The 124,267-nt window shown below is 40.4% G+C and overlaps 2 protein-coding genes across 2 annotated transcripts; one reads left to right on the forward strand and one right to left on the reverse strand.

The window, feature by feature from the left end:
- Positions 1-12,283: 12,283 nt before the first annotated feature.
- On the forward strand, positions 12,284-20,465 carry B3GAT2 (beta-1,3-glucuronyltransferase 2; the record flags this gene model as incomplete). Its single annotated transcript, XM_079550907.1, has 3 exons — positions 12,284-12,428; positions 20,156-20,304; positions 20,379-20,465. 3 exons carry the CDS (start codon positions 12,284-12,286, stop codon positions 20,463-20,465), a joined length of 381 nt encoding a protein of 126 aa, XP_079407033.1.
- A 1,321-nt stretch (positions 20,466-21,786) lies between these two features.
- SMAP1 (small ArfGAP 1) lies at positions 21,787-115,002 on the reverse strand (the record flags this gene model as incomplete). Its single annotated transcript, XM_079550094.1, has 11 exons — positions 21,787-21,921; positions 24,229-24,557; positions 25,133-25,301; positions 34,610-34,740; positions 42,628-42,712; positions 66,216-66,296; positions 69,806-69,880; positions 85,638-85,713; positions 89,540-89,625; positions 90,305-90,438; positions 114,885-115,002. The coding sequence occupies 11 exons, from the start codon at positions 115,000-115,002 to the stop codon at positions 21,787-21,789; spliced, it is 1,419 nt and encodes a 472-aa protein (XP_079406220.1).
- Between the last annotated feature and the right edge of the window lie 9,265 nt (positions 115,003-124,267).

A 124,267-nucleotide genomic window follows, 5' to 3' on the forward strand; every position in this document is an offset into this window, starting at 1 on the left:
GCTGAGGCAGCGGCACCAGCACCTGCCGGCCCCTCAGCCCGGCGTGCTCTTCTTCGCCGACGACGACAACACCTACAGCCTGGAGCTCTTCCACGAGGTGCGTGCGGACGGGCCGCGGGCTCCCCTAAGCGCCGGCCGTCGGCGCTTCCCTCCGGCGCCCGAGTTCGGTCCGGGCGGGCGCCCCGCCGCATCCCCGGTCCCCGCCCCGCCGGGATGCGGCGCCTTGCCGGGGTTCCCCGCAGCCCTGCGCACTTGTGACGGTTTTCCCGTTTCCCTGCCGAGCGAGGCGGGTTTGGGGATTATGTAACGAGTGAGAGCCGCCACGGACCGCCCTGACCGCCCCGGTCGTTCCAGGTTGAGCCCCGCGGTCCTTCAGGTGACGCCCCGGCCGCTTTTTCGTGGCTCCTCGTGGAGCCGCCCGGGATGCGCGAAGCCCTCGCTTCCTAGAAGCGGCGGATCGGATCGCTCCCGCAGCGAGCGAGCAGCCTTCCAGCAGTCCCTCGGTGCGGGGACGCGCTGTTGTCTTTACTTCAGCCCCGTGCTGAGGCGCTCCAGTAAGTGAGGCTCTCTGCTCTCTTTGTGGCCCCCCTCGGCAGGGAGGAGGGCTGTACGATGAGTGGGCCACCAGCAGCGGAAGATGACTGTTGGGGGTGTAACCTCGGCAGGGAGGCAGCAGGGTCGACGGGCAGATGGGAGCATGAGGCTGTTGGTGACCCGCGTCCCTCGCTGAGGGGAACTGCTGTGCTTGGGAGTCACAAGGGTTCTTTGGATGCCTTAGGACAACGCATGAAATTCCCTAGAGCTGGTTGTTTTAGAACAATTGCTTTTGTTTGCTCGTGTTTAGGTGGTAGTGCATCTGTTCCTGTTTTCGTCATGCGGTTATGTGGTCCTTCTGAGCAGGGTGCCCCACTTTCTTTCTCAGTTTGGCATTCAGCACTGTTGCTGCCAGTTTGAGGACCTTGTCCTGGAGACACAGTTCTTGTTGTGAGTGATGTCCTGAAAGTCTCATGGCTGTGCCGAGGGTGTTGTAATGTCCCAGACCTCCATGGGTGGAAGCGTCCGTTTCTGCTCGAAGATACAAACTGCCCTGATGCTTCCTAAGGGGCTCTGTAAATTGATACAGAAAATGCATTAAGAATGGTTTGAGTTGGAATGAACCCATAAGGGTCACACAGTGCAGCTCCCCTGCAGTGAGCAGTAACATCCACAGTTAGATCAAGTTGTTCAGAGCAGTGTTCAGCCTGACCGTGAATGTCTCCAGGGGTGGGGCATCCACCACTTATCTGGGCAATCTGTTCCTGTGCTTCACTGCACTTACCAGAAAAAAACCTTTTCCTTATATTCAGTTTATGTATCCCCTCTTTTAGTTTGAAACCATTTCCCCACTCCTGTTGCAACAGACTGCTTAGAAGTCTGTCCCCTTCTTTCTTATAGCCTTGCTTCAGGTACTGAAAGGCTGCTCTCAGGTCTCCCCACAGCCTTCTCTTCTCCAGGATGAACAGCCCCAGCTCTCTCAGCCTGTCCTTGCAGAAGAGGTGTTCCATCCCTTGGATCAGTTTTGTGGCCCTCCTCTGGATGTGTCCTGACAGGTGCTCATGTGCTGAGGACTCCACATCAGGGTGCAGCACTCCAGGTGAGGTCTTACCAGCGCAGAGCAGAGGGGCAGGATCCCTTCCCTCAGCCTGTTGACCATGCTTCTTTTGGTGTAGCTGGGGGTTGCAGTTGCCTTTTTGGGCTGTGAGGGCACATTTGCATGAAAGCAAAGGAAAGGAATGAACGTGTGCGGGGCTAACCTTAAGAATTACAGGCGTAGCAGAGGATTTATGCTTCCTCTCACTCACAGGAGCACAGGTGATCTTGCACCCACAGCCACTCACCCCTGAGGCTGCCCTTTCACCAGGTTTAGCTGGTGGGGAAGAGCTGTTTATTTTGTGCCTTGTGTTTGCAGGCTGGCCCATGTGCATGAGTGAGTTCTCCCTTGAGATGTAGCAGCTGTAAAGCTCCGGTGTGGGAGCAGAGAGGGAGCTTTTGCTTCAGATTCCACCAACTGTTCCCATGGCTGTTTTTTGTCGTCACTGGTGTGTATAAGGCAGTCTCTGGGATGCTACCAATAGTCCCACTGGGAGCACCTCGTCCACCTGGCAGAGCTAAGTGGAAGTCCCCTGGCAGGGTTTGCTGGAGGGGTGTGCCTTCACAGCAAGTGGGAAGTGCATGTGCAGGGAGATAGCAGTCTTGTTGTTAGCAAAGGCACTGCTTGAAATTTTATTTCTTGTTCAAAAAAACCTCTGTGGTTACAGATTCTGACTTGACAGCTTTGTAGTAAATCCTGCTCTCTCCTTCAGGAATTGATTGATTTATGAGGGTAAACTGAGCTTCTTTTCCGAGCACGAAGAGAGCACTTCAGAATGTGTTGCATGCAGAAGGAATCCAGTAGTAATTCTGCCTGAAAGTGGCTCTGAAGGTGCCTGAGAGGGAGGTTTTCTCTGCCTGTTATATGGTACTGTACCAGGAGCCATCCTCCAGCTCTGCAACTTCCTAATCCCATATCTGGTCATCTCTCACCCACTTGGGGAGCAGCATGAATGTGAACAAGGAGAGAGAAGCTCTCGGTTCTCGTCGGAGCGCTGCCCTCTGCTGGCTGGGCAGCCCTCTGCAGGTCGTGCCACAGGCTAAGGGACATGAGGGTAGGTGAGAGGTGTGCATTTTGCTGCTAATTCCTGCAGTCAGAGGATGTTACTGCAGGGCAGAAGATGTGCCAGGGAGCTGTATGCCAGTGTAAGATTGTGTTCATGGCGGCTCCTCTGCTGTGGGTTTCCTTGTGCTGCAGTGAAAGGCAGAGCCTTTTAGCAGAGCTTGCTGTGAGCAGTGGTGTATGAGCAATAGGGGCACAATAAAAAAAGGCGTGTGTTTTGACATAGGATGCCATGGCACGTTGCTGAGAGCTTTCAATGAGGAAATTCTGATCTTTGTCCACAGTACTCCTATCTGGTACTTACAGGAATAAGTGTGTTATATTTGATAGGGAGTGAACTATGCAACGTCTTATGTGGAAATGAGGGGAATAGAAAACAGGAAAAAAAAAAAAAACTCTGCAGAGGTGTTATGCTGGGAAACACTGTCTGTGGTATAAAACTGGAGCTTTCTGTTGCTTTTATAAATGTTTGTGGGGTTGTTTTGTTTTGTTTTTTTGTAGGACATATAATGGATCATGTGTATAGCTTAGTTTTTTGCTGGCAAGATTATGTCCTGGAAGTCAAACTAGACAGGGAATGAGCAAGTTTAGCAGTAGTTCTTAGAGTATGGTGGAGAGGCTGGGTTGTCCTTCTGCTGTTCCAGTGCATTGGTCATCTGCTCAGCTGAGTGTTTTGTTGGGGAGGTCCCATCTTCCTTGCAAGAGCTTTGGGGAAGGACCAGTTGTTCCAGGGTTGCAACATTCCTTGGAAAGCTCAAGAAATAGTTGCAGGAATGGAAGTGAGGCCTTTGAATTATTCCCAGCTCTTTCCATTTGAGAGTATAACGATGCTCAGGTGAAAAATCATGCTTTTAGTTCAGTGCTGCTGGTTCTGGCATATTGTTTTGTCATTTATTCTTTCGGGATGCAGACCTCAGAAGTGATTTATTTTTTTCCGTGCTCACACATGATGCATTTGCCTGGAGGTGTCCGTCTGCATCAAAACCAGCAGTCCACTTTCTGAAAACATCTTTTATCAGCTGAACCTCAGCTGCATTCATAACAAAGCCACCGCGAGGCCTGAAATCCCCAATTCAGTGCGTGATACGCTTTACAGATGTTTCTATATGAATCATCATAACTTCTATTTTATACTGTAGGTCATTCTTCTTGCAGTGACTCTGTTATAGTTTGTTGCCTTTGTGCTTCATCCTATTCCTGAATGCAAGTTATTGTAATATTGTGACTGATTCTTAGCAACTGCTGATTTTATATTTTCAGACATTCTGGAGGAAAATTTAGGTAAGACTCACATTCCACTTTCCTAGAGAGGTGTTAGAAACAAGACTCCAGCCCAAGCGCTGGGAACTGCAGGTAAACATGGTTGAAATTTCCCTGCCCTGAACTCTTCCCCCAAATTCTTAGCAAATGTCTTCAGTGTGCCAAAAGGTGAGCTTGTCGTATTAAGAAATGCATTGACTTCTGCAGATTCCTCTTTGGGTTCTGTCTGCCAGTTTTGCTTGCATTTTGCTCAGACACTTAAAGTGAGATATATTTGAAATTAAAGTGCTTATGTTTAAAGCCATGACCTCCCTCGCTGCCACCCCTAGCCCTCTGGTCACTGCTGCCTGAGATTTCATAGCAGGGTTTGCTAGCTGCCCAAAGAATGCCAGAACAGCAGATACTGGAACAGGCTGCCCAGAGAGGTTGTGGATGCCCCGTCCCTGGAGGTGTTCAAGGCCAGGTTGGATGGGGCCCCGGGTAGCCTGGTCCAGTATTAAATGTGGAGATCAGCAGCCCTGCCTGCTGCGAGGGGTTGGAGCTTCATGATCCTTGAGGTCCCTTCCAATCCAAGCCATTCTATGATACTGCTGTCATGCCTGAATGTGAGCTGAGGGTTCCTTTAGAGGAACTCACGCTCTACTATGTGTTCTGAATACAGCCCTGTAGAATGGAGTTCAAAGTAAATCACAGCATTAATTCTCATTTCTAAGGAAAAACAAATCCTTTTATTTAGTAGCTCAGCATTTAGCCTAGTTGCTCACTGAGCTGGAGAGCAGAATTCAAATTGCTGTATCTGTTGCCTGCACAAGGATGCCCTGACTATCATGCTGGAAGGGAAGGAGGGGAGGAGAAAGAGCACCACCCTTTTAGCTTGAATTTGAGGATGTTTTTACAGATAATTCAAGGTTCACGGAGCCACAGAAAATATGAGAATCTGATCAGTGTTCTCTGACTCAGTCAGCTGGGTTCTTCTTTGCAGTAGTAGTTTAAACAAACATTGAATTAACCACAAAATCTCTGGTATTTACAAAGCATGATAATGCTACCTGAGCCTAAGTTGTCCATGCAGGATCATCCTCTAATCAACCAGATGGGAACAAATCATGAGGAAGAGATGAAAAATAATGAAGATTTCTTCTTTGCTAATAGATATTGATAATTCTCATAGTGGCACTATAGGGCAGAGTTGTTTGGGTAGTTCTGAATGAAGGGCAGGGACGCAAGAAAATGTTTTCATTCTCCCAGGATGTTTGCATGAAGGTAGCAGATATTCTAACTCTTGCTAACAGTTTGCAGCTGGAAAAAATTCTTGTTAGTGAAAGCAGAACCTATATATATGCAGACACCGTGTGTCACACAGACATCTGATGGCCAGTACAGGTGTCTGCCAGCCAGCATTGGCTTCCTTTCTTTCTTGCTGGCTCTCTGTGATGCTGTGGTTTTCTGCTTTACATTACTGGGGCAGGGCTGCTTCAGTTCATAGAATCATTGAATGGCCTGGATTGAAAAGGACCTCAGTGATCATGTAGTTTCAACTCTCCTGCTGTGTGCAGGGTCACCAACCACCAGACCAGGCTGCCCAGAGCCACATCCAGCCTGGCCTTGAATGCCTCCAGGGATGGGGCATCCACAGCCTCCTTGGGCAACCTGCTCCAGTGCGTCACCACCCTCTGTGTGAAAAACTGCCTCCTAATATCTAACCTAAACCTCCTCTGTCCCCTAGATAATGCAGGTGCTAGCTCTTTTCAAAGTGAATTTTATACACATTTCAGGAGATGGTTTGTTCTTTGTTAATGGCTTAAATTGGTTTGGTTTTGTATATATGTGGGAGATGACAGTTTTTGTTTGCTACTTTATTCATAGACTTAAACTAGCGCCAAAAATTCCAGGGACTTTTGATCTGTTACAACAATTAAAGAAACCTAATGGAGGCTTCTCCTCCTGATTCAAATAGTTTCTGGTTGAAACATAAGTGAGAACTGACGCTGTTTGATTTGTCAAAAAAATCTCAGTAAAATATTTTGAAAGCAAGGATTAAAATTTCTGCATCTCTGACTCTGTTCACGACTTTCTCTATTAGCAGAAGGTTCTACATAGTTTTTTGATTCCTTTTCTTTCCCCCGAGGGTTCTGTTAGCTTTTTTCCCTCTTGCAAGGAGACTTCTCACATTCGATAGGGCTTTTATAGGAGTGAACAGTAGGGAACGGAACTTTTGCTTTAGTTTTTCCATGATCTTCTTTGTAAAACAGTTTGAAAGCAACACAGAAAAGACAGAAGAGGTGAGTATTTCCTACCTATTTCAAATTTAACGAGGGAAAGGTTTGTGCTCCTTTGATAGCTTCATATAGCAGATTAAGGGTAGGACATTTACGTAAAAGTTGACTTCCAGGTAGTTTTTAATGGATATGGTTATGCAAAAGATTTAAAAGTAGTAAAAGTGAATCTAATTTTCTTTGAGAACACGGAGATTTTCTGTTGGAAAATCAGATTTTTGCCATCGTCTTAAAAATAACACTCAGTAGCACAGACAGAATTAAATATTAGCTGGCTGTCATTAGTTATTTGCCTCATAATAAAAAAAGATCTAAATAAGAGTTAGCAGTGCATTAAATACCTTTCTGGGATATAAATTATTTAAGAATACATGGCAGATTTTAAATGCACACTGACATTCCCCTTGCACATAGACATGTAATACCTATGCTAAAAAGGTTGCGTTGGAAGATGCTGGTAGAGAAACAATGACATGGCTTAAAAAATGAGAGGAAACAGTGCCAAAAAGGTTATTTGAAGCGGATTTATTCAAGTGAGGGGCTATGGATTACAAGGTACCAAACGCTCTCTATTTCTGTACTTTGACAGCAATCTTCTCCTTTTTACCTGCAAAACTAATACTGTTGCTATGAAATTAATTATGAATCGTCGGTGGCTCTTTAGAGGTGTGTTGCACGATGCAAGAGCACAACTGAGTGGAATGACAGAAAACAGGATAAGAAAAAAGAATTAGTAAGTGGAAGAGCTGAAAGTGTTGTGTTTTGGAAGTCTTCCCAGTGCAGAGATTGGCTCCTAGCTGCAGTTGTTAAGGGGTGGTACAGCTTTCTCCTGTAGTGAAGCAGTGCTGACATTTTACCCAAGGATGCTGATGTCATTTAGGAGCATTAATCAATGTGTAAAATGTTGCTTGAGAGAGGGGAAGTTAATCTGTCTTCCCTATGTGGTGTGAACTGTAAAAACCATTGGAGGCAACGTGAGGAAAGGTAAAAGGAAGAGCTTTCCAGTAGTATGATGAAGCAATGAGTCTCATTACCTGTAAGGGCTGTGGAGCTTCTGTGGTGTTCAAGAACAGATGAGACAAATATCTGCCAGGTTATATTGAATGCCATCTCCCCAGCAGCTGGGCTGGCTAGGGGAAGGACTGCTTTGCAGACCCTTGCTGTGCATTGTCCAGTGGAGGCACAGACCCTTTGTAGTCAAGTTCACTGACATCAAACTTGCTTTTTGAAGGTCCTTTCCGCACAACATCACAGGCACAGATTTTCTGTGACTCAGTATCCCTTTGAAGCAGTGTTAGGAGTAGGAGCTCCATTTCGTGCCTAAGTGAATGGGGAGCAGAGGAGCTATCCTTCTGGCAGTGTAAGTTTTGTTGAAACAGAAATTGGCTGCATGTGACCTGAGAGTAATGCATGATGCCTGTTTTGAGAACAGATAGGGTTGCTGGCTGTGCTCAAGTAATCTGTAGCACTCATTTTCTGGGAGAGCTGTGCTGGAGGACCTCTATGTTACCTCTCTGATAGCGGTAAATTGGAGTTTTGCATATAGGTGTATTTGAAACTCACTGGAATGGAGTTTGATCCATTCATTCCAACAGCCTGAAGATGGACCAGGACGTATCACACAAGGGCTGAAGCAGTAGAGGACAGAACAGTGCATATTGCTTGCAGCAGTCAGATTTGCTTTGCTAGAAACATTGAATCCCAAATAGAAAAGCATCAACATCAGGCTGCAATAACACCAGGATGGTTGTTTCAGCACTGAAGCCTTTTCACTGTAAAGAACTAGGAGTCTACTTCCTTCTCTCTGTCATTTACCTTTTTTCCCCTAAGGCTTCTTTATTTTCTCACTGGCTTGACATCTTACCCATCCATCAGTCCAGCACATCCCATTAAGTAGCTTTCCTTGATTGACTGAGATGCTTTTTTTGGCAATGCTTGTAACACTATCTCTTCTATTACTCAGCTACATTTTCTGCATTTTCACTTGTTATTCTTTAGCAGTTCCTGTGTTACTACTATATCTGCTGCCATGTTCCCATCACCTCATTGGGATTTCTGTTGTCAGTTGTTAATGCTCTGTCGTTTCCTTGCCTACTCCTTCCTAGTTCTCTGCTTCATTTTGGCTTATTCTACCATCTTAGTGTCCATTTCCTCACCTTCCCCCACCCAGAACATCACTCTCCTCTGTGTCCCAACCAAATTAAGGATAGGAAAAAGCATTTCCAGGAGATTCATCCTAACTTAAGGCAGCTGTCTAAGCCAGGTGGGATGAATCACATTGGCACATTTGTATCTCTGCTCGTTAACTATCAAAGTTGAACTAGGATAAACTAGATGCCTGACTTACAGAGAGTTCCCTGTAAGTGCGATGAATCTCATTCTTGTACACTGCCAGGACTTAAAAGCACTCAATGATAAGAGAGCATGTGATGCCACATTAAAATGACAGCTAGAAGAGCAATTTAGGAAGCTGTTTTCATTTATAGGATTTGAATTGTTGCGTAACCCACAGCAGCAAAGCTGTTTAAAATTAGCGTGTTTCTGAATCACCTTTTCGTTTGTTAGTGCCAAATTCCAGCTGCAAGCTGACCTTTTAATCCAAATATGGCTTTCACAGAGTCATACGTAAATACAGCCATAATGCATCAGTATGTTAAATGCATAAATGCTATTCTCAGAAGATTGAAAGAAATATTCCCACTTCCATCTGCCTGGCACATCCCGAGGCTGCCAGGTATTTCAGAATTAGCATAAATAGTGGTCTAGATGTGCTCTGGCTGTTTGTACTGAAAGGGATTGTTGCATTCTTGACACAGGCTTATTTCATTCTCCACAAATGGAACCTGTGAGAATAAGGAAAGTAACACAAGGGCAAAATAAAGAGCTCTGTAAACGTTTACCTATTTTCTTCTGATGTATGGTGGCTTTACTGGCTTAACTTGCAGACACGGAGACAGACCCAAGGCTATAATAATTCTTGGGTCATTTTGTGCCGATTTCATGAGGTCAGTGAGATACTCTGGAGTAACAAGGTTTTGCTACACACTTTGTAAGGTGAGATATTAATGTAAATCTCTCTGGCTCTGTTAGTGTGAATGCTGTAGCCAGTATTCACCCAGTACAGAAGTGTTGTGTGACCTGGCTCAGTTTGCAGCATAGCTACACAAATGTGGGAAAAGACCGAGCTTGGACTTACTGTGCATGAGCAGCCTTAGTGTAGCTGGGGGCATGCTTGTGCTTACCTGGGGGCACTTTGTGCTTGCTGTGGGTGCGGACCGGCAGCTGGCACAGAGCAGCTGGAGCACTGTAAATCAGTACAGCGATAAGTTGGTCATGCAGCCATATGCTCAAGTATGTGTTGGTGCCAATAGATAAGAGGTGAGGGGATATCTGTGTTCATCCTGCAGATAGCACCAGCTTAGTGTAGTAGGATGTGTGGCTTGATCATGCCCTGCAGACCTACTGGAAAGTTGGCTGTATAGACAAGCCCAACAGGATCATGCCTTATGTCCATATCCCATGGCTTCGGATGTTAATGTCCGTACACCATTAGAAAAAAATTGCAGAGTGGATGTATCATTAAAATAGGTGAAATCATGAAGGTGCACTGACCCTGACATAGTGGAATTCAGCATCTTACGTTGAAGAAACAAGGCAGTGAGTAGGATTGCAACCCTGGACATCATGAGAGCCAAATTTGACCTCTTCAGGGATCTGCTTGGAGTTGGGATCTTCCATGGGTTGGAACATTGGAAGTAAGGAAGCCCGAGAGAGTTGGCTGACATTCGAGCACCACTTCCTCCAGGCTCAAGATTGGTGCATCCCTAACAGTAAGAAATCAGGCAAAGGTGGCAGGAGATCCACATGGATGAGCAAGGAGCTCATGGAAAAACTCAAATGGAAGAAGAAAGTCTATGGAATGTAGAAAAGGTTTCTAGCCACTTGAGTGGCAGACTGGTAAGGCCACATTTGGAGTACTGTGTCCAATGCTGGGCTCCTCAGTTCAAGAAAGAATGGGAAGTTCTGGAGTCCAGCAGAGGGTCACAAAGGTGATGATTGGCCTGGAGCATCTCCCTTATGAGGAAAGGCTGAGAGACCTAGGACTGTTTGGCCTGGAGAAGACTGCAAGGGGAAGACTGCTTATAAAAATCTAATGGGTGACAGTCAACTAGATGCAGTCAGACTCTTTTCAGTGGTGCCCAGAAATGGGAAAAAGGGCAGTGGGCACACACTGAAAGTTCCATATGTTCTTGAGGCAAAACATCTTTACTTGTAAAGGTGACAGAGCACTGGAATAAGTTGCCCAGAGATGTTGTGTAGTCTGGCGATATCTTCCCTGGAGATATTCAAAACCCACATGGATGCTTTCCCTATTCTTTATTTATTTAACTTAATTTATTTAAGTTTAAAGTTTTAAGTTTATTTAATTTAACCTATTCTAGGGAACCTGCTTTGGCAGGAGGTTGGACTCGGTGCTCTCCAGAGATTCCTTCCAACCACTACGATTCTGTGAGGTTTGACTGATTTCTGTATCAGAATGGTTGAGTGCTAATTCTGCATTTTCTAAATGGAAGAGTGGAAGAGATGGGAAAAATAATCTGAAGCAGGCAGGAGCAATAAAACAGTCAGTGGTTTGGACACAGAAGATGCACAAAGAGTTGGAAGGAGAGGAGGTGTACAGCTCTCTTCTGTGTGTGCATACACAGCTGATTTCTAAATATGTATTTTATGTGCTCCCTATGTTCACTTGAAAATCTGCTAATGTTTCTAACTTAAAAATGAGTCTCAGACTGAAGTGCTTTCTTTGTGGGTTTTTTTTTTTTTTTTTCTTCTGGTGGATCTCCTGGGAGTTTAGATGATACATATGATAAATCTTTCACCTTGACAGAAAGAGAGGCAAGTGTTTAATATTTAACCAAGGTTGTCTTTCACTTGAACGTCTTTCTATAGGGGAGCGCATTACGAATAAGTAAAATTGTATTTGTTTTTGCAAAGATGAGTGTTTGAGAGGAGAAGGGGATTGCATTTCCCTAAGGAACAGGCCTCAACTACTCTAGAAGATGAAATTGTTTTAAAAATCAATCAAATTAAGCCTGTGTTACAGTGGGATAGCTTGATACTTGCTTAAAAAGAACCATATTTAAGCACAGTAGGTGTACCAGTGAGGTACAGCCGGGCAAATTGTAGTGCTTGTGCTCTCCATTCTGCGCCTGGCTCCTCAGTCCGCACCGCGGAGCAGCTCATCGGTGTTTAAGTTGTGTTACCTTCCCTTTTGCTGCAGAAATCGGGCTGCTAACCAGTGTGCTGAATTCCAAGAGCCCCAGTCTGACACACTTGTTGCTAAAGAGTCATTTTCCACTCTCTGCAATCTCCTGTGGGATAGATGAGGCCACGATAGATGAGCGTTTACAGGATTACTTCTACTTATATTGGAAACAAACTCCCACACTGCCCATGCCATAGAAACTCAGCAGTTCTTTCTGAAACAGCATGTAAATGTTTAAAGGCGTGGTCCAAACTTTTTTTTTTTTTTTTTTTTTTTGCATGAGCCTTTAATAGATGTAACCTCTTTTGTACAGATCTGCTGTAGTGCAGGCAGGGGGAGAGCTGTGAATCACAGTTTCTTAAATGTACGTGTCTTAATGAAGTGTGCGTTTGCTAATCATTCCTATAATAGTCTATCTCACCGTGCTGCTATGCTACATAAGCAATCTATGGAAATATACTTACTGAAAGAGTGCCAAACACCACACACCTTTAAAACAAACATGAAAGCAAGAACCATTTTTTCCATGACTTTACGTTTCTTATAAAAACATGAATAGAGCATTTCTGGTAGGGCAGAGGTGCCTACTGGAAGAGAGCTGGAGCTCTCACAGAAAATGAGTAGGCCTATGCAGCCTCCAAACGCTTACCCTGTTGGGCTCAAATCTGCAAGCAACCATTGCTTTTACATGACTGTTACAGAGGATTAACGCGTAGGCTTCCCACCAACACTTACAGCAAAGCTTTCTAGGAGTAGTGCAGGAAATCACGCTCTGCTCACCTCTTGCAGATGCGCACGACCCGTAAGGTGTCGGTGTGGCCTGTGGGGCTGGTCGGGGGACGGCGGTACGAGCGCCCGGTTGTGGAGAACGGAAAGGTCGTCGGGTGGTACACGGGCTGGAGAGCTGACAGGCCCTTCGCCATCGACATGGCCGGTAAGTGCTAAGCTTCATGCTGTGTGAATGACAGAAAGCTCATCGTGCCTATTCTTACATTTTTTTGTGAGCGGGGTGGAAGCATACATCCCTGGAGGCATTCAAGGCCAGGCTGGATGTGGCTCTGGGCAGCCTGGTCTGCTGGTTGGCGACCCTGCACATAGCGGGAGAGCTGAAACTAGGTGATCATTGCGGTCCTTTTCAACCCAGGCCATTTTGTGGTCCCAGTGTAAGCAGATTTTAAAGCTTCTCAAGCGTATCTGCTGTTCATAGTGCTATAGCATTAAATATCCTAGAAGTCTTAGTTTGCACACCTCATTTAATTAAGTTGCTTCTTGGTGATGGTGCGGCTTACTTTCACTTGCTTGTAATTGCATGTGGCAACTTGGCTTTTATGTTGAATGAATTGTTTTTCTGGAATGAGTTAATTGTAAATCAATTCATCCAGTTAATTTTTGCAGGGAGCCTTGCCTTGCCTTGAGTCATCCATCTACAGCCGGCAGTATAAATGGAGACCCTTCTTAGACCTCATGTTGTAAAACGCTACTTTATCATGACATAATTCATTGTTTTATTGGCTATTTGGAGTGATGGTGATAACTGTAGATGGATATAGTATGAAATGCTGGGCTTAGGGGGAAAAAAATCACTGACAGCTATAGTGTAGCAGAAGGCAGAAAAGCTTCAAAATTGATCTAATCAATCTTCCACTGGGAAGCTGGCACACCATGCAGCTCTGTCTTGCTGTCAGTCCATGCTTAGGCACTCTTTCCTGTATATTCACAACTGCCACATGAATCATCGCTGTGCCAAATTTTGATTTCTAGTGCAGCAGCAGCTGGTTTCCCAGTATGATGCAGCACTTCAGCAGTTTTTAAATAGGATGCTCTGAAAGTAATGCCTCCTATTTATTTCCATGAAAACTGTAACTAGAAAAGAGCTGAAAACTGCAGCTAGAAAGAGCACAATAATGCTGTTAGATAAAGTAAATTCTCTGCTGCGAAACAGTATTTTTCAACATAGTCACTATCATTAGCTATGCATTTTGGCCAGTGATGAACAAGAGCCTGCTTGCTGCACTCACAAACATCTGCATGGCCATCGAGAATGTGGCTTGTCTTTCATGTTGCTGTCACCATTGCTGAAACGCACCGCCCACCTCCTCACTGTGGTCACATCCACTGTTTGGTCTCCATAAATGTTCAGCAGGTGTCAGTGAATGTCAGTGGGTGCCATTTTTCCATATGGAGGAATTCAGTGACACACCTTTACTTCGTAGGCTCTTCTGTGTCAGATTCCATGTTTGCCGCATCACACAGCAACAACGTGGAATGAAATACTGGTGGGAAGTTTCAACCTCTATTGCCATAGCACCAACATATGCCTCCCACACTGTGGGCTAACGTAATAAAATAGGAGGTATTACTTTTGGAGCAGTCTCTGGATATTCATGGAGGAGAGGGATGGGGGAAAATACAGGGACAAGAATGGGATAGAATTAGCCAGCAGTTTTCATTTTTTTGAGACCTTTATGTCTTGGGAGTGGAAAAAGGACAGAGCTTGAGGGTTTTCTTTTTTAATGGATTGAGGTGTTCCATGAAAAGTGGTGAAGTATCAACAGGTGAATTTTTCTACATCATAGAAACCATTCAGGTTACTGGTATTCCTGGCATGAGAGCACTGGGGTGTAGAGGTAGAGGTAGTACTTGGGGGGAGATTGAATTCTGCCTGTCCCTACGATCATGCTTCTGTGAGAATAGTCTGCATGTGGATTATAGATACATATCCTGTGCTGCAGAAAGGCATTATAAGGATGATAGCACGGTTCATAATTTATTAGCAGCAAACAAAAAGCCATTATGCTACATTAAGCAAGGGACAAACCCTCATCGGAGGAGATGTGAGGAAAGCTCATGTCATCTTTGCTTACAGTTTGCAGTTGCTGCTGCAACACTGGCTCATGGGAGAGGCAGCTCTGTGAGCATTACCTGCTCCTGTACCTGCAGAGGTCTTGGAAGGGAGAGACTATGGAGACAGAGGTGCAAGGGCTGAAAGTATCAGAAATCAGTGTAGAATCACAAATAAGAAGGTGCTGCTTTGGAGAGAACTTTATTAGTCCAACAAATATAACAAACATTTGAATTACATTTTGATATCGTTATTTCAGTAAAAAGGGAAAGCACATGAACTTCTTATTCTAGACTTGAAGGCATGGGGCCAAATTTATATTGCCCATGGGTCACATGGGGCAGTTCTGCTGATTTCATGGGAATCAGCTGAGACCCTCGCTAACCAACTTCTGGATTCTTCTTTGAAATGTCACATTTTATCAGTGAAGAAAACATAGGTTATTTCTTTCTAGAACTTTGTGGCTGACACAGTTATTCCCCAGTGCTAAATTGCATTCAGAAAGCAGAGTAGCTGTTTCCTGTGTTCCTTATTGTCAGGCAACCACCAGAGCATACAGATGAGTTCTGGTGTTTTTAAAGTACCGCCTGAGTTTTAACAGTAGGTGGTTTGCAGAGTGTGAGGAGGAAGGGAGGAAAAGAGAAAGAGAATTGGGTGTTGTAAGCAAAACATAACACTGAGTTTGAGCGAGTAGGAAAAGGGGGTAAGAAATGACTGCAAACGTGTTGAGAGCATTTGGATTTTAGAGCAGAGGGAGTGCGGCTGAGGGTATGGGGCCAAGGGGAAGGAGGAGAACATGAACAGTTTGCCTGGAAAACAGGCATCTGAGTGCACACTCAGAAGAGGAGGAAGAGGAGTAAATAATTATTTGGTTGTTGTTCCTCTTGGCTCTGCCCACCAGAAGCAAGGGAGAGCGGGGGGAATAGGATGGAGCTGCATTTTGCTCTCGCCTCCTGTGAGCGTCTGACTCGTCCCCAGAACTCTGTGGTACCACAAGCACCCCTTGTTTTCCGCAACACAGTTAAATGTTTCCTTGCTCAAGTATGAGTACCAGGGCTGTGTGTGTCCGTGTTTTCAGTTCTAGCTGCAGAAAGCAGGGCTCAGCATCTGCAGCATGAGCTGTTGTCTCATCTCTGTGCATCCTCTGCAGCTGATTTAAGGAGCGTCTTCAGTTATATAAAACACAAACCTTAAGTAGGGAGGTTGGTGTGGCAGCAAAGTCAAAACTATTTTTGAACTTCTAAGGTAAATTCTACCTACCTATTTATTTGTTTTTAAGAGAATGGTAAGTGGTATTTCTTTTTGGTTGAAATTCAACTTTACTTATTGCTTTGGAAACATATTACCTAGATCTGCTGAAGAAATGTTTTTGTAGTTCTCAGTAAAAACAGCACTTGGCTGGATTCTGCAATAAATATTATTGGTGCTTTTAGCTAGGCTATGATAATATTTTATTAAACAGAGCTAAGCAAATTCTGTATCCATTACATGAAAGTAGTAGGAGTTGGGCTCTTGTATAACACAAAGAAATTCATTTAAGAAAATGTTCTTTAAGATACAGACAAACATTGCCCAAAGGTTAGAAAGGGAAACAAACTGTCTATTCAGATGTGCAGTCCTAAGGCTTTAAAAGTATTAAAATATGGGTTAAACGTGAACTGAGGAAAGCTAGTTTTAAAAAAAAAAAAAGTTTGTTACACTGCCATGTCAGAAAGTAAGAAATATGGCAATGAATCATCGCTATGGGCAGGTCTCACTTTGATCTAAGCAAAACATACCCCAAGATACCTTTTGTCACTGGTGTTTCTGTCATAGACTGATCAGAATCTGACTGGGATAGCAGTGAAGCATTTTTTTTCCTGGTGACTCTAGCCAAGGCGCTCTTATTATAGTAGGCTGACTAAAAATTTACGTGACAGACCCCAGCTCAATCCCCTTTTTATGGGAGTGCCATAGTAAAGGAAATGGAACCAACAATAGTTGGTAGCCTTGATGTAGAACTACCTGAGAAGGTAAGCGGATGGAAGATGAGTAACTTTAAGCAACAGTTGTTTTTGTTGTTTGTTTGGTTAAAAATACGCTATACATACTGTATATGGCCAGATAAGTTCTTAGGATCATGAATGGTTTGGGTTGGAAGGGACCTCTAGGACCATCAAGCTCCAACCCCCTGCCACAGCTAAGGCTGCCAACCGCTAGATCAAGTACTGGATTGCATTGCTCAGGGCCGCATCCAGCCTGACCTTAAACACCTTGTAAATGGGAGTGTTGTTTCCCATTTTCCAGTCCCCAGGGATTTTGCCTGACAGCTACGACTTTTCAGATAAGATGGAGAGCAGCTTGACAACCAGCTCAGCCAGCTCCCCTGGGTTGCTGGGATGCGTGCCATCCGGCCCCATAGTCTTGCACACTTTCAGTCTTGTGAGTTGGTCTCAGATTTGCTCTGCCCTTACGGTGGGGGGGGGAGTTTGCTCCTAGTTCCCAGCTGAAGTCAGCCTGCTGTGCTTGTCTTAACCTCAAGCTCTGCGAATACTTGAAGTGTCTACAAGAACGTACAGGAACTCCTTTAGACAGATTCTGGACCTAGACAGCCTGATGCAGATACGAGCTCTAATCTGTCATTACACTCTGATATCTGAAGGAATGCAGCCCGTAACAAGAACACTTGTAGGCTTTTGGAGAATTTGAAAAATCTCAATGGAATGTCACACATAGAAACAAAAATTTTCAGGTTATCAGCAGCCACTTGGGCAGTTGAAGTGAGTGCACTGTGTTGTTTATTATAGACCTGATTTTAAATCTTCTGCGATGCTTATCGATTTACTTATGGCTTGTTCCTTGTGCAAGAATTTTTACTTTTTTTACCACCCATGAGAACTAGTTGGATCATGAATCTCATAACATCAGGACTGTTCAAGGAAAAGAGATGTGTGCTTTATATTAGCATTCCAGGAGCTGCTTCAGGTGTACAGATTAATCTGTACCTGTGAATCACTGGGCAAGCACATTTTGGAGTCATTCATAGTTCTCTGAGTCCCTCTGCTACGGCCCAAGCAACCACCTGATCCTTGGATTTTGCAGTAGTATGCCATCTGTGTTACATCTCATCTTTCTCACGATTCTTCTCTGAGAAGAAGCTGTCTATTAATACACTGGAAAACATGGCATATTTTGTCTGAAAAAGCTGCAGAATGGAAGTACAAAGAAATCCTGACTGGCTGTGGCAGATGATAAACTCAAAGCCCCCACCCTGACATCAAAGGATGTAAGAACTTCATCAGAGATTGCTGGGTTTAACATAGAGAGTCTCTTTCATGGTAAATTAATTGTCAGCAGAGTTCTCTGTTCTGACATATGAAAACATGTGGCTGAGCACCTCTACAGCACTGAACTCAAATGGTGCGTTACTTGAAGAGGAACGAAGCAGACTTCAAGTCATGTATGGTTAACAAGTCAAAGGCAGTATCTTAAACTGCATGGAAACCAGCATATCTGTGTCACCATCAGCACTAAGCTCTAGCATTTGTTCACTCTGGAAATGATAAAAAATGAAGTTTCTGGCTTGCCTTCAGCTACTACGCTATCTGGAGCATTCAGGAGGCAAAGCTATTAATCGCGGCAACTAAATCTTGAAAGGCTGTCTAACTGGGTGAAGAAAAATGTTTCCATCATTTAACAGAAGCTGTTAATCCAACACAAAGTGTGAATTAACAGGTTCCAGAGAAAGCAACACAGATATAATCTTTGCTTTGTCTTCCAGATGCCTCCTCCTCCAACAAATTCATTCTTATCTGGGCGGCTCATCAGCCAATTAGATTTCATTTACAGCTTTGCATCAAACAGAAACAGCAAAACAGCATGTTACACTTCGGCTATAAACTTGTCCTGTGGTATTTCATGTGATTAAGCTTAGTATGACTTTGTAGAAATAGTGCGTGTAGCGCTGTCTGCTTATGCTATACTGGAGATGTTACTTCCACCAAGGAATTATGTGAAATTAGCAGTGGCTACTGTCACTGGCCTATTACCATGGGATAATTATCTGCTAGGGGAAGTAACTAGTGCTACTGCGGTTAGCCCTTCACCATCTCACCTCTTTTTGATGCCATAATGTTCTGCCTGTGATAAAGTGAACTAGAAGTTGGCACTAGAAAATGGTTTTCATTCAAGTGCTTTGAAAGTTTATCTACATAAATACGTCAATATGTGAAACTGAAGCAGTTGTAAAGTAGTGCTGAAAAAGCCAGATAGCCAAGGGGAAAGGTCTTCTTGAACTTTTTTTTTTGAAGTTGCTACTTATTGAAAACCCTAACGATACACAAAGAATGCATGACCACTGATTAGGGAAACAAACCTCAGGCCAGTCAGTGTGCAGTACTCCATGTCCTTATGTACAACAGCTTAATAATTAATTTGACTTTATTCCGTGCCTGAAAAAGGGGGGATTTTTGGAACCCACATTGGTGCCCCTCACAGCCATGTGACAAAGACCTAGACAGCATTGAGGGCCTGTAGTCTGCTGAAGATGAACCCCACTGAGGAAGGGAAGTCCAAATCTGCCATCATTCTTCTCCCTGCTGGCCCCTGCTAAGGCCAGCCAATAACAGAACCATCATAGAATAGAATCATACAATCTCCAAGGTTGGAAAAGGCCCACAGGATCACCCAGTCCAACCATCCATCAATCACCAATAGTTCTCACTGAACCGTGTCTCTCAACACAACGTCCAAATGTTCCTCGATCACCTCCAGGATTGGTGACTCCACCACCTCCCTGGGCAGCCCATTCCAGTGCCTAACAGAGAACTGCTGGGTGCAGCACTGCTTCTAACAGGTGGGGCAGCCAACACTCTATTAGAGGAAGTTACGCTCTTTTTTTTAGTTTTCAGTTAGAAAAATCTTAATACTGGCTTCAGAATTAAGTACTCTTGCAGTTTTCCGGAACAGATGTCAAAACTGTTGCAAAGGGACAGCTGGAACCACTGTGAACTGACAAAACACCATTTATTTGGTAGACCTGCTCTTAGACACAAGGCTATACAAACGTAATTTTCCTTCACAAGTTTAGCAGGCTGACTTTTGAGTCATCCTTAAAGAAGTTTACACGTGACTGAATCCTGCTGAGTAACAACTTCAAATTTCTATAACCAGTGGCAAATTGAAGATTCACAAGAGCTGCTTCAGAAAGGGTGAGCTTGTTCAAATCACTGATTTCTCAATTTAGCTCCCTTTGAGGGACCTAATGTATGTTATTAGGGAGAATGCATTGCAAACAAGCACTGATGAGATCCTTTGATAGTGCTGCGCAACACCCGGATCAGCTACAGACTGTCCTGCAGGTGGCCATTTAGATGAATGGTTCAGAAGTCCCCAGTAGCCACAGGGTGTAGAAAGCCAACATACACCATGTATGAATTGTCTTCCATCAGTAATGTTAAAAATCTCTAAAGTCAACAGTTGCTTTGTCTAAGTAACATTCTAATCCTTTCTTTCTGATTCTCACCCTCAAACCAAGAAATACTTTTTCAGTGTGGATTCCGTACATCTTATTTTAGTTAAAATTCAGTTTTATTTCTTAACTAGAAGGAGAAAGGAAACTTCTCTTTATGACAGGAAATTGATGAACTGTTGAAAATCTGAGTGCATCTTCACGGTAAAAGAAAAGAATGCAGGCTGTCCTATCCTGCCAAACACTGTCTACTCATATAACCAATCTTACAACATTTTTAAAAGATGCGTGGTGTTTTGTAGGTTAAGTGTAACTTGCCTACAAAAAACCTGTGTTTTTTCTTAACCATTTTATTCTTCCTTTCTTCAAGGATTTGCTGTGAGCCTTCAGGTGATTCTGTCACATCCAAAGGCCGTATTCAAGCGTCGCGGTTCTCAGCCAGGAATGCAAGAATCTGATTTTCTGAAACAGATAACAACAGTGGAGGAACTGGAGCCAAAAGCAAACAACTGCACAAAGGTACCCATTTATTTTCTAAAAAGGCTCTCAATGGTCTTTGTAGATGACCGTACTAACAAAGTGTTATTTGATAGGTTCTCGTGTGGCACACACGAACAGAAAAGGTCAATCTAGCTAATGAGCCAAAATATCATCTGGACACAGTCAACATTGAGGTATGATCCTGGGACGAGCCACAGTACAGCGGATGCGTTTGGAAAGTGCTCCAATTCAGCCCCTGTAACAGCCTACAGGTGTGAGAATTTTTGGTCACCCGGTGGACTTCTGTGGAAACAAAAGAAAGTTGTCAGATATTCTATTAAGCAAATCAAATGGGTGTGCTTTGTTCTAACTTGTTTGCATGCACTTCTGAACTCATCTTAATAAACTGACACTTACCTTTGCTGTAAGGCTGTTTCCACATAGTAAAAACAATCAATCGATCAATCGAAACATGACTGCAATGGAATATTGTCAAAATCATCATTCAGTTTTTGTATTTATCCAGCTTAGTGGTATAATTATAAACTGATTTTAAATCATGAACTGTTGATCTAAATATTTGCATAAATAGATCCTCCAAATGCTTTCCTTCATTAAAATCAGACTTAAAGAAATAGCTGTCAAATAGTTATGCAATAATGAAATAAAAACCCACAATCATTTACGGATTCATCTTTTTAATATAGGGAAATAACATTTTATCATTATGAGGCACCATAAAATGTAAACACAATCACTGTCATAAACCTGGATATTTCTGCAAGGAAAGATGGATCTGTTCACACCAAGTTACCTTGTATGCATACCAGTTCTCAGCATTAATACTGCATACATGCCTCGTGAGCCCGCTTGGGTGCTTTAGCACAGGAAACTCAAATGGATCAAATGCTCATTTTTAAAAGAATAGACTATTAATTTGTAGGACTAGAGTAACATCCAGGTTTATCTTCCTTTCAATGATCATATTCCCTGTTATGCACACCATAATAACGTCACAGTGAAATGCATGATGAAACAAAATTTGTTTGATACACTAGAAAACATTGCTGTGATACATTTACATTCTATTTATATATGATTAAATATTTGTTCATACAGTACCTTCTACAGGATTACTGGGTAATTTTGGGGGGGATCGGGGTTTATATTTTTGGATATTACTAACATGATAGCTACGTCCCTTAAATGCAAACCATTTGATCTAGAATTTTGAGGGGAAAAAAACAATACGTGGTTAAGCAGCTTCTTAAATACATGGTCTATGAAATCATATGCATTGTATGAAAACGTTGCCAGTGATATATAAATGTGTTCTTGATCTGCTTTTCACTACATCAAATTTAAATCAATACAGACCACAACACGGTCAGTCAGTTATATTCTTAATCTGAACAGCCTGGGAAAAAGAAAAAGTATGTCCATGGAGAGAACAGCGGAAGTAAATGCATTTGGACAAGGAATGTTAGGTGGCTCTTCTGGGAGAAACTTCTATTGCAACGTTCATTTCCACAGTTGTGTGCTGAGAGTCTGACCCGAGGAGCTTCCAGTCCATCCCGCCACTGTGCTGGGGGGCTGCCCAAAGCCCATCACATTGCTGGAGCTGTTGAGGTTCATTCCAGCCATCTGCTGATTCATCTGTGAAGCATACAAGAGTCCAGTGAGACTGGAGCTGAGAGGCAACAGTTAGCCAGAAAGCAGTACTACCTCCTAAACCAGCAAATCAGTTCCTAATCAGTTAAAAGATACTGTCCTAAAACTAGTATTTCTCATTAAATAAAAATACTGACTCTAGGAAAGCATCTAAATATTTTTCAGGACACCAGCTCTTCTAGATTCAGTTTCTGTTCAGGTGATCGCTGTGATACAGCAGCTGACTGGCAGTGTATGAGAAGGCTGTATCAGCATTCAACTAGCGAATTCTAGTAGTGAACACAGAGCTTGTGACAAGGGAGCCCAATGTACTTCTGCTGATAGGAGCTCTCTTTCAACTTTCAGAGCTAACCAACAGAATTTTGGCAATTCTACTGAAGAAACATCCAAGCAAGTAGCAAAGCCTTGTCTACATTTGCAACTCCAGATGATGGTTTTTGTTTCAGCAGTATTTCTTTGGAGCCCTCAATATCTTGACTGCACCACTATTTCGTGTTGTTTTGTTTTATATTAATTGTCCATTTAGTCAGCAACCAATGACACAGACTTATAAACTTGACTACTCTCTATAAATAGAGGCATATTTTGCTAAAGAAGCTACTCAAGATACTGTGACTTCTTTAAAATGAGTCAAACAGTTCACATGAAATTAAGAAAGATAACTAATTAGAATTTGGAAACAGTTCAGAATTCACGTTCATTGTAAGGAGGATGCTAAAATACTTCTGCTCTCAGAAAACATTATGAATTTGCTGTAGATTTCAGTGCTCAGCATAAAAATCTTAAAATAACTGCCTGTTATCTTCTAAAACACAAATGCAGACAAGCCAAAAACCAGTCTGCATACACAGAGTAAAGATGTCCAAATTCTTAAGGAATCTGAGGGTGAAATCAGTTGGCAAACACAGATGTTCCAGTTGTATAGGCAATATTAGATTGAAGATTAGCTAAAAATGAGAATTCATGTAAACAGGATTGCACAATACCAGGGTACAAAAGGAAACTGTGAAACAACTGGTGAAAAAGTCGTTAAATGACCTGCAAAGTAATATTCCAGAATCAACACCGTGTGCATTCAGACATGTGAAAAGGTTGCAGTAATGACAGCCAGGGCCTGGACATGGAGATTAATAATGCTTCACCTAGTTGTTCATCTCTTCTGAGCAGAATTCTGAAGGAACAGAGTACATAAAGCAAGCTGTTCTGGGAAGTAAACAAGCTCTCCCACCTTAGAACTGAAGCATGCTTCCCCTAGCAACTGTGGGATATCAGCATAATGATAATATTATCTGATATGCAAGTAGTACAGAAATGTTTAAGACTTTGTCTTATGAGCCAGCTTTTAATACACATAACAAGCAAGATTTTTCTTTATGGGACCTTTTTAAAGTTAGGCACCTTTAAAAAGATCTGTGGACTACTGTCCATAGATATCTTTCATGTGATGTTTTGAAATTCTCACCTTTAAGAAACTACTTTTCAAAGTGGATAACAGTCTGTGTTTTCAGAGAGAGGCTATTTTATCTATGTAAAAACCCACACAACTGCTCACACCACAAATCTTAATTAGTATAGCTAAGTCATTAAGGTACACTTCATGAATCAGTAGAGTAAGCAGCATGCAATTATTGTGTGGTTCATCTAGTGAAAAAATCTGAAAAAAAATCGTTGCTCAAGTTGACTTTTTTAAAAATAAGCTCCCAACTACGTGATTTTAGGATGTTTCCTTGGATAATGTATCAATATAGTACTAAGCATACATTAATGCTTCTAGAGAACCTTTTAAACATGTTTAAGAAATAAAAGCGTGGAAATGCTACAGATAAATAATAGATGACTCTAAGCAAATTATCTACAGTAGCACATCACAGTGCAGAAAACTGCACGTTCCACTGAAGTCTATCTCGAAGCTTGGAAATGAAAGTATTAATTGTTAATAGCCATCCTTGAGCCATTCAATTCTGCTCTTAGTTACACTGCTGTGTTTATGCTTTGGCGTGGCATAACTAAAGTGAAGCTGTTTCTTTACCTAATTCAGATGCCAGGATGAGACTGGCTACAGCAGCAGAAAACTGAGTTTGGTCTCCCTCAGCAGAGTTTATTCTGTGCTTATATATTGGTTATCTTTAATTTATTTCTTCATTGATTTTCTTCCTTGCGTGTCTGAGCAATTCATAGTCCAGCAGTCTGTAACTTGGCTCCACTGCAGCTTCCCTCCTACAGCTAGGCAGTTTGTATCTGAAAAGGAGATGTTTTTTCAAACACCCTGATCTGGGAATAACGAGCATTTACCTGGGTGAGGTTCCATTGAGCTTGCTGATTTTGTTGCAATCCGTACTTATTCTGCGGAGTAACCATTTGTCCCACCATTCCACCTTGAGGTCCAACGACATTCTGAGGAAGTCCTATCACACCAGTTTGTGTCGTACCAGTAAATCCATTGGGCATTCCCATTCCTACCATCACCCCTGTGCTCTGCCCCATGACTGGCACCGATTGTCCCATCATGCTTCCCATCATCCCGGTGGCTGCAGGCACAGGAACTCCCATGGCTGGGAAACCTTGAAAATGAGTTGATGGCTGTGTGGTGAATGGCATAGTGGAGGAGCCCATGAACATACCTGGATCAGAGAAAGGAAGACTTCAGGGAAAGTGCTTTGTGATCTTCTCCCTCCCCCCAAAAGCATTAGGTGCATCAAAACAATTTTAAAGGATAACTTTGTCCAGCTGTATGTCAGTGCTGTTCGTTTAGTTCCTGTAAAATCTCTCACCAGAAAAGGATTCACCACCATAGAGAGAGTTTGGCAAATCCCTGAGGTAAGTGGGTCTTTAATCACTGTACTAGAAGTCTGTTTTCCTACAAACACCGCAGAAATCAAACCTGACAGCTCTGCACTCACCCCAGTGGCCTGCTGCAGAGGCTCAGACCCTAAGCAATGAGTTGGGCAGCAGGAGCTGAATTCACAGATCTGTCAGTCACATGCACACTTGATTAAATAATCACACACTGTTTTGTTCTATAGCTTTGGTATTAACATTTCAGTAATCTTCCCATGTTTGTAATAGTAAAAATACAGTTCGTTTGAGTACAATGGCAGTGTGCCCCCACCTCTGTCTTATACTTGTAGGAGACGATGGTATTGCTGGGCAAAGCATAAAATAGAATTGCATCATAAACATGTGCCAAATGATTTACCTGGTGCACTCTGCTGTTGCATGGTTCCTGTGCCATACAGTGACAAGATGGAGTCCTTGGAGAGCTGTTTCTTTGCCGACTCTTCTGATTTTGTTGTTTGCTCAGTGAACAGATCGAGATCTCCTGCTGCTGCAGACAAGGTGGCAGCTGCTGGTTTGGCAGAAGTGCTCTGGGAAATAAAGGTCAGGACAGAATGCTGAGGGAAACCAGCAACATTGTTACATTAAGTATTTACTGCACTCCTCATCCCAGAACCACACAAAAACCCATTCATTTACTGAAAATAAATTTAAGTGAACGAGGATCTACCAAAATGCAGTATCACCTAAGACAGCAGTATATACAATAGGGAAAGAACAGAACACTGGGCTGAGGTTACAGAACCAAATTAACGCCCTGACCAACTCCAGAGACTACACACAGATTGTTCCTTCCTGCTGCTCCTACATCTTTATCAGTGAGCAGCAAAAATCCTGAGCTATAGCCAGATTATGGAAAATAATTAGGAAATCAACAAGGAGATTACAATTCACATCTCATTAATCCTCTCATAAGCAGAATAAATGAGAGAGGAGCTAACACAAAAGATGTGGTGTTTTAGACACTTCAGCTAAGGGGATAATATTTTTGGAGAAAAGGCAGAAGTAAAATTTCAACTGATACAGTAAACAACTTCTAAAATACAATGTAATTGGCTTAGAGCTCTGTAAGCACACTTGCTTTATTAAGAAAACGTGATGATCTCCAGCTTACTGCATGCCAGGATTGAGCCACTACAATACACTCAGGCTGTCAGGCTCTCTATTGTTCAACTTGTTTTATAACCAAACTGCATCCAACATTTGGCTGCTCCTGATACACCTATACTTCCATAGTGCTTAGGCAAAGAAGCAATACATTGTATTCCTGTGATATTCCTTGAAACAAAGGAGTCTTGTTACCTGTGGGAGCTTCCAATCCAAACTAACCTGAGGCGCACGGAGAGTTACGGCCTACCGAAACGGTGCCACCTGGTTGGGGACACGGTTAGGGGCATGGTGGTGTTTAGGTTAACAACAGAGGAGAAAACTACTTGCATTAAACCACAATGAGGAGCCTGGCTCTACAGCCAGATCCACCTCTGCTGCCATCCTACAGCAGTCAGACCAGAAGCCACCCCGAAACGCGCAGCTGCTCTAGCACGCCTCTGCTCCTGCTTACAACAACAGCCTCGCTGCTCAGCCTGGTTCACATGCTCATAAAGCTACTGCCTCTTGCTTATTACTGACAAAATTCTGATTGCAAATTGAAAACAATTGGTTTCAGCGACTAGTAGGAAGCCTGCTCAAACTGAGAGAACTGTCATTCTGGCAGAATCTTTTTGAAAATACTAGCGATGGATTTCAATTTGTATTCAGGTAAAAGCCCACCCTTGGTAGTTGTGTTTGTTTTTTCCAGAAGTCCTGAGCTGTTATACATTCTCCTAGTAAAGCATCAGCCACTGTACAACAGATGTGTTCAGAGAAAGACACTGAAACAGCAGAAGTGAGCTAAGAGAGGCAGCTCCTCTCTGCTGCTCATACTGCAGTAAGGAGGAGGTTTGATTTTTCTAGAAGGGAGAACAGTAGGTGTGCCTGTTGGTTTTTTTTTTCCTGTTTTTTTTTTCTTTTTTTTTTTTTTTTTCCTTGTTCTGTTTTCATGTATGGTTGGTTTCTATTCTAAATGAACAGCATCAGACTGTTCTTCTCTGGATACATGAAATGCTGTTACGTGCATTAGTGAAATAAAGCACATCATACTTGCACATACTTTACACAGAAGAAGGGACAGCTGAAGGCCCAGGGGACAGATGATAAACATTTACCATGTTTATGTCACGAGATTAAACGCCCATTTAATATCTGTTAATTCAGTTTATTTTAGGAAGATTCTAAGAAGATTCAAAGGCACTGAAGAAGCACTCCCTCAAGTGTTCAACAGCTGAAAAAATGGCAGATAACGCAAACTGCATGGCAAGGAAACAGAGGGCGGCATTCAACTTAAACAAGGACATGATTTTCACATGCCTCCTATTCTCATGCTATCCAAGACACTGTGAAAGTATGTCTTGAATACAAACAACATTATGCCCTTAAGAAAAGCTGTGTGCAATGCCCTCCATCACTACACCAAAGCTCAACGCTCATCAGGTAGTTAGGAAATATGAAACAGCTCAGCAGCGTGTAGTGGAACTTACCGCTTATTACTAGCATTTATCTCAAATATGTTTCACGTTCAAACATACGTTGGTTTAATCACTGACAGCTTATTTATTACCTGTAAAGCGTAATACCTAAGAAAAGGAAATTTCTACCATAAAATATCAGCCGTATGTGCCAGAGCCATAAATATGGTGGTTGAATCCATCACATTTACCATCTGCCGTAACAACTGCACATGGCTGACAGCAGAAGTTTAGGTTAACACAGGAGACTAAAAATTAATAATTTGATTTTGGCTTTAAATTCCCTAAATATTACAAAATAATAAATAAAGTTCATGGTGTCCTGAATATTTTAAGTTGGTCTGACAGCTGTAGCAGTCCAGATGGCCTTTGGAAATCTCTGAGGAGGAGATTCCACAACGTCTCTGGGCAGTGTGGGCCAATGCTCCATCTCCCACACAGCACAGATGTGCTCTTGGTGATCAGAGCATTCTAGTTTGTGCCCACTGCCTCATGTCCTGGCACTGGGTACCACTGAGGAGAGCCTGGCTATGTCCTCTTTGCACCCTTCCTTCAGGGCACAGATGAGATCTCCCTGAGCCTCCTCTTTTCCAGACTCTCAGCCTCTCCTAATAGCAGAGATGCTACAGTCTCTTAAATCAACATACTGGCCCCGCTGCTGGACTCTCTCCAGTCTGTCTGTTCACATCTCTCTTGTACTGGGGAGCCCTGAACTGGTCTCAATATTCACAGTGTGGCCTTACCAATGCTGAGCAGAGGTGAAGGATCACCTCCCTAGACCTGCTGGCAATGTTCTACCTAATGAATTCCAGAATACCATTAGTTTTCTTGGCAGCACAGGCCCATTGCTGGCTCAAGTTCACCTTGGTGCCCACCAGGACACCCAAGGCCTTTCCTGCCAGACCACTTTCTAGATGGTGGCACCCAGCATGCCCTGGTAGCCTGGGGTTGCTGCTCCCCAGGTGCAGGACTCTGAACTTCTCTCTGTTGAACCTCATAAGCATTCTACCAGCCCAGCTCTCTAGCCTGTCCAGGTTCTTCTGAATGGCAGCGCAGCCTTCTGATGTGCCAGCCACTTCTCCCAGCTTTATGTTATCTCCAAACTTGCTGAGGGTGCACTCTGCCCCCCATCACCCAGATCACATGAAGATGTTTAAGAGGACTGAATTTTCTCGCTGCTTTGGTTTCTAAGGTTTTGAACAAATCAAATACTTCTGTAGTCTAGCAAGTACACAGCTGTTTTTGTCTCAGTTCTTTAGCTAACTCTCAGCTGAATCCTTCCACCAGCTTTCAACATCCACCTTAAATTCTTTTAAATGCTACTCCTTTTGATCATCCTGAAACTTTCCTTTCATCCCTGTTAACTTTGCTCTCCATAAAGACTGTTTGTGTAAAGCAGTTGGACAAATAAGCTCCGTCTGTCCCCAGCTTTCCAGGCAGAGGACAGAATTTTCTCCTTACCTTAATAAATTCACATTTTCCAGTAATGGGTTAGGAGAAACAAAACAACTAAGAACAGAGCACACAACTGACCTGTCTGGAGACCAAAACAAATTATGTGCTATTTTGCCTCATCTACATAATTCATCCATCAGACCGTAAGCCTCTTAGCACTGTTACCTCCACTCTAAACTCTGTGAGCATGCATACTATTAGAACAGCTTTTCAAGAGCTGTTTTAGATTCTTTCTCTTCCGCCAGTCTCAGAGTGATGCAGATCCCAGTACTGCAACAACATCAACCATATTTACATTTCAGCTCTTCTTAGCAATTCTTTAGCTTGTTCTGGCTTCTGCAATACACAACGTACATCTTTAGTTACTATGGTCCAGTTATGGCAGTCTGGAGAAACTTCCTAATGCTTACAAATTTTTAGCATGCAGAAACAGTTCCTATAGAACAAACACTTTCTACTTTTCACTCCCTCTGTCAAGTCCCTTTATCTAGACCACATCTTTAGGAAACATAGATGAGCGTGGATGATCCTAGTTTGTATATTGCAGCCAAGTAAGACAGTGCAACGCATCTTAAAATGCACAGATTGCAATATTACAGAAACCATCGTCCTGCAAGCTCCCCAGGAAGAAGAGACATCACAGTATACTGCAGACTTCATTATCTTCTCCGAAGTACTGCATTCTTTAGATGTAATACCAAAGAAGCACAGGGAGTAGTTTCAACTGAATGTCTCCATATAGCTTGAAGCAATATTTTTCATCAAGAATCTAACATATAAGAAAAGAAAGCTGAGTGGCACACTCTTGCCACTCAGTGTGAGAAAAATCAAGACTCATATCAGAAGTTACAAGAATTTAAAACTGAAAGAGGCTCCAAAACTGAAAAAAGGCCAACACCAAAGAGGAGAAATTCAACACTTGGGAGATGTCAAAACAATTAAAATCTTGTGCAATGATTCCAGCAATATTTGAATTGCTGGAATTACTTGAACACATATGAATAAAAAAGAACATAGGACCAGCATTAAGCACTGTTAAAACACACTGAACTTATTCTAAACTATGCAGAAGTCCTCTTTGGCATCTTCAAGAGGTAAACAAGCAGCCACTGATACAAAAACAAATAGTTTAATAATTTACCAATCACTGAACCTCTTCTAAGTTCCATAATCTCACCACTGACACCAAATTCTGAACAATGTGGTGAAGCAGGTCCAGGAGCAGTACAGCACTGGGGAGTTGCAATGGCCAACTCCCGAACCTGAGCAGCTTCCATTTGTGCTTATAGTTGGGAATACAGAGGATGGCTGCTCTGGATACTGAGTGGAAGTGTACGGTGACTACCTGAATAAGAAGCTTCAATGTGACCCCTATGCCCAGCCTGCCACCAAATCCTGGCATTCGTCCACAGACTTCACAGGCTCTCTGACTGTCTCAATGATGATAAACTGAGCAAATCCAAGCAGACAAATAATTAGGAAACAAGAACACTTCCTATGGTTAAGAAATAGATTTGATAAGCTTGGCAGTAACCAATTACAGTCACCATGAGCAGAGTCAATCCATGCCCCCTACAAGAAGAAGCTATAAACAACTCAATGGATCACATAAAAATAGGGCTCAATAGCTCCGCAGTAAGACCCCACATAGATAACACTCACAGCACAGCAAGCTTCTGAACAAATCATTTTTTTGCACAAAAACTAAGGACTTGGAAACATTCTCATCACCACAGCTTGTTGAAAAGCTGAAGTTCATCTGCTGATCTGCAGCAGTCACATAGGTACATACACCTCAGGGAAAAATGAGTATCTGAGAACATAGAGCTATCTAAAACATATTACTGCTTTAAATGAAAGTTTGTCTAGAAACAGATGTGATAATATAAAGCATCTGTACCAAAGTGTATTTCTGTAGCCCCTGAACCAACTCTCGGCTCCCAGTACAATGCAAAACACGCATACAAAAAAAACCCAACAAAACACTGAAGTGTAATCTCAGTGGCTTTTAACATCCTGCCTGGGGAAAGCATCAGTGCTTCAGTGAATCGGTACTTTCAAACTTCATACCTCACTATTCCCCCCTTCTCCCCTTCCCTCCAAGTTTCAGCAAAGAATGAAGATCACATTTTTGCTGGAGGATACACCCATACAAAATCTGAAACTAATATCTGTCCAAAATAATTAAGGAATTTGTTAATTACAGCTAAGAACGGCACACCTTTGGTTCCTATACAATGTGTGGTAACAAAAAACACTGTACAAATACTTACAGTTTATCTTCAATTTTAAAAGTGTACATTTACAAAATACAGAAACATGTCATTTTTTCCTTTTTCTTTTTCATGAACACCGCGTAGCTGGTCATTTTCTAGCATACACCCTTTCTCTAGCTTTACAGTAAGAGCTGGTTAAGCTACTTTTAAACCCCTGAAATTTGCTAATAGGCAAAATTCTAGAAAAAGCATGCAATCCCATTGTTCTTTACCAGTCCTTTACAAATGCAACATTTTTATTAGTATCCTACCATACCGAATAGGAAGAAGAAATATTTGGAGTATTTTTGAAGACTGTAATGAAGACATCTGAAAGGAAAGCTAAAAAAGTCAACAGAATGCTGAATGCTCAAGTCACCTTTGAGAATGAAAAATAAATACTTCTATTTTCATTTAAAATGATGTATTGGCTACATCAGCTGTCATGATTCCTAAGGTTTTCGGACAGCACCTTCCTTCATTCTCATAACAAAACATTCAAATAGTACACCTCTGTGCTCCACCGTGCCACAAGAATACAAACCCTAACCTAATATTAAATCCTATTCTGAAGGCTTAAGCTGAAAAGGAAAACCAATCCTGTGAGCAATGAACAATTAAGTGTTGTTTTTGCCAATCCATTTGAGGAACAGCATCAAATTCCCTTCTCTTTTGATGTTCACAAACCTGTTGTGTTTATCCCCACTTTCCCACTTGTTTTCTCATAGAAAATAATCAAGGAACATAATCATATATAACTTCTTTACTTCAGTAAGTTAAACAGAGTGAATCCTTAAAATCTCTCATTACCAAGCATGGTTTCCAGTCCCTAGTATCTTCCTGACTCTTTTCTGAATCCTATCCAACTCGTATCTGGATCATAAGCGAAAGATATTGCAAACTACTCGTGTCACTGACAAATGAGAGGCACCATCAACTACCTTCCTGAAGTGGTGCCCAGACCAGTTACCACCATCCAGACCTACAAGACCTTTTTGGATGTAGAAGAAAAAGGAATATTAACTCTGTCCCAGTTTGCAAAGCAACCTATTTAATCATCACCCCCTGCTACCTCCATTTCCCTGTGTCTAAACTGGGGAAATTATCTGTTTACATTACATATTCTTTGAGATTACTGATTAAAAAAGGAACATAGCCAAGAATTCTATCTTGCATGATGCTGTATCTTTGATAAAAGTTCTGTTCACCACTGCTGATTATGGCACTGAGAAAAAAGCAAATTATCAACACAAATCTTGGCTGGTTTGTTAACTGCAAGTAATGTTCAGGCTTTAGAGAACACAATCAAGGTGATACCAAATATTGAGATTAATATTTTCCATTTTTTTAATGCTTCCTAATGTATTTACTTAGTGCTATACCTGTTCTCGAAACTTGCACAATCAGTAATAAACTACACATTTCAGAACGTTTCACCCACGCACAGAAGTTCCAGGGCTAATCTTTATCACAGGAATGTATTTTAGACAATTTGTTTCCTTCAACTACTGATACGTACCATTCAGTTCACTGCAGCCATCCCACTATTTAATCCATGAGCAATCATCACCACCCAGATAATCATGTCAACAAGTGACTGGCTGGGTGGTGCTGAGCTGCTGGCCAGGTTAAACCACAACACCTTTTTGATTCCCTGTACTCTACAGCTAAATCACTTGTTTAGCCAGGTCACATCACTTGCTCACAGAATCAAATCAAGAGAAAGCTGACATTCTGAAAGCTCTCTGAAAAGATTGATTAGGCAACATGGACTGCACCCCCAGAGCCTGCTGTCCTGAACCAACAGTAACTACACTCAGAGCAAACCACTTTCAGTATCAGAAAGGCAGGAAAAAGTGAAAACCAGAAGTCAATCTTTTCCACTATATGCGTTACTATCATTGGTCCGTTTATTACAGGGTTGAGTGGAAACCTCATGATTCTAGATTTCAATTTACCCAATCTACAACAAAATTGGATACATTAAACAGCTCAGTGAAGCTGGAAATGGCTTACTGCTTTTCACATCTAGCTCTATAGGTGGATTTATCTAGATCAATTTTGACATAAGGCAGTAGAATAGTAGGACAACATGCACTTAGTGTTCTTTCTGGCACTTTGAACACAGACATCCACAAGAGCCAAGAAAATCCATACCAACAATTTCCTTTGCAATCTTAGCTAACACACTCGAACCACTCATTTCCCTCATCATTTACAAGTGGCTGAAGGCACGCAGGGAAGCTTGCCTTATGTGTAGCTTTTATGTTTAAAAAGAGGTGTGATTTCAGTCCCTACCTAGCATTTTTCACAAAGTTGGTCCTCAGCAGCCAGTCGGTAAGAGGAGAGTAAAAGATAAAGAATAAAAACCACAGTCAAATCTTGCTACAATGGCAATATGCCTTGAGTTGACCGCGGTGATAAACTGAACACTTGAAACAAAATTACGATATGCCAGTTGAATTAGAATTACTTTCTATCATCCCTTCCATTTTTTATATCAGAAATGCTGGATAAGGAAAAATCAATACAGATCATAGGTCCCAAGCCATAAATTCAAGAATGCATAAGGTCCTTCCTATTTCAACTAGGCAAGACAGAAAGCCTTCTGCAAGTGTAAGCCTCAAAAACTACCTTAAAAGGGCTCCACAGGTGGGGCAAAGCCTTCCTCTCAAAAGCTGCTCTGAGGATGAAAGTCAGTGCAAGTGTGTTCTCATCTGTATCAGCCAAGTTCAGCACCAATACATTATTCTCTGAGGCTGAAAATTGCCCTTCTTAGCTACAGCAAACCAGGCAATGGGGCCTCTTTCAAACTGTCATCAGTCTATGAAAGGGAGTGGGCCACATGCAGGGTTATGTTACCCCTTCTTTGAGGAAGGTATGACATACAAGTTTCCAAGATGAAACAAAAGCCAGATCAGCCCCAGAAACAGTATTAGATTTCCTAGATATTCATTCTTGATTTTGAATAAGACACTTGAGATTTCAAATTTCCAGTAAGTCTGAGAAAGAAGCATCTGCTGTATGTCCTATTAGTATTACAACGCAATAATAATCATAGAAACATAGAATGGTTTGGGTTGGAAGGGATGTTTAAGATCATCTAGTTCCAATCCCCCTGCTATTAGCAGGGGCAAGAAGTCCAGAACAAGTATTACTTAAAGTTCAGTGATCTGAGGACAAGAAGTAAAAAATATATTGAGAATACTTAAAAAAAAAAAAATAAAAAAAATAAAAAAAAAAGAGAGAGAAGAAAAAAACGACAATATAAACTAGAAGAAACTATGACTACCATCAAACAAGGAGAGAACAGAAAATAATTCAGCTGACTAATCAGGAGGAATCAAAAAAGACGACCAGAGTACCTTCCAGTCCTACATCCAAGTACCAGAGAAGGCCAAAGAGGTGAGAAAAATATAGGCATTACAGCTGGAGTCTCTAGCTGCAAGCATACAGAAGCATGTATTTTTTCTCTCTAAATCCCCACATGAACAGTTTCTTGATGGGAAATATGTGCATGCACATGCATACTTACACAAAGAGATATAAGTAAATAACACTTACCTGAGAGGGAGGTACAGCAGCTGCTGGTAAAGGATTAGAGATCATTGGGCCAAAGATATCCAAGTCATCATTCAATGCTGTGGCAGCAGCAGCAGTGCCTCCATTTGCAACTGATGTTTCAGCTGGACCATCTTGAAAGGACAACAAAATTGTATTTAAAAATGAAAACTGGCAGGTGTTTTTATGAGTAATAAATAAAAAATAATTAAAGCTGCCCACCACACCACCACCACCCTCATATTCCATTTCTAACAAAGGATTGTTCTCATTATTCAAAGATTCTGTAAAGTAAATTTTAACTTACCTAGGATTCTAATTAAAGGATTTGATTATTGTTTTTGTTTTACATCACCCACACACGTGTAGTTAATTTCAAATATATCTGTAAGAAGCTTCCAACATACATTTACAGACTAACATACTAGTATATTCCAAATTTAAAACAAAGAATACAGATCACCATTTATTAACTTCAAAAAGCGCCAAGGACCTTCAAAAACAGCTGACTAACATTACAGAAAAAAAGTCACTTCTTTCTTGTATTAAGCTATAAGAACTTATTTTCCACTGTTTGATGAACACTTATTTCCAGAGCAGAGGTTGATCAGTAACAGCCATGCACGAACATCCTAGTAATAGCACACAAAGCATTCATTACTACCACTGAGAAAAGTGTGAGGCATAGACAAATGTGAGGTAACTAAAACGTTCTGGAACTCTAATTGGAACAGAGAAGTGGTCTGATTAGTAAAGATCATGGCTGAGATGCAAAGTTTAATTAAAAGCAAATCATAAGAATCTACCAACATTTATTTAAAGTAATACAATTCTGTCTCTGAAACAACTGCAGCATTCTTTGCTGTCTGGCAAAGAACAAACACAGCACAATTTCTATTTATTCTTTATTTAAGGAAAAAACATGGAAGAGTAAACGTATTACTTAGAAGTAAGATCTCCCTTTGCTTCTCTACTTTTCTATTTAAGAACGCAACTAACTGGCAGACTACAGCGAGATCTGTCAGCTTGCATGTAGAATATTATCATTTTTCATTACTTTGTTCAGTCACATGTAAACTCACTGCAGTTCCAGCAGCTGGAGACTGCCCTTCCCGGAAGCCTAGGATACTGACAGGTTGGAACAAAGGAGCCTCACAGCACCACCAGACACTTCATCAGCCTGGAAATCACTTGACTGAGGAAATCATCACAGAAGATCTGCCAGGACTTTCAGCTGTTAGCTGAAAGGCAATGCATTACCAGAAGGCACTGCATTCTGAAACAATCAGTCCAAAACATCCCCACTCAAAGATGCCTTCTTATTTTATCCTTCCACCACACTGTGATGGAAAATTACCCCCTCCCCCCCCCCTTTGGCTGCCTTGAATGTAAATATTTATTCTAAAGACTCAGGCTGCTACTACTATAAACTTGAAAACACCGAAGTCATGAATGTCAAAATCTGACAATGTGGTACATATCAGAAGTAACCAACATGAGTCTATACCTGCATTCTGTCTTACTATATAGACACTATCCTATGTGCCTTAGGAGGCACAGCTATAGTTCCTATAGAAACTGCAGCTCTGAATTGATTTTGGTGTACATAAAACCCCAGAAGGTTTTTACAGCATCTTTTTCATACAAGGAATTAAGAAACAACCAGGTGGAAGGGTGCTGGTCTGTAAGTCTTTAGAGACTTCTTCAGATACACAAAATGATTTTGTAATTTGATTTAGCATCTATCAGGATCACAAGTAGCTTGGTATTCGCCAACTCTCAAATCCTCTTCCTATCAATGTGAAATGCAGACCAAATTGTGCATGCTAGCAAAGGCATGCAGATCCAGTGACAAAGCACCTTGAAGGCAAGGATACAAAGACAGACACATGTAGCATTCACAAGAAATGAAACCTCAGCACGTGTGTTTCTTGTTTCAGGTTTCCCAAAGCTTGTGAGGATAATTATGCTGTCTGCAAGGACTAAGACAAACCAAGGAACTCCACAAAGGCAAAATCGCCAAAGAATGCCTTCAAATTACTAGATCTCATATGCTAAAAGTAAACAATGAACTGAACAATGACAGAAGGATTAAAGCAATTTATCCAGCTCTGCTCAGCACTGGTGCAGACACACCTCGAGCAGCATGTGCAGCGTTGGGCACCACAACATAAGAACGTCATTAGACTGTTAGAGAGTGCTCAAAGGAGGGTTACGAAGATGGTGAAGGTTCTAGGTGGCTAGATGGATGAGGGGCGCCTGAGGTCCCTGGGTTTGCTCAGCCCAGAGCAGAGGAGCTGAGGGGAGGCCTGATGGCGGCTGCAGCTCCTCACAGGGAGCAGAAGGGCAGCGTTGAGCTCTGCTCTGTTTGACAGCGATGGGCCTGAGGGAACGGCATGGAGCTGCGTCGGGGGGGGGCAGCTGGGGGTTAGCAAAATGTTCTTCACCAGATGGCTGTGGGCATGGCACAGGGTGCCCAGGGTAGTGGGCACGGCCCCGAGCTGCCGGAGTTCATGGAGCATTTGGGCAATGCTCTCAGACACAGGGATTGAACTGAAGTTGGACTCAGCGATCCTTATGGGCACCTTCTAACTGGGCATATTCTGTGATCCTATGATTTAAAAAGCCACATCAGTCCATTTAATTCCTATGTCAGCATTTGACTTTTCTGGGAGATCTTCAACAGAACTGAAGAACAAGGTCATCTACCATTATGGCATATCTGTTTATACCTTAGCTATGAAGGTCTCCTCCTTCTCCTATTTCTGTTCTGATGACTTGAAGCCAATGGACACTGTAAGTATAATCTGATCCATCATTCTGCCCGCAACAGCGCTTTAAGATGCATGCAAATAAGTGTATTGTCAAGCAAGTAATGAGCTTCTGGTAGTTCAAAGTACTCTATTCATTTGAGGTCATTCTGCAGGCAGGCAGTTCCAAAAACATCTCCCAAAAGGTTGGCTGCTTCAGATAAATTTAGGAATGAACAGTGCATAATTTTCATGCAAATGGATTGTCTGGAATTAATAATTTAATGTTTTCATTTTCTCAGGGAGTCATATGGATTAGAAAAAGTCTTATAGTCCAAAGTGGTTCAGTTTCCCTCAATCTAAAAATGTTTATCATCTAAGACTTTAAATACACACATAATAACTTAGTAAAACAAGCATTTCACATATGTAAAACACTCATGGTAGAATACAATCGTTATAAGAGAATAGTATTTTTCAAGCAGTTAATATGCTAGTTATAAATTAATATTATGAAACCTGGGTTTTTGCTAGATCAGTCCAAAGCTGTTTTAACAGCTATATGTTGTAACAGCTATAAGTGTAAGAATAACACTTGATAATGCACGTGTTTTCAACCTTTTACTAAATTTTACACCAAAAGTATTTCTGCCTGCATCAGTGCAGAAATGAGATATTCTGAATGACTCCTTCCAACACAGTTTTAGCTCTGCATAAGTAATATTAATAGCAGATCCTGTCTTAGTCCTTTCTCAAAAATGCAACAGTTGGAATATTTTGCAAATCCTGAAACTTTTTTTTTGCACCACGAAACTGGAAGATTCCAGAACAAGATAAATTTCAGAATGTAGAAAAAAAACACCTGTTTTCAATCTTGTACTTGTAGAAATATTAGCACAGTTATAAAAATGTAAGTGTGCAGGCATACACAAACTTGAGTTTCAGTGTAATCGTTTACACGTTTATAGAGATCATGGATATTCCCAACTACAGTGTGTCAAGCCACTGATTAGAATGTGTTTCCCCTTTTCTCTCCTAACTTTAAAATACTTCTTTAGTCTATGAAAGATGCTCCAGATGAGTTCTGAATTCTAATATTCTAAAAATGTTACTTTTCATTCAACTTTTACTGTCTACCAATAAAAACTGATGACAAGAGGAGAGAGAAGGAAACACACCTGCAGTTTTTCCAGGAATTAGTAAAAAACAGATCAAGTTATACATATATTTTGAGAAATGCATAGCTCTAACCAACACATATGTTAGGGAGATGATCACAGTTACTCTGAAACTATTTCTAATGAACTATTTCTAATGAACTGCCATCACCTTTGTAGAGAATACACCACTAGCTAAGCATGAAGGACAAGATGCGGCACAACCCCTGCAACATGAGCATATCACAGGTAGAAGTGTCACACTAAGGTGGAGAAGGTCATGAGGAAAGTCATCAGGTGCTGTTTTTTGTTGCTATTCCTATCTCCAGAAGACCTAAACCCTTACTTTTTACCCTTACAATGATATGATAGGTAAATATTCATAGTATGGCAGATAGAAGTTGCAACAGCAGATATTGCTTATGCTTTCACAACAGGAAGTCCTGTTTAAATTTGTTAGCAGAAACAAAAGCTATTTGCCAGGATATGCGTAGTAAGTGATTCTAGTGATGTTTACTATTATAGCTTTTCTATAGTGTATATTTTATTTATTTCTGACAATACAATTTCTGATTCAGTGCTTCCTTTTGTTATGAAAACTTTAATACACAGCATTAATACGTGGTACATTTCTCTGCACCAGTGGTGAGTGACCAATACAGGAGATGTAAAGGCATGGCAAGAAAGAGAAGCAGTAAGAAAGACCTATTCCTTGCATTACATTTCTGAAACTAATTATAAAGGAGCAAACTATTTACAAGACTTAGCATCTAAGCTGTGTTTTTATACACGACAGTCACACTAAAACTTGCAGTAGAAGAGATATTTTGAATACGTATCTGATTATTTACTGCATCAAATTGCTAAAAAGACAGAACTAAGAAAAACAGTTGAAGGCTTTAAACAAAATCTGTAACAGAGATACAAACAAATGATGGAATGATGGAATAATTATTTATTGCATTACTAAAATTTTATTTACCGTCAAAATCTTTGTAGAACTATTCACTGGAAGCTCTTTTCTGTACAGAATTTCTCAAAATAAAATCTGGGGAACCAGAAAGTTAGCAAAGCTACATGCACCAAGTGGTTGTGCCTATTTTCACGTGGGGTGGATACATTGTATACCTACCTAAGCACAATCTTAATATATCAGCAATGCTATATAATTCCTACTATCCTACACAAGCACGATTTCTTTTTTACAAATGTTTTTTAAAGCCATCTTTCCTTCATCAGTCCGACATAAGTGGAATCACATAACTTGTAAGAGAAAGCCCCAAGCTGCCGAGCAGCACAGAGGATCAGCAGGATTAACACTGCCGAGATGGAGAGAGCCTTGACAATGACTTAAATGCCAAAGAACTTTGGTTCACATGCTGTGACTTTCAAACAGAAAAAAGTTTCTTATAACACCCCTATTAAAAATTAATGTTTAAAATCCCATGTTACCAATTTTTGCATTAACATCCTCACATTCTCAGCAGTGCACTCTTTCAGTGTGGGGAAGATCCAACTAATTGTAGAGATCATCAAAAAACAGTAGTGTCAGATTTAGCCTACAGAAATAAACTGTGATTTCTCATGGCTTGGGAAGTGAGGGAAAAAATTTGGGGCTTCACAGTATGAACATTAAGTAACACCATTGTTTGTGGAAAACAAAAGAATATTCAGCTTGTGCATGTTGTTTCCCAAATTTCTGCATCTGTGCATTACTGAACTAAAAGGTACTCTGAAACAAAAAACAAAATGCACAAATGTCTACATAGCTTGACCATCAAAAAAATGAATTTCCAAATACAACCTCAGTAACAACCACTCTGAAAAGGAGCCCAAAGGATCTATATGAACCAATTTTCAAAGGCTAGCAGAAACTCTAACATGGCAGCACAGTCACCAATGACATCATGCCTCTGCTACTATTACAAGTTTTGAAGATGCAATTTGTTAAACAAACTACTTTGAGGATGTTGCAATTTAGTAGGAAAAAATAAAAAACAATTTATTTTCAGAAAATTATTGAGTCCAGTTATAAGTGCTACTTGTTTTTTAAGGGTAAGTCTTGTTTCACAGTTCGTTTACCTTCTGATGAGGTCAATATTAAAACCCAGCAGAGACACATACACACAAAGTGTTAACTTCATAACCCAAAAAAGTTAACTTCATACTCAAAGCTAGCACAGATGTATTCTAAGGAAAACAAGAGGCTGGGCTGTTTAAAAAGCCAGAATTCTTCCAGCATGAATTGCAATCCTTTAAAATTACCTAATTTGCTATTACAAATGACTCTGATCCACCCTCGTAAAAACTACCGTTGTTCTCAATTTGCAGGAATGAAGTCCTGAGAATGAATTACTGTCATTAGAAATATGTCCACTCAGTAAGAAGAATGAGCCACACCATCATATCCATTCTAAAATTGTTTGATATGGCATATATATTGCACTGAAGAGATCTTGCTTTTAATACTATCTGAATCAACAAAGTAATAACAAGCAGCCTACTGCAAGAATTAATTACAAGATAACTCCAAATGAATTATGCAGGTCTGCTCTCATTAATCCATCTCGTTTGCAGCTCAGTGAATTCCAAGTGATGCTAGCTCATTACACTGCCTTTCAATTTATTTGAAGTTCTTAACACTCCCTCCTCTAACATCATTTTTTGCTACAATTATAAACTTTGCCCTTTGTATATCCCTCCGTGTTTATTTACACTGAAGAACCACTGAAGAAACGTTGAACACAATTATAATACTCTTTCTATTGTACATTATATTTTTACATAATCAGAGTTCATTATCATAGCATAAAATGGTATTACCAAGATTTTTTTCAACCCATAACTAACAAACTACAGAAGTCTGACAATTTCAGAACCACACACTGATTAAATCTGAATTCTTAGTTAGGATGTCGGTCTGGTGAAGGAAAATAAAAAAAGGACTGGCCTTCCATGAAGCTCGAGTTACTTTTGTTTTCAACAGGTTCATTCTATATCCATGATCTAACTTTTCCTGTTTAATTAAAGTTTTGCTTGCCTATGGTAACATACTACTTGAGATGAGATACGGACTGTGACACAAACAGAGTCGGTACAAAAACAGTACTTTACAGCCATTCTGCATACAGAGGGAAAATAAATTGCATTCTGACTGACAGCATGAATGCTAAAACAGGGACAATACTATTTGCCTTGCTGCAACATTATTATCTGAAAATGAAAACAAAACAAATCATTTTCATACAAATTCCAATTGGTACTACAGGCTAAAAAAGCACATTTAAAAGACTTATCTGCCTCCTTCAATGAACTGTCAATACTATGGCAAAATCTAGAGTAACCAGTGTATCAATAAGCATTCTAATATCCACTCCCAATATGTAGAGAAACTTCCTAACGTTACATAATAAAAGAGATTAAAAATAGTTATTGCAATATTTTGTTTTCCTATCTTCTGTTTCTATCCAATGGGCAAACACATTCGTATAATCATAACCTTCAACAAGCAAAGAAAAAGTATAAAAACACTACTGTATGGGCAGATGGTGCAAATGAAATGATTAGAGTCCAAAACAGTTTATTTACACAACAAGTAGATGGTTACCTGCTAGAGAAGAAAACAAAATGTGCAGAAGGTAAAACTGAATGACTGCCACAGTCAGTTCACAAGACTGCAATACTCAGTGTTTACATTTTACAAGATAGTGGTCAGTTACAGTCAGTCACTTCGTTGTTCTTTTAACTAAAATAGAGATTTTATCATATAAGGCATTTTAGAGAAATACAATTCAGATTACCTCTGCATTTCAACTAAAAAATATGCCAGTACCATAAACATTGAAATATCACAATCCACAAGCTCTTTGAAGATCACTTTGATAACTTCCCCTTCCCACAGGAGCTCATTACTCTCCCTAGCAAAACGCAAGTATTGATATACACAGATCCCCATGGCATTTTCCTTTGTAGTTTTAAATTCAGACTCAGTGTAATGGTTTTCAAATTCAGCTAACAATGTCAGTAAGCACAGAGAAAATGAAAACATATTTATTAAAATTTAAAATGATGTGTACACGTTGCATAGAAAAACAGGTAATTATTTATTGCTTACCAAGCCCTAAGAGGTCAATAGTGGGTTCTGATGACTTTTTTGGACTTCCTTTGGCTTCTAATTGCTGATCCTCTTTCTTCTGCGGCTTTAGAGGGAAAAAAAAATAAAAATCACAGTTAACTTTTCTGAAAAGGATATGATGCTTAAAAAATTCCCATTACAGATGCTAAGCCAATACCAAAAATAAAAGCTCTTTTCTGTATTTGCTTATTGTAATGAATTTGATTTGTAACGAGACAAATTGCAGTTGTGATCATAAAGGACGAGTATTACTGTAAAACATAATCCTTATTCCTTTGCTGATATGTAATCAATTTTTAAATAAGAGCTGCCAAATAAATTAGAAAAAAAAAAAAAGTCGAAATCTTATACTGAGCCACTGCTTATCATTCACTAGGCAGAAATCCATCTGTAATCTGATTGACTAGCTTCAGCCTCCAAACTATACTGTTCTGCAGCATTAAGAAGGTTCAGGTTTTCAAAAGCTTGCATTAAAAGATGAGCAGCAGACTAGTGACACAATTTACCCTTCTTGAAAACAGTATCAGCAGAACTTGCAGACTTTGTGGATGCTAAGCACAGAAGGACATAATCTGTTTTTTTGGTCTTTCTTTCTAAGCCTGAAGGCAAGTGGCATTGACATGAAATCTGATTATGAAAATGACTTCATAAATCTATTTATGGTTCATATTGCACCAATATCTGGCTGGTCATCCTAACTCATCTGAACATCTTGTTTTAAAATAAACTGGTTTACAGCACTGACAGGGCAAACATATTCTCTTGTGCCCGTGAACAAGACATGAATGCCTGACATGCATTTACTTCACAAAATCACAGACAGGTGAAGTGGACTGGTCGACCAGTGAGCACAGCTGTTAAGTAGAAGTGACAACTGAGTGATGGTAGAAGAGCACTGTCAGACTGGGCACTGGGCTGAGACCAAGAGAACCCACTTTACTCCCACCATTATCATTATCATGTGGATATGAAGTTATTTAGTAGTCCCTTTCTTCTACTGCAAACTCAGGATAGAGTCATGAGCTTGGTGCTTGTGAAAGCACTGACAAAACTCGAGTACTCAAAGGTGCCTCTAGTGAACAGCCTAATTTACCAACACCCCTCTTAGATGAGAAAGCACCCATTGATATCATATCCTCTGGGAAATATCTGCAATGAAAGAAACTCCACTTCTGCAGTGATGGGGAATGGGAACCTGAACACTCAAACTCATCTTTGTTCATCTTTTAGAGACATATTTCCACGCTCTTGCAAAAAATCCTTCTGTTGACTCTATGCACTTTGCTCAAGAATAAAAGGGAAGCTGCTGCTGGAAAAATATTCCATGGCTTCTCCGATTCTAAAGTGTCTTACAAGTACCATATTTGAACACATTATTTGAAGAACAGCAAACATTTTGGGCGCTTCTCCGTACGCAGATAAATATTTTTGGGTGTGAGAAAAAAGAGTATTTCTGAAAGTAAACTTTGGCACATCAGTGATAAATTTAAGAACTGATCATTCAAAAACAAGGTTTTCTACAGCTGAGCATATGTCTGAAAAGATACCACAGAACTTAAATTACTGTCACAAATATTAATCAGATTTTACAAAAAATATTTCAGAACAGAGTTCATCATAGAGATTTGTTCACTTGGTTCTCCGTACAGAACACCACGGATCACTGAGGATGTAAAAAAAACCAAAAACCTGTTTCTGACTTGCCTGAATTCACGAAACTCATTTTTTTTTTTATTCTATATTCAGAGTTTAACATCTCTGAGTATAGAATAACAGCTTCTTTAAACTGAAAAGCAGAACTGTTAGAATTACACTAAATGTGTAAGTTCTCATTACTCCAGATTAGGTTTATGGTAACTATCTGAATGCATAAGTTTGTAATAAATTAAAGCTTAACAGGGTTGGTTTAGAGGGCAAACTTCTCACAGAAAACAAATCAGCTTTGCATACATTAGTAAATCCGAACAGATGGCATTCAAATAGCAGTTTCTTTTGTTTAGTACTTATTATTGTAGCAAGATTATCTTTCAATAAATCTAAATATAAAAAATGCAGTACTAATCATGCACTTGAGTCTTCTGCTTTGTTAAATGAACTTTCTCAATAATCATTAATTGCCTATTTAGAGTCTGATAAGACAATGAAGGTACAACGTATAGAAACTACGTAAGATTCTCGAAGGCACCTTGTCCCAACATTGCTCTATTTTTTGATCAGCATTTTTTTTTCTTATTTTACTCCTTCACTAATATCTAAAGAATAGGTTTTCACATTACTTCATAGCTAGTTACACTAACAGACTGCTAAGTTATTTTCGTGCTTGTTAATATTGCAAAAATTTATTGTTATTTCTTTGAGGGAGATTCTCAAAGCATTATTCAGTTTCTCGTTTATACATAGCCAGTTTTCACCAAGACTAACCTTCACTCTGAACAAAAACCCACCCCATCCATCAACTTACATTTTATCAATATTCACTAGAAATACTCAGCAGCAATCTAGAATAATAAAAACATTTCATCTGAATATTCTCCTATTCTTAATTTTAGCAGTGATGCTACATCACTTCCTCCTCTTCCCACTTTCCATTCCCTGACCACGACAAATGCCAGCTGCTGGAGTTCACTACTCTCCTGTTTGAGAGTTTTTGTTTTTTTTTTTTAAATAAAACGTACCTTAATTTTTGGTTTGGAGGCTAAGATGCTGCATGCCATAAAGGCTCTTGTGCAAATTCAGAAGACATTTAGTTTGGTGTATAACATCTGCTATGACTGGAAATGACCTATCTAAAATAACCTATGCTTAGGCATAAATTAAACAAAGATGGCACTGCTGGGCAGAAAGGGAAAAAAAAAAACATGGATGCAAACAATTACACTTAAGAATACCTAAATAAAATGCTCTTTGATGTGCTATTTCCTGAGACAGTTCTCTTTTTGCCCCCCCCCCCAGGACTTGGGGCTGCCTGACTGCACTGTGGTCCACCTGAAGAAGGTACAATGAAAAGCAATACCTTACTAACATGTTCTATAGGAGAGATAAGGGCTTATTTCTGGGGCTGGAGAAAAAGACCTACACAGGTCCCTTCCAACCCATATAATTCTGGCACAGATAGACATTGAAATTTCCAGAAAAGAACAATCACATTAGAGTCATTTGAAAATTTTATTCCAAATCCTCAAGGGATGTGATGTCTAATTTCTGTTTAGTAGCTTTGTTCCAACAGGACTCACACATGACTAAGCTTTATGTACAGAGTGCTCTTCAGAGATGTTAAACACTGTGAGCACAGAAGCATGCAATGGGTAAAAAAAATAAAAATAAAAAAAAAACAAACAAAACCCAAAAAACCTACATAACAAGGCAGTGACATTTTGCTAACTTACTGTTTAATTCAGTGCTTTATCTAAAAATTACTGCATTTTGCAGCAGAGTAACATACTATGACAAAAATCTGCTTATGATTTCTGCTGCACTAAGATTCCTTTTGGTTTCTGTCCTAAAAAAACCTGAGCCTGTTTTAGAGAATAGAATAATGTTTTAGAAGCTAGAATAATCTCACTGAAGTTATCACTTCCTTAGCTAGGTTCTGCATCCCTTTATACAGCTCTTTGGATTGGCAAATCTTGGAAGTTCTTGTAAGTATTTTCAATTAAAAAAAAAAACAAACCTCTTAAGCAGAAAAGCAGGAAAATACTTTCTCATTACCAAGCCCCAGAATGGATATCATCATTTCATGTGATTGCACAGATGATACTTAGTTGAAACACAGTAACTTTTAATTGCTTTTTCCCCACCAACGCTATCCTTTTCACAGAATCACAGGGTTGAAAGGGACCTCAAGGATCACGAATCTCCAACCCCCCTGCCACATGCAGGGCCACCAACCTCCACATCTAATACTAGACCAGGCCTAACCTTTTACTTAAGTATTTCTCCTGAGCCTGGAGAAGGGGAGGCTCAGGAGGAGCTCATCTGTGTCCATAAATTCCTGAAGGAAGTCTAACAGTGGACAGAGTCAGACCGTGCCCAGTGCAGGCCAGGATGCAATGAGCACAAACTGGAAGCACAGGAGGTTCCCTCTGATCAAACAGCAGGTGGAATTCTATGTTGATGGAGTACTGGCATGGGTTGCCTAGAGAGGCTGTGGAGTCTCCCAGCTTTGAGACAGTGAAAACTATCTGGAGTGACTCTTGAACCAGCAGGCTGAGCGAGATGACCTCTAGAGGTCCCTTTCAACCTCAACCATTCAGTGATTCTGCCAAGTGAAACAGCGCATAGAAATTGTTAGCTACAACATTCACTCATCAGATATTTTCAGTAAGGCTGAAGGACTTCCATACTTTCAGGTACACTAACAATGTTTTAACTTTTCAGTGGAAGGGGCTGAAGCAGTCTTCTATGGAAGACTGTGGGCAATACAGTTCCAGCACCAAATACTAAGTAATTTTTAAGGCGCTCATCTATCTTGACTGGTATAACATCAAATGCATGGAAATCACTGTTCAGAATTGGTTTATAGCCTATTCTTGAAGCTCTGAGAGACAGTTTTAGTAACAATTCTTATGATTGCTTCAGAAGTAACAGCATCTACTGCAGAAATATTATGTGATGTTCGTATTCCATATGTTAAAGAAAACTGGGAAAAAACAAGGTTTTCTGCAGCAGAGGCTACAGTTATGAGCATCCCTAGAGGTATGCCAGTGTGTATGGGATGGCATGGAAAGGCACATACTTAACAGGAGCTGAGTAACAGTGGACTAAGAGTAGCTTTTTTTTCTCCACTGTCTAAATAGAATTTCCCTGTATTATTCTTCTAAGAAGAATATGTGTGTTATGTGAGACTAATAGAAATTCTGCTCCTTCATAAAATATCTGAATAGAAAGCAGACTAATTGCCAGAACCTTAGATAATCACAAGAGCCATAGAGTCTGCATTTTATTAAAGTAAGACAAACAAACTTGAGTAATTAAAATTGATAAAGCTGCTGTCATGGAAACAATTCCGTCTATAAGTTTTTGCTCTGGTTCTAATTTCTATTTACTATCTAGTGATATCTCACTGAATCCTAATTTTATACCCCACTGAAGCTCTACAGTACAATAAAACATACTGTGACAACATAACACTAAAACCTTATCCATAAGAAGTACTTAGATAATAAGATATATTATAGTATTTAAAGAGAAGACATTTAAAAGTAGGAACTTCTCCTAACTTTACCTCTAACAAATGAAATGAACACGTCAGAGAGTATCTTCTACAGACAGTAAGAAATATCTCTTTCCTAGTTACGTGAGATGGAGATACAGAAATGATTATATGAATTTTAATTTCCTCACACCTTTACTGGATGTTAATTGGCTTGAATTCAGCAGACGGAGCATTAAATGCTGGCAATCTGCACATACCTGTGCACTGCAACTTGTTCAACGTTAACATTTTGAGCTAAGAAGCCATCCAAACAGAATTCTTGCCCTAACTGCTGTAAAAAGCAATCAACTGTGGATAAAATCAGGCCATCTGTAATATATTACACTCTTCAAGCAAGTACATAAGCCTGCTTAAATAGTTTTATGTAATGTAATTTTTCTAAAGACCCACACTGAGTTTATGTTTTCATTATGATGAGTGCACTCACCAGTCCGCCCCTAATCCATAGAGATACTAGGTATTACATAGTCAAAACCACTTACTGATCTTGTTAATTTCCCAACATTTCATGGTTAAGATAATTTTTAAAATTTGAATGTAAGGCAAAGATTTGACTTTTATTTCATTCAAATTCTGACTACATTCTTTCAGAATTAAAATAGCATACTTCTAGAAAACCAATTTCTCTATTTTCATATGATGAGGAAGTTTACCATTGCGTCATGAAAGACTAACTTATAATTCAACAGTGTTGCACTGCTGTTTTCTTTCCTGTTGTTTCTTTACTCATTTTGTGAGATAATAAAAGTGATCCGAGATTTAATTTGAAAAACAGGATTCGTAAGAATACTAGTTTAGACCAGCCAAAAATAAAAATTTCATTTGTCCCTACTAGGTCTCAAATAAAAAAAAAACAATACATGCTCAGTATTACCTTTTATTGAACTCTCACAAATCATTGCTCTAGATATAACACCATTCTGGTTCAATCTGATTTATGTGAAACACTTCTTAAATCAGTTAAAACCAAATAAATCAGCAAGTAACAATCTTAATTACTCTATTTTCACATCAAGGTGTAGGGTTGATTTTATAGATTTGTTTCTCCCTCACATGTTCATCTAAAGCAAATCTCCTAGAAAATAAGAATGCATCTTTGACAAGGACAAGAGAATTGAATCACAGAATACTCAGAGCAGGAAGGGACCTCTGAAAGCCATCTAGTCCAACTGCCCTGCAATAACAGGGAACATCCACAGCTAGATCAGGTTGCCCAAGGCCTGATCCAGCCTCACCCTGAAAGCCTCCAGGGACAGGGCATCAACGACATCTCTCCAGGCAACCTGTTGCAGTGCCTCACCATCCACACCATAAAAGACATTTTCATTATATCCAACCTAAACCTACTATCTTTAACCTTGAAACTATTTCCCCTTGTTCTATCACAACAGACCCTGCTAAAGAGTCTGTCCCCTTCTTTCCTGTAGCTCTCCCTTTTAGACACAAAAACGTTCCTGTGAGGTCATCATGGAGCGTTCTCCTCTCCAGGCTGAACAGCCCCTGCTCTCTCAGCCTGTCTTTGTGGAAGAGGCATTCCATTCCATGGATCATTTTTCTGGCCCTCCTCTGAACACGTTCCAACATTTCCATGTCTCTCCTGTATTGAAGACTCAACATCTGGTTGCAGTTCTCCAGGTGAGGTCTCACCAGCACAGAGCAGAGGGGCAGGTTCACCTGCTGGCCACGCTTCATTTGATGCAGTCCAGGATACAGCAGGTTTTCTGGGCTACAAGGGCACATTGCTGGCTCATGTCCAGCTTCCCATCCATCAGTACTCCCAGGTGTTTCTTGACAGGGCTGTGCTCAAGCCTTTCATCCCCCAGCTTGTACTAGTAGTGGATATTGCCATGACCAAGGTGCAAGGCCTTGCACTTGGATTTGTTGAATCTCATGAGTTTCACCGATCTTTTTTCCCCCATTTTGCTCATCCAGCCATTAGGCTTGGGTTGGTTAGATGCTAAGATGGGATACAGATGGGACAGCTTACTGAAATGACCATATGATGTCCTGTTTTTGAATTTCACCCCATCAGCACAGGTAATAACTACTAAATATTCCCTGTCTCTGTCATGCTACAGGCTTGGCCAAGCAGATACAAGGAGCAATTTTAGTCACGTAAATCACCTGCTTCTGGAACTCATCCTACAAGTCACAGTGAATTTTCAAGTTCTGTTCTCCCACTGAAGCTCAGCATACATAAAAGCCTTAAATCCCTGAATCACAGCATTACAGTTTTGCAGCAGACTCATCCAGAAGTCCACTCCTACTCCCTGGAATGGGTAGCCATGCTTTCTTCCAGAGTTTTACAAAGCAAGTCTGCAATGCCTGAAGCATAAGCTGCATGCTGTAGAGTCCAGTGTCCCAGTCAGGCATTTCATTAGATTTTGTTCAGCCAGCTATTTCTGAAGATAACCGCTGAATGAATAATTCATTGTCTCATCAGAGAAAAGAGAAATAATGGAAGCATTGCCAAGTCAATCCTCTTCCTTCCTCTGCACAAAGATTACGGAACAGCGCCAATGATGTTGTCTACAAGGGATACAGTTATCTCAGGGGCAAGACAAGAAGGAAGGTCAAGGCCACCATGACTGACAGTCACACATCTACTAAATTCACATGCATAAGAGGATTTTATGAAGTTTGTTGCTGATTTTATCCATGCCACCAGCTTGTGCTTCCCTGACTCTCAGCACAGGGCCCACACACACTTGGTTACAAGATGTAGAAGACAAGTAGAGGAGTGGGACATGGCAAGCCAGATATACAGATAACATGAGACCCTCCATATTAGTTAAATGAAAAAAAAACAAAAACAAACCAATCCCTTAATATTCAGATATAGCAGCAATTCTATAAACTCCAGTTATACCCATTCTCTCCTTTTTAATCATTATCTGTAATAACACAGGAAATTAATCCAAGCTTGTGAAGTGATTTAAGAACATTACCCATATGCTGCAGTCCTTTCAGAACATTTTCAAGTATGACCATGCACTCCAGAGTCTACAGGCCAGTCTGAGCTCTGCATTTATGAGACACTTGTTTGTACCTTCCCATCTACCAGATAACCCACCTCTGACAGAGGCAGCTGGTGACATTTTACCCAGGAAACGACAATGATGAAACTTGTTTGTTAAGGATAGATTCAGAAGTGTCAGCATGCAGAGAACATACTGAGGTTATTTTTCATTAAAAATGAGTGACTCTGGGACAAAAGAATAATGCTAGCTAACTCAAGTGCAAATTTTCTGCTTCTCTAACGTTATGCCAATTATCTATGTATGTACAAACTATGGGTGTAACAGTTCTAGAAGGCAAAGGATATCCAACAGAAATGCAAAACAAAATACTTAAAAAAAAAAACAAGCAGAACTTCTGCTAATTCACTACCATAAGATGTTTGTGCAAATACATATATAATAAAAGAAATTTCAGCAACAGCACTTAAGATTAACATTAGGGTTGGATTCGATCTCTTAAGGTCCCTTTGAACCCATGCAATTCTGTGATTCTGTTTACCTTATTCTTTTTGCATTAGCTGTGAATTAGCAGAGGTAACAGCATACCAGGTTCAAGACATAAGCCACATGACTAGTAGCTCTCAAGTAAAAAGTTTCAAGTAAAAGCATTTGTAAATTACTATCATGAATATCTCTCCTACTCTGAAGCAATCAATCACTGTCAAACATCTGTTCCATCAGCTGTCCAATCCAACTATCTGCTCCTATTTTCATATTGAAACATTATGCAGAAAAAATGCCTCTCTGAACATTTTCCTCAATTTCATACTTCAATGAAAAATTCACATGAACCTATAATTTAGTCTGTTTCATACACATCAGATCTACTCAAGCATTTATTCCTTTACCCTACCGTAGCTCCAAGAAGCTTTATGAAAGCTAGAAGATCCATCAAATAATGTAGTGAAAATCATTCCTAACCTACTTAAAAGCAATTTTCAGTTTACTCACTAGAGCTTACAGATGCTTCTGCGCTTACTGAAGTCCTTCTCTGCTCTTTATTAGGTAGGGACTTCATGCGTTGTGCATAAAGTAATTGGATTCCTTCCCTCTTCATTACCTGCTTGCAATGTAACTTTTGAGGGCAGCATAAACAGCGGAGAATTCCCATACGAGAAATTAATGTTAGTCATTTGCTATAAGATTGCAGTAGGTCTATAGATATGATTTTTCCTGACAGCTTAAATACTTTTACTACACAAGTTAGTTTAGCCAGTATCTATTTAAAGCATAATTCACAGGTGTTACAGAATTTTTAAAGAACATTTTACAGCTCTAGGACCTGACAGGTAAATAAATTAAAACTAATTCTTCCATAGTATTAAATTTGATTCAAGTTAAAGAAAATGTGTTGTTCTGCTTACCTTCCTGTAAGATATTAATGCTTTTCTCAAGCTTTTAACTAAATGTAAAGAAATTCAGTAATCAGACTGATCTTTAAAACTCAGGATACTTTCAGCAAACGATGAACTTCCATTCCACCTAAATTGCAAGAAGAGCCAAAAAAGTAGCATACTGCATCGAACCACAAGATACCCAACAGCGATATCGCTACGAGGCCGCACCAATTACAGTATCTCAGCATGCAAAATCTGATGCATTTCTAATCAAGACAAAAAAACACTGCACGTCAACAAAAAAAAAGCTGCAACTCTTACTGAAACCAGAATTGCCTCAAACAAACAGCTCACTTCAGGGGGAAAATTTAAATTTGTTATTTAAGAGCTTACTGCAATTACTCAAATTAATCGCTCTCTGACACTGAACTGCTCACACTGATGTATATAAATTAAATTGGGCCATTTATACCAAACAAATCAACAATACAGGATTTTATTTTTTTTAAATACGTATCTGAGATACTGCCTCAAATAGGTATCTGAGCACTGCCTCATGAGACTGAATGTGTACAAGTCTATGGGGCCGGATGGCGTGCACCCAGGGCTCTGAAGGAGCTGGCTGAGGTGGTTGCCGAGCTGCTCTCCATCGTATTTGAAATGTCGTGGCTGTCAGGTGAGGTCCCAGATGACTGGAGGAAGGGTCACATCACTCCCATTTACAAGAAAGGGAGCAAGGAGGACCCCGGGAACTACAGGCTGGTGAATCTCACCTCTACCTGGGAAGATCATGGAACAGATCTTCCTGGATGACATGCTTGATCACATGAGGAATGAGTGTGTGATCTCAGAAAGCCAGCACAGCTTCACCAGGGGAAGGTCACGCTTAATCAATCTGGTGGCCTTCTATGATGGAGTGATGGCGTCAGTGGACAAGGGAAAGGCAACTGATCTCATTTACCTGGACTTGAGCAAGGCCTCTGACATGGTCCCCTACCACATCCTTATCTCCAAATTGGAGGGATGTGGAATTGATGGGTGGACCACTCCATGGATAAGACACTGGTTGAAAGGCCACAGACAGAAGGTGGTCATCAAGGTTCTATGTCGAGGTGGAGGCTGGTCACGAGTGGCGTCCCCAAGGGGTCTGTCTTGGGACCGGTGCTCTTTAACATCTTTATCAATGACATCGAAGATGGAATCGAGTGCACCCTCAGCAAGTTTGCTGATGACACCAAGCTGAGTGGTGAGGTTGACACGATGGAATGAAGGGATGCCATCCAGAGGGACCTCAACAGGCTAGAAAGGTGGGCTCAGGTGAACCTAATGAAATTCAGCAATGCAAAGTGCAGAGTTTTGCACTTGGGCTGGAGGAATCCCAGGCATCCATACAGACTGGAAGGAGCGGTCCTTGAGAGCAGCCCTGTGGAAAAGGACCTGGGGGTCTTGATAGATGAAAAACTTAAGGTGAGCCAGCAGTGTGCCGTTGTGGCTCAGAAGGCAAATGGTATTCTGGGCTACATCAGAAGAGGGGTGGCCAGAAGGGTCAGGGAGGTGATTGTCTCTACTCTGCCCTTGTGAGGCCCCTTCTGGAATACTGCATCCAAGTGTGGAGCCCCCAGTACAAAAAAAACAGGGAGCTGTTGGAAATGGTCCAGAGGAGAGCCACAAAAATGATCAGGGGACTGGAGCACCTCCCCTACAAAGACAGGCTGAGGGAGCTGGGCTTGTTCAGCCTGGAGAAAAGAATGCAATCATTGCAGTCTTTCCGTACCTAAATGGAGCCTACAAACAGGAGGGGAATCAACTCTTGGAAAGGGTTGATAACTGCAGGACAAAGGGAAATGGTTTTAAGTTGAGGGAGGGAAGATTTAGGTTGGATGTCAGGGGGAAATTATTCACAGAGAGAGTAGTGAGGTGCTGGAACAGGCTGCCCAGAGACGTTGTGGACGCCCTGTCCCTGGAGGTGCTCAAGGCCAGATTGGATGAGGCCTTGGGCAGCCTGGTCTAGTATTAAATGTGGAGGTTGGTGGTCCTATAAGGGGCAGGGGGGTTGGAGATTCATGATCCTTGAGGTCCCTTCCAACCCTGGCCATTCTGTGATTCTGTGATCTGTACACAAAGGCCATCTAGTTCAAATGTTTCTAAAGGATAACATTTTTTTTAAAGTTATTCTCAGTTTAAACTTGCACTCTAAATACCAAAGTATTTGGATTTCATTAAATGTTCACGGTTAAGGCAAAGCATTTGCCCTGATTTTTGCCTGGATAATTTTCTCCACAGTAGCTGGAATGGTGCTGTGCTTTGGATTTTTGATGAAAATAATGTTAGTAACACCTATTTTCAGTTGTTGCAGAGCAGTGCTCACACTAAGTCAGGTATTTTTCAGGTTCTCCTGCTGTCCTGCCATTAAGGAGCTGGGTGAGAACAAAGAGCTGGGAGGGGACAGAACCAGGACAGCTGACCCCAAAGAATCAAAGGAATATCACACACCATATACAAATACACAACAGTGTCTGAAATAAGGGGATGAGTTCTTTATCCTAAGAGTTTGGCGCCTGCAGTCTTTTGGTGCTTTCCTTCATGTTCACTAGGTAAAACAAGAATAAGTATTTCTCCTAGGCTTACACTGAGCTAATTAGCCCGGACAACATTAAAGTAATACAGCTACATTTGCTCCAGTTCCTTAGCTCATTTACAACCATGTGGCACCACCATTTGTTTTGAAAACGTGCCCTGGAAAGGATAACAACAAGACCCTACACCCACAGGTAGTCACCAGCTCGGAGCATGGATCTTTCCAGATGCTGGTATCCTACTCACAGGCAAATTCAGCTCAAAATGTTACACACATGTGAACATACGGTGGATGCCTCCAATAGCTGGTCACAAATGTACTGCCTTTGCAATAAGTGGCTTCTAGATGCTCATCTCTCCACCTGCTGACCCACAGGCTCCTCTGACCTGATTCCTTCCAGTGACTGGCACAGACCTCTTACCCTACTCATCTGGTACTTTGTTATGTAACTACCGTGTAAATTGAGGATTAAATGTAATAAGACGAAATCTACATGTCCTCATGAGCAAAAGTTACTCACATTAATACACAGTATAAAATGCACTATTTGCCTAGCAGACAAGCCTGCAGTAACTTATTTTGACACAAACTACAACATCCTCAAGCTGAGACATGCACTTGCTGAACAATGAGATGCAGAGATTTATTTTGCAACAGTACACTGACAGCCAGCTTGAAGACCAACTGCAGAATGGTTCCATTTTCTAGCTGCAGATGCCAACTTTATAAAGGCAAAATTTCAGGTAAGATAGTCAAATTTATCCAGCTGTAATCCTCTTGTTATCAGAGATGGAAGGCAACTGATGGCAGACTGGTTAACAGTGCTGACTGACATACAAGGAATTCAGCTTTAAATAGACATTTTACATTTGAACAGCTAGTTAATGAGTCACTTAACTTTGTAACCTGAATCTTGCAAAATTTCCTGAAGTGAGAAACTTGTCCATTTCCTTCAAATGCATTAAAGACTCCTGCCTCTGCCTTATCCTGCTTATATCACTACCAAAGTTAGAGTGGTATCTCCCAAAAGCCTTTCAATGAATTGTGAAAAAATAATCAATAGGATTGATGTCAGAGCAGTAAGGATTTTTATGCGCTGTTCCACTGCAATGAGCAACTACCAAACACAATGATCAACATTCTAAATACTCTAATTCTTCTAATAAAAAGACACAGAATCAACATCTAGGTCAGTTAAACTGTAAGACACTGAAAATGTCATGACAGCCTGAACTTGAAAGCTACTAAACATTCTCTCCCTTTTTTTTTAAAAAAAAGAAATTACTCAGAGCTTAAACTGATGTCAGAGGTTTGACAATTGCCTGTAGCATCTGAAATTATTTTTCATGAAAAATGAAGTTACCATCTTTACTCTTAAGTACCATTTGCACATCTGACAGTTCTTGCTTCTATCCAGCTGCTACGTCTTGATGCTCACACACTGAAGTGGGGTACCTCTCCTGAGGGGTTTAAGCACGTTCTAATGTAACCACAGTAAAATGAAAGAACACACAAAGACCCCTGATTGCTTTGCTCCTGATCCAATAAATCTAATTGTTACACTTTCTTTGTTTTCATATTATTCAAAATGTAGTAAGATTATTATTTTGAGCAACATTATTTAAATTTCTTGCTTCTGTTTTCAACTTCATATCTGTATCTTTCCTCATATTCAACTCTCTATGTCGGTACCACTTCTGTAAAGATATCATACCATTTTGTTCTTGCACATTTCATTGACTGTGCACAATCTAACCAGTGCTGTAATTTTTATAAAACCTTTTATATGAGATTGCATATATGCACTTTCAATCATGTATGCTCCTATTTTTTCAAAGGCCTCTAAATGCTCCAGTCCTGGTCTCTGATCAAAGCTGATTTAGTTCAAAACAATTTAAATGCACGTGCTTTTCATTTTATTATATATGTACCCACATATTGTTGTAGGAGTCCACTTCTATAAACAGGCTAAAAGCAGAACTAACGTACCTCAGCACAGGTATTAACGTTTTAAAATGAAGCATAGAAATGAAAGCTGTAACATAACTTACTCTGGCAACTCTGCAGTTGCCTACTCAATTTTCTTTAATTCATGTGGGAAAAAGCTGATTCGTATCAGATGTAAGCAGGAGAAATCTGAAAATACCATTCGTTAGTAGGTATTACCAACTCAAAACCCAGGTCTGATTTAGTATTTGACTCTGTACAGAGGAAAAAGATAACTGAGGTTCACGTAAATCTAAGCACACCAAACGACACCTGGTTGTTAAAGATAGTTTAGCAAGTAAAACAAAGACAAATTTAACCAAAGAAACCCAAACCTAAGCTTGTTTTCATAGGTTTAAGATTCCATTTATTTAGAATTAATAAAAAACAAACTTGAATATAATATTCTGCCATAGAGCAGAGTTGATAGAATCAAGCAGATACAGAGAATGCAGACTGGACTGGGGAAAAAAATGTGATACCGTTCTTACGGTCTCACTCTTTTTCTGAAACTTAAAAGACAAATATCCTTTTTCCTCCCATCTGACAAATAAGGTTTTCTATTACTTCTACCTGCAATATTTATTTCCTAATATCTTTGTCTACAGCTCTAATAGGTAATAAGACCCATGGCAGATTACTTTCATGAGATTAGAAGTTTCAAAGCAAGCCCTAAACACAAGGAATCCTTTGTTACCCGCACAAAGAATGAATTACACAGCTTTGGGAAGGAAAAATCTCACTTCTTATGCTAATCTGTAGAAGGGCATAGGACAAAACCTCAAAAATAATCTGGTCTCTTCCAAAACATGGAAAAGATAGTATTAGAAACAGAAAACCAGGCTGCACAGGTCCGTAAAAAGCAAATTAAAAGAACAAGACTGAAATACACCCTTGGTGGAGGTAGGAGGCAGGGAAACAGGCTGTCCTATATTTTAATCACATAGTCCTGAATGCTGAACTTTAACTCAGATCTACTTCCCATTAATTTATGCAAACAAGGACTAAGTATATAAAGAAGACTATGTACGCAATCACAGTGAAAAAGTTATTTTTCAGTTCCTTTGGTAAATACTCAATTATATATTAACATCAAATTTTTATAACATTTTATGTAAGATTATAAGAAAAAACATTAAAAATGAAATCATTCAGGAAAGCAAAATTATGCTTACAGTTTTAAAAGAACATGCTCATGAACTCACGCGATTTAGCAGGCCTCATCAATCACAAGACAATTAAATTTAGAATTACGTTACAGATATTCTAAATGTTGAAATTATAACTCAGGTCTGTATTTGCCGAGTCGACTTATTCTTACAGTTTAAAAGTAAAACACTTAAGTAAACCATTTCCAAACTGGTGCTTAAGCGTACACCAAAATTTTAGCTACTTTTCTTTCTTCCAGCCAATAGAGACTAATGCTCCTTTTGCCTCACTTGCCCAAACAGGTTGATCTTTCATGGCAGTTCGTAAGTTCTTTACAGAGAGTGTTGAGGTGCTGGAACAGGCTGCCCAGAGAGGTTGTGGATGCCCCATCCCTGGAGGTGTTCAAGGCCAGGTTGCATGGGGCCCTGGGCAGCCTGGTCTGGTATTAAATGGGGAGGTTGGTGGCCCTGCATGTGGCAGGGAGGTTGGAGATTCATGATCCTTGAGGTCCCTTCCATCCCTGGCCATTCTGCGATTCTCTTTAGGGGCAGAGGGGAGAACACAAAGAAACCACAGCAATTTCTTCATCTTTGGTAAATGAATGTTAGACACTGTTTTGTCTACAGGAAAGGGAAAAGCTGCTAATATAAAGTCCCCACTTCTACTTGAGGGGTTTGCTCGTACTTTCTAAAAGGGCAAGTAAACTTATGTCAGTACCTCCATAACACTGGCCATCTGGTGCAGGTTGGTAACAACTGGACAGTCAGCACATCACTGTTATCACTGAGTTTAAGCAGGCAATTTAGTCCACAGTTTGAGGAAGAAAAACAGCCTTTGATATACTGCCACTGGAAGATAACCTCTAACTGACCCACTCCTGTCACCTAAATCAACTTTATACATAAACAAGAGCCAGTTTCAAATTCAAGATGCAATATAATAAAACAAATTCAACTTACAGTGTCAAAGAGTACTTCAGTTAATCAAGTTAACTGCTGCACTCCTTTAAAAACATTCATCATCCTGATATGTTCAGGAGAAAAATCTTAACTTTGAATGTCAAAATTAGTTTGCAAAAGCACAGATAGTTTGTGAAGACAAGAAACAGCTTGCTCTTTACATCCCAACCATTTAACTTTACTGTCCAAATACAACAAAATCTGTCTTGGCAAGGCTCCATTTCGAAAAAGAAAAGGAGATATAGTTTCATGGTAATTACAACGCTCAGTATGCAATATTTTACAGTGGAACTATCAGAATGAACCATGAAAGTCTTCAACTGATGCAAAGTCCCTAAAGTAAACACCATAAAAAACTATACAGTGCTGAATGAAAACAATTCCGAAGCATTAAGTGCCTAGAACTTATCTGAACTTTCTAATTTTACAATAAGAAATACGTGTTAAGTTTACTGAGGATGGTTTTCTAAATCACTTCTGGCTTAATTCTGGATTGCTAGCATATCAGATTTCCTGTATTTAACAACTAAAGCAATATATAAAATTATATCCTGCCTCACCTGAACATTTTAGGCACATGAATTTTCTTCCCCCTACTTCTGCAAGTGATGCAAAAGCAATTGCTCACCACCTCTCGACTAATGTCTACCAAGTCCCCTGAGCAGTAGAGGGCAGCAAGATTCACTCCCAGCCTGTTCAAAACTCCCTTCATATAACATTGGATAGCATGGAATACCCCTTTGGGCACTCTAAGTCAGCCACCCTCATTCTGTTCCCTCCCAGGTCCTTGGGGCCCTCACTGAGAATCGTCTTAGCTCTATACAATACTGCTTAGCAGGCAACTGTAAACACTGGTGTGCTATCAACATTGTTTTTCTCCTAGAACCAAACCACAGCATCATACCAGACACTCAGAAGAAAACAATTCCATCCCAGCAGAAACTAAGACATACAGTTTAATGATCAGACTGCATCCCATCCTTTCCTTTGGTGGAAAACTGGTATAAGACTGACAGGGTGCACACTGCATGGAGCAACTTACCTGAGTGCTCCTTTGTGCAAGGAGCAGCCACTACACAAAAGGAATGAACAGCTTAAGTTTGAATTCCAGAAACTACTGTAAGGCTTTGCTAGCTCCCTTACGCACTAGTAGAATATGTAGGCTACGTGTTCTTTTGAAAGTTGCCAAATGACTGTAAATTGAGCACATTCAATTTCCTGAGGAGTAAGAGGTCTTTCTCAGTAGAAATACTAGAAATAAATAGGAGTTCAGTGTTTCACTTTGCCCTTGAATGAAGAACCAGTTCAATCAGCCTTAGCAGAAAAGGGAAACACAGAAAATCATGTCTGATTTGGGAAAGTTCACCAACCTCAACTATGCAAAGGACTAATAAGAAAGAAAAACTACTCAGCAGCTGATGAAAGGGTGGGCAGGGTGATGAATCTTTTAAGATGGTTGTTGAAATTTTATCCATTTTTTCTTGCCAAGTATTTAATAATTTTCACATTATCATCAATGTAATGTAATCATCAATGAAATAGACAGGAGGCAGCAGACTATAGACTTCCCCTCCCCTCACTCCCAAACTGGTTAGAAGCATCTGATTTTAGGGTTGTTTTTTAGCAAATCTAAAATCTTAGTTGTAATTGCGTGTACAAAACATCTGAAAATTGCCTACATTGGATGACAGCCTCTTTTGCATTATTACTCCTGCTGTTGGCCCTTAAGAAGCATTATGAAGCATGTGAGTGGCCCCACTTGCTTATTTTTGCAACTCAACACGTTTTGTATTCCTAGAATTGCATTTCAGTTAGTTGCAAACTACCTGGGCTTTGGCTCCAATTTTCTGGAGCCAGTTCTCATGTTGTAAAAAATCTGTCTAATAATTGTTCCAGCAGTTTTCATGCAATCTTTCCTCAAAGAAACTCTAAAGATAAGGTTCACAGAATCACAGAATCACACAACTGTAGGGGCTGGAAGGGACCTCCAGTGATCATCGAGTCCAATCACAGAATCACAGAATCACAGAATTGTAGGGGTTGGAAGGGACCTCCAGAGATCATCGAGTCCAACCCCCCTGCCAAAGCAGGTTCCCTACAGCAGGTCGCACAGGTAGGCATCCAGGCAGGTCTTGAACATCGCCAGAGAAGGAGACTCCACCACCTCCCTGGGCAGCCTGTTCCAGTGCTCCGTCACCTCACTGTAAAGAAGTTCTTGCGCACATTTGTGCGGAACTTCCTATGCTGCAGTTTCCAGCCGTTTCCCCTTGTCCTGTCTCCACTCACCACTGAAAACAGTCTGGCCTCGCCATTCTGCCCCCCACACCTTAGATATTTATAGACCTGGATCAGGTCCCCTCTCAGTCTTCTCTTCTCAAGGCTGAACAGACCCAGTTCACTCAGACTTTCCTCATAGGAGAGATGCTCCAGGCCCTTCACCATCTTAATGGTGCAATCCCCCTGCCAAAGCAGGTTCCCTACACCAGGTCACACAGGTAGGCATCCAGACACGTTATCTTAAGCATGAAAAAAAAAAAAAAAAAGAAAACAAGATCTATAATTGCGGAAATGGCACAAGGAAGTACCCTGGGTTTCTCAGAGACAAGGGCTTTCTCTTAATGAGTGCTGTTGGTGCACTGGAGATGCTACATTTTGGTCACTGTCAACTCCAGAAAATGTTAATAAGAGACTTCAAACTGAAAATTGATGAGTGTCTGAAGACCTTTCAAGGAAGACCTTGAAAATATGAGTTACTGAATACTGAGAGTAACGTGGCATGTAATTCTACTTTAGAATCACAGAATCACAAGTTTGGAAAGGACCTACAAGATCATCTAGTCCAACCATCCTCCCACTGCCACTGCTACCACAAGCAAGCTTTTATCCTTATGGTATTGTTTTACTTATTCTGAGCAGGATCAAGGAGACAGTGAAGGAAGGAAAAAGAGAATGCAAGAATATGTGCAGAATCCAGATGTCACTAGGTCAGTTGCTCCTAGAATAAGCTGGCAGATTCCTGAAGAGAATTCCTTTGGTAGCTTAAGTCTCTGTATGCTTACTAGGCAGTTAAATATTGCATTCTTCAAGAGAATTTGCTTTTTCCACACAAAATGAGAGATTTTACTTCCCCATTCCTTACAAATGTTAGTTCAAGAGCTTTATTCCTCATGCTCCAGTTCCTTGTCCATTCTTTTACAGAACAATTACTTCCCTTTAACATTTACCTAAAATCGGGATCTGATTTATGAAGTGAGTGTGCTGGTAAAGCGGCACCCATCTCAGACTAATAATATGATCTATCAATAGTTATAAGGTTACAAGAACTTCAAGTCACTTGTAATCTCCTATTTTAAACTTATATAAGACTCTTCTGTGCTTAAGAGGCTCTAGCTCTCAATTACTAGCTTAAAATATGAAAATATTTAATTGAAAATTAAGATAATTTACTCTTGGAAGGTGTCATCTTCAAGTAAAAAAATGCTGGAAGTGTAAACAGATTCACATTCACCCACATTTCATCTTTCATTTTCCCAAAGGGCACTAAGAATTCTATTTTAACTGTTCACATAAGAGTTTCTCATTAAATGCAGTTTTTCAAACCTTTATGCAGATGACCTAAAAGAGGCAACAAATCCCCACAATCTGTAGTTCTGATATCCAAGGAAATAAATGCATTCATTTTGTTGGTTAATTTGCTATAATTTAAAGTACAACTCTGAATCTTAACAGATTACCATACCAGCCCTGTTATAAATATTCTGCCCACAGTAGAAAGTCTAAAACGAAATACGAAATTCTGTTTTTCTGACATGATATGTCAATATATAATTATGTGCTCACTGAGCATTTAGTATTCCAATTATTATACTGTTTTTCTGGAAAAACTGAAGCACACTGAATGCTCCACAGTCTGAACTGGTAGTTGGTTATATTATGGCAACTCTTACACGTCATCTTGTAATAGCACAAACTACTAGTGAATCAATGAAATCTTCAATACATATTTTCTTATCTAAAGGTTACAAGAAATTTTCTGTATATATGTAGCAACAGTTTTATCAGCTGAGATCCATATTAACTACTGTACAGTATTTCAGGATCAAATTAGCGCTTACATGGCTAGAAAGCTAACTCCCTGTCTTATCTGACCACTGTTAGCCCATTACCAACATGAAAAACAAAAGAGACCACTGGAACATGCTTTACAAAGCACCAGAAGCTATAATTAATAACAGTGAAGTTTCAATGCTATTCCGTAAGATTCCATGAGCTCTTAAACAGAAGAAAAAAAAGCAAGCATTACAACTGCCAGTGGCTTAGCAATATCACTATTTTATTTTTACAGAGTACTGCAGGATCTGATGTTGAACACCACACTGTTGGCTACTCCCAATAAAATATTAATCACTGTGGCTGACCGTCAATCTGTAGCAGATCTTGTTATAATACAAATCGCCCAGTAATTCGTAATTGTAATCACAGAAAGCAGAACAACCCTGAAAACCTGACACCAAGTAAGTATCCTTACTTCTCACTGTTCTGTAGATTTTGCCTGGACCTTGTGGAAACTCTATTCTGCATCTATTGCTGTCTCCAATGAGAACTTTCCTGAAAACTGATTCCCATGGGAACCGCCTCAAGGACATGGTGATTCTTACTAAAAAGCCCACCGGCATTTAATCCATTAAAATGTACATTTCTGTCATTTGCACTTACAAAAGCATGCTAGCCAACAAAGACTTACATGATAGCCAACTGACACACCAACATAATGTTGGAATAATGCATTTTACTAAACACACGTTATAAGCTTTGAAAATGCAAAATAAACAGGGCTGAACAGTCAGTTTGCTAAAGGTTAAAGATCGGCCAGCCACCAGTAAAGGGCTCTTAGCCAAACGTAGGCACAGCTTTCATTCTTTGAAGTAGAGACTGGAATATAAGTATTGAATGTGAACATTTTGCTGTTGGGTTTTCTAAGATACTGTTCTTTCTTTTGTTTCAAAAGCTAACAAGCTCAGAATAAGATATAAAATAGAAGGCACTGGGAACGTAAGACTCATACGTGACTTTGCTAAAGCTCTCTGTAGTTTTATATAGCTTCACTTTAAACCTTTTGCTAGTTTAATGCCTGCTTTTCTTTTTCATCTTCATTGATTCTTCTGTAGGATGGACAAAACATTGACTGAATTAACCTTAATAAAAAAATTCCTTTAAAACTGACAATCGCGTGGTTACCTATTTTCAACAAATTTTCAAGTCTGGAATGTCTGCACTGGTGATATACTATGTTTGCAAGAAGGTGCAGTGATTTCAGGTATGAAGAACACTTAAAGTCTGTTTCCTTCTTCAGGACGGTCAATTCTGGGATAAATAATCTGCTTCTTGTTGTGGTGTTGGAAATATGGTATTGTGGTCAAGAGTCCAGCATTCCCCTACCAATTCAACATGCAATATTTAAAATACCCTACAGATAGTCTTTACCAGGATGTTAAGTCCATCATTATTAGTTAAACTAAGAAGAACATCACTGTATGTAATATTTTCAAGCAGAATTGCAGCATAAAAATCCATATGCATAACTAAAACCTTTTCATTCTCTATCCCACCAGAACTTCTCCAGTGAAAACACAAGAATTCAATACAGGTCTCACTTGGATTCTAGAAAGTGACTGATTTTAAAGTTTATAGGTAGTGTCTAAAAGTAGTGTACTTTCAACAATCCTTGAAAACCTTGAAAAGCCCCAGCTTAAATAATATATTAAATAAAAAAGATGACACACAGACGAGTCTCATTTGAGCAATCAGTGCTGATGTATTAATAATGAAATAAAATATCCTGCATGTTCAAACATTCTCCAGCTGTTACAACACTGTGATCTAGTGCAGATGTGTTTATGAAATTATGCATTTTGTATTACAAGCATTTAAAATGAAAATGCTTTCTTGCTCAATCATTTAACCGGCATTACATTTCAAATGTAAGTCTAATCAGAGGCATTTGGTGTGGGCTTTATATCAAGCATTAGGGTAGATCCTCAGCTGTAATGGCGCAATGCAGTCCCTTCTCCTCACTTAGTGAAGTTCTCCTAGCCACGTGACAAGGCCAAGTCACCCCTGCAATAAAAACTCCTTTCTCCTCCCAGCCAACGCTAGACTTCTGAGCTTTACAAACTACAGCAACATTTTTAGCCTGTATGACTATATTATATTGTTTTGATCACAACACTTAATTTGGCTGGATGTAAAAGAACTGTGCCCTTGCAGAGCTCCAATAATCAAGAATATTAATATTTATCTTACCACTAACAAATGTGGTTTGACATCCTACCATACATATAAGGATATCCTTCTTCCACTAGGTTATTGAAGAAGTCCAAATTGTCATCACAATATGTTGCCTCTGTAATTCTAAAACTGCTTTCCAATTCCACACACACAAAAAAAACTTGTACTGGGGAGGGTTATTGTTCCCCATTCACATATGCATATATTTTTGTATCTCTTTATTATGCAAAATAAAGAAAACTGAAATTTGAAAACTGAACTAGAAATACATCTGCAATCATAAGGCATGAATATTCAATATTTTTCATAATTGTAACAGAACATTATTGAGGAATTAAACGACAGATGGGGACACCAATGTGTTTTGTGGACTACGATGCAGATAAGAACATACTTGATATAAGAACATAATTGGAGTCATGTTGGCAAGAAGACACCTGTCTCAGAACAAACTACTTGCATTTAAAACTTAAATTATCCATTCCATTTCTCTTTAATATTAACTCTACAAGCAGTGTAGATCAGTATACATGAAATTTTAAATGTTCTTACGTTGCTAAAGCTGCTTGTTGTACTTTAATATAACTGCTTACAGAAGCAGCTTAAGCTGGTTTGCCTGTCACATTTCGCGACACATTCCAGTTGAATATTTTCAGGTTATCCAGATAGGAGATATTAATTCAACTCTATAGATTAAACATTTATTTTTAAAATGGATTCATTTAAGAAAGATATCACTAAATAATCATATGGCGCTCAATAAAGCTGAAAATTTTCTATGTAAGAATGGTAATGGTAGCTCTTAAAAATCTTAATCATTTAAGATTATATTTTAACAAATCCAAACTCATCTTCCTGCAACCTCATACAGAAATAACAACACACATAATAAGTAAGCCATTTGTGTGGATTGTCTGGATTGTGTATGTGTGTTTTATTTTCCCTGCAGCTACAAATTTCATTTTTTTTTAATGAAAACTACACTATGACCAACACTACAGTTTTAAATAACTGAGAAAAAGAAGATATTCTTACCTTTTCAACTGCTACTTGTTTTGATGCTTTTTCTGTTTCTCTCTCTCTCTTTTTCTCTTCTTTCTTTTTTTCTTTTTCCTTCTGAGGAAAACAAATAAAAGCATTAGCTAATACTCAATAACAATGCATTTGCAAACATACTGAATGTCCAGTCATATAAAAGAAAGATCTTCAGTTAGTCCCTTTGAATTCAGAGCTTATGCTCCTACCCACACTGCTTCCAGAAGTGATCTGTTTTGCTCAAATAGTACTACTACAAATATTAAATTTCATTTTGCAAGTTTAAGAAAATATTATTTTGCTTCTCACCTGCATTTCCACTTACAAGCAGAAAGAAAAACATACCACTGGTGTTTTTTTCCTAAGAAAAGACCTGAAGAGAAAAAGTATCTACAACTGGACACAGAATACAGCTGAGGTGAGGACAAACACAAAAATAGCTTACTGAAGTTTATTTTGTTCGTATCATATGATCTAACTGCTCTACCCCACCTTCTGAAGTCTTCTCACGATCCATGAGAACTCTGGTTTTGACACTTGCTCTTAATATTCACTAGCATCTCTCTAACAACACTGAAATCTCACAAAGAACAGAAAGAAACAAGTGTGTCATCTTTGACTAGTATCAAAGATTACCACAAAAGAACTGTTTTCCTTGTAGCATCCATTGCTTTCTAAGTCAAAACAGAAACCGTCTTGAATTTCTGCGTCAGGGATCACTCCTTGTCTTCCAGTATAATAATAAGTGGCTATCAAAGACAGCATAGAACAAGGTTCAAAATAAAAGGAGACTATTTTCTACACATGCTGTAACTAAGCTGTGGAATTCCTTGCCACAGGTCATTCAGTTGCTAGGAGCTAACATGGTTTGAGGGGAAATCAGAAAATTTCCAAAAACTTCCATAGTTTAGGTTTTGCTGGATTCAGCAACACTTGACATCATAAGATCTGAGTTATAGAGGGAAGCTCTGAAACTTCCAGTTTCAGCTTTGCAGTTCTTTTATATATATATATATAATATATATATTATATATATATATATATATAAAATATATAATATATGATATATATAATATATACATTTAAGTAAGGTGGCAGAGAGTAAACAACAGATCAAGTGGTGAGGGGTAAAAGGAAAGGGAATTCGTGGCATCTGCCATGGAAGGAGTGGAGAGTAATCAACTGACTGATAACCTCTCTCACTAATACAGCTTCCAGCCTGACCAAAGAACTGTAAGACAACATGCATGTAACCTTAATCTTCTGCAGAGTTACCAGTTTTTAAAGGCCGATTGAGTAGTGTTAACATAATACTCCTGCATGTAGAATGTTGACTTTGGTCATATGAAAGACTTAGTGAGTCATACGACAAGAGGTTGACCCAGAAAGGAAACAAAAGAGCCGTTTCCTCTGAAAGAATCATAGCAGTGCTATGGAAGTTGTGTCCCATTTATTAATTCAAAAGTGCACAGGTCTAACAAGACCAAAGCACACTCCTCCAAGCTCCTGCTCATAACATACAGAAGATGGGGTCTCTCGAGGCATCAGGAGCCATTGTGCCACTCAGCCTCCTCTAGTGAACAGTTACAACACAGGTGAGGGATGTGAAAAGAGGGAAGAAGTGAATCTGTGCAAGCTCTCCCACAGGGTGAAATCAACTGAGGCCTCACAGCAACTGCAGCACCAAGACAAAGAGCACCGAATTGCAGCCATTGATGATATTCCCCTGCATGGAAGGAAGCCTTGCAGGCTTACTGAACTAAGATTGCAAACACACAGCCATGCTTTTCAAATGAAGCTTAGCCCTTCTTTCATTATCGTATCGCCAATTCTAGTATCGATTTGAATTCTAAACGCTCCCCAAACGTTGTGACTGTAATCATGTACTGTGCACACATACACTGCTGGAGAACACTTCTTCCAGAAGTTGTTTATCCCTTTCCTCCCTCCCTATTTTTCTCAAGTTGAATAATTTAAGTACACTTGATCTCTTCTCCTGTAGATTCTCTTCTAGGACTTACACAACTATTTGTCTTCTCTCCCACTGGGAAAGGTTGTTCCAAGTGTTAAAACAGTACACTTGCTTCTCAGATACAATGATAGGTCACTACTTTCAAATGAACATAGAATTAGAGGATTTTGCATATTATCTTTAAGACTTCTCTATCTCCAGTTTGACTTTGACATATATAATTGTTAAATATATTTTACTAGAGAAACCTCACTTCTAGAGGAAAAAAAAATCAGGAAATTTAAATTCTTTGGACTTCAAGAGGGCATACAGTAAGTTTCATACAGCAAAAGCACCACAGAAGTGACAAAATACAAACAAGAAACACCTCTCAACAAACCCCACATTGGAGTGGAGATGCAAAGACAAATCCTAAGGATCTTTTGAAAAAGGATCTTTTCCAATTCCCAGAGACTTTATTTTCACTCACTCCTTTTCTGATGCAGACTTAAAAACCTGTAACTCCTTCATCTTCACACTTCACAGGTTCAATATACAAGCTTTCTGCTTCAGCTCCCTTAGATAAAAATGAATACAGACTAAATAAAAGCACTTCTCAGAAGGTGTATTCATGCCAGAACTTCAACTCAAGTGTTTCATTTCTTGCAAAATTAGTCAAAAACCACTATCAAGACCACTAAATGAAATTATACTGCTAACAACAATCTTTCATTTTTCCCCAAAATTGTTTCCAACAGTATGGCATACTAGTTATATAGCAGAATTGAAAAATTTGAATGCAAAATGAGAAGGTTGAGAAATAAATGGTGAATTTAATTATAGAGCAGCTGTTGAGATTCCTGCTACATCTTCAAAGGCACATCAAATTCACAAAGGCTTGTGGTCTAGTCTATGACACTAACTCAGATTTTAATTCATGCTGAATATAGCTAAACTAAAATAATTTATACTGTCTGGACATATTCTCTATATCTAGAAGAAAAAAAGATTATGTTTAGATAATAAACTTTTCATAGGCTGTATGCAGTCTCAAAGTGAAGTGTTCATACAGAAGAACCTAATATTGAACATTTGCATTTTAAAGCGTTCCATTTTTATTACACATTGTAACATTTACTGAAAGTTCATATAAATGATGCCTCATCCTCTTCTTCTTATTTGTGAAAATTTTTGAAGGCCTTTCTAAACATTGAATGTAAATTCAGTACATGTACACCTGCCTCAGCTAGAAGGGATATTGTAACAGTAGGAGTTAAAAGAAAAACAGAATTAATTTAGCGACACTTATCTCCAAGGAGACTGAAGTAAGTGACTGGAATAATACTGATGATTCTGAAGCAAGTAATATGGAAAAGATGTCAAAAATTATTCCTGAAGAGAAAGGCCAAAGTCACTCATGCCCATTAATTTGGAATGAATTGTCTTCACACAGCTCTGAGACACCAACTGTATCAGTTCCTTTGCACCCAGTCAGGGAAGCAAGGAGGAGAACACTTGAATGACTATTAACAGTTCAAATTCTCCAGTTAACTTGGTGAAATTACCCTACAGCAATGCAAACACCTGTGCAAAGCAGTAGATCAGATAATTTGAAAAAAGTTAGACCAGAAAGATATACCTCTGCTTTGCTCTTCTCAGCAGCAGCCTGGAGAGGAGAGGATGCCAAAGGTTGAGCAGTATCAGAAGAGGATATCTGTGCAAAACAGGAAAGAAATGAGAAGGAAAATAAGCAAGAAAAAATTGGAAAAGGGGTGGAGAGAGGCAGAGATAGCCAAGATGTGATTTTTATTCTTTTTCAGTAATTGTTAAAGTGTGGAAATAAAACACACAACACAGAAAAAGCAAAAGGAGTAGACAAAGTATTTGCATTTAACTTCTTAAGTTTTATCTGCATGAATTCTAACGGAAATCTGTCAAGCAAGAATGAGAGACCTACAACAGAATTCTCTGGAACAGCATACAAGCAAATGAACCTGCACAGAATCATATCACAGGCCTAAGAAAGACAAATCTGTTTCATTTGTTTTTCATTTTTTCCAATGTGACCACTGAAATATTAATGTCCCAAAGCACAAAGTCCTCATAGGAGGTTGAGAGAAGAGTGCCTTTGCTCTTGTTCACTGCAACAGTATTTTTAGTAAAAACAATGCAAAATAACTCCAAGTTATACATTAATTGAAGTTCTAATTAACTGTTCCTCTAAGATCATTCCAAAGGAACGAGGAGCTTAGGGTTTATGAAGCATGTACATAAAGCAGCATTCTAGAAGTAGAGCTCCAGATCTTCTCTAGTCAGGTGAAGCTTCTCTTCTACAAACCAGTACATAAGATTGCTGTTATCACTTCCAGAATTATCTAAAATGCATAACTGATCCAGTTTGCTCAAAAAAAAAAGGGATTTTGCTGAATTTATTTCCATACATCTGTCTATCCTGTTTCTTTATGCATAGTTGATCACTTTGATGGAAGCATTATCTTTTTGTTATCCTTACTACAAAAATACAACTGAATTACTTTCATCAAACACGAAGTAGATCCTCAGAGCTATAAAGTTGACACTTCTATACTGTCTTGTATCATCTCTACTATCTATGATGAAAACTTATAAGTAAGGGAAGCTACTGCAAAGCAGGTCATTACATTGGATCAAAATAGCCAATTCAGATGACATGTTTTTGCTGAAGTTAAAGGAAAAATAGCTGGAGAAAAAAACCCTACCTCATGCCCCATATTTCCAGTCCTGCAAGTGGATATTCATAAAGTGTATACGATGAGTTTTTTTCCCCATAAACCCATAAAGTAATTAATCATATATATATATATATATATGGTATACTCTATAATAATCCTTCTCAATCTGCATATCATCTTCATAAATTAAGGGAGTATCTAATCCAGGATAAGGCAACCTTATGAAGGCCTGAAATCATCATAGCTTTGCAAATCAAAGAGAAGAAGTATGCAAGCTGTAAGCTGACAGGCAGGGAAAAGCAGTTGCAAGTCTGCCTGCGCTATGGAACAGGATGTACAAGGTGAGAAAAAACACAAATGGTTTGAAGACACAAAGCAGAAATGCATTCACTTCAGGCTAAACTCCAGCTTTATGCTTTAATGCACACGTGACATATGCAAGTATTCACCTAAGCAGGAGTACAAAAGGTGTATGACTGAATATAATTTCTAAGAGAAGACACATTATAATGTATAAAGAACTGATTACATTTATATAATGAAAGTAATGACAGGAGTTTGGGCTGCTGAACAGTTTTATCATTCACCGCATCATGTTAAATTTGTTATCTTCTTTGCTGCACCAGATAAGGACATCTGAATGAAAAAAAAAAATCCAATCAAGTTAAATTGAGTGGCTGGATAAAGTTAAGCATAAAACAGGATTAAAAGACAGACTGATACAGTCCATTGTGGAGTTCATCAGGCTACCAGAGAAGCCTGGAGAATTACTTGCCACTGGGAATGTGTATCAGGGACAGCTGCCCAGCATCCTGCTCCCAGCTGGCACTGAGCAAACTAGCTCCTGAACTCAAAGCTGTCCAATCAGCCACGGATGCAGAGACACCTTACATAGAGCAAACCAGCTAGCATTAAGTCCCAGTAGTTCCAGCTCTTATGGTCTTTGTCCGTACTCAGATGTTTCATTGTGTCAGGTCTACATGCCAGAATTTAATAAACATCACAGCTTTTATTTTCCATCCAGCTGTCCCCCCAACTATTACTTTGAAAGGTTGTGGCATGTCTTTTTCTTTCCAAAGTGGAGCACACTTTACAGATAAGATGTATAGCAAAAACCACACTAATAATCTTTAATAGCATAAATCATCCTTAAGCAGCACCGACACTATCCTGATGACTTAGCTGCAAAAAGACAGACTGATCATTCAAACTTAGCATTAATAGCTTCTCCATGCCATCTCCACTGTTGAAACAGCCTGCGCCACTATAGGTCACACCAGACAGAAGAAATAAAATACTGATAAGGAGCAATTGCTGACAAGCTGTGCGTTGCTCTTATAGTTTTGCTTAATCTTCGTTTTTAAAATTATTACCATGATAAGGTAGCTCATAAAATGTCCCAGTTTGCTGGCAAGCTAATGAATCTCATTTGACTAACAAATGGCAACTGAGAAAGCATATGCTCAGTGACCTACTTCTATGCCTGTAACAATACTGTTGGGCAGTCAGCAGTGGGAGCACCAAGGTTGAAGCTAACTCCCAGACCCTGCCACTTGGGACAGGTACACACACCCAGTACCAAAACATGCTGCATTCCACGCTGGTGAGCCTGCCTTTCATGAATTGAAAGCCACACGTGCACCCTAAGTGTTTATAGCTGATCACCACTCAGGATTGCCAACCAAGGTTTTTAATAATAAATTGAAAACCTTTCTAGTAGACTGAGGTCATTGAAAAAGAACGCTACGTAATCCCCTCTCAAAGTAATACATGTGTTTTCCATTCAGTATTTATCAGCCTTTCTTGACACTGATTTACTCCTGTAAGACTGATCAGAAGCATCAGAAAGGAAGATCAACTCCAGTCCTGAGAGCGAGTTTAAGGACCTGAAAATGCTGTTGACCGCAAGCAGATATCTTCTCTTTTGAGCAGCAAAAACAACCTGCTTTGCACAACTGTTATTCCATAAGCAATACTTCTGTAACTACTTTTCTGATATTCCAGTTCTTAAACTCCAAAAATACAGGCTAATACTGACACCAGCAATGAAGTCTGAAGAGCAGACAGCAGGAGAGGTAGAAAATATCTTTGTATTCATTTAATTTAGAACTAATAGAAAAAGACATTTGGACAAGTAGATGACAGGGGTGAGATCTGTCACCAAGGCTATTAAAGACAAAGAACCCAAAACTCTCCCCCTTGTGACCATATGTATAAAACAACAAATCAATCTAGATTTCTATACCAAAAAAAGCAAGAAGTGGTTTCTAGCCATTTTCCAGAATTCAAATCAAGAAGCACAAAATAATACACTCCAACAGTGCTCTGGGATGCTATGAACAAAAGCTGATTACTGGCACTTCAAAGCAAACGACAAAACCAATGGCAATCCCTACAACCATCCATACATGCTGCTAGGAATAAAGCTGATGTGTTTGCGTGCATTAAAAATGTATTGTGAACAGACAAGTATCATCTGAATATTTCATTTAGTTTTTAATCGAAGAATAGTTGGGACTTTTAATTAAGAAGTGAATTCAGAGTTGGCTGAGAGGAAATGAAGTACAGAGCTCTTGAAGTCTCTGTATTTATACTCTTAAGATCATAAATTTTCAATCAAGTTTGAGACCAAAAAACTTGTAGTCATCTAATTTTAGCGATTTTTAAATCTCTGCATTATTTGTTTTAGGAAAGCTGATACATCAAAAAATGACTATTTCGTACAATGAAACTCAATGCAGGCTTTAAAAGCATTGATATTCAGTGCAGAACAAGAGAATACATGTTATACATATACGTATACATGTTATGTAAGACTTCATTTTCACTTATGATCTATAAGAGACTCTGGTTCTTAAAGTAAAAAAGAATGGATCTGCAAGCTTATAACATTTTTCCAATTCTCTGGCCTCCGTACTGGGAGATCATAGAATCACAGAATGAACAAGGTTGGAAAAGATCTCCAAGATCATCTAATCCAACCATCCATCCACCACCAATATTTCCCCACTAAACCATGTTAGTTCTTTGCAAGGATGCTATCCAGATACACACTATTTTACTTATTAATGTAGAAGCACCAATACAAACGTTCTTTGGCCCAATGGTTTTGATGCAGTCTATTCACCAGATACTATTTCTGTGAAAAGTAAGGTTAAAATTACCACCAAATGAAGCTATCAGAGAACATACACAAAAAACCAATAAATGATTTCACTGTAGTGAACTTTTCAATAACATATTTGATAGTAGACAACAATCATAGAATCACCAAGGTTGGAAAAGACTTGTAAGATCATCTAGTCCAACCTCCTACCTATCACTAACAGTGCACACTAAATCATTTCCCTAAATAGCAAGACCACACACTTCCTGAACACCTCCATGAAAGAATATTTCACCACTTCTCTAGGCAGACTGTTACACTGCCCAAACACTCTTGGAAAACAAGATTTTCCTAATATCCAACCTGAACCTCCCTGACACAACTTGAAGCCATTCCCTCTTGTCCCACTGCTAGTTACCTAGAAGTAGAAGCAGACTCCCACCTCACCACAACATCCTTTCAGGTCAATCATGTAAACACAAGTGAGTGTTAAGGTCAATATATTAGAAATTTTCACGAATTGTTATTTTCAGCTTTTCTAAAACCTCGCTCTTGGTATAATGCAATTTGCTACCTAGCCTTTTATTAAAGAGATCAAGCTGAAGCTTTAGAAACCTACATAAAGCTTCCATTAAATATGAAATTTACAGTGCTATCATTCACAAGATTTGAGAGATTAAAAATGAGTGCATTATGAAACCAGGTCAATATACTCAGGAAGAGCAGAACCAAATACAAAGGTGCCCTCGAGTGGCCAATTTAAATGCACACAATACACAGGGAAATAATCTAAATCAAGAGGTCTACTCCATACTCATTTGACAGGTTTTAAGTTCAGCTACTAGATATGCTTTTCATTGTCTTTATTACAGCACATCTCCAATACATGCCAACAAAATTAAATTAGTATTTTATTTTAAAGCAGTATCAATTGCAGACTTGTAACAAATGCACATACAACCAATAGCTTACCACTTTTAAAGGTCTACTCTTGAAATACTGAAAGCAGCATACGAATGCTGATGCACTATTACCAGTACTTATGTCTGAATATCTCCAGAAGTTCATTAGCCTAACTGGTTAGGCTTTTTAGTTATTAAAACACTGATATTCAGTGCTCAGATTGCTGGGCAAACAATACAGAAAAAAGATGCAGGGACCCACATTTGAATGTGCTCACCCCTCCTCCATTCTTTTTCGAGTGTTCATATCTCATTTCAGGACTACAATGAAGCTTGTGCAAAACCTAGCTATAGTTCTGTATACGTGCAGAAGTATAGACATTCATAAAATTTTCATTGAGTAGACATGCAATGAATATTCTGGGAGATTTTTTTCAACAGCATTTGATTTTGATGCTATATTTATTTTCCAACTCTAAGAGTATCCATACGTACTGTTGCTTACTCTTTGGGGTGTTACTTAGCTTCTCCTCTAGACATCAACGTCTTGGGATGCTAGAGAGAATCACATTAGCTTAAAAACTGACACTGGATAAACAGATGCTTTTAATCTCTTACTCAAGTGCTCTCCACTTCCCCTGTCCAACCTATGAGTTGTTTTCAATCTGCATTTCTTCCAGGGAAAACCGTCTTTAATAGAGCTTCTCAACATCTCAGAACACCTTTCTTCTCTAAAGTGGCAACACCTGCTCCACTGCATACCAAGATAACTTACATTTTCATGATTGACACTGAACTGGCAATCATCACTATGGATTCCAGCTTTAGCAGAATTTTTGTCTGCGCTATTGTATAGTAACTTGTAGTTAGGTCAGTCCACCCATGTTTACTCCTCATGGAAAGTAACTGATTCCTCATGGAAGTGGGGAAAATAAGACCCTGCTTCTTACATCAAATAACTCACTTAACCACTACTGGGCAAAGTCTAAGTTCAAGGCAAGTCAGTAGTGGTATACTCAGGTGTTGATTCGGGGGCCAAGCCTGCTTAATTGCTTCACTGATGACACAGTGGGACAGTTCATCACATCAAGTCTGAAGATGATACAAAAATCAGGAGGAGGAGTAGATGTAGTATGTAGGCATGATGCCATTCAAAGCAACATTGCAGGACAGCCCAACAGGAACCACACAGAATTCAAAGGGGAGCACCAAGTCCTGCATCTGGGGAAGAAAAACTTCATCCATCAGTCCAGGGGGGTCAACTGACTGGAAAGAAGCTCTGCAGTAGAGAACCCAGAGGTTCTGGAAGACAAGCTGGATGTGTGTCAGCAACATGTCCAGTTCTGGGCTCCCCAGCACGAGACAGACATAGGCCAGCAGGAGCAAGTCCAACAAAAGAATTCTAAAATGATTAAGGGATTGAAGCATCTTTCAGACATGGAGAGGCTTAGTGAGTTGAGAACTGTTTAGTGCAGAGGAGAGAAAGCTAATGCAGGAGAAGGAAAGAAATAGGGTGAAAAAAAATCTCAATGTGTATAAATACCTGGTAGCAGGGAACTAGGGAGACTGAAGCAAAATGCTGCCTATGGTATTCAGATATTTAGTAAAAGGACCAAGAGACACTGATCAAATTGAATCAGAGGAAATTCCACTGAAACAAACTTTTTAAATGTAAGGGTTGTTGAATATTGGAACAAGTTGCCGTGAGAGGCTGTGGAGTCTTCATCCCTGGAGATTCTCAAAACCCAAGTGAACACAGCTCTAAGTAGACTGTTCTAGCTGACCTGCCTTGAGCAGGTTGGATATCTCTAGGGGCTCCTCCAAGCTATTGTATGATTCTTAATTTAACTCATTCCACCAGCATACAAACAATTTTATCCCACTTTCACTATCCTTGCCCTGAAATCATAGTTCTTGTATGGGATTATCACACTTCCTTTTAATATCTATCTTCATCAGTGTATTTCAAGTATACTTATTACTTGATTCAAAAATTTTTCCATAGACCACTTAGAAAAAAATACTACGGTTCTTGTAATATTAAGAGAGGGGTTTGCTTTGTTTTTTAAGCCACCAGTAACATCTCCCCACGCCAATAACTGAATGTTTCTCAATGCTAGCTATTGTACAGCTACTTTTCACCAATCCTATCGTACCCAAATTTTTACATTTTAATTGCCCACATGGCACATTTTACACAACGCATTTGCAGCACTAATCTCCTTTAAGACAACTTTCTGGAAAATGTGTCATCACAATCTTTAAATTCACATCACATTTTATCCAGTTGCCTGTCTAATTTCAACCCTCTTAAATTATACATAGTGTTTTAAAGCATGGAAAATGTAGATCCATTATTCTTTTCTTTCCATGAACTTAAGAGTTTCACAGAGCTTCTCCTGCATACATAATTCACACTTTTTCTTAAATATAGAAATTTTGTTTATTATTCTCTGAATACCATCAGTACATGATAATGTATTCACTCTACATGTAGTGGAATAGTTGGTGCCATATCATTATTTCTGAGGCTGAAAGTACCTAGAACGAGCTTGAGATGATTCACTATCCACTGCAGTTTCTATATGCATTCTGAGAAGCTGTGTTTTCTTCTTTTATACTTTTTTTAAATTAAAAACTGCAGAGATTGCTTGCGAGAATACTTACATCATTTATCTTTAGATACAGCTACTTCACTGCTTCTTTTCCGTACTACATGTATGACATAACAGTCATTGTTGCTTTTTTTTTTTTTAATATCAAAGCGAGGGCACTACTTTATTTTATTTTTTGTTAGATAACATGGTGGCTTCAAACTTGACTTCCTAAAACCCTGCAAAACTTAAGTAATTTCTCTCGGCCATTGCATGTCTAAAGACACGGCCTTATTAACAACTTGCTCTCTACCTGATCAGTTATATACATTCAATTACAGGTATTTGGAACTCAATACAGAGATAATCAGTCAAAATGAATACTTCCTTCAGGAAAAGCTTTAAACAACATTTTACAGATGCAGGTACAGATACAGATGCATACACCGTTTGCCGCCTTTCCTGAGCGAACAAAGAGTTGAACCAAGTCACCCCTTGAGCACTTCAACTTTCTATGTATAGTCACAGCATTGAATTGTTTTATTTAAAAAAAAAATAAATAAATAAAAAAATCAGGCAAGCTACCCTTGTTCCAGCTACCCTTGTCCGAAAATCAGCTGTGTTCAGACATTTACTAAGCCAAGAGCTTTGACCTTCCATAATGCCTTCCCTCAACAAGAAGCAAATTCCACCCCCTGTTGCTACCTCAGACGTCATTGCAGATATTGGTGACAAACACATTAAAGGCTAGACAGAAATTAGACAGAAATGTTAAGAAGAGAAGCAGCTCTATCAGCAAAATTGTTCTCTCGGGAAAGATGATATTCATATTCCTACACAACCAGACACTGCCTTCACATTAGTTAAGCAGATTGTGCTCATTTGTTTCTTAGGATACAAATACTGAGAAGAAGCAATGCAGTCTAACTTTTCAAGTTTAACAATTACAGTTATTAATACTAATTTTCAAACTTCTTTCAAATAGAAAGTGATCTCTGAAAGCAATTTCCTAATTTTCAGTTCTGGATTCAAGTACTTAGTCTTCAGATTGGTTAGAGAATCAAAGGAAAGAAATAAGGCAAAAATGTGCACTTGCCAAATAAATGCTTTGTCTCAGTAGTCACAAAAGTAAGTTAACGCTTTAAGTATGTTCTCTTTCTCTGGGTAAAAAAGTCAGCCCTCCAGCACTTCTAATATTCTAAATAGATTATATAAAAACATACTCATCCTGTTTTCAAACTAAGTTGTACATCACCTCTTTTCGGTATCATACAAATGTTCTGAAAGAATCAAAAGTGGTGACAGTTCAACTAAAAAGACCACTAGCTTTAAATAAATTCAGATATTTTTCAACACTAGTTCAATTAATGAACTGCATACATTCCATTTTCAAGTCATTAAAATCTCTTGCATCAGCTGCTAGTGGTAGAAAGTCTATGGTAAATATGGCTTCCGCAATACAGGTAAGAAAAAAGGGAAAGAGAACCTGATCTAAAAGTCAAGAATAGCTTGATCTGCCATAGCTTCAACAATGAAAATATCATTAGAAGAAATAAAGTTAAAAAATAATTTTAAAAAATCCCTTTGCACAACAAGCATGCAGGCTGTGATAGCTGCAGTCTTCAGCTGGAATTCTCAACTTGCTTCTGGCTCTGCATCACTGCACCTATCTATGGCTTTCTTGAAAGCAGTATGGCAAAGTAAGAGAGTAAGTTATCCAGAAACATACCAATATATCCCAGACAAAAACAGCAAAAAAAATGAAGAAACAAAATAATTGTTGCAATTGTGCTAAGGTCTGGTGAGAGGAATAGAGGATGAAAAGCCCGAATAGAAAAAACCCTGAAGTCTGAGGGTGTTAAAGCTGCCTGCCTCACCCATACAGTATTTTTCCACTTGGGAGTCCCCTCTGTATACCCAGCTTTTGAACTATGCAAGCCTTCTCACTCTCCTAAAAATAATGGTAATTTTATATCTTGTTATCTCAGAATACGCCTTGTGTTTCTGATTAAACTTTCATTTGCTCTGCTTATATTTACTACAACACTTCTGTTAAGTCCTTCAGGTTATTTATTTAAGCGTCTAGGTTCAGATTCTTGGGGAAAGACATCTGGGAAGCTGCAGGCTGTGCTGCCTGAAAAGCCCTCCGGGAGAAAACAAGAAACAAGAAGCTTAATGGAACCCAAAGTGAACAACAGATTTACTAAGCAAGAGTTTTTACAACACAGATTGTAAGAGGAAAAACTGCTCTGCATGCTTTAGCACTCAGTTCTTACATGTTGCGTACAAAAGCAGCACATAAATACAAGATCCGCCTATGCTTAAAAGTGAAACTCAGGAGTAAGCCTGAAGTGGAATGATATTATTGAACAGCTTCATAATAGCACCCACGGAAAGTTTTAACATACAGAATTACCTGATATCTCTGATACGTGGCATCTGTAGTTGATTACAGAAATGATAGAAGCACTAAGCTGCAAGTCAACCACCACAGCATATTGCATAGTAATGCCACTGTACCTTAGATCATAAAGACCCTTAATTCTTTCATTTTATGAATTTTGTTTTAACAGATTCTATGCTCTATGTTACATTTTTTCAGAGCTTACATGTTGCTAAAAATAAATAAGAGGGCTTGGCAGAAAATAAATTTTAGGAGGACAATAGTATTCTGAGAGTATTTCAAATCAGTTGACTTGCTGCTCTCAAGGTGATTATTCAATAAGAAAAAATGCCCTATGAGCAATAATAATAATAAATGCCTATGAGCAATAATAAATCAGATGCGGTTTTCACAGCACAGAGATGACATATACCCCCAAGTAACACAGACAGCTTCACATTTTTACTTGTAGTATTCCTCAATTCTTTTGAATTCAAGCATCCATAAAAAGCCCATTGAACACCACGTCCCGCATGTTTCAAAATTACATCATATCAAAGCAAAACAGGAAGGTAGCCGGACTGAGAGAGACTGAGACTTGGCTTAAGCAGATGGTTGGTAGAAGTTTTGACAAGTCGCAACCTCACCACAGTATGACTGCAAACTACATTCTTTTGTACCAATGTGACTCTTACTGATGTTTGTCAACAGTTTATGGGCTGGTTCGGCCCGGTTCTGTGACCAGCAGGGCGGAGGGATCTGCGGATCCGTGCCTCCAGGAAAGGGGAAACAGGGGACCCCAAAATACTTGAAAACAACAGCAATAATCTGAGGTGGAACAAATGATTTACTAAATATAGTATTAGCAAAAAATACAACGAGAGAGAGAGAGAGAGAGAGAGAGTCTGTCTGGATGGTAGACAGACCTCACCACAATGCTGAGGTGAGATGTGCAGTCCAGTTGAGTGACTGAAGAAAAGCAAACGGCAAAGTGCAGAGGGTGAAGAAGAGGAATCAGGTGACCTTGCACAGAGTTATATCTCCTTGCTGACTGCAAAGCCTCCTGGGGAAATGTAGTTCTTCTCTGTCGGACGAACATTCGGCAGAAGTCATACCCCCCCCAGTGCATTACATGATGTTATGGTGTGGAATACTGATGACCAAAAATCATAAAACCATGACAGATGTTGTAAGAGAATTATGATAGGCACTGGCCTGACAAATACTACTTCTAACAGTCACAGGCTATACTGTTTAAGTAGAATGTACTTTGATAATAAGTATACATTTTCCTAAACATAATAAATACCAGATAGCTGCCTGCAAAGTCATAGCCATAATACCAGAAACCTTGTAAGTAAGCAGTTACAGATTATTACAACTGTATGATACTTTCAGAAGTTACAACCTTCCATTCTTTGGGCGGGCTAAAAGGTAATTGCTTCTGTGAGTAAAACAGCACGCCTGCCTTAAGGGCTTTCTTGAGGATTACATTTCCCTAAACTACCCTTAATTTAAAAAAAAAGATACTCCTGCTTATTAAGCTTGATATAAATTGGGCTGTCTGTCTGGCACTTACAGAAGTTATAGCCTCATTCCACGCTTGTTGCTCATCCCCTGCATCGGGCCAGATTTTAAAAAACTGATACACAGAAAAGATACAGCTCACAGCTGTGCAAACTCAGCAGCATATTACAACAGGCATATTCAGTACATTTGTCTGAAGACACTCCACTAGGTACAAAAAGTAAAATATTTGCTTCATTTGGTGATCTAATTTATTTACCGTTCTTTTTCTCTGCGTACATCAGAACAGAACTTTAACAAGTCAAATAGTGCACCTTTAAATTAGTGGCAGCAGTTAAATTAGAAAAATAATCCATGAAAAAGTCAAGTAATCATTAATCTGGAAATAAATTATTTCTACAAATGCACTTAGATGTTTTTTCTAAATCCTTTTCTCCTTGTATTACAGTATAATGAAGCAGCAAACACAAACGTTCAAACTTTTGAATTATTAGAATGTTTCAAGTTTAAATATTAAAACAATAAAATGAAAGGCACTCAGAACTCATCCACATTACCTTACTCCTTAAATTGTCAGATTGATTTTAACTGTATTTTTCCTCAAAATTCTTCTCATGGCTTTTCTTCCCCCCACCTTGATTTATTCAAATTGCATTGCTTACTCTGAACTAGAGTTACTGCTTTTTGGTTTCACCTAAAGTACACATGAAAGTAAACTTAAGAAAAGGAACAAGCTTAGCATGATCGCCTTCATAAGCTCTTTACTTCCCTAACCTGATATAGTGCCTCACTTTGACAATTAGGGTCTACCATTCATGCAGCATTCAGAGATTTTTCTCGAGGAAAAAAGCTTAAGACCTTAGCTTAGGATTAGCCCTAGCGGATATTGGGCTGCATCCCACCGCTGAACAAAACAAAATCAGTACTATCACCCCCAAAACCACACATCATGCTGTTTAAAAGGATGTCAGGCTCTGAATTCTCAAGCCTATACTGTGTCTAAGCACGAAAACAAGCAACTGTGTACTGGTAATCCAACTTCAAAGAGCTGAGTAAATTATTCCACTTATTTAGTTCTGAGCAAGGATACAAAAATCAGCATTTCACATATTCCCTGTACAGAAAATTGAAATAGTTTAAAGTCAGAAATTAGAAAAACTTACAATACTGAGTCTATTTGATTTCTGCTGAAATGCATTATTCTGTTTAAAATGTAACTAGCCAATAAAATGTAGTGCTGTAGCTTTATCCTGCACTGCTTTTCAGTTTTCTTGACTGAAAAAAAAGTCCATAATTTACTTTTCATACATGCTTATTTTGAGCCTGCATATTTGAAAGCCCTACTGGCCAGTGGGTAACTTTGTTTTCACAATAACGGCCTCTCAAAACCAAATTCATCATTACAGCAGTTTTGTCTCAACTAATTGCACTTTGATACAAGAAGCCTGAGCATCGTGGAATCAGGAACTGAACTTGACGTATATGCTCCTGATTTCAACACGCAGAATACATTAACACAGACATCGTGCTGTGAGACAAACTTGAAAATCTTATGATGAAATTAATCTAAGAAAAGCAGCATATGGTTTTGAACATTTTTTCTCAAAGTTACAATTTTTATGCAACTTTTAGCTTTTATCACAAGCACCATGAATAGTAAGACCAGATCTGGGAACATCACCCTTGAGGTTTTTGGTACCACTTCAGCAAAATTACTGGACTTAGGTTAGATGTTAGCAGGCAGTTTTTCACACAGAGGGTGGTGACGCACTGGAACAGGTTGCCCAAGGAGGCTGTGGATGCCCCATCCCTGGAGGCATTCAAGGCCAGGCTGGATGTGGCTCTGGGCAGCCTGGTCTGCTGGTTGGTGACCCTGCACATAGCAGGGGGATTGAAACTAGATGATCATTGTGGTCCTTTTCAACTCAGGCCATTCTGTCATTCTATGATTAAGGAAAGCAACCCCAAAGCCTAGTGAGCCTGTTCTTGCACCTGTTTGACTTGTTCATAGAAATGACATTACACACACACCACAGAACCACAGGGGTTGTAAGGGACCTCTAGAGATCATCAAGTCCAATCCCCTGCTTAAACAGTCTCCCTACAACATGTTGCAGAGGAAGGTGTGTCCAGGCAAGTCTTGAATATCTCCAGAGAAGAAGACTCCACAACCTTTCTAGGCAGGCTGTTCCAATGCCTCATCACCCCTGCAGCAAAGGGGTTTTTCCTCATGTTCAGATGGAACTTCCTATGTTCTGGTTTGTGCCCACAGACGCCTGTTCTGTCACTTTGCTTCCTCACTGACTAACACATGCAGGAGAAGGAAAGAAGCATACTGGACATGCCAAAAGAACACCCACCTCCACCTTTTCTTCCTCTTTCCTGTCAGTTCAAGGCTCACTTAAAAGATAATCACAGAACAACATAGAGATACAAGTGCATAAGAGCTGGGCTGGGAGCCAAGGAGAACCGATGAAAACAAGTAGCAGGGTGGGAGGCAGGCACCACACTTGTGTGAATTTGCAGGGCTCATCTATTGTTTAAGTATTTCATAATCAGATTGTGTTCCTATATTAGACAAATCATGCAATTTATGAAAGTCAATGAAAGAAAAGCCCAGGCAAAATGGAATAAAATGCTGTTTCCTAGTCAGCAGTAACATTCATCTCTCCAGCTTTTCTGGATTCTATTCTTAATGCTAGGACAAATAAACGATTTCTATTAGTCTGCAGTACTATAAGCAAAATCTGATTACTCATTCAAATATACTAAAGCAGAAGTAGATTGTCACACTAAACAGCTAGGCTCACTGTTTAAGATGACCTTGCAAGTCTTTTAAAGAAGCATGGGAACAAATTGTTTAAAATCATCTTCTACTTTGGGATCAAAGTAAACAGCAGTAAACTGTAGCTTACATGAAGTAACCTTCCCTCTATTTCAGTAGAGCTTCTCTTGACTTCTCTAGTTTGCAGGCTGTTCAAACCTTCTAAAATAAAAATATCATTCAAAGATCCACTTTCTCAGATGGCAAAGGTAGGATAAATACCCAGTCTCTACTCCCATCCTGATACTCATTCTCTAACAAAGTTCACTCAATAGTCAGGTTGACCAATAAGTTTTGTGTTAGGCCATGCTTAAATAATGCAGACATATAAGAGTTTAAGCATACATATATGCATATAAAAATTAAGAAGCATGAAGCAGATTGTACGCTCCATAAACAGCTGTATCAAGAAAAATAGTAAGACTCGGTACTTCATTAAAATCATCTTGAGCGAGATCACACAGCACGTGTGGGAGAACCAGGGGATCAGACCCAGGCAGCATAGGTTCATGAAAGGCAGGTCCTGCGTGATCTACCTGATTTCCTTTTATGATTGAGTGACCTGCCTGGTGGGTGAAGGAAGGGCTGTTGACATAGTCTACCTAAACATCAGCAAAGCCTTTGGCACTGTCTCCCACAGTGCATTCTCCTGGGGAAGCTGGCAGCTGGAATGGGCTGCCCAGAGAGGCAGTTGAGTCACCATCTCTAGAAGCATTAAATAAACATTTAGATGTTGTACTAGGGGACACGGTTTAGCAGGGAAATATTGGAGGTAAATGGACAGTTGAAGTAGATGATTTTGGAGGCCTCTTTAAACCATTGTGATTCTAGCTTACATTTTAAAATTGCTTTGTAAGAAAGTCACTTATCAGCTTACTGCGGCAAATGCACAAAAGCTATTGGATTAAACAGCCAGTATGTCTTATTGCCCATGTTTGCTGTCACAGTGCACCTCACTGGAAGCAAGGTTTTAGCATTTAGCAGAGCAACAAGACCCACAGAACAGAGACCTACAACATCTTAAAATCTCTCATCAAGGTACTACAAAGAACGAGTAAAAAGACAACAGGAACAGTAACCCCATTTTATTCCTGTAACACTGAAAGAGATGCACAGAAAGAACTCCCAAGCGTACTGTTAAAGAACTATCCATCACTAAAAGAGCAGAACACCACAATACACAAGTTCTGAAGAAAGCTATTGCTTGGGTCATAACGGTTTGCTGCTACCAGTGTAACAGACAATGCACATTGTACTTGAAGGATGTAGGAATCAAATTTCAAGAGATAAAAGAAAGCATTTATTACTGTATCAAAAAGTTTTCTAACACAAAGGACATTTTAACACAGGTAATCTTTTCTATATTTCTTTCACGGAACTTTCAAGTAAAAGTGACAGAATTCTTAGCAAAAATGTTTACTTACATTGAAGGCATTAGCTGCATTTTTATCATAATACTTCTTCTTTTCATATTTATCCCTGATGAAAAATTCCACAGCTCTGAAAATAGCTAGTTTAAGGAAAACGTGTTCAGAAAACAGCACCAGTAACCTAAAAGGCAGATGGGTTATTCAGATCAAGGAACTGCAGCAGATTCTGTTCACTCAATCACAATAAATAATAAACAATAAAACAGAAAGCACTCTACAGAGTTACTACTTCATCATCAAAAAAGTGCATCCTTTCACTGCAGAAAATTAATCAGTTCAATCTTGTAATGAAACAATATCAGAAGGATATACTAGAAGTAGCCAAGTGTTCCACAGCCATGATATTTGCAGTTAGTATTTATAAGCTGCAGCACTGCAAAAACCTGCAACAAAGGTACTCATGTAGAGCAAGTAATTAAAGCACAGTTTATGATCATAACTTGGAAAAAACACTTGCTCTTCAAAAGAAATGTATATCTCTGTTTTTCAATTTGAACGGAGAAGTTGCACAAACATAACTGAAACCAGAACATACAACTCATTAGCTCAAGCACAGATAGGGCACTAGCTATTTTCTTTAAGCATTACCTCAGCCCAATAAAGCAGCTCATCCAAAATAGAGTGAATATTTTAACTTCACTAACGCTGACTCTGCAGTACCTGTAAAATAAATTTTAACTAATCTGTTCAGCAATATCATCCAATTTTGAAATCAAAGTTTCAACTATGGAAGCTGAGGTTCATTGCATCTTTTCATTGCATATTTTTTTTCCCCTCAGTCAAAGGAAAAACACTTTAGTTCCATTCACAATCTCTTAAGATTAGCAGGGAGCTCACTACACTCAGTTCCTTCCTTCTGCACATCAAATTTTATCTTCAACAATAACAGTTTCAAGTGGTATGCAAGCACTACCTAAACACCTGCTTCATAAAAAGCTGCAATAACAAAATATTCTTTCTGTTCTGCTTACGAAGAAGCAAAATTGCTTCTGACAGGTTCTTGGCAACACCAAGTAAAGTATTCACAGGCAGACCAGTACTCATATCCAGAAAGAAGAATACAACTCACACAGCTGTCATGAAGGGGCTCTCTTCCCTTCAGCACTACTTGTCAGAAAGCAGCCTAGACCCGACAGACACTCTCCCTTTAGTGGCTGGCCCTTATATGAACCCAGCATAGCTCCACCCTGGGCCCACCTCTTCTTGTGGAACAATGTACCTGTGTTCCCTGAGCCAATCACACCCCTTCACCAGGTGCTCAGTGACCAGTTCAAGCCCTGACCTCACAGTTTCCCTACACTTTCATACCTCTTTTCAAATGTATTTGCATCCTACAGAGTATCTCACGCGCTCCGAAATATCAGTATTAAGATAGCTATATACACGTGGCTCTTCACATGTACTGAAGGACTGACATTTTGCCCAAAATCAAGGTAAAAAATAAACTGCAGATGAATGGAAGCCACAGAGTATGCAGTACCCATAATTTTTCATATTTAATTAAGAATAAACAGAATGACCTCAGAAATGTTATTTTCAATTTGCATTACAAATTACTTGCTGTAATGCATAAATTAAGTGTGAGGACAAGAGGGAGAAAAATTTTTTTTCCAGTTTCCCAGACTGAACACTTGATATATGGGGCAATTATAAAGTCTGAATTTTAAAAGTATTAACACAATCAGAAGTCTTCAAGTTTCACAAGGTTGATTTTTTTCAGGATGCTATTACTCTGGGGTATTCAGTTGTGTATTATGCATTCAAGGTAACCCACATCAACATACATGAATTTTTGAACACCAACAAAGTTTCCTTTGGTCAGTAACCTCCTGAGCTTTTATTAGCAGAATTTAACACAGATGCCAAATCTGATTTCAAAGGCAAAAAAAGAATGAAGAGACCAAAAGAAAAGATCTAACCTGCTCTTGGAACGAAAACACTTTCAAACAAGAGGAAACTAGTGCCCACATACAAACATCAAGATGATTCTCAGAGGTCTCCTGCCAGGCACAAGAGAAGATGAAAACGTGCCCAGAAAGGTCAGTCTTGTGGTAAAGAAGTAGAAGTGACTGGGGGATTTTTATCAGAGATTTTCCTTCTCTAAGTTTCCTATGTCTCCACTCAGCTTCCTCAAAAGCAGAAGTATGAGTACATCCCAGTACTACAGGAAACTAAAAGCTAGCATGGAATAATATCTACAAATTCAATCAATATATAGCAATGGGTTTTCACAGTTCACCCAGAAGATGATTCAGAATATTATGAATGTTAACAAGCAGAATACTTGCAAGACAACGATGATTTTATTCTGATACAAAACATCAAAAATGAATGGCACAAAGAAATCCGTATCACAGCAGCTTGTCACCAATGTCAAGCAGCTATACAGCTGCCAAAACTGAAGGGAAGAGAGTTAAACCAGAAAACATCACCATCCTCTTTCCCTGTACTGTATTTTTTAATAAAGAGGACACGTGAAATTAAATAAACTCAGTTTAAAATGTCACCTTTAGAAACTGACAAAAGACTAAATTATTATCTCCAGTGTTAACAAAAAGTTTTAAATAAGCCTGGAAAGGCAAAAGTGATGATTTTCTCAGTTGCCAGAGATTTACTGTGCAACAAAGCTACTTTTGGCTTTACTCAGAACAAAAGCTTCAAGCACAGCATTATTAGTTCTCCTGCAATAACACCATTACATTCAAGTTAGCTGCAGTACAAAATGTACATCAAGTTTTAAATAAGTTTTAATCTAAGCACTTCAGTCTTATGATAGATATCAAGTTTTACAGTACTACAGCTGGAAAACTACTGTGCTATGTAGTTCCAGGTTTGTTTGTTTTAATTATGCCTAGGCACATTTAACTCAAAAGTTACTGGAATATCAGAAACTCGTCAGATTTGCTTAAATGCACATTATAATTACGCCTGCAACCATTTAAAAGAAAATCTCTTGATACATGGCATGTCAAGCATACTATCTAATAAACAGAAGAATCAAAATTGCTTTTATATAGAGATGGAGAAAATTCAGATCCAGTTAAAGCTAAGTCAGTTTGTCAGCCTCCATAGCCTCTATTAGACATATGAGAGCAAGAAAAGATTCAGCTCGATTAACAGTAAGGTGTAAGATCTCATTATAATGAAGAGTTCCAGTAAGATCAAGTGAAGCAAATCCTACCTGTGGAGTACCATCACTAAATCAGAAGCTAATTCAAATCCAAATTAACACTACTATAAATTTTACAACTGATTCCATACATTTAAGAAAGATTATTTTTGAAGAAAATGAATTATTTGTGGCAGATAATTTTTACTCCAACCCCTCCTCTTCCAGATACCTGGTGATAAACACACACCAGCATAAGTGGCAGCTGACAGATGTCTGGTTTATTCAGAAATTCCCGTGCTAATCATCTGTGCTCACACAGTTCACAGAGTACATACACTTCAACTTCAGAAAACCATACAGTTAATCTGGAGAAAGAAATCTGTTCTTCACTTGTGTAAGATCCAGTGACTTATTTTACATTACCACTCAGCTTATTATATCTTGTTCAAATTCTTCTAACTTTAGCTGGCAGTTATTCAAGACAAAGACAGAATTGAGAGCTCCCTGGTATCGCTCCAACTTCCTACATATATGGAATTTATGCAGTCACTTCTTTTGACAGTAAAAATAAATGAGGCTTGCCAAATCTCATTGCAAAGTAGATTTGCTATAACTGAAGCAATTTAAACCTTTTCTGAACTGTTCCCAACTTCTACTGCTTTTTCTTACATGCCAATATCAATGAAATAATGAGTTGCCAAATGGAGAATTTTCTTGAAATAGTAATAACATCTAAATTGCATTTAAAATAATTTCAATATGAAAACTAAAGCAAAAAGGATACTGATCTGTTTGAGGTCTTCGAAAGTTCTCTGGTAGATTTGCTTCATAGAGTAGTCTTGCTTTAGTATTTCCCATTTCTTGCATGCACTAAGGAAATGTTGTAGAAAACAGTTAGTTCATGACCCTTGCATATTTCCAAGTATCTACTTGATACAGTCAGAACGCTAAAGGTGTGACTGAATGACGCTGCAGGTTTTAAAGTACTTTACTGTCCCACAGTTATTGCACTTAACAAGCTTCAGCTTCTCAAACTCATTCAGCATACCACAGATTCTTATGATCATGGGTATTTCTGATCCTCACTTGAGAGGAGTTCAAATTACGTAACAAAATTATTCACAAAATTGTTTAAATAATATAGTAGGTATTTGTGAATTGGTTATAGCTGACTAAAATCTGTTCAGTCCCATGGAATGAAAACTGAAAAATCTCTTGCACTGTCTATAAAGGACATCCTCTGCTTACAATCAGAAGATCTAAAGAGTACATGCAATACTTCATTAATATAGAACCACATTTGAAAGGAAGGGAAGGTAGAATACTCTTAAATACACCTCCTAAAAACCACAGGTATCTTTTTTTGGTCATGTAATTCTCCTGTCTGTGCAGAGGTAGTAAGTTATCTTGTTGAACAGTTGCCCTAAAACATTTGAAAATCACCGTATATCTCCTGTCTCTATCCTTTGCTTGTAAAACACGATAAACTCAATCCTTTCAAAAGTATTCCTAGAATTCCTTCCAATTTGAAAACACATCAGCATTTTACCTGTATTTGCTCAGGTGTCCACTGGTCCAAGTTAACAGATTTGACTCTTGATATATGGACCCCAAGATTTCGATGTATTCCAGCACATCTGATGCAAATAAAAACACCAGTGTTCCATGAAGCCCATCGTGGACCTAAGGGAAATGTGAAAATATATTAGTTAATTTCAAAATTCCATATACTGTGACGATTTTCTTTTGCATTATTCTATTCTAAACAAAAGGACATCTGAAAAAAGGCTGACAGCTCCTTCTCCAAGACATCTAATTACTGCTAATGTGGTCAGCCATTTTATTTATGACTTTCTACTTAAAACTGGTATCATATAACTTTTCAGTTAGCTGGAAAACACACCCCAAAGAAACTTTTAAAAGCTGGCTTATGAGTAGCAGTAAGATTTTGTTTACACTTCGAATAACGCTTTATATGGCTAAGCATCAAATGCAAAGATCAGCAAAAATCAGAATATACCCCTTTCTCTCCAATTAAAAACCTCCTAAGAAAAGCATGTGTAACTAGCTTGAAATTAAATGCAGAGTAATCTTATATTAATGAAACAAATCCTTAAATACCTATATACGCACGGACTCCACAACACTAGCACGCGAGCTCTTAGGGAGCAATTATACAGGCATTTACAAAGTCAAATGATCAAAATACCCATGATGTATTCCAGCATCCAGACAATTTATGAACTTTACCATTGTTTCTCAGCTGTGCTGGCATGATGAGACAGACTTACATACAGTATGCTGTCCTGAAATCCCAGACACACCTGTAAGAGAATCAAGTCTAGCTCCACTTGGGTTATTTGACTGCAGTAATTTCAAGTCAAATGCCTTTTAAAATTCTCTTTAATGTTTTTACGAGGTTTTTTTTTTTTTTGAGTGCAATTTATGACTCAAGACTCAAATGCATATTAAGTAAAATTGTAGATGATACTAAGGCAGGAGGAGCTGTTGACTCCCCTGAGGAAGGAGATACCTTGCAGAAAGATCTTGACAAAACAGAGGGCTTGGCAATCACCAACTGCATGAACTTTAAACAAGACCAAAAGCCTCCGCTATGCACTGTGTGGCCTCAACTTGAGCGCTGTGTGAAAGTTTGGGCACCGCAATATGAGAACGACATAAAACTACCAGAGAGCGTCCAATGGAGGGCTACAGAGATGGCGAGGGGTCTGGAGGGGAAGATATGTGAGAAGCACTGAGGTCCTGAGTTTGCTCAGCCCAGAGCAGAGGAGCTGAGGGGAGGCCTCATGGCGAATGCAGCTCCTCACAGGGAGTGGAGGGGCAGTGACAGGGCCTGAGGGAATGGCATGGAGTTGTATCAAGAAAGGGAGAGCTGCGGGTCAGGGAAAGGTTCTGCATCAGAGGTTGGTGGGCATGGAACAGGCTGCCCAGAGCAGTGGACATGGCCCCGAGATGCCAGAGTTCAATCAGTATTTGGACAATACTCTCAGACATAGGGTTTGATTTTGGGTGGTGCTGTGTGGAGTAGGAGTTGGACTCAGTGATCCTTTGCGATCCTTTCTAACTCGGGATATTCTGTGATTCTATGCCTCTTAACTCATTTTTTTTTTTATCTCACCTCTCAACACCACCAGCCTTAAAGGCACTGCTTTAAACTCCATCAAGTTCTGAACACTAAGGAATAAAGCGATTAAATAATTAACTGTCAGAAGCAGGAAAGCAGGAAAGCAGGAAAGTGAAAAAAATGGAAAGTGTTTAGAGCAGTTATCTTCCCCCATGGTAAGGACAGATGCACATCCAGATCACAACCATAACTAAAGCACTGTGCATTACTATAATTAACACAGTATGTAAATACTTTCCTTGGACCTAGAAAATCGTGCCTCCTTCTCCTATCTTTAGGTTAGGACTGGCTAGAATCAATCCACAACAGACAGCCTAGCACAGGGTTGCTCACTTGCTCTTCTGTGATACAGAATGAAGGTAAAGTGAGAAAACTTAAAGATAATGACAGTTTAGCAGGTGAGATCAAAGCTGTGTGCACAAGCAAAGCAGGAAGAGGGATCTACTCATTACCTCCTACCAGCAGGTAGAAGGTTAGCCACCTGCTGGAAAGGAGGGCTTCAGCCTTACAGCTGCTTTGGAAAGTAACCATGAACACCAATGTCCCTGCTTCCATCTCTTATCCTTGAACTTTAAATGCACAACACAACACTGGTAATGGAATAGTCAGTCAGTGTCAGCAGTTACTAGTCTCCTCTCAGTTTCTTGTCCATTCACCTCTCTCACTTGAGAGGAGGAAGACAGGAAGGGAAAAGTCTTGGCAATGCACAAGCACTGTTCAGCATTAGCAAAAACAAGGAAGAAGGAAATCCTTTCAGTTAGCTTCCATTCTTTGGAATTGCTGTACAAAATCCCAACACACATTCACACAGCCCTGTCTTTACTGCAGAAGGCTTTCCACTTAATAGTTATGTTTTGAGTAGACACTTTGCTTTTAATTTGTCTTGTTCATGATCTCAGCAAGTCAGACTACCTTATGTTCACTATTTGACCTCCAAAATCATAAGTATTAAGATATCTGGCAGTTTTAGAAGTAATTGCTACCATCATAAAGTTAGATTTCAGGGGTCAAGAGAGCTAACAATTACTCACTGAAACCAACATTGACAAACCACACCACACTCCATCTTCAATGGGGAAACTAACTCTAGTTAGGTAAGAACTAACAGTAAGGCTATTTGGAATACAAATATTGGAACAGCACAAAAGCCAGCAACCTCTTGATCTATCATTTCCCCCACCCCACCAAGGACTACATACATAGCTAGAGCACAGGAAAACCCCACTACCAACACACACTAGTTTTAGCATACTAGAAGGGAGTTTTGCAGGCTACCTGCCTCAACTAAAGTTGTTGAATACAGCAAAAAACTTACTCTACATACTTCCTTAGCCACCCTGTTATAGATAACGTAACTGTTTATGCAGGTGCTTAATACAGTCACCCTCACTGTGTTACTACGATGACACATTTATCTGTAGTATCTATGCATCATATTTTTTATCTGTAGTGTATCGTATTTTTGCCCCTCACGGTGTTCACACTGCCACTATCATTGTGTTTATTTTTAAACGTGGCTGGACTACTACAACTACACATCCCATCGGTCTGTGAGCTAGGCATTGCTCTTCAGGCCAACTGTCTAGTTCCCTGTTCCTCGGACTTTTTCAGCTATCGTATCCCATATGCATACATTCTCCTTTGATAAGATGCAATCAGAATGGGGGCTCTACATGTCTGAGGTCTATTACAATAAGTTGGGACGAAGATTGCTAACCTAAAATTTTGTTAGCAAACAGTGAAATCATAACATACCATAGTTACTATTCTCTTGAAAAGGAACAGTTTTGTTATTCTCAGATGTTCATTAACTTTATTTAAGAAATAACTCAGTGAAATAAAACTTCTGAAAGCAACAGAGTAGCAGACTAAGTAGTATAACTGTGCTGACAAACCTGAGAAAAAAAAACTGTAACATCTTAACAAAAAAACCTTCTATTTGAGATATTTATATGTTCATGTAAATTAATCAAGATTCTTCAATGTCCTGCTAAACGGAGAAACACAAGTGGTGTTTCCCACTGTACTGGGTCTGGCTGGGATAGTTTGCTTTCTTCCCAGCAGCCCTGCAGCTGTGTCAGTGTCACACGCACTGTACCACTGTGTGCTCAGCAGTAAAATCCCAGGGTGAAGAGGAGGAACCCATGGTTACACAGCCTTGAGTTCATGAACAGCCCCAACTGTGATACATTTGAGTATTTAAGGGACCACTGAGGCTTCAGAATGACACAGCCACAAGACTCAGCATTTTCTGGCCTATCTTCAGCATTCAGAGTTGACAGATAACTTGTAAATTTAAGAAACATGCTGAAGAGAGGTTTTTTTCCCCACTTACAGTAAACTTCCCTGTCACTACTGTTATTGTGCAGAACATTCTCCCTATTTGCAAAAATATCTCCAGCTACTGAAAAGATGAGAACATCTCAAAATCAGACTTGAGTTTTTTTCTGCCTAAACATAAAGACCTTGAAAGTCCATGACAAATTTTAAACACAAGTCTTCACAGAAGCTGATTTAAATCCAATTTTTAAACTGCTGAAAAAGTTATCCATCTTCACACAACACTCTTGTATTACAAAATGCATTTCAGAGGGTGAATTTTGTGATCAGCAAGCATCATTTTTAGATATTCTGTTGAACCACACGCTCTTCTCTAAACAGATTTCAGAATCTTTGCACTTTTCCCTTTTTGGGCTATCACTTTAAATAATATGGGAAGAAATATCAAAACTGGACTAGTTCCTTGCATGTTTTTAATGTGCCCCTTACATCTCTTCCCTATTCCCACAGCTCACTTTGGGCAAAATGCTTTTCTCCTTCATATTAGAAAGTAGATCAATTAGGCAGCAGTAAAAAATACCAGCATTGCTGATGCTCCCTGTTAATGTAACTAACGTAACTGCAACTTATACATACAAGTTTTGTGGGTACAGCTGATCTAACTCTTCAGGCAACAATAACAACAGCAATGACAATGCTGAGTCTGGTTTAGTGCATCATACAAGAAAACACAAGCCAAAGTACATCTGTTATAGGAAGCCTAAGGCTTAAGTTTCCTTCCCTTCGCCACCACTACCTGCTCAGCTGCTGGAGTAGCAGGTTAACACAGAAATATTTATTTGGCTGCAGCAGAGGTGCTGCCCACACTTACTGAACATCTTAACTTACAAAGAGCAAAGAGGTGAGAACTGCAGTAAAACGCACAAGGACGTGGCCTTACATTTCTGCATTCACTGTCAAAGGGAAGGTGGCTGTTTTACATCTCAACAAGCTACTCTAAATCCTTTGGACTATGTGCCTTTAAATAGGTAGCATGGAAATTAGTAAGTTTTCCTTATTTAAAACTTGATGTCAGTGACAAAAAGCTTGCAAAGGTTTTCACTTTAAATAAGATTTAGAATCACAGAATCATAGAATCACTCAGGTTGGAAAAGACCTTGAAGATCATCGAGTCCAACCACAACCTAACCATACTACCCTAACTCTAACAGCCCTCTGCTAAATCATGTCCCTGAGCACCACATCCAAGTGGTTTTTGTATTACTTCAATTTGCTTATGCTCTACATCCCTACAGACACTGAGCAGCAATTCTACAAGGAAGGAAACCAGTTACACATAACAGTGCACTCAGTGCTTTGCATTCTCGAAATAATCTGTAGCAAACTTATCTGGGGCCAACATCACCTACATCTTCCGCCAGACACAATTCTGTGATTTATCCTTTCACTCTGCTCTGACCAGGAAATCCACGGTAGTAACTTTAATTCCCTTCTCTTTTGCCAAACAGGAGGAACACCGGCTGACACTTTATTTGTCGAATAACTGGCTCCATCTTGTGGAAAAGCGAGTTAACTGCAAGAAGATTTACTGGTCTGCTCATTGCCAGCCAGTTCCTACAAGTCACCTTTTTGCCAAAGATATACCAAAATCCCAGAGGCTGCTATCAGCACACGGACATGCAGTGCTCTCTCTGCATTACTTCTCAGTGTATTCAGACAGCACAAGCACCCTTCTGCTAGAGACTTTAATGAGTTATCAATCAAAGTTTTCCAGAAACATTTATCCAAGCTGAGTTCCAGATCACCAACAGAAGGCAAGCGTTCTTATACACCAGATACAGAGAAGGAAAGGAAAACAAACAGGCAGCTGTGTTTAGCAGAGTTCAGCAAGCATTGGGACAATACTCTCAGAAACACAGTCTGATTTTTGAGTGGTCATATGTGCAACCAGGATTGATCCTTGAAGCTCCCTTCCAACTTGGGACAGCCTATGATTTCATGAAAAAGAATGGCTAACACGAGTTCCATGGGGCAACAGGGAAGAACAAAAGCACAAGCAGAACCAAAGCGACTCCTCTGAATACCTCCTGTCAAAACACTAGAGACAGAGATTAGGCCAAGGGGAGACTAAGATGCTCAAAAGCCATACAGTCAAGTATTTTCAGTACAGTCCTGCTGTTTCAAAGATCTCTCACCAGCTTCACTGGAAGCGCTCAGTCCTCCCGAAGGAAGTGGAATCCTACTCACCATCTCCTACTGTGTGTAACCCATCACACATGCTCAAAAACAAACAGCAAGAAAAAATACCCCAGAACAAACACACAAAAACCTTAACTGCAGTGTTAATAAGGTCTACTGAATCAGTTAAGTCTTCAAAATAGGAGGAAGAAGCCAGGAAGAAAAATGTCAGATTTAATGAATTAAAAACCAGACCTTCTTAGAAAGAACATGTGAGGTCTTCAAGATTTTTAAAGATCTTTCAGCTAAGAAACTGTGCAAGAACAACTCCACAAGAATCTTTACTCTTAAATAAAATGTTCTTCAAAGACCTTGAGTCTTTGGTCTTTAGAAAGTACTGATATGAGACTATTTACCTACTATCTGTTCCACTCATTTAGTTTCTGATTTTCACCTGTAGCACATTTTTATGTCACTCCGTTTCCCCACATTAAGCTCATTTTTTTCCTATGCAGTAGAGGAGGAATTCATTCTTTACCTCCGTGCTTTATCCAAGCACTGCCTTCATGTGCCTTTCAGACGTGAACATCTACGTAGGCAACAAAATGCTCTTTTATATAAAAAAGGCAATGAATATCTGTAGCTTGAACAAATATGCAGAACCATAAAACAATTTGGGTTGGAAGGGACCTTCAAGATCTCCTCATTTAAAGTAGTTAGTAGAAATCTCTTGCTCTTCTCTGAAGTGGAATTCTTCCCAAAACAAGATTTTCAGCGGTTTTGTCACACAATCAAGGCCAGAATTCAAGCAGAAACTTAAAACTTGCTACATGAAGAAAAGCCTGGGGAGACTTCAAACACAAGGAGCAGCTTTTGGTAGTTTTAAATAAAATTGAACTCAGCAACATGAGGTCATGCTGAAGGTCAGCAATAAAAGCAACTACACACTGCTAAGAGCTCAGCTCGGTAATGGCTGAGAATTGTACAGCTCAGGATTTATTGCAAGAACATTGGAAAAACAAGACTTGGATGCATAGCGCGGCTATTTTTAGCCAAAATCTGGTAATTGCTGTAGAGTTTCAAGGACAGAATTCCCAATACTTTGTCTCTTCCATCTGAACAACCAATTTTCATGAAAGCCATCTTAACTGCAAAAGCCACACAGAAGTATTGTCTCCGTGCACAGGCTGTCCTTTCCCCTGGAACTCAGTGAAATCCCAATCAGCCTGTTCCATTTCAGCCCACTAACACCTACTTCAATAGCAGCAGTAATTGTTTAATGTGTTTCAAATGCAGTCAGTACCCTATTTCTACAACATACAATATAAAAGGGGGCCTTAACTAGAATGGAAGTTCTTACAGTTCTGTTTAAGCCACAAAATTTAGTATACACAGTTGATTTACTTGATAATCACATACAGCTTCAACAATAACAAATTAAAATCCAAATAATAACTACTTTAACTCTAGGATATATTCAAGTAATACAACAAGGACACAACAGATGGAACCAAAATATTTCAGCCTCACTAACAGTCACATATTAGAAACATGAGTTTGACTGAATAAGACTATGGGATGTTTGCTTTTCCAAAACTAAAAAAAAATTAAAAAATTTACCAAAGATTAGATGATCATATGACATGAAATCTAAGTTATCAAACAATAAAAGTACAGTATTTCCAAGCTCAGTGTGAACTAATACACATACACACATCCCATACATCACTGATTCAAGTGATATTAGGAAAAAAGTGAGATCAAGATGGCCTTTTTGAGGATTTGTTCCCCAAAATATCACAAGGTCTCCTATTCACCCTATCTATAAGATGACAATATTTTCAATAGGAATGCTTTTAATACTTTTTAAAAACAACATGTCATTTTTATCTCAGTGAATTGTCATAAATCTTCCCTTAAAGCATCACTTTCCAAACTCAGTACGTCCCATCACAGATTTCCCCAGTCACTCTCACCATCTCCAGGCAAGCAGGCCCACAACCAGCTATTAGAACTGACAGAGCTACCTTGCCTGCTATCTCGAGCTCCTCACCCAGCACAAACAGAGAGCATAAGCAGAGTACATGGGATGTTTCCACAGCAATGCTCTCAGTCTTGCAGAATGGCAGCACACCACAGCGTACCCTTTGGAAAGTAAAGTCACAGCTCTTTCACATCAGATGTTGTCACAGGTGCCAACCTGGTCACATTCAACAAGCCAGCAGCCTTAGGAATCAAATCTGGATTTGGCTAAGGAGCAGAGCTCTGATTTCATTCAGCCTCTTGGCTCAAAGAGAAAGCACTGCTCATGTCAGAGTTCAAGCTGCAAGAAAAGAAGTGTGCAAGCACTCACTTCCTCTTAGCAGCATCTGGTATTTTCTGTAAAGACAAGGTTATGTTGCATTTTCACATTTCAGTAAGAGGCTTCTGGTACTGGTCTTGACTACAGTTTTTCCCTTGTCTGCAAGGAACTACTGAAAGGCTTACTGTTTTTAAGTGAACAACTTATATTCCTTTCATATGCAGAAATAAAAACGTAGGGAACTGTGACCTTACAAAAATGTTTTCATAGGTTAATAGCTAAGCATTGAAAGTACCACTGATAAGAACTACATATATATATATACACATATATGTAAATCTGTGCTACTCTGTTGGGACACAGCGAGTGCCCCCTGCAGCCACAAGCTGCAAGTCCCACAAGCACCTGCTGCAAAGCCTCAGCCAGCAACTGAGTTCTTTCTTTAATCATGACAAAAACCTCAGAAATAAGACTTGCTTGCAGCACACATTTATAATACAGTCTGCTTGTTATAAATAAACAAGAGTGAAAGATAAACTTTATCTACCAGATTATCTATCCAGTAGTTGTATTAATTAGCTCCTCTCTACCATTTTTACTCAAATACAACTGAAAAGGAAACTGTCCAGAAAGCACCCCCCGAACTACACAACCTCTACACAGACTTCATGCACTGGAGATGCTCTCCCTCCTTCTTTATGCTGCACTACAAAGCCAGTAAATGCACCACCATAACCTCTCCACGTGAACCTCTATTTTCTCTCTGCATTGTTTTCTAGTAAGAGACTGAAGTTTGTAGATACAAAGCAGAGTGCCAAATTCAAGCCTTCACACTGGCCACTCTCTTGTACCAACTTTCTCTAGCATACTAAATTTCTTCATTGCAGATCTTGTGCTGCTGTTTTGGATTTGAGACCAAAACAGTGTTGATAACACACCGATGTTTGAGTTGTGTCAGAGGTCTTTTATATTTCTCATGCTGCCCTGCCACTAAGGAGACTGCAGGATTAAAAGACTTTGCGTGGGGACAGGTACAGGACAGCTCACCCAAAGAGACCAAAAGGATATCCTATAGCATATGAAATCAGCCCAGCAATAAAATTGAGGAAAGGAGGAGGAAGTTGGGGGATATTTGTGACTGGCTTGTCTTCCAAGTAACCATTACATTTGAAGTCCTGCTTTCCTGGAAATGGCTAAACATCTGCCAGCCAACAGGAAGAAGTAAATAAATACCTTACGTTATGATAGAACAGTTTAATTGGAAGGGACTTCCAAAGACCATTTAAGTCCAACTGCCTGACCATTTCATGGCTAACCAGAAGTTTAAGCATATTATTGAGGGTATTAGAGCTCAAATGTCTCTTGAACATTGTCAGGCATGGGGCCATCTGTTTCTAGAGAGCAGAGTGCAGCACATCCTCTGCTTCCTCTCCTTAGGGAGCTAGAGAGCAGTAAGGTCACCTCTCAGCCTCTTCTCTCCAGACTGGACACACAACCTAAATGCTCTCAGCCTCTCCTCACAGGAGGGACATGCCAGCCCTACTACCAGCTTTGGTGCCCTCTCTAGATGTTTTCACAGACCATAACATCCTTTTTATGTTGTGGAGACCAGAAATGAATTAAATATTAAAGACGAGGTCATACCAACATGTAAGTGGGAGAATCACCCCTTTGACCAGCTGATTTAACACACTCCAGAATGTTGTTTGCCCTCTTGGCTGCCAGAGCACAATGCTGGCCCATGTTAAACCTGCTGTCACCAGCACCCTTCAGATCTCTCTGCCGACCTGCTTTCCAGCCACTCATCTCCCAGTCTGTACCTGCATCCATCATTACTCCACCTCAGGTGCAGATCCCAGCACTTGCTGAACTTCATGCTGTTGCTGACTGTCCAATGCTTCAAGGTATCTAGATCCCTCTGCAAGTTCTCTTGTCATTCAAAGGAGTTAACAGCATCTCCTCATTTAGTATCATCAACAAACTTGCTGAGGATGCATTTCATTCCATTTTTTCAACACTGATGAAAACGCTGAACAGAATTGGCAATTGTACTGAGCCCTAGGGAACCACTGTCCAGAAGGCAGATGTAGCCCCATTTACTACAGCCCTTTGGGTTCTGAGATTCAGTCAGTTCATCAGCCAGCACAGCATGAATTTGTTCAACTCAGAGTTGGACAGTCTGACCAGAAGGATACTGTGAAGGTTTGAAATCCAGAAAGATTACATCCACTACCTGCTCTTCATCTATCAAGCATGTGACTATCATAGGTAGTCAGATTACTAAAGCAGGATTTTCCCTTGATAAATTCATGTTGACTACGCTAGATAACAGCTTTGTTCTTAAATTATCCTTTCAATATCCTCCAGGACAACCTTCCCCATAATTTTTCAGTGACTTTGACTTGTTTGCATACGAAGCTATTGCTTTATTTGTTAAACCACCTTTGTCCATGAGTATTCTCATTTCTACTCTTCTGGTTCTCTCCTCCGTCCCAAGGGGCAACAAGCAAGTAGCTGAGTGCTAATGGCATTACCCATAACATCCATTCACCACAACAGTATACTCACCCATCTTTCTCCCCACATACATATCTATGTTTTTTTGCTCACCTCCTCTGCAGTTTAAACAAAGTATGCAGACAGTAATGCTGCACCACTCACTCTTATCTTCTACTGAGCTACTGTAGGGGGCTACAGTAACACACTGTAGCTCAGGCACAGGAATTTCTTACTAGATAAATGCCATCTCACTCTTGGATAATCCCCAAATTCTCCTGTAACAATATTACTAACCTCCAGAGCAGCAAGTGCTGTGCACTTCAAGGTACGAACTTAAGGAAAGAACAAGGGAAGAAACAAGAGAGAACCAAGCTTTTCTGGGGACCAACCCACAAAACGTGGTACAAATACTGCTCTACGAGATGCTCAACACTTGCTTTTTAAGAGATACAGCTGCTGTATTTGCTCAGCCAGTGAATGAAAATCAAAGTAATTTAAGTGAAAATTAGGAATAAGCCTCATGAGGTCCTTCATACCAGTCTGATGCTGCAAGCATTTCTAATTAGATCAGGCTACTCAGGGCTTTATTCAGTTGTCTTAAACACCTCTAAGGTATGTTCCCATAACCTTTCAACAACTTGGTATTTGACCACCCCATGGTTAACAAAACCAAAAAAGAGAAAACTTATTTATATCTAATCAGAACATATCACCCCAGATAAAGCTGAAATGAGCTTTGCATTTTCTCTCGAAGGTATCTTCTCGTTTCATGAAACTATGGAGTTTCTTCTCTGAGATGACATTAGATGAAATACAATTCAAACGAATTTGGCAAAATGATTGTCTGTCATGCTGGAACATCAACACACAAATGTTATCAACTAAACATGAGTGGAAGGAAATTTCCTGTTAAGCAGTGTTCTTTGCTGTAACCTGATTTATGTGACATAAGAGAAAAACTTCCCTTTTTTTTTTTTTTTTTTCCTAAAGAGCTTATTTAACATTATTACTACACCCCAGTAACCACTCACTACCTCACTTTGAATCTACCTGCAAGTCCCAGCGCATTCAGGAAGAACAGGTTACACACAGTGAATCATTTCCACTTCCTTTTGCAGAGATTCCTATAGGACTACTACAGCCTTTCATCCTACTAAGGAAGTCCTATGCCATAAAGCTTTAACTGTTTAAGTACTTCACTAAAATTGCATTAAAAATTCCTGTTCCCTCTGCTTAAAAATGAGCTAGTATACATGAAGGGTATGGCAATCAATAACCAAACACTGATCAAATAAAAAACCAAAATCATTTCCCCAGCCATGCAAGGAAGTACAGCTCCTCAGCCCTCATCAGCATATCCATTTTCTTCCACAAAAATCAGAGACAGGCACAGCTTTGAGAAACAGAACCGTTTTTACCAAATCCCAGCTGCAGTTAGTTGCTTGGCAACACTGCCCCTCAGCATCAACCTCCTGTCCAGGTTCTGCTCTGACAAGGGCTAAGCTACCCGCCACATGTCAGAACAGTCTGCAGGAAGCAAATACCTTTCCTCAAGAGATAAAGGGCAACTGAAGGTCTGGGTTAACTGAGACAGTCAGCATGCTGACCTGGGCAATTTTTCACATCCCCCATAAAACATGTCACCATATCTGTGAGCAACAGTATGCTCTCCATACCCAAAGCTACAGACTTGAAGCACTACGATGCTCTCTGAACCTCTAAGTTCTTCCTCTTCTTCACACAGTGACCCCACAGCACAAAAGCAACCAGCTCCTCTGATAGGATGATCACAGATTAACTCTTATTTGTTTTGGCTAAGGTGGAAACAAAATAGGAACCCAGGTACTCCTGACCAGCTCAAATACAGTGTCAGCAAGCAGGACTACTTGGCCGTACATACTCATACATATGAATAAAACCTAATGGAAAGCAACAGTGAACAGAGCAAGAGCAGAACACAAAATAAAGGTTAGTTCTATACCACGTGATCAGACCAGTGTAAACAAAGACAAGTATGAAATTAGACACCCATTCAAATCCAAGTTGACTGAGTCTTCTCAAATAAGATAAAACTGCTTCATGGCAAGTAAAGTCATTCAAGAAAAAAACTACAAAGTCCCAGAATGGTTTGGGTTGGGAGAGACCTAAAAATCACCCAGTTCCAACCCCCCGCCATGGGGACAGTTGCCCCCCATTAGATCAGCTGCCCAAGGCCCCATCCAACCTAGACTTGAATGGCTTCCAGGGGATGGGGAATCCACAACTTCTTTAGATAACTTTGCCAATCCTTCTTCAGCATTTACATAAAGACTTTTTCCTTAACGTCTAATCTAAATCTCCTCTTTTAGTTTAAAGACATTACCATCTGTTTTATCACTACACTTCCTGACAAAGAGCCTTTCCCCATCTGTCCTGTAGGCCCCCTCTAGGAACTGTAAGGTTGCAATGAGATCTCCCCAGAACCTTCTCTTGAGGCTGATCAAGGCCAGCTCCCTCAGCCTGTCTTCATAGGGGATGTGCTTCTGACCTCTGATGACCTTCATGGTTCTCTGCTGGGCTCATTTTAATAGGTCCACGCCATTCCTATGCTAGAGGCTCCAAAGAGGAACACAGAAGAATAATATCTCTCAAATCCTCAGCAGACATTAATCAGGCAAGAATCAGGGGGGTAAGAAGTCTGAAGTACTTTCTATTTTGCTCCTAGTTCAGCAGGGGGCATCGTTTTTAGCATAACACAGAGATCCAACCAGCAGTTAAAAGATCCAGGGAAATTTCTTACACAGAAGGGATCCATGGAAACAAGTCTTACTAGTAAAGACCAAAATAAGGAAGCCTTTTCCATATCTTACTTCCAGGTTCCCTGCTAATTTCATAACAGGTTCACACCCTCTCTAGCCTTCTTACTGCTGCTCATCCATCTGCAAAAGTCCTCCCTGTTGTGCTTCACATTCCTTACTACATTCAACTCCAAGCAGATTTTTCTTTTCCTCCCTAATGCCACCCCTGCATGCTTGGACAGCCCCTCTATATTCTGTCTACAACACCTGTCTCAGCTTTCACCTCTTACATTGCTTCCTTTGTCTGAGGTTTGCCTGGAGCAACTTGCTCATATAGGCTTCCTGCTGCTTTTGCTTGATTTCCTGTTCATTTGGATGTGCTCCTCTACAGCAAAAAGAAGTGACCCTAAGAAATTAAAAATAACATTAAAAATAGTCAAAACCAGTTCTCCTGGGCCTCTCTCTTTCCTAGACCCCACCACTCAAATAACTCTTCCAAGCGTATCTATCCCTGAACAGGCCAAAGTCTCATCTCCGGAAGCACACAGAATTCTGCTCTTTGCTTTGTTCCCTCTTCTTTGGACCCTAAACTCTTCCATCTCACAGCCACCGCAGCCAAGACCATCCCCAACCTGTCCTTCCTTTGCTGATAGCAGGATAGGTCAGTCAGGTCCATCTGAGCACCTTACCTGACAAACCACTTGACTCAACCACTTGTACTGAAAAATGACTAATACACTTCCAAGAATCTCCCAGACTGCTTGTTCCCTGCTGTGCTGTCCTTATGACAATTCTCACTGTGGTTCAAGTCCCCTACATACACTACAGCTTGAGAATGTCAGGCTTCTTCAAGTTCTCTGAAGAAGGACGGTGGTGGTTTCACACTGACAGCAAGCCAAACCACCACACTGCTCTCTCACCCCCCCCTCCTCAAAAGGACAGGAAGGGATGAAAAAAGATGTGATGAAAAAAGGCTTAAGGGTTGAGATAAGGACAGGGAGATCACTCATCACAGGCAAAACAGACTCAGCATAAGGGAGATTAACATAATTTATTGCCTATTGCTAATAACAGATTACAGCAGTGGGAACAGAGAGCAAACTAAATACAGCTTCCTTCCACTCACCTTCTTCCTCCTTCTCCCTCCAGCAGCACAGGGAACAAGGGCAGCAGTCAGTCAATAATTCTGCTGCTCCTTCATCGTCACTCCTTCAGGTGAAGTGTCTCCCTGCTCCACATGGGATTCCCACAGGCTGTAACTCTCCAAGCACTGCTTCAACATGGCTCTGTACACAGGGCCCATCCCTCAGGAGGTGCTCCACACAGGTCCCTATTGTCAGCAGCTCCCTCACCATGGCTCCTCCACCCCATCATGGGCTCCTGTTCATGAGCTGCAGCTCCAGCACAGGGCTCTTGTGGGGTATCTCCACAGGCTGCAGCTCCTTCAGGCCTCATCCACTGCTGCACCGTGGCCTCCTCCATGGCTGCATGAGGAGATCTGCTCCATGTGGCATCCATGGGCTGCAGAAGGACAGCTTGCACCACCACAGGCTTCTCCTGGGCTGAAGAGAGCTTCTCCTCCATGCCTGGAGCCCCTCCTGCCCTCCTTCTTCACCGACTTTGGTGGTTAGCTTCCCTCACATTCTCACTCCTTTCTCCCAGTAGCTGTGCAGCAGTTTTCCCTTCCCCAAATCTGTTCTCCCAGAGCACACCCAGCACCACTCATGGCTCAGCTCTGACAGCAGCAGGTCCCTTTTGGAACTGTCTCTGACCTGACATGGGGCAGCTGCTGTGCTCCTCACAAAGTTAACCCCATGCAGCCTCCTTGCTACCAAAACTTTGCCACATAAGCACAGTACAGGAAGGCTTCATTCCTACTTTTTCCTGATCCAGTAGTTAGGAGCAGGCACCTACACCATCACCCACACTAGCCTGCCTTCTAGCCCTGACCCATAAGCTCTTAAGCTCATCATCCATCTCTGAGCAAAGCTGCACACGCAAGCCCACCGCTCTGACAGAATGTCACTCTCCATCCTCACCAGCCCAGTCTGTGCCTCCTACAGCACCTATATCTACCTCTTGCTTGCAAAACTGGAAGACTGCAATCTCACTATTTCTCTGTGATACCAGTAAAATCATAGCTAAGCTAACTCAGATTTACTCTTCTACAGTATCTGAAAACTGTTGCTGCCAGCATGGTGAAGCTGAATTCAAGTAGTTACAAATACAGCTGTGTTACAAAAGCACCTCAACATTACAATAAGGACATCACTGTACATTACCTGCTCACAAGGTAAACTCATTAAGTTTTAGGGAATTTACCTGTGGCCTCCTGGGAGAGCAATTCAAAGCATCTAAGTTAGTAAAGCTGAATCGTGCCACACCAGTGAGCTAGCTGAGGAAGATGTGACACATGCACTCGATTAACTTTGACTACTCTCTGAGCAATATCTACTAAGTGACTATTAATCCCTTTAGGAAATCTAGATTAAGGATGGAACCATCCCTACAAGAAAGGTACCTCCCTAAAAGTCTACTTATCACATACATGTACCTAGTTGCTTCCTGACTGCTGTTGACAAGGACTTCCTATGACTGCATCAAAGCTGCCTTCTCCACAGTGTCCAGGCCAAGAGGGACGATCCACAAGACAGCGTCAATCTCAGTTGCACAAAGAGATCCAGGTGCAAAGCAAAGCTTAATATCTGCCACCAGCAACATCCTGCAGCAACACCTTTTTCACCTCACTGAAGAGTGTCAAATCCAGAGCTTAGGCATCATTAGGAGAGAGACACCAGTAGCTTCTGGCTACTGTAGGATGTCCTGCACTTAAGCACACGATCCCATCAATACTATCAATCACTCTTTCATAATCTGCCCTAGGCTGAAAACTAAGGTAAGGATTTCTGCACCTATGTAATCCACCCCTGTTGATCTAAAAGGTTATAATAAATATAAATAAACAAAGCAAACAAAAAAATGCACCACACCCAACAACCACACAAGTTTTGCAAATATTTGTATTGGAAGTCAAAGAAAGTAGGAAGGAATCTCCAAAGGTCATCTAGCCCAATCACCTAACCAGACTACAGCATGCCACTTGCAACCTCATGCAATCTAGGCCTGCTGTGTCCTGAAGAATGCAGTTTCCACACAAAAATATCACATTAAAAGCTTTGGTAAAAAACTTTCAGGCAGCATAAAGAAGCAGAAATGTGCATTTGCAACAATGTGCTTTCACAAGTTAAACAGATTTTCTTTGGCTTATTTCAGAGTATTTTTGCAAACTATGAGAGACAGGAGATAGATAGAAACAAATCCCTTCCTTTGAAAGACTCTCCCAGTAGGTCACCCAGTACTTAAACAACCCCACTGCCCCATTCCACCTGCTTACAGGTTTCAGCTAAATCCACTGCACTTCTCTCAGCTGGAAAGTAAAGGGATTGGTGTCAATACAAAGGGGAGAGGCTCTTTTCAGTGATGCCCGGTGGCAGGACAAGGGGCAACAGGTCCAAAGAGCAACACAGGACATTCCATCTGAACATGAGAAAGAACTTCTCTACCATGAGGGTGACAGAATACTGGACTGAAACACACAGAGGCCATAGAGTCTCTTTCTCTGGAGATATTCAAAATCCACGTGGATGCTTCCCCATATAAGGAACTGTGTTAACAGGGGATTGGATGAGATCTCCAGATGTCCTTTCCATCTCCCGTGATTTATTTTTGAGACAAGGAGGTTATTAGGCAGAGATGATTGCCAAGCTGTTTCCACCATCTATCTGCATTCCTGGTCAACTGGAGAGGTCCCAGAGACTGGAAGCTTGCCACTGGGATTCCCATTTACAAGAGGAGTCATAAGGAGGATCTAGGGAACTACAGGCCCATGAGCCTGACCTTGGTGCCAGGAACAGTTACGGAACAGATCATCTTGACAGAGATCATGCAGCATGTGCAGGACAACCAGGAGATCAGGCTCAGTCAGCATGGATTCAGGAAAGGCAGGTCGTTTGAGCAACCTGAAATCCTTCTACGATCTAGTGACCTGCCTGGTGGATGATGGAAAGACTGTTGATGTAGTTTACCTAGACTTCAGCAAAGCTTTTACACTGCCTCCCACAGTATTCTCCTGCAGAAGCTGGCAATCCACGGCTTGAACAGGTAACACTCTTTGCTGGGTGAAGGACTGGCTGGAGGGTTGGGCCTCGAGAGCAGCAGTGAATGGAACCAGTCACAAGTGGTGTTCCCCAAGAGTCAGCACTGGGGCCTGTTCTGTTCAGCATCTTTACTGATGACCTGGACTAGGGGATTGAGTGCACCCTCAGCAAGCTTGCAGTTACCATGAACTTAGCAGGAAGTGTCATCTGCCCAGGGGTGGGGGGGAAGGCCCTACAGAGAGATCTAGACAGGCTGGATTGCTGGGCTGAGGTCAATGGAAGGAAGTTCAACAAGACTAAGTGCTGGGTTCTGTACTTCAGCCACAGCAACCCCAAGCAATGCTACAGGCTTGGGGCAGAGTGGCTGGAAGACCATGTGGAGGAAATAGACCTGGGGGCATTGATTGATGCTCGGCTGAACATAAGCCAGCAGTGTTGTCCAGGTGGCCAAAAAGGCAGTATCATCGTATGAGATCTGATATGAGAAATAGTATCACCAGCACAGAGCAGCAATCTCCCCTCCATAGTCAACTCTAGTGAGGCCACACCCTGAGTACCGTGTTCAGTTTTAGGTCTCTCACTACAAGACAGACATTGAGGCCCTGGACTGTGTCCAGAGAAGGGCAACAAAGCTGGTGAGGGGTCTGGAGCACAAGCCTTAAGGAGAACAGCTGAGGGAACTGGGATTGTTTAGCTTTGAGAAGAGAAGGCTCAGGGGAGACCTCATTGCTCCCTGCAACTACCTGAATGGAGGTTGTGGCAAGGTGAATGTTGGTCTCTTCTGCTGGGGAACCAGCGACATTAGAGGGAACGGCCTCAAGCTGCACCAGGAGAGACTGAGGTTGAATGTTAGGAGAAATTTCTTCTCCGAAAGAATGGTCAGGCACTGACATGGAGTGAGCAGGGAGGTGGTTGAGCCACCTTCCCTGGAGGTGTTCATGAAATGTTCAGATGTCATATTAAAGAACATGGCTTAGTAGGGAAATACTGGTAGTACGTGGATGGTTGGACCAGATGATCTTTACCAACGTTGGTGATTCTATGATTCTATTAGGAAAATGAAAATCAGGTTTCCTTACAGCCAAGTTTGCAATAATTGGCTTTGACTACACAAGTTTCAGCACTGCAATTTTTCTTGTTCAGCCTCTCCTCACATTTCTACTTTTTGAGCTGCACATAGAAGAGATCAAGTTGCTAATCAGATATCTAAGAATTGTATTGTATAACTAAAAATTATTGAAAATATTTCCATTGGATACTATAAACTAATTTTTCATCTAATTTAACAAGCAACAGTGCCAGTGTGTCATTTTACCACAATTCTGGTAAGAGATCACTTAGCCAGACTTCATGCCTCATAGCGCTTGAGACAAAGAAACCCAACAACAACAACAAAAAACGAAACAACTCTGTAAAACTCCTGACAGTGATTTATTCACTTTATCTGATGGCCCAAAAGATCTGCAAGCTTCCAATCGTGTTATTGTAACGCTACAGTTTAAAAAAAATCTAAAGCAGTTGATAACTCAGGTAATTGCCTGCTTGATAGGGATGTGAATTCATCAGCAGACTTCAGTAGACAATATGTTCGCATTAAAGTCAACATTCAAATCCAATGCATAACAAACAGAAAACAACTGTTTGGGTTTCAAACATACGCCTTACACTTGAACATGGTTAGAACAGTGATCAGATTCTTACAGCCCCTATTTGTGGAGATGGATGGGAGACCAAGATGTATTGATCCCAGTTTACATGACAGAATCACAGAATGTCACAGGTTGAAAGGGATCTCAAGGATCGTGAAGCTCCAACCCCCCTGCCACATGCAGGGCCACCAACCTCCCCATTTAATACTAGACCAGGCTGCCCAGGGCCCCATCCAACCTGGCCTTGAACACCTCCAGGGACAGGGCGTCCACAACCTCTCTGGGCAGCCTGTTCCAGCACCTCACCACTCTCTCTGTAAATAATTTCCCCCTGACATCCAACCTAAATCTTCCCTCCTTCAACTTAAAGCCATTCCCCTTGTCCTGCAGTTATCTACCCTTTCAAAGAGTTGATTCCCCTCCTGTTTGTAGGCTCCCTTTAGGTACTGAAATGCTGCAATGAGGTCACCCCGCAGCCTTCTTTTCTCCAGGCTGAACAAGCCCAGCTCCCTCAGCATGTCTTCATAGGGGAGGTGCTCCAGTCCCCTGACCATCTTCGTGGCTCTCCTCTGGACCATCTCCAACAGCTCTCTGTCATTCTTGTACTGGAGGCCCCAGACCTGGACACAGTACTCCAGGTGGGGCTTCACAAGGGCAGAGTAGAGGGGGACAATCACCTCCCTGTCCCTGCTGGCCACCCCTCTTCTAATGGAGCCCAGGATACCATTTGCTTCCCAAGCTGCAAGAGCACACTGCTGGCTTGTTAAGTTTTTCATCCATCAGGACTGCCAGGTCCTCCTCTGAAGGATTGCTCCTTCCAGTCTGTGTAGATGCCTGCTTGCTCTGGAGTCCTTTGCTGCTGCTGAACATCTTGACCCTTTTGAAGCACCTCCTTTTGTGCTCTGTCACACCCTTCAAATTGCAAGCACTCGTTCGCTACTATTTAACATCAGTGCCCAAGTAATACCAGTCTTGCTGCCAAGCAGAAACACAAACCTAGAAGACTTGGAACACATTGTAATTAGGTACTAAGTACATAGAATTAGCAAGCTGTGAGCTTCTATAGTCAAAAGGGCTGCTGAATAACCTTAATGGTTTTTTACTTCAGTTCTATTTGATAAATCCATATGGGGTGTTATTTCTTAAAATATTAGCACAAATAATGATAAAAATGCTTTTAGTCTCCCTACACTATGAAAGAAAAAAAATAAAAGTCAGGTGCTTCAAGATGGCTCTCAGTACAGTCTGCACACCAGACTGACAGACAGATCTATAACTATTTCTCTCTCCTGCAGCCTTCCAGTCCCTGCCAGTTTTACTTAGACATACACAGAAAAGGACACAAAGAGCTGCACCATAAGGCTATACACAAGAAGGAATTTCAGTTGCTTGCCTTTTTCAAGAAGCCAGTATCACTAAAGCTACTGCCTACATACCTTAGTGTTTCTTACAAATACTAGGAATAAGTAGTGTAACACTAGGAAAACACCTACTGCCTCACACAGACAGCTGTTCAGATAGGGATGTAAAGAAGTCAGTACGCAGACAAGCACTGCACCATCAAATGTCATCCTTCACTCCTCCAAAAACCCAACTGATAGTAAAGACAGTTACAGAGCCTTTGATTTTTTAGGCTTCCTGCCTGAAGAGATGACATCTGTGAGGCTGTGAGTGTGGCCCTACAGCAGGTTGCTTCCAATGTATTTCAGCAGCAGCCATCAGATTCATGACAGCTATTCCAACAATTAAAAGGCAAATAAGGAATAAAATGCACTTCCACAAACCGTACCCAAAGTCAGCAATCCTAATTATTGCTTCCTGCCTACTCTGACAGATGTGTCCTCAGCTGTATTCTCCACCTTCCAAAAGGTTTGCAGAACAAAGCAGCAAAGAGTTATAACTCCACACACCTTATGTGCTAAAAAGCAGGCAAAAAACCTATGGATGGATTTGCCCTTCCTATTAATATTCACCATTAATAATATTTGCCTTTCTGAAAATAATAACTCATTAAAAAAAAAAAAAAGCCTCCTACAAAAGCAAGCATGTAATAACATAACTTCCTTATAAGCACTGCAGATGGTCCTTGGATAGTGAGAACAAGGAGAGCCAGCTCAGTGATTTTGGAGTGAATCAGCAGTAGGACAAGAGCAAGTGCTGAAGATCCCTTTTTTGATGTGAGATGAAGAAGCCAGAAGGTATTAAAGGTAGATATGATCAAAGCAATGAGCGATAAAAAAGCAAGTGGGACCACATAAAGTTTGTTAGGGTCAAAAGGATATTTACAAGATTCCAGATGATATCTAGCTACCTACAAATTTCCAGGGCTTCAAAGAGCTGCAGTTAATACAGATACGCAACCACGGTATGTGAGTTTCAACATCCCTCAGATGTGACAAAGTGAACAGATGCCTAGGGGAAATGTAATAGCTCAGGTCTGTGAACAAAAGGAGGGACTCCAGCATCTCTGACGAGAGGAAGGGATCTGTGATGACAACCTCTTAGCTTCAGTTAAGAGCTCATCCTGAATTTTGGCCAATGCTAGTCATCTGCAAGACCAAAAGCAAGGGTTTTAAAGACTGACAGAGTAAGAATCAATATGCAAGTATAATTCATTATACCCTGAAGATAACATCATCTAACAATGAGGTGAACAGTAAAGAAGCACAACTCAAAAAATCCTAGCAAACAGGGAGGAGGATGACAGACGAGAATGTAAAGCTTGCATTAAAGAAGCTAACAGAAGCTAAAGAGACAATAGTTTAAAGAAGAAAAAGAATCAGTAACACCAACAAAAAGAAAATACAGGTTCTCTGACAGAAATGAGCCCTAGTTTGGAAGTCCTACACATCTGTCATGAACAATTTCACGAGAGTTTCTGGAAGACAGGCCTAAGAGAATCTCTAGTGAAACTGACAGGACCGAACTCCAGCCTGTTGTTTTTTTGTATTTCTGTAATTACAGGTACATGCAGAGACAAAATCACAGCTGTTCTGATGCAAGCAGAGAAGTTGACCGTCAGCATCTGGGGGAAGCCATGCACGTAGACAGCTCCCAGACCTGGGATCCCAGCAGAGACATCTTGAGGAATCACTGCCTCAGCCATTGCTCTGTGCCATGACTAACATAACCAGAACTTCGTCAGACCAGCAAGCTGTTAGTGCTCAGCCAGCACAGGTTAGGCGTGAAACACATCAAGAGGAAAAAATAAATAAATCTGGCTGTAACTGAAAGAAATACCTCCATTCTTCCTCTTCTGTTAGCTAACAGCAAGTTTCAACAAGGGAACAATACAACAGGGCATTATGTTTTCACGACAGGCAAGGGCTTGGTACTCAACTAGAGAATCAACTTTGCTTTTTCTTCTGAACCACATCTTCTGGAAGTACACAGATATCCAGGCTCCAGGATATAATGCAGTGGCAGCCTAATGCTGTTCACACAGCTCTCTCACTGAGCAAACTTCCAAAGGTAAGAAAAGGAATGTATGCAGCTTGCCCATCCTATCACTTCCCAGACAGGTGCCCCTAGAACAGCTGGCACTAACTCAGCTTGCTGTTCCACCACCTCTTCTCCAACCTGCAGAAAACCACACGTGTAACTACAGGAGTACAAAGGCAGACGACAGCAAGAAGCTAATAAGACATGAGAAAATAAGAAATGCCAGAACAGGATGAGACACACATAAATTAAGCTTGAGGGAAGAAAACAAAACACAACCTCAATCAGCTTTGGTGGGGGGGAAGGGTGAGAGCAAGCCATACCATTAGTGTACAGAAAGACAGCATGAGAGGAAGAGGTTTTGGCAAAAGAGAAAATAGAGAAGACTTTAGAAGTGCAGTCAGATTGTAGATAAGGCAGCTAAGTAGAACAATCTATTACAAAGAAGAAAACTGAATTACAGGTTCAATTGGAAGCAGAAGATGGGTTGGACAACAGAGTGGTAGCTGCTCCAAGAACTCAACAGAAAAAAACAACACACCAAAGGTCAGAGCTTGCTGCCACTTCAAGCTTTGAGTTGTGACAGAAGAGAAGTATGGAAGCGTCACACAGAAATACGTGCACACAGTGAACAGAAGTATTCAGTAACGCAAACAGGAACACAAGGCTGAATGTGTCAGCACTGCTGAACTGAAGCAGCAGAAGACACCAAGCAAGGACAACAGAGACCAAGCAACACTTTGCCCAGGTGATGGCTGGAAAGAGAGAACTCAGAAGAGAAGACAAAACTGAGTTGGAGAATTTGAGACACTTCTGTTGAGCAGCCAAGCTCTGAGGCCTGTGCTGCTAACAGCACAGGTGTGGGACTCAGCAAACAGCTCAACATGGGAACGCTAGGCAGGCACAAAGCACACAAGCATGACTTTTCCAGAACCCCCCAGCTTACAGTGGGTCTCTAACACAGTAACAAGAAGCTGGGATAGCTGTACCAACAAACCAGTAAGAAGACTTACTTGCAAGTCACAAGGGTCTGTTATCTTTAGTGTAATCCACATTATATAATACTTACGTCCATACAGTAGGAACATAAAGAGCTGGTTTCTTTCTTTCTGACGTACCAAACACCGCCATCACACACGGCACTGCTCGAGTCCCCTCGCTGGGCAAAGCAGCAGCCTGCCAAGGGGGCTCGGCAGCAGCACGGGGCCTCAACCCCAGCAACGCTGAGCCGGAGCACGGCGCCGTGCGCACCTGGCTGCCACGCAGGAAGTATCGTGTTTAGAACAATAAATTACCGTGCAATCATCCCAGCCAGGGTAACATCTCTACGAAGCGATTCTGAACGAAAGAGGGACACGCCACATTTCGTCCACGTCAGAGCCACACAACCCAAAGCAAACACAGTCGCAAACGCGAACCTCCTCCAGCGCGGCACGGAGCCACCTGACCGAGCACAGATAACAGCTCGGGAACCCCTCGCACCGCTTCAGGGCCGGGCGGCCGCCTCCCTGCCGGGGCTCGCTCCGCTCGGTGCCGGCGGGGCACGAGGCGGCCGCGCCGGCGGAGCTCCGCCGAGGGGCAGCGCCGGGCCCCCACCTCGGCAGCGCGGCCGGGCAGAGGAGCGCAGCAGGGCGAGGCCGCCGCCGCCCCGGGTCCCGCCGCTCCCCTCCACCCCTCCCCGCGCCCGCCCGACGGCCGTACCCTTGGCCTCGCAGTCGGCGCAGTACTTGTTGTCCTCCTCGCGCAGCAGCTTGGCCAGGATGGCCTGGTGCTGCTCGTTCTGCTTCTGCGCCTTCTCGCGGCACGAGCGGGTAGCCATGGCGGCGACGAGCGGCTCCCCGCGAGCGAGGCGGCGGCGCGAGGCTGAGGCCGGGCACCGCCGGAGTCACGGCGCTGCCGCCCTGGCGCGGAACCGGCTGCCGCCAGCACCCACTTCCTCGACCGGAACTACTTGCGGACGCGTCCGCCCGCGCACCCCGCCTCGGCGGCCGTGGCGCCGCGACAAATAGTGCGGCGGGTCCTAGCGCCGGCGCGAGCGGAGGGGAGGGCGCCGCGGGAAAGGGCGCGGGGCTCGGCCCACGGGACACGGCTGCTCGGCGGGATCCACCCGCCGCGATGCCCTGAGGGCCGCGCGGGGCTGGCGGGCTGCGGCAGGCGGGGGTCTGTGGGGATGAGAGCTGGGTGCGCAGCCCGGTGGCTCGCCTCAGAGTGCTTGTTCAATCTGCTACTCAGGAATATTTTCTCTATCAGTTTATTCCAAGATTTTTTTTCTTTTTTTTTCTTTTTTTTTTTTTTTTTTTTTTTTTTTTCTTTTTTAATGTAATCCTTCTGGAAAGAGCGGCAGCCTATATATAGCCTATAAAATACTGGAGTGAGGCAGATGGAAATTCAGGTCTCTTCTTCTTTTGCCATTAAATTACTGAATCGTGCTGTATATCTTTTGCACAAATCCTGTGGTTAACTAATTATCATCTAAATTTGGAAAAGTTACAACAGGAAGAACTGAGAAAAGTGGGTATCAGAATAATTAGTAATATGTGTATTAGAATAATTAGTTTTTGCTAATATGAGATAATGCATTTGGATCTCCCTCAAATAAAGGCAGAGTTCAGGTCTACTCATATGCAATGTGTGTGCCCTGGCTGAGGGGCATTAGTTTGCAAAATGGGAAATAGAAATTGAATAGAAATTGAATAGAAATTGAATAGAAATTGAATAGAAATAGAATTGAAGCGTGATCCCAAGAGGTGGATCAGCATCCTATGGCTGTGGTGCCAAAATCTAAAGATAACTGCAGCAGAAAACGTGTAAAAACAAACAAAAACAGGAAGAAAAAAAAAAACAACCATGCTTTGCTAGAGCCTTGATCATTGGGGTGCAATACTGCTGGCTATTTAAACGTGATGTTAAGCAGTGGTGAATGTTTCCAGCAGAATATTTAATAACTAGCACGCTGTCCTTTTCAAGCCCAAAGTGTCTTTAATTATTGTGTCTTGTAGAGAAAAACTGCTTCAGCCATAAGCGCAGAGTATCTCCTCCCCTCACCCATCCCAGGGCTCAGAGGAAAGGAACGATTTCAGAAAATCAAGGACTGTGGGTATGAACTCCTTGAGAGAGGAGAGAAAATGAGCTTGCTCCTTAGATGCTGGGTAAGCTCCTCTTGGGTTCTTATACTAAAGGACTGTGGCAGCAGCACTGCCATTTTAGAAGAAGATAATGCTTGCTTTCATATTTTGTGTTGAATTCAACCTGTACATTATATATGCTCTGAAAACGTTGCTTGCAATACCAGAAGGTATTGAGTTAAGCAATCAGCTTAAATTAACATACATCAGTTTCTCTGATCCTAAAATGGACACAGTGATACTTAACTGTGAAAAGTGGCTATTGATTCAGCGTCTGTGTTTGAAAAACCCACAGAAGTGAAGAGTAAGCGTATTTATTTCCTGTGCACTTTCAGTGCCTTAAAACATGTCCTGGTTGTTTGTTTCCTGGGTCTAACTCACAGAACCACAGAATTGCAGGAAGTTGGAAGGGACCTCAAGAGATCATTGAGTCCAACTCCTCTGCTAAAGCAGGTACTCTATAGTAGGTTGCTCAGGCACGCATCCAGCTGGGTCTTGAATATCTCCATAGAAGGAGACTCCACAACCTCTCTGGGCAACCTGTTCCAGGGCTTCATCACCCTTACCATAAAGAAGTTCTTCCGCGTATTAGTATGGAACTTTCTAAGTTCAAGTTTTAGGCCATTGCTCCTTGTCCTATCACTACACACCACCGAGAAGAGCCTGGCCTCATCCATTTGCTTCCCACCTTCCTGTAGATATTTATAAACATTTGTCAGATCCCCCCGTCTTCTTTTCCCCAGGCTGAACAGACCCTGTGTCTCTCAAAACTCCCACTCTGCATGCATGTTTGGGTGGATGGGTGTGAAGTATCCTCTTCAACTGTTGAGCATTAAGGTCTGCCTCTTGTGTTCGACTTTATTTCAACAATTTTTCTTTCCTTCAGTGTACTTATCCATTCTTCTATAAAGCAGTGGAAATACAAAATTACCGGCTTCACTAAGGGACTGAATGAGTTATTAATATTTTAATAGATAGTGCTTTAAAAACAGCATGCTGTAAATGCATTATTAGGTATTTTCCAAAGAGCTTAAATGAATGTAAAGATAACAAAAATATACCCCCTCCGTACCTTTGCTGCTTTATCTAGACCCTAAGCGAAGCAGAATGTTTCATATATTGCTGTTCTAGCCAGAAGCATTTTTCAGAGGGAAATGATGTCTTTGGAGAGAAATGATGTCTTTAGGATGTGGCATGCTTTTTGGAAAATTTAAGTTCTGCCCAGACTAGGCAGTGAAACGTAGCACACAGAGGCCAGAGATGTCACCACCTATGGCTCCTTAGAAGGATAAGATACACAGTTGACTTGCTGAGGGTGTCAGCTTGGTACTTTTTGCTTCACCTTTCCTAAAGTCCTGCAGAGCACAGCCTATACAGTCCAGTCTGGGAATCGTTTCATACGTACTTGTGTGTTTCAAGGCCAGAGGAGGGTGAGTTTGACGTGGCTGAATTTTCCATGAAGTAACAAACACTGGATTCTACAGTCCCCAGTGCTAGAGACTGTGTTGTGTTCAGTGGCAGCACAGATCTACCTTGCACTGAAAAGCCTTCTCCCTGCTTCTTATCCTGAAGGCAGCTCCACTACTCTGTAGAGATACTTATTAATAACTTTTGAAGCTTATGTTATCCTATCATCTGAGAGCTGGAATTCACCGAATGTAATCTTCCTGGCTAAAATTCACTAAATCTACATACCTACCTTATTCTGAAATCTCCCTATAAACCAACTTGAAATAGTATTTGCTAATCAGGAATGTATTAGCATAAATTTGACTTAATGGGGAAGAATTCCTCAGATGCAGAGTTATTAACTGAAATGAAACCAGGTGTTAAAATAGCTGTGTTTTCCTGATGCCTCATCCTCAAATATCAGAGTCCAGAAATAAACAGGGTTTCAGTTACAGAGTTTTTGAATTTGAGAATTTCTGATTCATAAGAAACCTCACTGCTTCAGACATTTTCCTGCTCTGATGGGGAAGAAAAATAGATACATATAGCTCTCTGGGAAATGGACATTTCAGTAATGTTTCTGAAACTCAATTCTCTGAAGATAGCTCCTCAGGCTGCAGAGCTTGGGATGCTCACAGACACAGATGATGTAGTAGCTACAGTCCTTGGCTGTCAGAGAACTGCAGGACTGGGAAAGTGAATCTTAACCAGTGTGTCTCAGAAGGCACTTTAGATGAAATTTGTGTCACAATCTTGAGATACTCAAGAAAATGCTTAGCTTATGATCTAGCCACCTTTCATCTCCATTGGAGGGAAACAGACATTCCAGAAGGGGACTCCTGTTGTTCTGAGACAGGTGTGTAGCTTCAGTGAAGCTGCATTACCATCTGGAGGGGCCTGTCTAAGGAGGAGGCGAATCGCTTTCTGTATCATTTGTGTCTCCCCGTTGACTGTAGGGAGTGGGGAGAGTGATTGTCTCATACCCCAGTGTACAAAAGTGCCATTTAAGAAATGAATTCTCAGTGTTGTTTTTAATTAAGATATTTTCAGCAGTGTACTTGGCACAAGAAAATGCCTGCCCAGCTCTAATTCTGATATCTCCAATTGAAAAAAGAGAGGAAGCAGTAGTGTCATAGAACCACAGAGTGGCTTGGGTTGGAAGGGACCTCAAGGATCATCAAATTCCAACACTCTGCCACAGGCAGGGTTGTTGGGTACCAGGTCAGGTACTAGATCAGAGTAACTTCATGTTACATGAAGTAATTGCTGTACCCTCCTACAGCTATACAGTAATAATTTTATTACTTTCCTTCTTTTCTTATAAAGAAGAACATAACCCACAAAAAAAATCAACCAAATGTTAAAGGATGCAGTCTTTAAAACAACAACAACAACAAACAAAACAAAAACCAAAAAACAACCAATGAACCAAAAGAACCTCTGATCATCTGGAGGTTTGGATTTTATTTTCAAAACAAAATATTAATTCTGCTTCAATACATCTCTCTAATATTAATATTAAAATTTTAACACAAACCTCATTTATATTTCAACTTAATACTTATAGTAAGTTATGGCTTACAAAATGTTAACAGTACAGATGTCTTGATATTAAAATAAATTTGCTGTACAATGCAAAACTGACTAGGACAAGACTGTCTAAACTGTAGCTGAATATACTATGTAGATGGGAGCAACAGGTTGCTGTCTCTTCTTCCCCCAAAATGGATATTAAATATTTGACAGCCTTGCATGCTCACTACAGTTGGAAGTCAGCTCTACAGCCATCATGCACTTGCCCCAGGAGTGGCTTGAGTAGCTTATTCGCTCAGTTTCAGCATTTAACATCTGCCTTGTAAAGCAAATGGTAATGATGTCACATCCAAGTTGGTTAAAAAATACCAAAGAAGCAGGATTTATAGGTGGGGCAATGCTTTCAATGGCCTCTTGTTTCTTTATGGCTACTTGGCTGCACAGATGAGATATTAGAGGTGCATTTTTCTTCCAGTTTCTTGATTCTTCATCTACTGTGCACAGAGACTGAGCACTTGGTACTAAATGGGCATTGTGGTATCACACAGAGTGCAGTCTAAATTCTATCAGTGCTGAGCATTTGAAATACACTGAAATCTAAAGACTTTGTTGTTTGCACTTCTGAAGATTAAGACTACAATTCTTAAAACTAGAAAGGGATCTCTTTTATTAAGTGGCACCATTTCATGACATCCCAGCACTTGATGACACATCACAGTGTTGTGTTCTTGAGAGTTATTAGTAAATCTGCATTGTAACTGCAAATACAAATGAGTACCTGACAGGTAACTATAAATTAAATAGATGGATGCAAATGACCAAACACATTTTAATGAGCTTTGCTGTCAATCATAAATTGTGTAAGCACAGGAAAAAAGAAACACTGTGCTGTACAGCTAATAAGCACATATGCAGTTATGATTCAAACCACTGCATATATTTGGCCGTGGTATTCTAAAGTGGAATGCAGTGCAGAGCAGTGTAGGTGTAGAACAGAAGGAAATGGAAGCTCCCTTTGATTCCAGTACAAGCACAGAAGATACCTTAAAAATGAAATGCTTTGCGCTTCCCAAGCTCTCTGTGTATTTTCAAAGTTATATGTATGTTTCAGCCTGAGTCTTTTCGTTACGATTTATCTTATTCTAAGATGAAGATTTTTGAATGGAAACTCAAAAGGAGAGACTACTCAAAGCTGTGTGAGTCATGCATTCGGCTCGCTCAGGCTTTGAGGATAAGAATACCAGGCTTGGGTATCAGTAGTTCTTGATATCCAGCCAAGAAGAGCAATAATCAGATGTAAAATCTGTTGCAAAATCTTGAGTTTGAAAGATTAGGGAGAGCTATGAAAACCAAATATGAAATGGGATGGCTGAGCTCCGTTGTCCCTGCTTCATGCGCTACTGTGCAAAAGGCATCTCAGCCTTCAAACCATCGTGCTGACTGGGGAAACTACAGACCTTAAAGCTCGGAAAGTTTTGGCTTCACATGGAACAAAAGTCAGTTTTAGTTCTTTAACAAGAGGAACTGTGCCTTAAGTTCCCGTAGCCTTTTTTTTCCCCAGCCCTTTGAGGTCTTGGACTTGCAGGGTGTGCAGGATAAAGAACCACTGAGGAATAGTGAGCTTTGGACTGCTGCAAACAAAGGAATCTATCTGTGCCTAGTTTTTGAGGTGGATTCCCCTTTGTAGCAGCATCTTTTCTCTGCTCATTTCCATAGCACCATTTAAATATTAGCATCAATATATGTGTTTATCTTTTCAGTGCCCTTTTTAATGAGGAACAATTAGTAATTGCATGTTACCTATTTGAAAGTCTGCAGTGCGCCTGCCAATGCTGTTTTATCTCACTGTAAGAGCAAAATTCTCCTCAAAGAACTGCAAATGCTAGGGAGAAACACATTAAGTACATTTGCTTCACTTTCTCCTTCAAAATAATTTCTTGCTGGGAGAGACTGAAGTGGTGGGGTCACAGCCTCGGCTAAGCAAATTATACGGGCTTCTGGATTTCTCTGAAGTCCTGAGATGCTGAAGAAGTATCATTCCTACTTCAAAAATTGGTTATTTTTAGTGAGCAGTGAGTCTTTTATCAACAAAAGAATGTTTGTAGCACTCAGAGGCTAAGCTCATATCTGCAGGAAAACACGTTTTTCTCCAGCCATTGGATACTCAAGAAATGAGAAAAGTCATTTGCTGTGAGAAGAATAGTCTCTTCCTTCAGCCCTCTGTGATGGATCACTTGAGAACCACACTTGGATGAGTTTGCAGTGTAGTGTCTATATCTGACAGCTAAAAAAATCAGCTGGGTGACAGCCTCTCAAAGCATGCACAAGTCAGTGGCAGCTCCTGCATTGTTTTCCTTGTTTCATATACGATGTAACACTGAGTTATGCTGTGCAGAGAGCCAGTATACTGTATGTATCTATATCACCGGCCAGGAGAAAGCCTGAGTCCAAGGATGTGCAACTCTGGAAGGTCTGTGTGGTCCTAGGAGATGTGCAAGAGAACAGGATCCCTCTGGAACCTAACTGGGATTCCTCCCAGCTCACTCAGTTCAAGTCAGAGTTTGTACTGCCCCCAAACAGGGTGGGTCTGGAACTCCCTTGAGATCACATTTCCACAGAATAGGGAAGTTTTGGTGGAAAGCCCCCTTCTAATGCCTTTTCAGCAAGGGTTTTTCTCTCCATACAGAACGCATGTAACTTTGCCTCACAGTTGTTTCTTTCAGTGTTCAGATGTGTGGCACTGGTTACCCGCCTCCTTCATCTTCACTGATGCAGGTCCGCACAGATATGACATATAATAAGAAAGTAAAATTACCATCGCAATGGCTGTATTTTTATTACTACAGCATTCTCAACATCGAAGTCCTGCTCAAAATATTAATACAGTAAAGCAACAAGGATTTTCTAAGCCAATATTACTTTGATTTTTTAAAGATAGACTCCTAGCGCTATAAAGTATATTGGATTTTCTCCTTTACGGTTTAATGATTTGCTGTTATGACAGACTTAATCAATCCGATGAGTCCATGTTCAATGTTCTGGCAAACATAATCAGCTCTGGGGTGTTTTCTTACTCCCCAGAGGCGCATTGCTTCTGTGTTTATTTCATTCTGATGTTTTATCTGGAACGCATATTTCTTTTTCTTGAAGAAAAGTGCACAGTTGTGAGGCATGCAGAGGAAGCCATGTGTTTAATTTACTGAGTATGAAATGATCTTTTTACTTAGGGAGCAAATGGAAAAGGTTATAGAACAAAAGGTTCAGCCAGCAATTGGGTACGCAAGTTAAAGGGAGGGAGAGAGAAACATTGATCATATAAAAGTCATGGGGCAGATTTAAAGGCACTTTGTAGCAATAAGAGAGACTGTTACAGATTCCAAGATAAGTCCCGTGTCACATTTCTAAAAGTGTTCTACACAATGTCCACTTGTTTTAGTCCAAGATTAAGATCTACTTTCCATAACTAATTTTGTGCTTCTGAATCTTCCTTTTCTGTTCTTTAATGTTACTTTTCTGCCAGATTATCGTGGAGCCTTTGAAGTTCAGGAAAATGGTCTGTTTCAAGCATTTCTCCCAAGCAGAGTTCCATGATGCGCTGCTGGTCTTTGTGGGAAGCAGCTCTTGATACTGTGAAAACAGAAGTAAGCACATGGAACAGTAGAATTACTGCTTCTGTTTCTCAGGAAGTGCAGTTCAGAGCCTGTTGTATGGAGTGGTGAGTAGGCAAGACAAGTTTCAAGTGATGCTGTAACAACTGCTGCTTTGTACCAGTAGCTTCACCACATTGCCAGGCCCTGCTCATGCTCACCATGCTGTGCAAAAGGAACGAGTTGCAGCAACAAAGTGAAACGTGCAGGCTGTTGGAGTGTCCAGTGTAACACTGAATACTTTGTGCGTCAGCACAGTTGAGACTGAGAGCTCTGTTTAAATGTTTTGCTTTTGCAGCACACTTAACAACACTTCAGTGCTAGGTGGGACGTAAATATTTGTCCTGTAATGGAGTAAGTGATGTTAATTGTGTTAAAATACATGGCTTTAACAAACATGATATCTTACCTAAATCTTAAATTTAAATAATTTAAATAATTTAAATAATCTTAAATCGTGCAAGTATGTAAATGGAGACATGACTTATTTGCATCCTTTTGATGGACTACTCAATAGAAACCCAAACTGGAGGGCTTAGGATGTCCTTCTGGAGTTCCGTGGCCTTTCAACTCAGTTGGTGCAGACTGGTTAGGATTGTATAACTTATTTTACATTTTTCCATTGGTTAAAAATGGAGAAAATTGTAGCTGGTGAAAACGTGTTGTTGGACATGGGAGAGGGTATTTCTTAGTTTGATTAGACTTGGATGTTAATAGCCAGTTTCATTTCTACCATGGGACAGTTTTCTGTGAAACCTCTCAAGATTAGCAGTGGGATTTTCTGTCTCCCTGATGATTCTGAAATCCCCTGTGAATAAAAACAGTGCGAGCAATCCACAGCTTCCTCTGATAACAGATGAATCTCACTGGCTGTGTCCCACATGGCCAAGGAGCAAATTTCCCTGGATGCCACACCAGTACTGAAATCAATCATGTCTGTGTTATACAAGTTCCCTGTATTTTTTGTCACTTTCTTATTTTGCATTGCATAAAGACTAAGCTTCATGTCCTTCGAGCTGTAGCTTTCAGAGACATGACATGCTAACTGAGCTCTGTAAGTGGTTCTCTGCTTTCAGGGTGGTTTGCATGACACTGATGGTGTAATTTTAAACTACAATACCTACCTTATTCATCTTTGTTGTAGCATGCATTTCCATTACCTATTTGTATTGGATAAAAGAAAAGAAAAAAATAATTTCCTGTTGCTTTTTTTTTGTTGTTTTTTGTACTGGGGATTTAACTTAATTGGTACCAATTGCATCGACCTTACTTTTGCACTACATAACACTGTAAACTGGGAAATTCCTCAGCACATGTAGTGTGGGTTTTG

Source organism: Tetrao urogallus, assembly GCF_951394365.1.
Source record: "Tetrao urogallus genome assembly, chromosome: 2".
NCBI lineage: Eukaryota > Metazoa > Chordata > Aves > Galliformes > Phasianidae > Tetrao > Tetrao urogallus.